This window comes from Platichthys flesus, chromosome 14, assembly GCF_949316205.1.
Source record: "Platichthys flesus chromosome 14, fPlaFle2.1, whole genome shotgun sequence".
NCBI lineage: Eukaryota > Metazoa > Chordata > Actinopteri > Pleuronectiformes > Pleuronectidae > Platichthys > Platichthys flesus.
In genome coordinates, this window is record NC_084958.1 from 150329 (window position 1) to 294507 (window position 144179).

The window sequence follows — 144179 nt, forward strand, 5'->3', positions numbered from 1 at the left end:
TTTAAATCCAATCCTCTTTTCGCTGAGTCAGGGCTCACTTTAAAAGTCACACTTTATCAAGATGCTTTTGAAGTGGAAAATCCCCTCGGCTCGGCAAAGAAAAAACATAAGATGCTTGGAGTCTACTTCACTCTAGGAAATTTTGAACCTTTTCATCGATCCACTGTTGACCACTTGCAGCTTTTGCTTTGTGCCGAGAAGATGATTTCAAATATTTTGGCCACAGGAAAGTGTTCTCTCAATTGATAACCGATCTTGCAGAACTGGAGACAAATGGACAGAATTTTTCTGGAAACATTGTTAAGGCAACTGTGTTTTGCATTGCCGGTGACAGTTTGCGGTCACATAACATAGGTGGATTTATAGAAATTGTCAGTACATCTCAACATTTGTGCCGATATTGTAATAACCAGAAGTGAGCTAGACAATTTGGAACACCAAGCTCCAATCCGTACACTACAAGAGTACAATGACACTGTTCAAGAACTGCAAAATGGTGATAGGAGTTTAGTCAGAGGTGTGAAATTTAACTCCGTCTTTAATTCACTGATATGTTTTCATGTTTGCCAGCCAGGCCTCCCACCCTGTATCTCTTTGAGGGTGTTGTGGCATCTGACCTTGCCATTTACCTGACCCAATTCACAGCTTAATCGAAGGATCAAACAGTTTAGTTACCAGGGATCTGATGGCAGCTCTAAACCAGCTGAAGTTTCAGAAAAGGGTGTGAAATTAGGTAGCCAGGCAACAGAAAACTGGTCTTTGCTGAGGCTTCTCCCCATTATCATCGGCGAAAAGATCACAGATACAGAGGATCCTGTATGGCAACTGACTGTCCAGCTGAAAGAGCTAGTGGAATTGATTTGCACCCCTACTATATCAGTACCCCAGGTTGCATTGCTCAATGTTCTAATTGGTGATTATCTGGAAGCAAGGAAAGAAATGTTCCCTTCACAAAAAACTAAAACCAAAGCATCATTACCTCACCCACTACCCTGCCTTAATACTAAAGTTTGGCCCACTCATTCGGCTGTTGCTTGAGCGTCTGCAAGATTTAGGAGTTGAGGACCTGCAGGACCTGAGCTACCTGCAGGAGAGTGACCTCCTTTTTGTCCTCAGACCAATTGAACTCAGGAAACTTCTGTCACTGCTCAAAACGACATGTATGTGTTTCAATTTGCACACAATAAACTTTCACATTAGAAAAATATGCATAATCAAAATATACTTATTAGGTACACTTGTTCAAAGATGCAGTCAAATACAGCGGGTCTACTATGAATTATACTTTAAAGAACCTTCTCTACATTTTTGTTGATGTTTTCAAAAAGGTGATGACTATAAATTATACCTTGTTCATCATTGATTTCATAGTGGGTGGTAGTGGTGGTGTACTGTACTGCATTATATTGAGAAAGAAACACTTTGATATGTACAAATTGGCTATTGAGTATATAATTATGTTAGTTATTATTAATATACCCAGATTGAGCTATGTGATGTCTGTATGGTTACATATTACTACTATGTGTTCTTTATTAAGGCCAACAAGATGTCTTGGACAGTCCTCAAGGCAACCAGAGCAAAAAACAGTTCAGCAGAGCCAGTACCAGTGCAAGTCCAGTAACACGGTCTGACGAGATGCCCCTTTCTGGTGAGTACATGCCTCTGTTGCACAGAATCACTCTCTTTCGGGTTAGATGGGCTGAAAAATAATATAATCTACCTGTATCTTAAAAAACAATCAGGTCTCCGAGCCAACAACAATAAAGGAAACATATGAAAAAATTACATTTTTCAGCCCAATACTAATAAACAAAACTCATGCACTCACCCGTGTGACCACTCAAGTAATATTTCGAATATTTCGGCCGAACCCATTTTATTCAAAGGAAAGATGGTCATCTGTAAAATATGAGATTACTACTTGAAATGAGAAGGATGACGCAGCTGTAGGCATCTACATCTGTTATCATAGTTAACAAAGTTTTTGTGTCAACAACACACCCTCAATGTCACACGAAACGCCACCCGATCTATGAAAGATCTAGAGACCGATATAGTGGAACTAGAACATTTAAGTGAGTCCACTGGAAATCAAGGTTATATTGAAAGCCTCTAAAAAAAAACTACTTCTTCAGTCTGGAGAAAAAGAACGGGTAGGACATCAAGAACTGGCGCCCTGTTTCATTGCTCTGTGTGGATTACAAACTTCTGTCCAAAGCACTGACCTCCAGGCTGGGGAAGGCTATGGATCAGGTCATCCACAGGGACCAGACCTACTGCGTGCCCGGCAGGTCCATGGTGGACATTGTCCACCATGGACCTGCAAAATAGTAGCAAAATGCTTAGAAATGTCCTGACCAATCAGAATAAGCCGGACACTTCTAGGCCCTTATCATCGAGGCACTTATTATCGAGGCAAATTGCCTAGAAATGTCCCACTCTTGGTAATTTGGAAGTATTATATGTGGGACACTTGTAGGAACTTATCAATACAGCAAAATGCCTTGAATTGTCCCACACTTGTGGTTAGGGATGTACAATAGGTGGGAAACTTGTAGGCATTTTATATTAAAGCAAAATGCCTAGAAATGTAAAACACTAGTGGTTACGTTCTTGCAATATTTGGGACACTTGTAGACACTTGACATTATAGCAAAATGCCATGAATTATTCCACACATGTGGTCTGGGATGTACAATACGTGGGACACTTGTAGGCACTTTAAATAAAGGCAAAATGCCTAGAATGTCCCAAACTAATGGTTACAGAAGTGCAATACTTGGTACTCTACTTATCAGAGTAGCAAAATGCTTAGGGTTAGGGTTAGGGATAGACCAATCAGAATGCGCCGACCACTTCTAGGCCCTTATCATTCAGGCAAAGTGCCTAGAACTGTCCCACTCTTGGGAATTGGGAAGCACAATACGTGGAACACTGGTAGGCACTTTACATTAAAGCAAAATTCCTAGAAATGTCCCAAACAAGTGGTTAAGGAAGTGCAATACTTTGGACACTTTTAGTGACTTATCATAGTAGCAAAATGAGTAGAAATGTCCCAGCCAATCAGAATGAGCCGGACACTTCTAGGCACTTATCATTGAGGCAAAATGCCAAGAAATGTCCCAATCTTCTGGATAGGTATCTGCAATACTTGGGACACTTATAGGAACTGCACTAAGACAGGAGAAACCACACAATTGCACCTTTTCATTGGGGACTCCCAAACGTTCAACAATTTGTTCTAAATACATAATTTAGAAGAAAAAAAGATGGTTCCAGCCTCTTGTATTTCTAGATTTCAATAGGAAATGGTAACGAATAGGCAGTAGGACAACATTATTGCTAAATTGTATTTATTAGTGACTGTATCCCTATCATGAAGCCACTTAAAGAGGACAGGTGTTAGATGAATGTGCAACTCATCCAGCTGCTGCTGGATGTCGCGAGCTAAGGAGGAAGAGACGTGGATGCAGAGCGGGAGCAAAACGTCGCGCCAGGAAGAGACGTTTTAAACCCGTTCTTCCCTCCATCATCAAGGGAAACGTACGGTCTCTCCCCAACAAGATGGACGAGTTATCAGCACTGACTCGCCATCAAACAGACTACCGTGAGTGTAGCCTCATGTTGTTTACGGAGACATGGCTAACGGAGCTAACCCCGGACACGCATGCTACACTGGACGGGTTCTGCATCATACGGGCGGACAGGACAACGGAGAGCGGGAAGAGAAAGGAAGGAGGTCTGGCAGTGTTTGGTAATGACAGATTGTGTAACCATTACATTACATTACATGTCATTTAGCTGACGCTTTTATCCAAAGCGACTTACATTTTTAGAACACTCATCATTTTATAAGGGGCCATCTAGGGGTTCAGTATCTTGCCAAGGACACTTAGGCATGCAGATGGGATAGAGTGGGATTCGAACCGGCGACCTTCTTGTTGCTCTATCCCCTAGGCCACGCTCTCCCCGACAACCCCGGTAACCCTTGGCACATCACTGTTAAAGAGCAGACCTGCACCAAGGACATTGAGCTGTTAGCCGTTAGCATGAGGCCAAGCTACCTACCACGGGAATTCTCGCATGTTATCGCGAGGGCTGCGTATGTCCCCCCCTCTGCTGATGCTGAGGCGGCCTGTGACATCATCCACTCGGCGACAAGCAGGCTGCTGACCCAACATGCCAATGCACTCCTCCTTCTCTCTGGTGACTTTAATCATGCCTCTCCGTCCTCCACTCTACCCACATTCACCCAGTATGTCACCTACCACACCAGAGACAATAAGACACTGGATCTCTTATATGCCAACACCAAGGAGGCATACTCTTCATCACCTCTTCCTCCCCTGGGAAGATCTCCAGCTGTGAATCGCACAGTAAAAAGATGGTCCGAGGAAGCCGAGGAGGCTCTGAAGGACTGCTTTGACTCTACTCTGTGGGAAGTATTCAGTGATGACCATGGGGAGGACATCGATAGTCTGTCTAACTGCATAACGGATTATATAAACTTCTGTACAGAGAACACCGTCCCCACCAGGACTGTACGGTGTTTCTCCAAAAGCAATCCATGGATCACCCCTGAAATAAAGGCCCTCCTCAAGGAAAAGAAGAGGGTCTTTAGATCAGGTAAAGACTGAGCAGAGGGAGCTGAGGAGGAAGATAAAGGACAGGAAGAAAGTCTACAGGATGAAGATGGAGGACCAGTTGTTTTAAGGGGCCCAACCAACAGCCTACAGGGGACCAGAAGTGGGTGAATGATCTGAACTTGTTCTTCAACAGATTCGATCAGCCACCCACCCCTCCCCCCATCCAGTCCTTTCTGCTGCTGCAACCCCGTGGACTATCCCCCCTCTCCCCAGCCCCCTCCCCCACAACCCTGGGCTCCCCTCCCCCACATCACAGTCCACAATCAGCGACCCCCCCCCCACAACCCACGGCACTCAGCCCCCATCCCCCAACTTGTCCTTCACAACTGCCCAGGTGAGGAAAGAACTGAGCAGGATGAAGGTGAGGAAGGCCACGGGTCCAGACGGGATCAGCTCAAGGCTCCTCAGGTCCAGCGCAGTCCAGCTGTGTGGGATAGTGAAGCACGTCTTCAACCTGAACTTGAGGCTGGGGAGAGTACCACAGCTGTGGAAAACTTTGTGCGTGGTACCAGTCCCAAAGACCCCGCGACCCAAGGACTTCAGCAGCTACAGACCGTTGGCGTTAACATCCCACCTGATGAAGAAGCTAGAGAGGCTGGTCCTAGTACACCTCCGCCCCCTGGTGAGCTCATCTTTGGACCCGCTCCAGTTTGCCTACCAGTCTGGCATCGGGGTGGATGACGCTGTCATCTACCTGCTACACAGATGCCTTTCTCACCTGGAAAAGGCTGGAAGCACTGTGAGGATCATGTTCTTTGATTTCTCCAGTGCCTTCAATAGCATCCAGCCTCTACTTCTGAGGGACAAGCTGGAGCAGACTGGAGTGGACCACCACCTCACCGCATGGATCCTGGACTACCTCACCAACCGTCCACAGTATGTGCAGATACGGGGGTGTGAGTCTGACCTGGTGTCCTGCAGCACGGGGGCCCCACAAGGAACCGTTCTAGCTCCATTCCTCTTCACCATCTACACCTCGGACTTCTCATACAACTCCACTAACTGCTACCTGCAAAAGTTCTCTGACGACTCTGCAATCGTCGGCCTCATTTCCGCCGGTGATGACAGGGAGTACAGAGAACTGAACCAGGACTTCATAACATGGTGCCAGCGGAACTGCCTCCAGATCAACTCTGGAAAAACCAAGGAGCTGGTGGTGGACTTCCGCCGGAGTAAACAATCTCCTCCGACACCAGTGAACATCCAGGGAATGGACATTGACATTGTGAGATTTTATAAGTACTTGGTGTTCACCTGAACAATAAACTGGACTGGACTGATCACACACGGGCTATCTACAAGAAGGGACATAGCAGACTCTATCTGCTGAGGAGTCTGAGGTCTTTTGGTGTGCAGGGAGGACTTCTGAGGACCTTCTTCGACTCGGTGGTGGCATCAGCCATCTTCTTTGGAGTGGCCTGCTGGGACAGCAGCATCTCGACAGCCGACAGGAAGAGACTTAACAAGCTCATCAGGAAGGCCAGCAGTGTGCTGGGGTGTCGTCTGGATACGGTGGAGGTGGTAGGAGACAGGAGGATGGTTGCTAAGCTATCCATCCTGATGGCCAACTCCTCCCACCCCATGCGGGACACCCTGGCAGCTCTAAACAGCTCCTTCAGCCACCAGCTGATTCCCCCCCGGTGTGTGAGGGAGAGGTACTGCAGGTCCTTCCTTCCTGCTGCTTTCAGACTGTACAACCAGCTGTGATCCCATTGAACACACAACACAATTCGTGAAATTTGTGCAATTTATCTAATTATTTAATTGTATTATTTAGTTGTTCTGCTACTTACTATTTATTTACTTATTTACTATTATACTTTATTTGCTCATTGTTGTTTTTGTTTCTTACTAAGATTGTTTTGCTTTTTCTTTTGCTCTTGTTGCATTGTACTTGCACTGCTGCTGTAAACCCTAAAATTTTCCCACTGTGGGACTATTAAAGGATTCTGATTCTGATTCTGATACCACCTCCACTGGAGCCCGAGCAGGGCTGGACTGGCAATCGGGCATACCGGGCATTTTCCTGCTGGGCCGATGGCTGCCCCCGGGTTTTTTTTTCTTTTTTTTTTTATTACGCCCCACCCCTTCCTGTATTTAGCTATGTGCGCGAGAGTGGAAGACGGCAATGGACAAACCAAAGCGTAAAGGTGGAGCTGAAAAGCTCAGGGCCAAAAGGCTCAAAAATCTAGTCGCAGACGCCGGAGAATGTGCTAAAATAACTGACATGTTCAGTGGAGGTGCTTCGGGAGCCCCCTCCACCACCTAGGTGAATCAAGCACCACCAGCACCAGTGGACAGGGCGAGGAGGCTAGCTGTAGCGATCCACCCATGGAGACAGCACAGATGGTGGAACTGTATGTCACATCCGGCCCGCGGGTGATAAGTGTAGAATATTTTTTATTATTTGATTTTTTACTAAGTACTAAGATGTCCAGAGGGTCAGTGAATGGGTCGCGGTGGGACATGTGACAGTTCTTGACAAATGGCTGTGGGGCGGTGTGGAATGACGGGCTCTCATTGGCTGGTTGTTGGTGGCTCAGGGGTTAATGAGGAAGCGGAGGGAGAACATGAGTGTTGATGTGCGGAGTGAGGAGACGACGCACGGACATCTGAATGAAGTTATGAAAACAGCCGCTGCTCAGAAACTTTCCCCCGACATCGACAAGCTGGTGAAAGTTAAAAGGTGTCTGGCTTCAACAAGAAGCTGAAGTAGGCTGGTCTCCCCATTTATCATAATCCAGTGTGTTATGGGTGGGAGGGAATAAAAGGGGTTGGGGTGGACTGATAGCCAGGCTGGTGCCATATAGTCATATGGGTGTGTGGAAATATGGGTTGGGGTTGACTGGTGATGACTGGCAAAGTTAATGTGCCTTATCTGTTGTTGAGCCAATTAATCTTTTTAGATAGCTCATATTTGGCTAATTTTTCAAGAACATTTTTGTTTTACTTATTCCTACTGGATATTCAATCACATGGCCTATTGTTGGACTACTTTATTCTGGCGCTTACTTTCTGTTACTCGTTTAGACCTACTGGCCTTCTTTTAATTTGCCAGACCAATGTTGACTACTTTTGCTGTCCATACCGTGCTACACTGCAAACTTTTTTTTTTGATGTCTCAGTGGTTTTGTTCTACCTGAGAGGTCCTGCCTCCTTGAGGTGCTGGTCATAGGATGATGCTGGCTTTTAGCCAATTGAGTGTCAGAGGTCAAAGGAGAGTGGGAGCGGCCAGGAGCAGAGCAGGGGTTTCTGGGGAGACCCCAGGGATTAAGTTAATACCAGAAGATACAATCTCCGTGCTGGATCTTAGAGGGAGACTTTAGCTGGCTTCATCTTGGCTCAAAGGCCCCGCTTTTACGACCCATTGTGTGTGGATCCTACCACATGGTTAGTTCTGTAGGGACTCTTGCCCAACAGCCCCCCTTTTGGTCTGGAGCGTGGGCTGTGACCCCGGTCTCCAGGGCAAACTATGGTCGAGAGTCCAGTGATAATCCATGAGAGGTCATCCTTGAGTGGAGTTGAAGCATTGAAAGTTAGTTCATTATGAGGCAGAGAGGCATAAATGTCTTCGAGGCATGAGTCTAAACAGAGAGAGGTAATTGTCTGGGCAGACAAATAACATATATTCTAAAACACGGCACACATTTTCAATTTCACATAATGCTTATCAGCAGTTATTGTTAAAATACCAAATGAATTTCGGTGAAGAGTGAAATGAAAGAAAAGTGGAAACACAAACAGAAGAAAATGTTTGAGTAGGTGCTGGTGTTTTGAGGTAAACATGTGTGTTATCCTGTCAAACCAAAACATTTAGAACGGCGAGTCACGTTCTGTTGTTCGCTAATCTGTGAATTTATGATAAATCCTATTTCTAGGTTTTCAGATCTACAGATATTGGAATTTCACTGCAAAGACTGAATTGCCAAGTGTACCCATGAGGGCTGCACAACCGTAGTGGTAACGACTTCAAAATCCTCAACGAGGTCTAAGGAGGTTCACTACCTGAACTACGTTATACAATTTACTGACAGAGGGTCTAAAGCAATCAGCTACTGATGGAGTGAGTGGTTTGAGCGTTTTTTGTTTTAAAATTGGGATTTCTTCCCCCCCTTTTCAGATGTGGAGGTGAGAGGGGGTTTCTGGCAGCGCCTTGGTCCTTCCCCGTCATTGAAGTCATCTTTGGGAGTGGAGAAGGAGGGCGTCTGCTCCTTGTTTCGCCAACGGGGTTCAGTGTCTGGTCTCTCAGTGGAGCCTGGAGGAACACGTGGCACAATGTCTTCTCATTGCTTCATCCACACATCTCCGTATTTACTCCTCTGTCCCAGGATGCATCCCATGTGTTGGATTTCGGTCACCACATCTATACTCCTGGTACTGATAGGGTTTCCGTCTGTTCAAGCCCCTGCTTCTCTGTTGAGAGGGATTCAGGTGCTGAGGTCGAAACTGTTTGTGGGGCTGGTTGAAATCCTCACCCCCTTGGTTTTGTGGGGCGCCCTGTTGGAAGGGTCGCTGTTCCTGGTTCTCTTTGCTGGGGTTCATCTTGGCGTGGGGAAAGTTGTCATCTTCCAGCGCCGGGTCCACATTTAGTTGGATTTGAACTGCCAGAACCACGGTGTCGTCTTCGTTGAACCCTCGGTTGTCTGGGTCGAAGCGATAAATGTCTTTTTTTTTTTTTTTAAGGGGCTCTAGCTGCCGGGTGCAGATTTCCTCTCTTTGAGGGGGTGCTGAGTCATCAGGGTCTTTTAACTCGTGTGTGCCACAGTGTTCATCTTTGTGGCCACCATCTCTTGCACCGGGAGTGGAGGACCATCCAGGACGCGACCGTGAGTCATGGTGCGCCCCTGCCTGAGTGGCAGACTGGGAATCTCCTTCAGCCCTCCAGGACGGATTCCTTCCGTCGTTGTGGTGTGGATCAGCATGGCTCCGTGCAGGACGTGTTCCTTCTGGCTGGAGTGGATGCTGTGTGTCCGCTGGAAAGGCATTTGGAGTGCCTCATAGCGGTCCCAGGTCACTGCACGTCTAGGGGTTGAGTCCGGCCCCCCCCTTTTGTGTTGAGGGGGTTGGAGCGGTCGACTGCTGGGTGTGCCTGGCTCTCCAGAGCAAAGCTTCCTCTGCATGAGGGTTGCGTAGCTGTGCTCGCAGCTTTTCTCCCAGTGTCTCTGTTCCGCTGGCTCCACCGGAAATGACGTCAGCTCCTGGCCCTGTCATCAGGGATATCAGCTCGAGGGGGGGCAGCTCTGTTTGACTGTGCCCCCCTGTCTGCTGACCTTTGACCTTCACGTGCAGAGTTTCGTGCTTCTGCACCGCCTGGTCCTGTTCTGTGCGGGTCTCGATGATATGCCGCAGGTGGGAGTTTTTCTCCTGCTCCGCTCGACATGCTGCTTGCATGGCCTGGAGCTCCTTCGCATGTTCTTGGGCCTGCAGCTCGGCTCTCTGCTGGTAGAGGAGTGTCAGTTGACCCAGAGCATGGGGTATTTTTGGATGCGGGCCAGTGGGGTTGATCAGGTGAATGGACAGTTCTTTAATCTTACGATCGCAGGTACTTAAATCATACTCACTCAACTCACTCACCGCATCATTAGAAAAATTTATCAGACTGCTACAGTCTCTTATAGGACGTCTGGTCCTGAGGGAGCAGTTGCCCCATGGCGTTACATGCTACTCATCTTCTGAGTGCGAAAAGGCACCTGGTGGACTGCTCACGCCTGCTTAGAAAATGTGGGTAAAACACTTAATTAAAACTACACAACAAGATGCAGAGGTGAGCTTCACCCTGTGTCTATATAGTGTCACTGAAGGATAGCTCGATGGCTCAATCCTTAAGACCTAGTTGGTTAACCATCAAGTCTCAACAAAACTAGTCTCTCAAATCTAGTTTGTTTCCTTAAAATTAAAAAACATGCAGAAAATCTCCTATAAAAATAACTAACTACTGAAACGCAGTTAGCAACCAACCATAATTTCACAAAAGTCTGTTTAGCAAAGGGAATTAAGAATGAAGAAAATTCAAAAAGAAATGAGTTCTAAACCTATTTCTCTCTTCAAAAATTAATCGTAATTATTGTGCACTGAAATGACAACCACTGATATGCTATAAGCAACCAATCACGTATACACAAGGCACTAGTATACCTGCTTGGGACAGGTGCAAAGGGAATAAAAATAAAAACTTTCAAAGATAAATTAATTTCCAAAATTATCTTTCCTTTTCTTAAAATTATTTATGATTATTGTGCATCGAGAACACAAACACCGCTTGCAATCTGCAGCCAACCATGGATACACCAGGCACTGGTATACCGGTTTGCTAAAGGTTCAAATGTATTAAAAATAAAACTTTGCAAAGAAGAAATTTCGAAAATTTCTTTCTTCTTTAACAACGAATCATGATCAATTCAGAATGAGAGGGAAAAAAAATTAATTTAAAAAAAAAATGTTTTTATTTCTGGGGAAAATGAATCTGGATTATTGTACACAGTATTATGATACAGCTGGAGTTAGATTGCCTCACAAGGGCTGCACCATTTATGTTAATTAGGTGCAGCGTTCCGCCCTCACACAGGGATCCATTTATGTTGTGCAATAGTAGGAGTAGAATTGACGTTGGCTTATTATTAATAATCATGAAATATGATTATTAAATTAACAATTATTTATTAAAAATAATCAAAAATGATAAAGCTATTAATTAAGAACAGTAACACATTTAATTAGAAATGATACGGTTATCCATTAATAATAGTTAAAATAATTAATGAAAACAATAAAATTATCAATTAAGAATAATACAAATCTGTAATCATTGCTTATTGTCGCGGGGCACCACCCTGGTTACAGGGACCAACAATTCAATCTTTAAATATCAGTCTCATAATGATAAATGTCAAATCAATAATCTCAATATTTAATATTAATAATTATTTAATTAACAGTGAAGGCTTCTAAGTTCAAGCACAGGCAATCATAATCCAGCTGCAATCACATACATATGCACAAATAATCACAGACTACAGATACTTTAATTACAAAAGCATTTATTAAAAAGGGGAAATAAAGTTAGTGTTATTTAATGTTTCATCATTTTAACAAACTCCGATATTTCAAAGATAAACACAGCAGCAGCACTTATCACAATTCAGAAAGTACATGTAAAACGGGCGGTCTACCTATGTATGTCTGTCATGGTATGCGTGTGTGTCTGTGTCAAAGTGTCTCTCTGTGTGTGTGTGTCTATGTGTGTGCATGTGAAATACAGTTAGTGTTATTTAATGATTCATCATTTTAACAAACTCCCATATTTCAAAGATAACAACAGCAGCCGCTTATCACAATTTAGAAAACACATGTATTCATCTATGTGTATCTGTGTGTGTGTATCTGTCTGTGTCTATCAATGTGTCTCTGTGTCTGTGTGTGTGTGTGTGTGAGAGAGCGAAAGAGAGAGAGAGAGAGAGAAAAAGAAGGGGGGCGTGGTGATGACGAAGTCACGTCACATCTAAGATGGCGGCCGATAATGATTCGTGGAACCAAGGCCTAAAAACTCTCAAAATGGTGAATTGACTACAAAACAAGATGGCGGAGCCGTTATGAATTTAGAGCCAGAATGGGAGGAGAGTGAAAGAGGAGGCGTGGCAATAATAGACTCAAAATGGTAGTTTAACTTGCTTTCTTCAAAATGGAGTCTATGTTAATGACACCATGTGGCCGGAGCTCACACTGGTGGTCGTCACCTGAATTACACAAAGGGATTTTCAGACAAAGGGAATTCTTTGTCTCTACTTTGGCGTTCGGCCGCATGGCTTCCAGATGTGTCCAGCCTCTCTGAATATAGATTTAACTATGTTACCTGAACTGTATTCTAAATACAGATCGGATGTGTGTATAAACAGGTTTAGGAGAAGAGAGAGAGAGAGAGAGAGAGAGAGAGAGAGAGAGAGAGAATACAAGGAGAGAGCAAAGCTCTTAAAAGCACCGTCAGAGACAAGTTACATTTACTTTACCACTCAGCACCCAAGTGGCGTTGTGTGCTGAGGTTTGACCGGTAAAGTATCTTTAAAGTTGTTCAAACGGTCACAATGAGCTGGAGACGCTGCTCACGGTGCTTAAAAACTATGGCACAAGGCCGTAACCGGAAACCGGAAGTGGCGAATCGCCGCTAAAACACTGGAGACTCTGCGGTCTCATACAAAACAAATACATTCAAGTATTAAAACAATACGCTACGTATTAGATTAACATCTGCCCAGACAATAAAGCCTCTTACTGTGACCTTCACGGTTTTGCATGCGCGTGTCGTGGCCGCTCAAGCTCTGTTGCGCTGGTTCCTCTGTCGCAGCGGGTCGGCTGGGCCGAATAGGAACGGATTCTGCTTGCTCCTCAACGGGATGAACGTCAATTTCCTGTTTGGTCTTTTCAAGTTAAAACAAAAATAGTCTCTATCTAAGTAAGATCAAACTTAAGATAAAAGAAAATGAAATAAATTAACGAAAATAACTCTGGTTGCCCCCTTTAGCAACTAAATCATCTGGAAAGACCCGGAGGGGTCTGTTGACGTCTTCAGAGCAGGGAAAAATGGCTGATAAACTAGAAGTTAAGGTTACCCCCTTTAGCAACTAAAACAGCTGGGAGGCCCCGAAGGGGCCTCGTGATGTCTTCAGAGCAGGGTAAAAAAATGGCAGCGATTATTGATGTCTCAGTGGTTTTGTTCTACCTGAGAGATCCTGCCTCCTTGAGGTGCTGGTCATAGGATGATGCTGGCTTTTAGCCAATTGAGTGTCAGAGGTCAAAGGAGAGTGGGAGCGGCCAGGAGCAGAGCAGGGGTTTCTGGGGAGACCCCAGGGATTAAGTTAACACCAGAAGATACAATCTCCGTGCTGGATCTTAGAGGGAGACTTTAGCTGGCTTCATCTTGGCTCAAAGGCCCCGCTTTTACGACCCATTGTGTGTGGATCCTACCACATGGTTAGTTCTGTAGGGACTCTTGCCCAACACCACCATCCAAAGCAAGATGCTCCAAACACAATAGGAAAGGTCTTCACAAACAAAGGAGGTACAAGCAGGAAGTGGCTGACATACTGTGATCAACGTCCTGCTTTATTTTGTTTTGTATGCTTGGCCTTTAGCAAGCCCTCTGATAACAGTGTATTCATTGCTGGAATGTCTGACTGGAGACATGCTCACCAGAGAGCAGAAGAGCATGAAAAAAGCATGGCACATAGAGCTTGTGCTCAAGCTTATTTTCTAAACTGCTCAAAATCTGACTTAAACAGCCTGCTTAGAGGAAGACAGCTAACTGCTCATAGAGAGCAGATCAAGAAGAGACGGCAGGTGTTAGACCGTGTGGTGGAAGGCGTCAGAGTGATTGGAAAGAGGGGGCTAAGCTACAGGCATGAAGAAAATGAGGCTGCTTATACTCTAGAGCAGTGATTCTCAAATGGGGGTACGCGTACCCCTGGGGGTACTTGAAGATACTCCAGGGGGTACTTGATTTTTTTTTTATATATTTAAAATTAGCATCCATTCAAAAATCCTTGAAAAATTGTTATTTAACAAATATTCAATAAAATATAAGTGTAAGTTCATGAACTAAATTTTATATTCAGTAGGCTTTCCCCATACCGATGGTTTGACCCAACCTGGCACACGCCACCTGTCATCACCTGTCATCACCTGCCTTGAAAATTTCAACAATGGAGTCGAGTTGAAGTGCAGCAGCAATACTGCTGAAACACGGAGGGACAAGTTCTTAAGAAGGCGAAACCAGAGCAGAGAGCCTTCCCTAAACAACACCGTGAGAGCTTGTGCCTCTCAAGACACGATGCGAAAAGCCTCCCCGAAGCAAACGGAAACATGCTACCTGCCAGTATTCTTTTCGATCCTTAAAGAAGATATTTTAAGATGATAAATATTAAAAAAATATGTATGAGCTAATCTTTTATTTAAAACTAAGTTGATGATTTATTTTTTGGGAAGAAGTGTTTAGCTATAATTAAGTTAATGAGTTCAGTTTGAGAACATATCTTTATTATGATCCCAAAAGTGGTCACTTTAAGTTGATAATTATTTTGAGGTGCACAAATCTTTATTTATATTGAGATAATAATAAAAGTCTTTTAATTTTTATATCTTTTTATTTCCAAATAGTTCAAGAGAGACCATTACAAATGAGCAATGTTATGGACATTGATGGAGTTTTAAATTTGAATGTGTCTAGTTACAAGGCTTAATAAATCACATTACATCTTTCTTTCAACCAAAAATGCTTTGCGCTGGTTAGGGGGTACTCTGCAGAATTTTTTCTTCGAAGGGGGTACGTCACTGAAAAAAGGTTGAGAACCACTGCTCTAGAGGACAGCAGCCTTGATCATGGCAACTTTTTGGAGATGATACTTTTGCTGGGGAAATATGATGTGGCATTGTAAGAACATCTCAGTGACATAATTCATAAAAGCAAAAAGCTCCATGAATCTGCATCAGGCTCAAGAGGCAGGGGTTCCCTTGTCACTCTGCTGTCTAAATCGACTGTCAACTCAGTGATTGACACAATCCTTAAGATGATTAAAGACAACATCGGCACGGAAATTCAAAAAGCCGGCATGTTTACTGTACAACTGGACACAACACATGATATCACAGCACAAGACCAGTGCTCAGTTGTGCTTCGGTACGTCACTGATACTGTACACGAGAGGCTTGTTGCTGTGGTAAGGTGCAGTTCATCCACAGGAGAGGCCTTTGTTCAGTTGTTGAGTGATGTGCTTGATGGTCTGAACATAGACAAAAGCCTCTGCATCGGAAATGCCACAGATGGAGCTGCCAACATGCAGGGACGATACAGAGGCTTCACTTCACTCTTGTCATCACAATCTCCTCACCATGTCCATGTGTGGTGCTACTCTCATGTGCTCAATCTCGTTCTTTCTGACACCACTGAAATTGTGATAGAGAGTGGATCTCTTTTTCATCTCCTGAATGACATCGCTGTGTTCATCCGAGAATCTCATCAGAGAATGAACGTATGGGAGAAGGAAAGCCACAGCAGCAGGCACAAGTGCATAGGACCCATTGGAGAGACACGTTGGTGGGCAAAGCATGATGCCTTAAAGAAAGTGTTTGGCTCATTTGGGAAACCGCAGGACTGTCTCTACATTGATGTTCTGTGCACCCTTTCAGCCATTCAAGACCAGACGACAGTGAAGTCAAATGTAAGATCCAAAGCAAGGGGATACAAAGATGGCCTTCTCAGACACAAGACCATCCTGACCGCGCAATTATTCTTGCAGATATTTGAGAAGACCACCCCACTATCCAAATACCTCCAAACAGGCGGGATGGACATCCTCTCTGCCCACAGGATGGTGATGTCCACACACAAGGCCCTTAAGGAGATGGGAAGAGATTTCCAGACAGTCAAGGATGCAACAGAGAGTTTTGTGAAGTGGGCTAATGACAAGCTGGTGGAGCAGGATGAGGAGATGGGCATGGAAGTGGAGGTTTCACTACCGCAGAGGAGGCCAAAGAAGAAGAAGTCCATGCCAGGAGAGATGGCCCAGGATGAAACTTCCAATGACCCAAGCAAGACGGAGGTTAAAGTCCATAACCAAATTATGGACACCGTTATTGAGGCCATGCAAAGACGATTCCTCGATAACGGCAATCTGTATGCGGACCTCTCAATTCTGGACCCCCAAAACTTCCCAGATATCAAAACCAGTGGTCTTCCTGAGTCTGCACTGAAAGACCTAAGCAGATGTCTCATCAAATTTAACAATTCGGCAACCATATCAAATTTACAATCTGAACTTGAAAGCTTGGCAAGCCAGTGGGACATGCTGAAGCTTCCACCACTAGATGAGTACACATCCCATACTGTGGAGGAAGGACCTGGGGGAGACCCAGAGGAGATGAAAATTGTCAGCAAAGCCTGTGCCTCATGTAAAAACTGCCCCCTGTGTTGCTACCAGATTCTCCTCAGATTCAACCTGCTCACAGACGCATACCTTCTTTCTCTGTCCTACAAATATCTGCTGACACTCTCAGTGACACAGGTAGCCTGTGAAAGATCATTTTCAACTTTGAAATTCATCAAGAGCAGGCTGAGGAGCAGCTTATCTGCTGGTAAATTGGAGGCCTTCATGCTGATGTCCACAGAAAAGGACATCCTCATGGGATTGGACACAGACAGTGTCATAGACAGAGTGGCCGAAAAAAGTGAACTGCTTCGGAAGCTCTTACTCTACTAAAGTAAGACAATATTTTTAATATCAGTTTAGTTTTGTTTCTCTTCAAAATTACCTATACTTGATAGTAAGGAATAAAAGGCATAACACTTTCATTGTTGATTGTCTTCTTTTTCCTTTTAGGAAGCCTCTGTCTCAGGTTGTGGCTATAACGAAGTATTATAGTTATGGAAATTAATATAATTGTTTGGCTTGAAATTAAAACTTTTTCCCTTTCCCCCCCTTAACATGCATTACATCCTTTTCTGTTATTTACTGTTTTTAGGGTTCCATTACGGGATTGTGAGATTGGATTGTGAGGATTGTTTTTGGAGATCGACAGACGTTTGGTTTCTGGGTAAGTGAGAAGAAATCAATCTGATTCAAACACAAACGCACACAAGCACACACACACACACGTAATGTATTCAAGTCTCACTTCTCTGTGTCTTCCTCTTTATGAAATCCTGTCCGTCTAGGGCTTCACATGTACATAGTTCTTACTGGATTGACGGGGTTTGTGAGCGTTGGTTCCGGTGAAGTCAGCTATTCACCAAGTGAGTAAACATTTACACCTCACCAGAACATAATAAACGTGTTGCAAACCAGATTTTTTATGAACTTGTATGTGCTTAACATCAAAGTGTGCATGCAACCCCCTCCCCTTCTCTATCTGTGTGTGTGAGTGTGTCTATCTGTAGGTTTCATGAGTGTTTGATGGACTGTAGTCGGTGTAGACAGACAAGGCTATGCACCAAGTGAGTAAACATATAAACATATACACATTACCACAACATAAAAGTGTTACAAATCTGATGTATGTGCCTAACATCAGAGTGGGTATGCCCCCCCCCCCCCCCCCCCGCTGTGTGTGTGTGTGTGTGTGGCTATCTGTAGGTTTCATGAGTGTTTGATTGACTGTAGTGTGTGTGCCCAAAGAGCTGATTGGAACTGAAGAGCGCAGACAAGGCTATGCACCAAGTGAGTAAACATATCGACATTACCACGACATAAAAGCGTTAAAAATCTGATGTTGTATGTCAATCAATCAATCAAATTTTATTTGTATAGCCCATATTCACAAATTACAATTCATCTCATAGGGCTTTAACAGGGTGTGACATCCTCTGTCCTTAACCCTCAGCAAGAGTAAGGAAAAACTACAAAAAACCCTTTTAACAGGGTAAAAATATGTAGAAACCTCAGAGAGAGCCACATGTGAGGGATCCCTCTCCCAGGACGGACAGAAGTGCAATAGATGCCACGTGCAGGAGAACATCATCAATAATCAAAGTCTCTAGCAGCATTGATGAAGCACAGTCCATGCTCAGCAACCATCTAGACCACGATCCACCATCCAGACCAGACGCCACTTCAGTCCTCAGTCACCGTCCACCGCCGCCCACCAGGAGGACCCATCACAAGCCACCACTGCGGTCCTGGTCCACCGCCCGTGCCCAATGCCAACGCGACACAGGGTCCGTCACCAGCACCACGATCAGCCCACATGACTCAGAATCCGCCACACTGGATCCAACACCGCGACCCCCGGTGCGCGATCCACAAACCGTAATCCATGGTGCGGCCACAGAGGCCCTGGATCTGCGGGTGATAAAGCAAAGGGATTCCGGGGAAGGGGGATAGGGATGGAGAAGAGGAAGGAGAAGCTGGAAAGAGAAGCTCCGTGTGTCATGTGTCATAAAATAGAACAAGTAACGTTCTGGCGCACTAATTAGCTCTAACTATAAGCTTTATCAAAAAGGAAGGTTTTGAGCCTACTTTTAAACGAACAGATGGTGACTGCCTCCCGAACTGAAAGTGGTAGATTATTCCACAGCCGAGGGGCTTGATGGCTAAAAGCTCTGGCTCCTACTCTACTTTTAGAGAATTTAGGGACGACAAGTACGCTTGAATTCTGGGAGCGGAGTGCTCTAGTGGGTTTATAAGGTATTAACAGCTCTTTAAGGTATAAAGGCGCTATATTATTAAGGGCCTTGAAGGTGAGGAGGAGAATTTTAAATTCTATTCTAGATTTAACTGGAAGCCAGTGTAGCGATGCTAATATTGGAGAAATGTGCTCTCTTCTCTTTGTTCTCGTCAGGACACGTGCTGCAGCATTTTGGACAAGCTGTAGAGTCTTTAACGACTTCCTGCTGGAGCCTGATAATAATGAATTACAATAGTCCAGTCTCGATGTAACAAAGGCGTGGACTAGTTTTTCTGCATCTTTTTGTGAAAGGACATGTCTAATTTTTGAAATATTACGCAAGTTGAAAAAAGAGGTCCTAGAAATTTGTTTTAAGTGACTATTAAAGGATAAATCAGGATCGAAGATCACTCCCAAGTTCCTGACTGTTTCATCGGAAGCAAGGGCAATGTCGTCTAGCGCAGCTATATCATTAGATAATGCATCTCTAAGGTGTTTGGGGCCAAGTATTATAACCTCTGTTTTGTCTGAGTTTAATAAGAGAAAATTGCGGGTCATCCAGGTTTTTATGTCCTTGAGACATGTTCGAAGTTTAGTTAATTGATTACTTTGTTCAGGTTTTATTGACAAATATAACTGGGTGTCATCTGCATAGCAGTGGAAATTTACCGAGTGTGTCCTGATAATGTTTCCTAGTGGAAGCATATATAATGAGAATAAAATTGGGCCGAGCACAGAGCCCTGTGGAACACCATGATTAACTTTGGTGCGCACAGATGACTCATCATTAATTTGCACAAATTGGGAGCGATCAGAAAAATACGATTTAAACCAGTTAAGGGCGGTTCCATTAATGTTAATTAACTGTTTTAGTCTTTGTAATAAAATTTGATGGTCAATTGTGTCGAATGCTGCACTGAGATCTAACAGAACGAGGACAGACACAAGTCCCTGATCTGAGGCTATTAAAAGGTCATTAGTGACTTTTGCCAAGGCTGTCTCTGTACTGTGATTGGCTCTAAACCCCGATTGAAAGTCTTCATATATATTATTTTCCTGGAGAAACTCACACAGCTGATTGGCTACCACTTTTTCTAAGATTTTAGAAATGAAGGAGAGGTTAGATATTGGTCTGTAATTGGCTAAAACCTCTGGGTCTAGGGTGGGTTTTTTGAGTAGGGGTTTGATGACAGCTATTTTAAAAGAGTGTGGTACATAACCTGATGATAATGACAGATTGATAATGTTAAGTAACGAACTATCAATTAGGGGCAGAATGTCTTTAAGTAAGTTGGTAGGAATGGGATCTAAGATACAGGTTGTTGGTTTAGAACCTGAGATTAATTTGGTAAACTGATCACGGGTGATCAGAGAGAAGCTGTCTAAGTAATGGGTAGGATTCTCAGCCGTTTCTGAGATCTCTGTTGTTGGGAGGGTATTAGTGCCAATTGAGGGCAGGAGATGGTTGATTTTATTTCTAATAGTTTGAATTTTATCATTAAAAAAGGTCATAAAGATATTGCTATTTAGGGATGGAGGAATACTGGGTTCGGTGGAGGTGTGACTCTCTGTCAGCCTGGCTACAGTGCAGAAGAGAAACCTGGGGTTATTTTTATTCTCTTCTATTAGTTTTGAATAGTAGGCGGCTCTTACTTTGTGAGCCTTTTTATATTCTTTAACACTATTCTTCCAGTCTATGAGGTTTTCAACATTGTTGCTGGAGCGCCACTTCCTTTCTAGTTTTCTTGATAATTGTTTTAACTCATTTGTCTGGGAATTATACCACGGGGCTAATTTACTATGTTTGACATTTTTCTTTTTTAGAGGCGCTATTGAGTCTAATGTTAATCGTAATGAGTCTGCAGAGCTATCGACGAGGTAGTCGATCTCAATGGAGCTCAGGGTTTTAAAGAATTTGTTGTTTATATCTACTGCTAATACGGGTTTAAATGTAATTGGGATTATTTCCTTAAATTTAGCTACAGCACTATCAGGTAGACATCTAGAAAATGAATTTTTTATTAGTGGCATATATTCAGTTATTGAAAAATCAAAGGTTATTAAATTATGGTCTGATAGAACTGGATTGCGCGGAAGTACTGTTAAATTTTCAATTGCGACACCGTACGATAATACAAGGTCAAGTGTGTGGTTACCACAATGAGTAGGTTTGTGCACACACTGACTGAAACCAATAGAGTCTAGTATTGAAATAAATGCTACGCTAAGGCAATCTTTATTATTATCAACATGAATATTAAAGTCACCAACAATAATAATTTTATCGGTCTTTAGGACTAAGTTTGATAAAAACTCAGGGAATTCCTTTAAAAATTCAGTATAAGCCCTGGGAGCACGGTAAACTACGGCAAATATGATTGGCTGTTGGTGGTTCCTGGATTGGCATGGAAGACTAAGAACCAGACATTCAAATGACTTGTAGCTGAGTTTAGGTTTAGGATTAATTGATAGACTGGAGTTAAAAATAGCAGCATTGATGTACATTGATGTTAGGCACATTGATGTGCCTAACATCAATGTGCCCCCCCCTCTCTCTCTCTGTCCAAGGAGCTGATTGGACTGAAGAGAGCAGATAAGGCCAGTTCATTGCCAGCTGCCAGGGGCTCTCTTCTCTCAACGTCCAGGTTTTCTGCCAGCTATCATGACAAATTTATAGATTCATTTTAAATAAACAATTGAGTGTGAAGTCACTGCACATTTCCTGGTGTTTTTTTGGTACCTGAAAGAGAGTTTTTTTAGTTAAATTGTGCACCTTTTCCACTAGGCCAGAACGTTTGTACATTTAGAAGACATAAGTTACGTCAATTTAATAGCAGATCCGCTAATTAAGTGGGCCGGTCTGAACCAAAAAATGCCCGGGCCGTTTTGTTCTCCCAGTCCAGCCCTGAGCCCGAGTCAGTGGGCTCCAGGATCCCTTACGTACCTACCGCCTCCACTTGAGAATGATTCAGTGAGCTCCACGAGCCCCCCTCTGGACCCCCTAGACTTATCTCACTGCTTTCAGCGTTTTTATTCACTTTGAGCACATAAGACAGGAGAAACCACAAAATTGCACCTTTTTCATTGGGGACTCCTTAAGATTTTCGTTATATATGGACCTTCAGAAATTAATCTTCATCAAAAGGAGCACAGGAAAAATCAGTTCAATTTGGTTTTAAAAATGAATGATTACAACCTTCAAATGAATCAATTCATATAAAGATTTCTCAGAGTAAATTACTGATACAAATATATATAAGACATAACATTTACATAATCATACCTTATGATAGACAGCTGTTTCTTAAAATATAGAACATTTTATAGTTATTTACATCAAAATCATCTTTCGTCTTGTCTTGTTTTGTCCTATACTTGAGAGACTCTCTCCGCACCGCTCTACGAACTTAAAAGCATGGATTTGATCAGTTGGTCTCTCAACGCAATTGACACCATCTTCTCAACGAGGAACTCGGGTTTGGGGGAACCTGTCTGTCCTGCCGGGACTTTTGCAGCTGGTTGCTCGATTGACGCGTGGAAGAAGTGGCGTGTCGTGTGGCTAGCGGCCCTTTCCGTGGAGGACGTTGAAGACATCTACCTAATCGGAACCATGATAACAGGCTTTCTGCTGATTGGATTAGGCGTTACCCTGGTTTATTGGAAAATAAATGAAACGGGGACAGCTGTCAAAAGCCCCCTAAGGCTGCCCCACATGATTGGTGAAAATGGTGAAAGTGGAGAAAGAGTAGAAGCGCAAATTGGAATGCGGCTACTTGCAAGTCCAAACAATCCTAATCTTATTTTTTTTCCGGCCCCCCCAGCCAGCACGGGCCTGGCCAAGGCCGTTGCTGGAACAACAACTCCCCTGAAGAGCGCTGCAGTGAGACTCTCTTGCATTCCCTTCCCCCTTCCCACAGACACCTGTGGATTGTTGTCCCTGTTTAGGACCCTGTCAAGGCTGTCTCCATGGCAATGACAATCTGCGAACTGAGAAACTGTTTGATTGTGGCCTAGGGGAAGACGACAACCACGGCCTACTTATACACAAACTTTACATACATACACACAAACATATTACACACAGATATACATCCCCCTCACCCCCCATCCCACGCCTTCACCTGCTTCGTACCCCCAGTTTGACAGGCGGGTCTGTGACCAGCGCTTCACGGCTGCAGGACCGGATGGCTGCTTGTCTGTGCTGGTTTACCTCCATCCTCCAACTGGCTGGGCTCAGAACACCCAGTCACTGGCCTACTTCCATCCCTACTCCCCCCTCCCCCCTGCAAGTCATGTTTAAAATGTATGTGCTTATGTGCTAAGTTTTTTTCTTCCTGTTCCCACACTGTACCCCTCTAGGATCATCGTCTGGGTGTTGTTTTTCTCTCCTCCCTCCCCTCATGTTGTGCTGTAATCTTTCAACCTTCTTTCCATTTCATTGCCTCTGTACTTGTACTCTGTGTAATGACAATAAATTTGAATCCATCCAATCCAATCCAAATAGTAATAATGATAAGCGAGATAAGACGAGAACTAAGAGTCAAATACATGTTTGAGCAGATTTTTACTGAAAAACTGTAACAGGGGATGGTGAACCAGGCACCTCTGCAGCATCATTTTGCTACTGTATGTACGAGACAACAGCCACTGCACAGTCACTCATTATACAGTGCGTCTAATCAATATATTATATCAGTATATAATGTATTGTATAAACGACAGCTCCGGGTCACACGGTGTGGATATCAGAGGATTCTAATCCAGGTTGAGGATGGTTTGTTCCATGCTGAGAAGCTTTGGGCCAGTAAGCATGAAGAGTCTCAGATCCTCAGGCATCTTCACCTTATCGAGTTAATCCGAAAAAAAAAAGAATAAAAAGGGGCACGCTTAAAATATACGAAGACAATATGATCGAATGAACAGCATGGCTTTGTGTCTAAAATAAACCCTGTCACTGGATCCTCGTCCTCTAAGAGGCTCCATGCTCCAAGCCAGGCGGTCCAGTGACGATTGCAGGATGATGACCAGTGTGTTTTTGTGCATATAGAGCTCACAGGGCAGGGCTCAAACAAATCCTGAAAGAGTTTTGCAACAACAAAGCACCAGGGATGTCTCGGAGCAACCCTGTGTTCCTGTTAACGCAGATCATATTGATCTGAGGCCAGAAACCCTGGTGATGCCTGTCACTTCCTAGAAGAACCAGATACTTCAACATAACTTGGATTGTTTCCAACATGAGGACTTCATACTCGATCACACCACTTGATCTTTGATCACAACCTTTAAAACTGCCTCAATAAAGCTTTCAATACTGTCCTGGTTCAAATGTACTAAGACTTGAAAAAGTCTTTCTGGTCTATCAATCAAGTCTGAGGAATTCAAGACATTAGGTCTCTCGCAGTAACTTCTCATTCAAACACATTTGCTCTAACGTGATGCAAGTGATTTAAAAAAATTTGTGACATTAATCCATATCTGTATTTAGAGTTAAGTGGTCCAGACCTGTGGTGAAACATGGTAAAACAATTACAAAAACTAATGATAACATGTTGCTGTCGGTGATAATATTGTATGGATATTTTCAAAATGTTTTACTACAATGAAACAGTTAAATCAGTAATTTTTTGGCAAAATTAGAATAATATTAAACTGGTTTAAATGGGCAGTGTGCAGAATTTTGTGACATCTAGTGGTGAAGTTGCATGTTGCATACCCCTCAACTTACCCTCCCCTCCCAAACATGAAAGAGAACCTGTGGTAGCCTTCAGTAATCATACAAAACTCAAAAGGTCTTTAATTCGCCCAAGTTGCCGACTGTAAAAAAGACAATGGCGGCCACTTTACAAAGATAAAGGCCCATTGTAGGGTAAAGTACACAGCAATTCATACAAATTAGATGAAACACACTAGCGAAACATCTCTAGGATTATTTTATATTTAATTTCTGCCAATAAATAACTCTCTTTGAAATGTGAGTTTACTGATTTAACTGGACAAAACAAGTTCAACAAACAGAAAATACTAAGTTAAGTTAATAAGTTAAATGTTAACCTGGTCAGTGAAACTGATCTACTAAATGTTACACTGGGTCAGAACTAAGAACTCTGAAATGTTTGGATGATGGAGACAGAACAAAAAAAAATTGTATGTATTATAGACACTGCAATACGTAACTTATCTTAAAACTACATAAAACAATGCTCCGGGGAGTTTGAATTTGAATGCTGGGATATCTCTTATTTCTTAATGATAAGTGAAGTTATTCGTGGTAAGGTGATCTGAAAATAAAAGCCAGAAATGTACCTTTATGATGTTTAATAGTTTAAGGGCCATGATAAGGTAGGTTCATGAATATGAACAGGTATCGTCAATCAGCTTTAAACAAATTATTTAACACGTGAGTCCAGTTAAGGGATTTTGTGATTCTGAAGACGGACAAACCTTGCAAAATAAAAATAAGTGAAGTTTTGAGTAAAGAGTACAGAGAACTTCCCGCATGAGGCCAAATGTGCAGCTTTGTAGTGAAACAAATAATGAGATCCTGGTCACATACAAGTGGTGCGCTGTGAAATCTTGGGAAATAAGCCTGTTGACCACAGAGAGTCATATTTAATATCATAAAATCCTCAAAAGATTCTGATAGAAATTATTTTGGATCAAGTAGATTCCACCAGTCTTGACTACAGCTGGGTATCTAGAGTTTAGGTTCTTTATTTGGCAAATTATTAACACAAAACTTCTACACCTCACTTTTCATTTGATAAAAGAAATAAATCAAACTTTTGAAGTATTAAATGTTATCAAGCAGCTGTTTCATAACTGTCTAAAAACATCTAAAATTAAATAATACATTGAACCAGAAATTCACTTTAAGGTCATGATAGACTCTGTGAGGCATTCCCATTACTGTTAGTACCAAAAAACATATTGGGGCTAGATTCCCCGCCCAACCCTCAACTGATGGATGTTACTTGACTGACGGCTGGCAAAGGGGAGGTTGTTTCACCTCTCTGTCACAGTTTTAAAACATCTTTACAGACGATTGGGCTTGTGTGTGATGGAGTTTGAGGCAAATGTGGAATGTGAAGGAGAACAAAAATAACAACTCCAGTCAAACAAGGTCCAAATCACCAAATGCTGCTGTTAAAACTATGAACAGAATCATAAGTAAAACATCTAATGCTGTTAGGCTTGGTTGTCATACAGAGGGATCACCAAATTGTTTTTTCCTGGATTTGGATGCAAATTTATAGCTTTCATTAGCTAAGCTAAAGAGTCAAGAAGCTTAAGTCCAGCTTGTGAATGAACAGCCTAACGTTTTTTCTTCTCCTTCCAGAGGAAGGAGAAGAAAAAACTCAAGTTATCTCAGGATCGAACAATTGTGTGTGATAGCATGTTTTGAAGACTGAAGCAGTGAGGACAACAGCCTAATTTCAAAGCTCTAGCTGAATACAGAAACTAGTGGGAACCTTGATCTGTTCCCACATTCACAATGTGGGGACAAAACGCAACACCCAATAACATGGGGAAGTTATGTATGGTCAGGGGATAGGTTTAGATTATGGTTATAGTAAAGTAGGAATAAGATTAAGGTACGGTTAGGGTTAGGTTAACTTCCAGTTTAGGAGAAGGTTAGAGTAAGTTTAAGTTCAGCTTAAGTTTATAGTAAGGTTAGGGTGAGGTTAAGAGAAGGTTCGGTGTAGCTAGGAACAAAGTTGTAGTTTGTCTCCAGGAAAGGAATGTAGGCAAGTCAATGAATGGCGACATTATGTCTGTGTGTGTGTCAGTACCAGACCTGTAGAGATCTAACTGCTGTCTGAAAATATTCTTACAAGGACGTTTAGCATCAAATGATGAGTGTTTTTAGTAGTATAGTCAAACTGAAAAAACTGAAAAAAAAAGCTGCAGATGAATTTTACACTACTTTTCAACCATAGGAGATTGGTGGGGTCAGGAGCAGTTTGGGCCAGATACACTCCTGATAAAAATCTTAAGCCCAGTTAAAAAATTGCATGAATTTGCATTTTGCACTGTTGAATCTTTGGAAGGTTCTAAGTAGAGTTTCAAATTGCAAAAAGAAGAAATGGGAACAAGAGCCCAAAAGTTGTGAGCAGGCAATTTATTGAAAACAATTTAACTGAAGTAGGCTGTTCATCAGCTGATCAAAAGTTTAAGACCCCAGCTAAAAAAACTCCTAAAACAGAAATTAAAGTGTCAAAAACTGACTCAGTAATGAGTAGCTCCACCATTATTGTTGATCACTTCAAAAATTTGTTTTGGCATGCTTGATGCGTGTTTCCAAAAGGCTGGTGCGAATGTTGCGCCAGGTGGTGAAGATGGCTTCACGAAGGGCATCCACTGTCTGGAACTGAAGTCCATTTTTGTAAACTTCCCTTGCCATCCATCCCCAAATGTTCTCAATTGGATTAAGATCAGGGGAACATGCAGGATGGTCCAAAAGAGTGATGTTATTCTCCTGGAAAAAAGTCTTGGTCAGACGGGCATTGTGAATTGGAGCGTTGTCCTGCTGAAAAACCCAGTCGTTACCGCACAGACTCCCTTGCAAAGTCTAAACGGGCAATTTTGTGGCGTTGAAGGAGACGTGGCCTTTGAAGACGTTTCTTGTTTTTGAAGCCCTTCCTTCGCAGATGCCGTCTGATGGTTATTGGGCTGCAGTCAGCACCAGTAATGGAATTAATTTGGGACGAGGATCGTCCTGTGTCTTGACGGACAGCCATTCGGATCCTCCGGCTCAGCGCCGGTGAGATTTTTTTGGGTCTACCACTTGATTTTTTTGTTCCATAACCCTGAGGATCTTTTAAGAAATGCAAAATGACTGTCCTACGGCGTCCAACCTCAGCAGCGATGGCACGTTGTGAGAGGCCTTGTTTATGCAGTTCAACAATCCTACGACGATCAAAGACGGTGAGCTTTTTTGCCTTTGCCATCGAGGGATCTTCAGTGTGATTACTTGACAGGAAATGACATGGAATCCAAATTTTTGCACAGATTTTGGCTTTTAAAGGCTGTGGTCTAAAACTTTTGATCAGCTGATGAATAGCCTATTTGAGTTAAATTGTTGTTTTCAATAAATTGCCTGCTCACAACTTTTGGTCTCTTGTTCCCATTTCTTCTTTTTGCATTTTGAAGCAGTGCAAAATGCAAATTCATGCAATTTTTTAACTGGTCTTAAGATTTTGATCAGGAGTGTATATGGCCTTCACACAAATTACTTTTATTAACCGTTGATGCTTGGTGTTAATCATGAATCATTTACTTGTTCTCATTTCTAACTTTTTATATTAAAGCATATCTCCCTTAGCTTCATTCGACATCATACAGAGTTCGAGGAGCTCTCCCAGGTTCTGGGGAACGGACAGAGCGACATTGTTTTGTTTAGTTGTTTCGAATGTTTACACAAATACAACATACAGCCGATAAAGCAGGAACACGATATCCTTTACTCCAATGAAAAACACCACTGACCTACAAAGCGTCAGCTGTGTCAAGGCTAGTCAAAGAGTGAACAGTTTGCCTAGCAACTATCAGAGGAGGACTGAGATTGGGAGCTGCTGCTCGTCATATCATTATTCCAATGCCAAAAGGGTGGACTACGCCTGTGCACAATCGAGTAAGAACCAAGGAAGACTTCCCCTCGTTATTGACCAATCCTGTTCTATTTACTGTTATAAAATATTACAGACGCCGTCTGTTTGGTGTGACTCGTGACTGCCCGATCCCTTCACCTTAATCTTACATACTAGACCTCTAAGGCCTGGTCCCACAAAAGAGAGATGCAGATGAGTTCAGCTGTTGACAGGGTTTATTCTATTATTATTTTTAGTAGTTTTTCCTTACTCTTGTTGAGGGTAAAGGGCAGAGGATGTCACACCTTGTTAAAGCCCAATGAGATGAATTGTGATTTGTGAATATGGGCTTTAAAAACAAAATGTGATTGATTCATTGACAGGGTTTATTCTGCTGTTGCATTCTGAATTTTCTAAATGGCCACAACAGTTGTTGACAATACCAGCTAAAAACATCTGAGTTTTTCCTTTAAGAAGTCTTAATCTTATTGGGAAGGTGCAAATAAAAGAAGCTAAACTCTCTATTAAAAAAGTTTCTCTAGTGTAAACACCCTCTTCAAAACCAGATTAGAGGATTCTTTTTTATGGCTCTGAGGAATAGGCAACAAACACTGAAATGAGTGCCTGCAGTGATGATGTTGATGGACACTCAAACTAAAGAGGCTAAACCACAATGGATTGGTGAAAAATAAGAAAAACACTGAGGGGATCACATTCCCTGAAGCCAAGAATAATTGCTCGCATGTAATAAATTACACATAGTAAGTAAATAAATTTCCACAGAACTGATTTGGACCAGTGTTTTTACAAATGTTTCCTTTCGTACATATCAAAGCCGCAACTCTTCCATTTTTCCTGACTGATATTAATTTGACACAATCAATCCCATCAATGAGAGGACACTTTTGAGGGATAAGGCCTATGGGCCAGCATATGCATTATTAAACTAAAGAAAAAAATGTGTCAGTGTGTAGGGAAAAAAAAAATTGCCAAGAAAACCACACACACGCATGCACACTGACAAAGTCTAGCATGCGACTGACAGGCAACCTCCTCCCTCTTCATCACCAGCATCACATTTCAGTGAACAAGTTTGAAGGATGACAATAAGTTTCATAAACCAGCAGTTTACAGTCAGACAGTCTTAAATCTTTCTTTCAAGATTTAAAGGCACAGAATAAAAATTTCCTCTGGATTCACCTTCACTCCATTTCATTTTTGAAAAGTGATTGGCTTGAATGGGATAACTAGTGGTATTTGGACATCGCTCCCACACATCCATACATAAATAAGTTGGCATATATTCAATAAAAATGGTTTTACTTTTCCAACGGATGGTTTTTCATTACACAGGTTCACTGGGAGTTTCTGCAGGATACAAACCAAATTCCTTCTCAGCTCTTTGGCGGAACAGTCATTCCAGCTGCTGTTCAATACAGTGGTTTACATTTTCCAGAATATTTTCACACCACCTCCTGCTTTGGTCCATTTCATATTTACAACAACCATGGTTACAACTAATCTATAGCTTGTGTTTGTTTTTGTGTGCGTGTGTTTCCTTTCAACCTAGGTTCAATAAAACTATTAAAATCACTGCTTATGAGTATGTGTGAGTGAACACAACAGGCATTACAATAGACTCTTCCTACAAAGTGCATGTTTCTGTGTGTTTCTAAAGCATGTAAGGTGTAGATAGGCAGCTCTGTGATGATGCGACAAGCTGAAATGCATTGACAGTCAAAATTTGCGTCTGCATATTCTGCTGGCCAGCGTAAACTCCAAAGGGTCTGTTTACTTTAGAACTCTGTTTATTCTCCTAGAAGAAAGGGGTTCAGATTCACTCCTGGGTCCAAATTACAGATGAACTTGATGTGTTACATCATTTATTCAAGGCCTTGTTATCTGGACACTCGGAGTGTAGTAGGAGACTAACAGCTATAGGGCAGGAAGTAAAACTTTTCAACATTTTAACAGCAGTCAGCTTGAAGGAGTCTCTTCCTATGTTGAGTTATGTGGCATGGACAGGGAGTGGGGACACTTCAGTCAGAGCGATCGGCTTGCGTTCCATTTAGCTGCATTCTTCATACTAGGCTGAGGTTTTGAGAAGAACCAAAGCAATGGTGAAGGAGTGAGTGTAGTTCTGGAGTCCACCTCTGTGTAGTTTTGGGTGTCATGGAGATAGGTTTGTCCCCCACTGCTGGGTAAGGTAGAGTGTAAGCGATAAGCCCACCCTTGGGTCTTATTGAAGGTTGCAGTAGGAGGTTGATGGCATTTCGGCTAGGATGTTTGTACAAGTTGCTTAAATTGAAATAATCTGAACCCGAGCAGAGGCTCCTGAAAACAGATTATGTCGGCATGAGAGTTTAAAACTCGTCCTTGGTTAAGAGTTCAAAGCCCAATTCGCTGGGTAATTCCTAGGTTAGGAGGTGGAGTTCCCTCCTTTGAACAAATTCTGGACCCAGGCGAGGGGTGTGGCCTGATGTCAGGAGTCATCGTCAGTGTCTTCTATCAAAACCTTGGTGTCACGGGTCTTGGACCTGTAAGTGAAAAGGGAGAGTGGGATTTTTGGGTGAACTATTCTTTCAATGTAGGCCTGTGACAATAACATTTTAGTTGGATGATATTTTGTCCCAGAAATAACTGTAATAAATAATATTATGGTCATCATTGTGAAACCATTGATGACCATAATCTATAGCTGCCTAAGAATAACAAAAGTAATTCTAAAGAATATTCGGTCCGACATTTGAGTTAGAATTAAATATGATAAAATATCTAAATAAATAAAACATAAATCACACACAACCATCACAATCAAGAAAATGTACTCTCTGGCTCTGTCAACAATTGCTATTGAATAATTATTTAACATTAGGCAACAGCTCAGTCAGGATGGGATGGTTATGATTACATGAGCTTTTAGGTTAGTATTTCAGTCTCGTGGACTCTCTAGTGAATAAAACTTTACAGATCCCAATAACTTGTTATCAGTGTTAGTTTTAAGCCATGATCAGCTGATTGATACAGTGAGATGGCTGTATGCCTCAAGTAATCCAATTCATATATATATACACATGCTTTGTATCTAACAAACTCCTTCAACAGAATTAATCAGATTCACTTAATTAATCATAACTAATTGCTGTATGATATCAGGAGACATCTATGAGAAATAAATCTTTAATTTTTGTTGAACGGCGTGTCCGTAGGATGGAATTAAATGGTGATGTTTAGCAATGACACAGGAAATGGTTATAGCTTCTCGTCAAAACTTCACGATTGATTAAAGTCTGTACCTGAAGACATCAAAAAGCTAATATTTAGTCATAGCTCCACCGACTTCCACCTTACATCATTCCAGTTGCATGACATGTTTGTGGTCTGGTCTGGTCTTCATGGTATACACAGCAATAAAATACATGTTTGCTGGAAGCTTTTTTCTCATTCTGTTGATGTGCTGTTACACAAAACTAAAATCTATTGCACCTCTTTCAATCCTGGACGAGGGCTCCCTCACAACTGGCTCTCTGTCAGAGGGATTTATGTTGTTTCTTCCCCCCTGTTAATAGTTATTCTTTTTTGTAGTTCTTCCTTATTCTTTCTGAGGGTTAAGGTAAGAGGATGTTACACCTTGTTAAGCCCTATGAGGAAAAGACTGTGATACGTGAATATGGGCTATACACATCAAATAAGATTGATTGATTTATGTACAGTGGTGTGAGGGCCCGTTAAATGCTGCGTGAAGCTAATGTGTCAATTAGAACTGAAAAATAAATTACTGTTTATGAGTCTGGGAATCTGAACTGCACTCTACATATTAAATAAAGAGACCATCAACACAAATGAATAACAGAGGTTTAGAGATGAAAACATTTCATGAACACCATTCATTCCAGTCAAGTAAGTCAGTCACACTTTAGGGTACTGGATCCTTTTAAGATCCATCACATGGCTGCAGCTGTTGTTTTGAAGACTCACTGTGAGGCAAGCCTTGGCCTACGTAGACTCATGCTATAGCTCCTCTTCCAGCTCTTCTTGCCCTGCCGGTTTCTAACTCCATCTTCCTGGTCCATCATTTGCTCCAACAGGGTCTGGTCATCAGCATTGAGCGGGGCTACGCTGATGTCTCTGACAGCCCTGAACTCACCACAGTTGTTGAGATGTTCGTTCTCCAGCCGGAAAAAGTTCCACACAAAACGCCTGCCAATGACAAACACTAACCATCAGCATTTACTCTTAATCCTCCTTCCTTTTACCACATTTAAACAAAACATAAAAGACTTCAAATGTAAAAACAAATCACTTTTTTGTTTATATTTTTCACAAAATGAATGGACTTGCACAGGCAATAAGGCATTTCCTTTATCAGAAGCAACCACATTGAAATGGCACAGCATCTGAATCATTAACTGTAATAGATTAACTGCAATCAGATATTTCTTTGGCAAAAATATCAGTACTTGCTGTTTCAAGTTTTTCTAAATGTTGAGGACAATTTTTGTAGTTTTTGAATATTGAAAGTACAAAATAAACCATTTTAAGACCTTGCCCTGGTTCAAAGAGATTTTGTAATCGTAAATTGATAAATCTATACTGGAAACAAATATCACCATGAGAAGACATATCCCTTGGCACCCATACAACCTATACGAGCAGAATATTTGCTGCCCTCAAACTTACTTGAAGTCGTAATACTCCTGTGAAAACCTAAAATATCAAAAGGCTCCACTCACTCCCTGATTGACGTGATTGTGAAATAGGGTTAGGGTTAAAATCTTCACGTGTAAAATCTTGGCAAGTGTTGGAAATAGGGAAAATAAGAGAAGTACGAAACCTTATTAAAGCCCTATGAGACTAATTGTGATTTGTGAATATTGGTTATACAAACAAAATTTGATTGATTGATAGACACCTAAAGACTTCCATTGGGGCGAGCAAAGTAGCCAGAATATCAGACATGCCAGTAAACCCAGACACTGCGCTGAGGGTGACAGTCAAAGTCCATGAGAAACGCAGCAGTACATCCTCCACTATAGCACTGTAGTAATAGGCCTGTGGGGAGAGACAGAACACATTAATCAATAAATTAGTCAATGAAACAATCAATCAATCAAATTACTTTTTTTAATGGCACCCATTTAAAAATCCATCTTTGCCTCAAAGGGCTTAACATCATTGTAGAGGTGGCTGGGAGAGCACCTCCGCCTGTACGAGAGTATCATTCAGCGCAGGTAAGAGTTGTTAGATCACTGATCCTCAGCTTAAAAAGGCAGCAGCGGAGCTGCCTCTAGAGCAGACATGGGCATATTACGGCCCGCGAACTTACCCTTATATTTAAAATATGTAAAAAAAAAAACAAACTAAAAACTAACCATTTAGTAGAACTTAAATGGAACTTACTTATAGCACTATGTAGTTTTGCTTTATTTTTTTGAGAAATTGTTTTTTCTTGCTTCTCGTTGTTCTGGGTGTTAGGGTACAAACCCTAGGGGGTTGAATGCACTATTGTAAATCGCTTTGTATAAAACTGTCAACTAATTCAATTTGACCGGGAGTGTGGTGTATAGGGCTCAAAAGGGCAGATGATCTCCCTTCACTTTTTCGCTTTGCCCTGTGAGCCCTTCTGTAAAATGAGCGGATCAACGAAACGAAAAGTGGACAACGAGTGCAGAGTGTTTAACACGGAGTTGAAAACAAAATACTTTTTCACTATAGTCCAATCGGAGGCTGTATGCCTGAAATGCCGAGAAACTGTCGCAGTTTTCAAGGCGTCTCTTTGCTACGAAGCATGCTAACTACGCTACCAAGGCATGTTTTTTGGTGGCATTCGAAATAGCAAAGGCTAGCAAGCCTTTATCCAAAGGCGAGATTTTGTTATATTGCCTTGTAAATGAATGCTTTGCTACTTGTTAAAGGCCAAATCCTTTCATGTAATGATTTTTCCATGTCATTTAAATTAGTTCACAAAAACACTTCATCCATCTGGTCCTTGCTTGGCCCCTCTGTAAAATTTTAGAACACATTGTGGTCCGCGAGTCAAAAAGTTGCCCACCCCTGCTCTAGAGGATGGACGGAGATACGTGTTAAGAGACACCGAGTACAGCCGTGGCCAAAAGTTTTGAGAATGACACAAATATACATTTTCACAAAGTCTGCTGCCTCAGTTTTTATAATGGCAATTTGAATGTTACGCAAATGTCCTCCGAGAGCAACTTCTCCCAACCATCCAAGAACAGTGTGGTGACTAACAATGCCTTTTCCAGCATGATGAAGCACCTTGCCATAAGGCAAAAGTGATAACTACGTGGCTGGGGGAACAAAACATCGACATTTTGGGTCCATGGCTAGGACCTTAATCCCATTGAGAACTTGTGGTCAATCCTCAAGAGGCGGGTGGACAAACAGAAACCCACAAATTCTGACACAGTCAAAGCATTGACTATGCAAGAATGGGCTGCCATCGGTCAGGATATGGCCCAGAAGTTAATTGACAGCATACATGGGTGAATTGCAGAGGTCTTGAAAAAGAAGGGTCAACACTGCAAATAGACTCTTTGCATAAACTTAATGTAATTGTCAATAAAATCCTTTGACACTTATGAAATGCTTGTAATTATACTTCAATATACCATAGTAACATCTAGATCTAAAACACTGAAGCAGCACACTTTGTGAAAACCAATACTTGTGTCATTCTCAAAACTTTTTGCAACAGCTGTAGAGCTGCAAAGCTGAGACACCAGCAGACACTGCTGGCACTTTAATTTGACTTTCTGTGTTTGTTTAATTCAATAAAGAGGCTGAAAAGCAACTGTTTTGTCTTTGGCTAAGTCTGGGAGAGCCCTGTGGCATGGTCTACGGCCACAATGATACATAACCGCTTATGTTCCGATAATGAACCTTGTCAAACTTGTGTCAGCATGTGCAGGTTCCTCCCTGTGTGGAGGAGAAATACCTTATGAGGATAGACAATTTCCTCTCTCAGAAAGGTATTCTCTCCTGCATTGCGGTCAAATAGGCCCCAGTCCATTTTCAGATCCCAGACTAGTGTGTAACATGAGCTGACAACTAAACAGCTGATGTACAAGTAGAAGAAGATCTGGTTGTCATCGTGTTTTTCAGCTGAGGAAGAGAGAAACAAGATGAAGCATGAGGTTAGACAGAATCAGATTCATGGGTTTAATATTTACACAAAAATTCTTTCTGACTCTTAACCTGCTGCTACTGTGGCCTCTGACACAAAGCAGGGGAAAGCTTCTTATTACTAATTAAGCCTAAGATTTTCATGCGGAATTGTTGCCTGCTTAGGATGTGAGTTGATTTAATGATGGGAAAACATTACAGGCATAGCATCTGAGATCATTAACCGAATAAAATCTGTAGGGTTACATTATTATTAATCAAATAAAAGCATAAGAAAAAGTACAAAACACTGAAAAGTGAGAACATTTCGCTGTCAAAAATGACGATAAACCGCATATGGTAAACTCAGCAGAATTCAGAATAGAGTGATGGTGTCTGGTCACCTGGACAACAGATGTATGTTATTTTGATCAACTCATGAACCACCCAGAGGTACTGCGCTCTTTGAGGTGCAACAGAATGCTTTTAATGTACAAATCTTGTTGTTTTGTTATTATTTATTTCACTTTCAAGTGGGGGCTATGACATTACTCTGCTTTTGAACTGATACAAATGAACAATAACAAGTACTTATTAAAGGCTTCATATTTTACACCTTTCTGGGATATAATTTGAGGTATTGGTAACCCTAAGATGATATAACAGTCGTTTAAAGTTGAAAAAACTGCTGCAATGTGTATTTCCTGACTTTTCTTTTGCCTTTCTCTGGAGCTGAAGACAGAACAGGCTGTTTTTGCCTGCCTCTTGAGCCCTTCTCTGATTGTGGCCAGGCCTATCACTGGTCTCGTTCTGGCGTATTCACTCTCTCTGGTAACCACATCTGAAAGTCACACTATGTTTGGATACCACTATAGAAGACCAGACACATATTTACAGTCGGTTACACCAGGATGTTTCTGAACGGTTACTTACACCATCCTCATGTTTATTCAAGTTTTAACAGGACAGTTGGCCAATGTATACAAGTAACATCCCAAGTTACTATACGGAGTTTCACAATGGAGATTCAATACGGTACCTTCTGACCCCCTTCAAGTCATTATGGATGGGAAAAGCCCAGAAAATGTATTTTACACAATATAATACTAAATAATTATAAATAAAGTTGATATAAAGGGCTGGAGTGCCCTGTGTGTACACTATATCATCTGTACACTGAGAACAGCTTTACCTTTGTGTGTACTGTACAGGGCAGCAAAGATGACGACAAAGAAAGACGTTGAGTATTTCCCTGCATTAACCAAGTGAGGGAAGGCCCGTTTGGTGTCACGGTAACGTCGCAGACACTGGACAAATCGGAACCAAGCAGGAAGGCATTGGATAACCGCACGGACACCATAGGAGTAGGAGTTGCACACTCTTTTATCTGCAAACAATGACATGCAAGGAATGTGGTCATGATAACGTGTTGATCAGTCTTCACAGCCTTCAGTAGCATATATTATACAGTCCCACCTCTGCTGATTAGTCCATCGTGTTTTGTCCAGTCCAGTTCAAAACTGTAAAAACAGATCATATACTCCAGATCCATCAGAACCACTACCAGAGAGTTCAGCTGATCAGCCAGCCAAAAATCAGCGAAGCCAACACGATGAAATGGAGCTGTCACCACTCGAAACTGTGAAGGAGACAAAAAATGAGAAAGATCAGAATCTTTACAAAATAAACTAAACTAGGAGTTTTCACAACATATCCATTTGGCATGGTATAAACAGTAGGTGGAAGTCAAGGTCTCAGTGTGCCTTCAACCATAGTGGAAAGTGTAAACAATTCTTCAGCCATAACCTTACAGGGCAAGATGCACTGAATATTCGTACTTGTATATCAGAGCAGTGGTAAATAAGAGATTTCAGTTTTGCTTTGACTTTGTAATTATGGGTTATTGAGTATTGCCTGATGGGTGAAAATATTAAATTTACATCACCATACAGAGGTGAACTAGAATTACCGCACAGTGGTTGTATGCGTCTGTCAACCAGTGCAGTTTCGTCTCCATATTTCTACATTTAAAAAAGTGACAAAGGAATTGAAGAAATTCTCTCAAGGCTGTCTTGAAATATGCCAAAGGGTTTCTTGAGGCCACTGTGGCCCTGATATTCGACTAATAAAATTTGTTCACTTAATCACTGAGTCCAATAAAATATGCCAAAGTGTCCCTGGGTGCGATACTAACCCCAATTTTACCTTTCTAAAAGAGAAAGTGCTGTACATGTAGGCACTGAAAGAATGCGTGTGAATGGGTGAATGTAAAACTGTAGTGTAAAGGGCTTTGCGTGGTTATCAGCACTAGAGAAGCCTAACCATGTGTGAAAAGTTTGAAAAATTATAATACAACCCATCTATGAATCCAGGTGAGTTGTGCCAGATATTAATGAAATTCCCGACTGGTGAAACGTCATTAAATATCATATTCACAGGAATATGAGGTCACTGAGACCTTGACCTTTGCGTCCCAAAATTAAATCCTAGTCCAAATCAATGTTCTCAATCAGTTTTTATTTTTGACAAATGTGCAACATAAAGATGAAACCATTGGCAGATTAATCATTCATGAAATGTTCATTGAAATCGCTCTACTGTTATCGACCATTAAAGATAATGTAGACGCAGGAAAAAATAAGGAAAGCCTTAAACAGACATACTCTCTTTGGTTTAAAGTATTTTCCACAGATATTCAACCCTGACCTCCCTAATTCATATGGAAAAAAAGGGAAGATGAATTATATCTTATGTCTGACCTACTAGTTGTTTAATAGTCAAGTTAGATAAAGGTAGGGATGTTTTTACCATAAATATTAGAATGATGTTAGATCACTAACATTGCGAACCACTTACAAAAAAAGTGTTGATACAAAGGACAATATGAAGTCTGTGTGAATATTTAATGAGAAGTTACCAGGAGTTTGAGCAGCCAGAATCTTGACTTGTAGTAGCACGTCTTGAGAGGGTTGATGAGAAAGAGGAGGAAGAAGCCGTAGAGAGCCAGAGGGTTTGCCTGCATTGGTACCAGGATGCTGTCACTGAAGAGACAGGACAGCAGGCTAATGCACCACAGCACACCCAGCAGACCTGCAATCTACGCACACCCACACACACACACAATTTTCATCAATACAATCATAGAAACAGAGTGACAAATGAACATACAACATCCATACCACTTGTCCTTTGAGAGTTGCAAGGGGAAATGGAGCCAATCAACTACTTCTACAAAAGGCACGCCATTGGCTGGTTAACTGGCCCCATCTCAAGAAAATTTGCCACAGTGTGTGGCGTGTTAAATGATAGACCCGCTAATCAACTATTTTTTAAATTAATTTTAGCCAAGAAACTTACTACATATTCTAAACCATTTGTTTAATTTGTTACGAGTGTCTTTGCGCATGTGTGCATGTGTGTGTTTTGTGTGTGTGCGCACTCAGACCTCAAACAGATGTTGGTGGGACAGGTTGTTCCTGGGGTTGAGTTCAAATATGAGGACATGGTTGACTCCTGCCTGCCTCCAGCCATACGTGTTGATGCCTGGAACATGAAGACAGGAAACAGTAAGACTGGTGGAGGAGATTGCGTGTTGTCTGATCATTGAGAAGAGAGACAGTCGGACAAGGAACCATTCAAGTTGTTTTTGTGTTTTGCCTACACATGTGCATACATCAATATGCCTAACTGACTTCTGTCACATTAACTTGGCAGTGGATATTCTTTTGCAACTGAATATACATATTCAGGTGCAACTAGGTTTGTTTTTTTAATACTGAGAAATGTCCTTGTCCTCAGCTCAACTAAAAAATGTACATCGGAGCAACTCTGTGTGTGTGTGTATATGTGTGTGAATACCTAACAGGAAGAGAAATTCTATCAAGAGGAAACCTCCTCTGTAGATCCTGACCATGGGCCACACGTCAGGACTACGAATCATCACAGCTCCTAATGAGTGACAGATTAAATGAAAGACGTATTTCAGCATTAGATATTTTCCAAATACTTTTTGCTATAGTAATAAAATATCTAAACAAAGGTGGACCAAAAGACTTTGCTAGAATTCAATAATTCTAGCAAAGTCATATAAACCAACATTCACAGTGTCAAATTTATACATTTAGGGCTGGGTGATAAAACGGTTGAAATTTATGATTATCGCAATATACATTTTTCTCGATAGAGATTTAAGACTGTTCGATATAGCATCGAAAGAACTCCAAGATTACGACGCAGCGCTGTGTTCTGACTTCATTGTCGCAGAAGAAGCGACGCCCCCTTTATCGAGGAACATAAATATGAATTTAGCAGGTTTTTATAAAGATCAGTTCAATGTGATGATTAGAAAACATCACAGGAGCGGGTCACTTGTTGACAAGAGGAGAATTGTGCCAATGTGCAGTGGCGCTGATTTAAGTTAAGATAAAATCAAAGTTGATTAATCCACACACTTGGGAAATTCTGTTGTTACAGCAGAGGCCCGTCAGAATGTGGAGCACAAAAGAATAAAGATATATAAAAAGTTATGATTAAATAAAGAAAAAGCTGAGAATGTACATTGTATACCCCTTTTCAGTGTAGTGTTTATATGAAATTATACAAGTAAGGGATACAAATTTTACATAAGAACATTGTACATAATCATAAATGTGAAAAAAAGTTATTTTCTGGTTACATAAATGATATCGGGATATATATCAACTGATATGAAAAAATTATCCTGATAGGATTTTTTTTTCATTTCATCCACCCCTACATACATTTGGAAGTATAGAAAAATTAAACGATAAAAACAGGTTTAAATCTTTCCAAATTTTTTACAAATCTTGGACAAAGGAAAAAAACACCAAATCCTCATTGTTTTGATACATTATTTTCCCTGCTGTGACCTACACTAACCACATGTTTAAGTATCAGACCTTTAAAATTGCAAAGATAACAGATTCTTTGGTCTGTGTGTATGCGTGCGTGTGTTTGTTCTACCTGTAATGACCACTGTAACCATTAAGACAAGGAATACTCCACAATAAAGTCCGACTCTAAACGTGGTCCAAGCAGGTGCAGGCTGCAGGTAGAGACACAGGCAGCATCTTAGCAGGATATCATGATATGATGATACAGAGTGAAACACAAGCAATATCATAAAACACTTAAATTGTTCAAACATTTTATATATATATATATATATATATATAAATAAATACATATATAGTACCAGTCAAAAGTCTGGACACACCTTCTCTTTTCTTTATTTTTATTTCTTTCTACATTGCAGATTAATACTGTAGACATCAAAACTATGAAGGAACACATATGGAGTTATGTGGTAATCAAAAAATGGCTCAACAAACCAGAATATGTTTTATATTTTAGATTCTTCAAAGTATCCACCTTTTGCAAAGATGACATCTTTGCACACTCTTGGCAATCTTTCAACCAGCTTATTTAGGTAGTCACCTGGGGTCAGATTTATAGAAGAGTGCGTAGGATTCTTACTTAAAGTGTGCGTACGCACAAAAGCCGGAAATGGCGTACGCCAAAGCTAATTCCGATTTATATAACCGTCGGCACGCAAAGCTGAACTCCAAATCCGGCCTCCACACGCCCAATTTCAACTATAAATGGTCAATTCAAAGCACGTCATGAATATTAGATTATGATGCTGATCAGTGGGTTTCCACCATCCTGAGTCCTGACGGAGGCACAGCATTAAGCGATGTGAAGAGGAAGTGAAACTTTCTGACACTGACATCGAGAAATCTGTTAGTGAGGTGAAGAGCGACTTTATGGGACAGTAGTGATGTAATAAAGAAAATACACTGATACTCTGCTACCTCCTCATCCTTCAATTCACATGCACATATCGAGCAGAACCCCGCACCGGTGTCACGGCAGTATTTATCCATTTAGAGCATCGGACCGATTCCCTCACATCAGTGGATCCTAACCTCGTCTCTGGGATATTAACTGGAAAGTGTCTACATTTCTTGTAAGTGATCTCCTCTGCGCTCTGTGCACTCTGTGCACTGGGTCGCTCTGTGCGCCGGATGGCTCAGTCACGTTCACTGCAGTGAATTATTGATACACGCAGTGTTAGAAGATATTATTAGACCTGTTAATGACTCAGCACCGTAACTCCGCGGTTAAATCTAATCTGAACGTAATATGCTGTCAGTTGATTCATATATTTTTTAATTAAAAGGCTTGTGTGGAACAGATATGTCGCACAAGCAAAACTGAGCTGTTGGTTTTAATGTAAATGATGAATTGGATCAATAATCTGGCTTCAGTTCACCACCTCACCTCTGCGTCGCAACTTTCCCATCTCCAAAAGGTTTGTACGCATGGGTCAGAGTTTGCGTGGAAATGCGCAAATTCTCCCATCAAGTTTGTTTTTATAAATCCCAACGTTTGCGTGAAAAGTGGCATATGCACGTTTCAGGCCCTGTTTTAAATCCGACCCCTGGGAAATACGCACATTTTCCTGTCAAGTTCGTTTTTATAAATTGCAACTTTGGCTTGAGAAGTGGCGTATGCACATTATTAAAAAATTTATAATACGCAACGGTTATAAATCCGACCCCAGGAATTCATTATTCATACCAAACACATGCACAGACATGCACAACACACTCATGCAATGGCAGGCAAATTCAACATCTGCATTTAACCCATCTGTGTGCAGGACACACAGAGCAGTGAGCGACCATGTACGGCGCTCGGGGAGCAGATGTTGGGGGAGTAAGGTGCCTTGCTCAGGGGCACTAGACAGGGTAGGGAGACTCTTGGATTTTTGGACAGATCAATCCAGGTTCGTCTTTTGTTGTGGAGTTGAACCAGAGACAAACCAGAGACCTTCTCTGCCCATAGTCCAAGTTTCTGCCACTAGACCACCGCCTCTCATAACATATAATTTGCTTTGGCAGTAATGTAGAGTTGAAGTGAACCTCATTCAATTTTAAGTAGCTGTTCTATGAATTGATCAGAGAGGCAGCGGTTAAGTGAGGTAGCAATACACTGGGAGTATCATTTTGTAATCGATATAAATATAGAGTGACGTTTTTCGCTTCGACTTTCTCCACATCTCATCTCTGTGATCATATTCAAAATACTTCTTATCAGACTGGAGAGAGATGTTACACTCTTATACATATTAACAAGGAAGCACTTATTGAATATGTATAAGTAGTAAAAGTTGGAGCTTTTAAGCATTGGTGAATGTTACTGATTGACATAATGATGACATTATTACAACTTGACAACTGTAAGGGGGATGCAGTCCAGCAAATTATTAATACATTGAGAATGTAATCATTTTGTGGTGTAGCTGTACATATCCATACCGTCTTATTTAGTTTTTGTTGTTTAACATTTTTTTACATATTGACAGAAACAGATTGGCAGACTATGCAATAAATTACTTTTGGAGCATGAGTTAGCAGTCACTGGCTCTCTATTCATTCAAAGAGGCAGTACAGTGACAAATTAAAAAGTTTATGTGTGTGTGCTTGCATCTGACCTGTGCAGCTCCCAGGGGAGGTACCCTCAGCCTCTTCATGGCCTTCTGCCTGTCACCACCTTCCAACTCTGTTGTGACCAGCGCCTGAGAAACAGATATTTAGAGATTTGTCCTGTTCCTCTATGATCATACCAACTTCTTTCAGAATCGTAACACTGTATATCTCATACAACCTGCTGCAGCAATCAGGTATATGTACATGTATAAGGACATTAATTCTGTGTTATTGAGGGATTTTATTTCGGTCTAGCAGACCTGCAGCTTCTCTCAGCTGCATCTCTATGTTTTATGGTCTTTTAAATTTGAGATTTCAGTCTAGAAGACTCTTCTTGCTTTATAGCATCAGTCAGCTTTATGTTCAGATCCTTAGAGCCCATGTTTGCTGAGTGGTCACACAAAGAGTCAGAAAATGTATCTTTCCCTATCAAATCTTGATGACAGCTACTCACTTGGGCTACATTATGTAATGATTTCCCTCTCACCCTTGTCCTCTCTCTCAAACAACCCCTGAAAATGGGCAGATTCTCTCCGCTCCTGCTCAAATCTGTTTGGTCTTAGATATGCTGTTGATGCATTCCTGTTCTGTGTTGTGCTTCAGTTTAAGTCATTCTCTACGTGCTCTGTACACTCAGCAAAATTCTATACTCTGATTTTTTTATTAAACTCTACATATAAACAATTGTGTGTGTACCTCAGTTTCAGAGATGAGCTGTGTGATTTTCTTGCATGTGTAAAAGGGAGCCACTTCAACGTGGGCCACCCTCCAGTCGGCCCCCCTCGAAGTCTCCAAAATCTTATCATGCTTCTTTAGGATCTTCCTGAAACCTGTGAAGTTCAGGTTCTGTAGAGACACAGAGGGAGAGACAGAACAGCGTTAAATGAAAAAAAGAAGAGAACAATCAATACCAGCTAATGAGACACTTGATGAAAGATGTGAAATGAGCTAAAGAAGAGTAAGAGCTCTGTATGTGGTCCAGCTATGATTTGTAAGAAGATGAAATGAAGACTGGGTGTGAATTATATGCTTGTTCTGCACCAACTGAACAGTGGGGATGAAAGCGGTTTAATTTACACATGTAAGCACAACCTCCTTTCATAACTTAAAACTGTTTTAATTGCTTTTGACTGAGTGAGAACAAGCTGTGAACAACTTTATTATAAAGTTAATATGGTGAACATTTTAGCTCATAGCAGTGTATTCACACATCCAGCAGCTGCAGAGCAACATTGGACTCAGGACCCATGACCTGTGACTGAGATCAAGCTTTCTGACACTGGGCAGCACATTTAGCTCCAGAATGCCTTGATAGTCTTGAGATTCATTGTACCCTGCACAGATTCATGACACCCTATGCCAGATGCAGCAAAGCAGCCCCAGAACATAACATAGTGAACATAGAGCTGATGTTACTTGCCAAAAAGCTCCATTTTTGTCTCATCTGTCCAAAGGACATTCTCCCAGAAGCTTTGTGGCTTGTCAATATGCATTTTGGCAAATTCCAGTCTCGTTTTATATAATTTGCTTTCAACAGTGGTGTCCTCCTCGGTCGTCTTCCATGAAGTCCACTTTGGCTGAAACAGCGACTGCTGGTGCGATCTGACACTGATGGACTTTGACCTTGGAGTTCACCTCTAATCTTTTTAGAAGTTGTTCTCTGCTCTTTGGTTACCATTCCTATTATCTGTCTCTTCATTTTGTCATTAATTTCCTCATGCGGCCACGTCAAGGGAGGTTAGCTACAGTACCCTGGACCTTAAACTTCTGAATAATATGTGCAACTGTAGTCACATGAACATCAAGCTGCTTGGAGATGGTCTTATAGCCTTTACCTTTAACATGCTTGTCTATACTTTTCTTTCTAATCTCCTGAGACAACTCTCTCCTTAGCTTTATTTGGTCTATGCTCAGTGTGGTACAAACCATGATTCCAAGCAGCACAGTGACTACTTTTCACCCTTTAAATAGGCAGACTGACTGATAACAAGTTTGAAGACACCTGTGTTGAGGACACACCTTAGTTTAACATGTCCCTATGGTCAAATTATTTTTAATCTTTTCAAGGGGGAACCATTGTTTTTGTCCAGGCCATTTTCATTAGTTTGTTTTTTTAAATGATTATGTTGAGATACAATTCATAAGCAATGTCTGATTTTCATTTGCTCATTTTCAGTAAATTTGAATCTATTATTACTTTTGTCAGTTTCAAGTTATTTCAGTGACCATTGTGGGTTTTTCTTCCTCTTATGGAAGGGTACCAACAATTATATCCACGTCTGTATTATGGTGATAGGCAGGGGTAAACAGTGGACGATGGTGCTAGTCCACAAGGAAAATCACACCCCTTACATTACACATATTTATTTTAATAACAAAAAGCGGATTAAATGACCAATTGGTTTATTTTAATTGACAAACAGTAAATAGTTAAAAAAATAAGTTGACATTTATTTTCTCTTGAGTTATGGTAACACCTGTTTTAGCAATGAGGAAAGGACAAAAACAAATGATTGGCCCTAAAATACCATAACTGGTGCATCTCAAACCATAATTATGAAGAATAAAATAATATTAACTATGTGTCAACCTGTCTGTACTAATTGAATTATTTAAATATTAATGATTATTATGTTGTATGTATATGTATATGAACAGAAACACAGTTTTTGCTTTCATTGACCCTTGGAAAATTTAAACAAAGCAGTAAAATGTGTCCCTTGTGTTTGGTTATTTATGTGTGTTGAGATGACGTGTGTCTGTGTGTGAGTGTGTGGGTGGGTGCGTGCGTGTGCGTATGTACCTGATAGTTCTGCAGTAGTATGAGGCTCAGGTAGAACTCGGAGAAAGCCAGCTGCAGATCCTTGATGTTTCTGTGTTTACATCGTTCCTGCTGGGACAGGGCGAACACCGTCTTCCTCCTCCTCAGTCCACTACTGTTAACTGCGCTCTCTCTCTGGGCATCCAGTGAGGACTGCAGCTCATTCTGAAGTGTGGCAAAACGCCGCTGAGCCTCAGCTAGCTTTTCTGTAGATAGAGTAATGGAAAACGATTTAAAAGACAGAAAGGATGATATCAATTTAACACAGTTAAAATAACAGAACTTTATTAAAAGTGCCCCACTAATTTTGGGTAGTTCATCCGTTTGCTCTGGATTCTTAAAGATGTTGGATTACAATATTTTTGCATATTTTTCAATTGCACATTCATGCTGTCCAACTCCAGTTCTACCATATCCAAAAGCTAATCAGTTGCAGTCATTACCAGAGTAGAAGGTGTTGATCTTGGCCAGTTCTTTTTCACATGTCTGAAAGAACTTCTCCTCAAACTTGGCGTAGTATCTCTTAACGGTATCTTCATCTGTGACTGTGAGAAGATAAGAGTTGTTAGATTCATGAACGAGCCTTTAATGGACTTGAATTTAGATGATAAATAAACAGGGGACTGTGTGTTTAGCCCTGTTTATATTTGTCTTCTTATTTTATCACACGTCATACAGCAAAGCCCTGAACCGTCCTGGTCTGACCAGCAGGTGGAGCAGAAACACAGCAGCAGGTCTCCTGCTTCAAGATTATCCATTGCTGCTTCTGTTAACGCCTGACTTTTTTGTTGTGGAACACACACACAAATAATCTAAAGCTATGTGAAAAAGCCCATATGAATAAAACCATATAACGACATCTAAAAAATTATGATGAAGATCTGAGACGAAAGATAACGGTTGGAATCATTATATTTTTTTTTTTTATATATATATGATATATTTGTAGAAATATAAGAAAAACATGACTAAATGAACAATAGTCCTCAGTGATAAGAAATGAGAGGATAACATATCAGACAGCCAAATGGTGAGGATACACATTACAGCACCCCCCACCCCCCTCCCCAAACAAATATACATCTAAAGCAATTTGATACACAAACAGAGAAGAAAAGAAAAATTACGAAAGCAAACAAACCACAAACAAACCACAACAACAACTGCCGTTAAATGCTTGCAGTGGCAAGCATTTAAGCCATTGAAAGTGGGAGGGAGGGTGAGAGTTCTTCCAATGTAGCAAGATAACACGCCTCGCTAAAAGTGAGAGAAAGGCCACAAGTTCACAGAAGTAAGATGGTAGTAAGTTCCCAAAAGGTAGGACACCAAACAGGGCAAATACACAGGGCAACTATTTTTAACAGGTAGTCAGAGTCACACAATAAACACTAGCAGGCTGTCAAACATTGTAATTAGGACTTCTAATGCTGGGATCAGGACAACATAATAGTTTTCTCATTTGAGATTCTCGACGTGTACAGAAAGTGAAATTACAGATTTCACTGCTCCACAACATGCTTCTGTTTTTAAACACAGCTGAAACTTACCATTTCCATCAACTGTCCTCTCAGACTGCCCCGGCTAACGGGGCCTTAAAATGTGACCTGAGTTTGCTTTTCCCTTGATCTTCACGAAAATCGGTACACACAAGCATCATGACTAGACGAACAAAAACATCTCAAGGAGCATTGTGTATAGTGGCAAGTTTTGACCGTTTATACTTGTTGTATTTGAACAAACTCCTCCTAGAGCTTCCCCCAGATCAACTTTAAATTCAGTGAGTGTCCTCTCAACAACATGTAGATCAAAACTTGTTAACGTGGTCTGGCATTGTATTGTGATGATTCGCCAAAAAATAGAGATTTATGATAACTCCTCTGTGCATTGTTCAATCAGCCTCAAAACTGTATTACACGATCATAGTCCCGCCCTGATCAGATCCAAATTTCAATATTTACTCTAAAGCTTCTTCAGCACTGAGCCCACTGTTATTTGCCAATAAAAAAAAAATCTCTAATAAAAGTCGTTCATGAAAATATGAATTAGAATAAGAAACCAATCTTTTGAAAACTGCAAAGTATAAAGTTTTTCCAACAATATGTTGCGTAATCAGACTGTGTGATCAGAAATATAATAAAGTTATATTTACTCCCAGTACTTATATGTACTCCAGTGGTATGGCAAAAGGTACAAGTGCTGTTTAAGCAATTAAGATGCCTTTACAGAATCCTGTAAACTTTTGATTTCAGACTGTTGCTGGTGGAGAGTCTAGAGTCTGATAAACACTAATTGAACAGTGGACACAGAGAAACTGTGTGTCCAACCACTTACATGCACCCACTGTAACGCCAAAAACAACCAAACAACAGACCAGACAGGCGGTTTTTAGTCAGGCTGTGCACACTCCGTGATTCACTGTGTTTCAGACTGGCTGCTTTTAAACAAGACACCAAATTAACTAAATTGGAGTGTCCCAGCAATTCCCTCCCTCCCCCATCCTACCAGCACACAAACAGCCACCACAGTCAGACTACAGTAATCTCATTATCCCTTTTTGGCCTTATTCTGCTCTTTTATTTGTGTCTCAGCTCATGCCATCGTGATTATTATCATTATTACCATTATGGCATGTCTGTCTCTCAGTAATAGGCTGTACTTTCCACTGGTCAATTGGTGTTTTTTTTGTTTTTTAGCAACACCCCCTTTGCTCTCACTTCACCATTTGGAGAGGTGTTGTCCGCCATCATGGCGCTGCAGTAGTTAGACAAGGACATTGTTTTTTTAATTAAAAACTGCACTCTTTCCCCTTCATTAGTAAACGTCACATTTAAAAAAAAAATTGCAGTAATCTTCAATGGATTATTGCAGGCTTTCAAATGTTCTGCAAGCAATTGTGCATCAAACTGCTGTGTTCAAAATAACTTTGTCAGTTCAGTTTGAAGCCAGAGAGAGAGAGAGAGAGAGAGAGAGAGAGAGAGAGAGAGAGAGAGAGAGAGAGAGAGAGAGAGAGAGAGAGAGAGAGAGAGAGAGAGAGAGAGGAAAACAAGTAGATCATGAGGGACAGCATAATACAAGGTGAAGGGATATAATTAAATGATAGTTGGTTAGTGGGATTGATTTAACAAGCTTCTGTTCATGTGATGCAATAATAGCCAACATCTCTTAAATCTGCTTGTGTCTCAAAGTCCACTGTCTCCTAAATCAGTTCCCTGCTTTATGTACATTTATTCTATTTAAAGACCTTAGAGCCACTATCATTTTGAAATTTTCACTGAGATGTGCATTGATCATTGCCCGAGCACCGACAGTGCGATCGATGCGATGGCCCTATCTCTTTTCGTTTAATTATTCTGGCAAACGTATTGAAGTTTTTATGGCTTGAACATACTAAAAAACTCACCAACCTTTGCAGGCTCCTCAGGCATCGTAATAATTTACATAATCTGGAGAAATTGGAAATGGGCATGGCAAAATACCTCAACAGTGCCCCCTAAAACACAGCAATTCGGTCTGGGTTAACTGATCTTCACAAAATTTGGTACACACGTGTATCATGGCCAGAGAGAAGAAAAAAGTCTGTGCCACTAACTTGATTAGTGCAACAGAAAGTCGGCCATTGGGATTTAGTGGCTATTTTACACGTTTTGTATTATAACGTTTCCTAATTGTGAGAATGCTGCGCCGCGAACTGCTATTCTCAAGCGCGCTCCCTCCTGGCTGTTCAGACGGGTAAGACCGGACCCGCATTTCTCTGCACCGGTCAGCCGTTCATAGAGTGTTAGGGTTGCCATCATTAAGGGTTTGAATAACCGGGCACCAATATCCTTGTTTCAGGAGGAATAAGACACACAGCCGTCATCGGTGTTTACCGGAAAAGATAAAGCATAGACTTCAGAATAAGGGCACATATTAATAATCGTTTAAATAATCATGATTTTGATATTGTCCAAAAAAATCGTGATAATGATTTTTTCGATAATCCAGCAGCCCTACTTTGAGTCAAATCTGAAAATAAACCAAAGTCAATCAGAAGAAATGAAACAAATTTTTCATTAGTCCGAAAAATTAAATGGAAAAGACTTTGAATCACATGGTCATATTGAGTGACAGCATGTGACTGTAGACTTCTTTATAGAACATATACTTAGGGTTAGAGAGACAAAAGCCAGGCTGTTAATTACTCAGCCAATGAGTCATACCATAACTGATAAAAAAGGAGGGAGTATGGTAGTATATAACGCACCAAACACTATGACTACACAGAAGATGTAGAAGCTGTTTTACTTCTTCGTCTGTGTCTACACTGGAAGCTGCTATCAAGCACAGTATTTAGTACAGGTCACCATTTTTTGGCAAAGCTCAAGGCAAACAAAAACCACTTTGGATTGTGCATAAGTGCATATAGTACAAGTGAAATGCAAGATATTACAATGCCTGTGCGGACTGTTCTTTCAGATCTGCAGGACTTAATTATGTAGCCTTGTCTGTGCGGACACAGAGAGGCATGCTGGTAGCTTTGGGCATGTAGCTTTGATATTTTAAGGATAAATCCATTGCTTGTTTTCTCCAGGTGAATCCTACAGAGGTGGACCGCTGTGTTCTCACTTCGACTTTTCCATAGTTCCTGCACTTTATACAGAAGTGACTTTATACTATGGAGGCCTGACACTGAAAGTCTGCAGCAACTCTGGAAGCTCTCACTCGAACATCCAGGTTCACACAAAAACCTCCTCCTGAGAAATACCTCTGAAAGATCAAAGTAAAAGCTGTTAAGTTATTTGTTGTTGAGATTGTTCATGTGTAATGCAGTTATATATTAAGACAAAGAAGAAATGGGGAAACTCAAACTTCTTTCCTATTAAATTAAGCACTTAATTTAAAGATGTCATTTTTTTTAAACTCCTTTATAAAAATTTTGGAAAGAAAACCTTTTTTCTTTTTTTAACATTATTTTCATTCTCAAAAGCACAACTAATGAATAATACAATTAGGGATTGCAGTGATTAATTAACGTCGTCGACATAAATAGCCGCCGACGAATTCACTCGTCAATTGTTCGTGGGTTAAGTCATAGTTTTTCGTGCTGTGCAGCTGAACTAAACGTTGTTTTACCAGAGGTTCTGATTAAGTAGCTGAGGAGTGAGCCATCTCGCTCCCTTCCTATCTCTGAAAGTCGTGGATGTGCAATAGCAACATAACGTGAACCAATGGCGGTGTCCGTTGCAACAGCATTGCGTACTAGAAAGTCAAAAGTATGGGAGAACTTCATACTTAACATAGCTCGAAAAAAACTACCTGCAATATTTGTACGGGGGACCCGCTCTCCATGGATCACCTCCTTAAGATGTTATATCGGCAGTGGTCTAATGGCAGAAACTTGGACTATGGGCAGAGAAGGTCTCTGGTTCGTTTCTGGTTCGACTCCACGGAGAGACAACAAAAGACGAACCTGGATTGATTTGCCCAAAAATCCAAGAGTCTCCCTACCCTGTCTAGTGCCCCTGAGCAAGGCACCATACTCCCCCAACAACTGCTCCCCGAGCTCCATACATGATCGCTCACTGCTCTGTGTGTCCTGCACCAGATGGGTCAAAAGCAGAGATTAAATTTCCCTACTTGCATGAGTGTGCCTTTGCATGTCTGTGCATGTGTTTGGGACTAATAAAGGATTATTCAGATTATTATTCAAATATATAAAAGTATATACCTGTGCGCAGGATTCTAGAATCCATTACAAATATGGTGTGTACGAGTTTAAAAGCGTAATATTATCCGATTGCCTGACAATTCTGAATTTCCCACAGGATTAATAAGGTATTCATCGATCTATCTAAATGTCTTTTTTAATCACAATTTTGCAGTCCGAATAAGACTGTAGTTTTGTTTGTTGATGTTGTTTATTACGAATACTTTCCCTGTCCTTTTGTTAAAAGAAAAAATGGATAATTGATTTTTTACTATCAGCACTTGGCCTGTACTTGGTTCACAGAAGAAAGGGGTATTTTAATAAAAAAAAAAATGTTTATACAAGCACTATGCCCATCCTTGGTTTAAAATGGAAAAAAACTAGATTTTTCTTGGTTTTTGTGTCAACAGTACCCTAATATGCAGCAAAGTGTAATAAAAGACATTTTTGAATGAAGTATAGATATTTATTTTCTTAATTTTCAGTCATCACATGCCTCGAACAACGTCAATTGAGAATTTGTGACATTCATAATCCGATTAGTCGATTAATCGTTTCAATAATTGATCATTAATCGACAATCAGATTAGTTGTTAATTGCAGCCCTTACTACAATGTACTTGATTGAGAAAATAATATTTAATTTATTAAGAGTACACTTCACATTTTCGCACTTCAGTTCAGTGTGAAAATTAATAATAAAAATTGTTAAAATAACATTAAAGTGTCCTTTAGTTGTTTTATTTGACCCTCAGTTTTTGACTTCACACAGACATTGATAAAGACTATGTGGCTACTTTAACATTTTTTAAATTTTTTATACTAAACTTGAATTTACAGTCAATATTCCTACAGAAATTTACTCCTTTTAATTTAATGCACCAAGCTCTTTCACTAATCTTATTTTGGAGAGATATGGGACTGTAAAAGAAGTTCAGACTGGGCTTTTTTTTGTTTTGGAAAAATGCCTTGCAGTCCATACTTTGTTTTTGTCAGATTTGTTTGTAACAGAAGATTATTTGTTAGATATAAATTAAATTTTATATTATATTAATCGAAAAAATAAGCGTTAGAGTAATCGATGAAAAAAACGAATCGATAGGTGCGGCCCTAGTTGATATAGTTTACAATGAGCTCAAGTGTTGGACCAAACATCCAAGGCCATTTTTTCATATGAATTCTAGACAATGTCCACACATCTGGGGCCTCATTTATACGTACGTAGGATTCATACTAAAACTGTATGTGCGCAAATGGCTTATGCAAAAAAGTTTCAAATTTATAAAACTGGCGCATTCACACCTCAAGGCAATGTTCCCTTTATTAGTCACATCCGCCTGAAGATGTACCCATGTGAATCTGTCTCAAAGTCTGCCATCTGCACGCCCACATTTAACCATAAATGGTCAATGCAAAACACATCATAAATATGAAATTAGCATGCTGACAAATGGTTTTCTATGGTGAATCATGACATCAAGCTATGAGAAGAAGAAGTGAAACTGTCTGACACCGACATCAAGGTTTTTTTTTAATTTGGAGGTGAAGAAAGACAGGTTGTTTGGTGGCCGTAGCAGTGATGTCAAAAAAAATACACTGCTGATGATGATGATAATACAGTGAGTTAGAACGATAGAACGGTGCCTGAAATCTATCAAATTTAATCTAAATACATTTAAAAAAAACAGTACTCAGAGTGTTGAGTACTGGTGAGTATTGTTGAGTGTTTGTACTAGGATGGTTTATCACCAGACAACAACCATCTCAGTTCACACAACAGTTTAACTGGAAATTACACCGTCCTCCTACAGGCAGGGTCTGTTAAATGTAATCTCTGACTGATTTGGACATTTTTCTTCCCATATACAGCTCCTCTAGGACATGTCTAGAAATGTTCTGGGTAGTAGTGCAATGGTCAAAGCATTACAATAGTGTCAATCGCTTCTCAGATTATTTTCTCTATTAACATTCTAAGAAAATGTCTTGTTGATGTCAGACGAGAATGGGCAGAATGGTTCGAAATGACAGAAAGGCAACAGTAAATCAAATAACCACTTGTTAAAACCAAGGTATGCAGAATACCATCTCTGAACGCACAACACGTCAAACCTTGAAGCAGATGGGTTTCAGCAGCAGAAGACCACACCGGTTGCCACTCCTGTCATCTAAGAACAGGAAACTGAGGCTACAATTCGCACAGGCTCACCAAAATTGGACAATAGGTGATTGGAAAAACATTGCCTGGTCTGATGAGTCTTGATTTCAGCTGCGACATTCTGATGGTAGGGTCAGAATTTGGCGTAAACAACATGAAAGCATGTATCCATCCTACCTTGTATCAACAGTTCAGGCTGGTTGGTGGTAGTGTAATGGTGTGGGGGATATTTTCTTGACACACTTTGGGCCCCTTAGTACCAATTGAGCATTGTTTAAATGCCATGCCTTGTCGAATCTATGCCAGTGATTTTCAACCGTGCCGCGAGAGATCGTCAGGTGTGCCGTGGGAAATTATCTCATATCTAGTGTTGTACCGATGTATCGTCCGAGCATCGGTAGCGCCGGTATTCGCCTCGGGCAAACCGCTGGGCACGTGCTGCGATTGAGGGAGCAGTCGCCCCGTCGCCCTCCTCTCCATGCCGCCGGAGACTCGGTGTGCGGCCGCCTCAAGGTTTTTTGGGGGGGAGGACCCAGCGACGCCTCACGTTCGGCGGCGGCGACTCTGGCGGGCCCTTCTCGCGGATCACCTCAGCTACGGCGCCCGCAGGGGGAACCCTCTGTTCGCGCGCGCGGGGGGGGCCTCCGGCGGTGTGCCTCGGCTGGCGCCTATCAGCTGACTTAGACCAGTGGGTAAAAAGGCTACTGTTTTAAATGATCCTTGTGTTATTTTGACCAAAATATGTTACAGACTCCAAGGAACCATATCAGGGTTTCCCCCAGCACTATCTTGTTAAGGCGGCCGCCTTAACAAGACTAGGGCCCCGCCTTGACTACCAATGTACTGAAAAAAATATTGGTGATTGGTCCGCTAACGCCAGCATTTCGGAATGGAAACTTCCTGTTCCATTCCCTACATCACAATAAACCAAAATCACAACTACGACTCTATAATTCGTGTGACAAGTGTGTTAAGCCAGCAGCGTTGTCCGGCTGACGGTGGCTGGTTAGAGCACTTACGGCACGTGTGTACGGTCACATACTGTTATAACGAACTTTCATAACGTGGCTAGCGGGCTAACCACCATGCTAACTGCGGTGGGAACAGCGCAAAAACCCGCTGACTTTAATCCCACGGCTCATGACACTCTTTCTCAAACACCGTCAGGTTAGAAGCAAACACTTTAGATCGATACTAACTAACGGTAGTAGTTAGTATCGGGTGTCCCTGCTGACTGTGTGTGGAAGCTGGGGGGAAGCTAGCTGCCTCCGTGTAGCTTCAAGCTGTTGCAGCTGTTGAATTAGCAACGCAGTTTGGAAACAAGACCGGGGAACCGCTGCGTTAAGACACGATAACATAAGCATTATGACCCGCTGGGTGTCACTTTATTCAGCAAAAACTGTCGCGTCATCAACATCCTTTTTCTGTTAGCTGCCATCGTTCACTGTGTGTGAGGAGCCGGGAGGACGTAAATAAACCAGCGTGGACTTCTTCTATATACCTCATGAGGTAGGCTTCTCTAAGCTCGACTTCAGTTGCGCCATCTACTGTTCTGGCGGTGAATTGTTTTCACAACAAAAAGGCTCGTAGAACTATAAATCAAAAAGGGTCCGTCCGCTCCGTCCGTCCGTCAGTCCGCAACGGACTCGGAGTAGCATACATTGGCCTTAAGCTGCGTAAATGTCTAGTAATATCTCGATTTTAATTGGTCCATGAATGATATGTAACGTAAAGGCTTATGTGGCATACCATTTACGTAAAAAAGGCACAAAGAATGATGCTTATTTGCGTACATGTTAAATCATACAGAATCAGGTGCGCATGCGCGAAAACTTTTTTTTTCTTGCCGTCCACAATGAATAGGCGGTTAATTTGAACGGAATCCGACATCACAAACTGTCATCTTCAGAGGCAGCTTGATTTTTCTTAAAAACCGGCTTAAACCCTATTTTGTAGTGTCTGCATGTTTTCCACAACATTTGTACCTACTGTTGTTTATTTATATTGAAATAAACAGTTGTTTATTTCATTCATGCGTACTGGCATCTTTGAGCAAAATACCCCCAAAAATTTTCGCCGCGCCGCTACGCGCCGCGCCAACAGCACCGCCACCTGCTTACCACCTTGACTGACAGATTTACTGGGGGAAACACTGCATATCAACTATGATCAAATGGGCATAATATTTTTCCGTTAAATAAAGTTTAGTGAAATCAAAGATTGTTTCATAAATCTGATTCAATTTGTGCTCATTAAAAGATAAGAGTAATAAAGGGATGAAATAATTTAAAATAGTGCTTTTTAATACATTTAGAAACGTTATTACTAACTATATGTATTATATGTACTGTGTTAGGCCATAGAGTGTCATTTTGTGTCATTTTGGTTGGTGGTGTGCCCCAGTATTTTGTAAATGTAAAAAATGTGCTGCGGCTCAAAAAAGGTTGAAAATCACTGATCTATGCTTTGAAAAATTAAGGCAGTTCTGAAGGCAAAAGGGGGTCCAACACGGTACTAGCAAGGCGTACCTAATAAAGAGGCCGTTGATTAATCTAACGATTTTTCTTTAGATTAATCTAACAATAATCTTTTCAATGTATCTAACGATTATTTTTTTTAACTCGGCTATATAATAAGGAATTTATCAAAAAATAAAAAATAACTTTCTGCGAATTTGCCTTTAAGGTCCCATACAAAATCTCTCCAAAAGAAAAAAAGTTCCATTGAAGCACAAGGTATATATCAATCTACAGTATGCTATCCAAAAAAAAAAAAAAATAAATGAAAACTGTAGTAAATTCAAGCAACTTTCTGGAGGAATATAAAAACACTGTAAGTTCCAGTTTAGCAGCTTCTTATTTCTCACGTTTGGCCAGTTGACGTGTTTACCTAATCGATAACACAAAGCCCTACTTGCTATTGCCTTCAAATTTGTGAATTTGTGACAGTGACAAACAAATACTGTTCATTTTAATCTTATATTCATTTCAGTAATCATTTAAATCAAGGTCTGAATGTGGACCAAATAAATTCCTTTAAGATACCATAGCAGCTTTAAATTTAAGCCAAATATATGTCAACTGCCTACACCATCTTGTAGTGTAAGTAATTTCCCATAGTATCATGTATTAAGTTACATAATATTTTACTTATTGAAATTTTCTAAATAAAATGTCAATAGACCCAGGACATCATACATACATTCAAGGAAACACATACAGTATGTCATACCTTCGATAGATGGTGCTTGGTCTTGAGCAGCATACAGCATCTCTTTGAAAGCCTGCAAGAGGGAGAAATTAAACAATTACATTGATTGCATAATCTTTTTGAATCAGGTCTTATAATTAAAACATTAGTGGGATATTTTATATGATCAAATATATGATATATAATACGCATACCCAGAGCATAGAACTGTCAGTGACTGTCACTGCGCCATCCCAACACACACACACAAACACACGCACCCACACACAGTGGAGACAAACATCTACAGCTGCTCAATGATCAGCAGGCAAACCCTGCCATTCATATTCAACTCCAAACAAGGTAATTCACACTGTATTTTAAGCCTAAATGTGCACGATGTATGACGACGAGGTGCATTCAGAAAAAAAAAAAATCAATATTTGTTTTAGGCCATATCGCCCAGCCCTTGTCAGCAAATGTTGTGATATTTCAAGAACATCACAGCAAATCACTCAGCATACATAGTGCACTAGTTGAGCTAATGGTAGATATTTACGGAAATGCTCAAATGAAAGCTGCCTGTCTTTATTCTAACTGATGGAATACGGGTTATGATTGTTTTTGTTTTTTTTGTTAAAACCTTATTTTATTAGTAGAAGAGACAGGAGGACACAGGAAAGAAGGGGACATGACGAAGGACCGTTACTGACTGTCTGTGTTGTTCATTACCTTCGTCAAGAAGGTTATGTCTACAAAAGTATTTTAAAATTACCAGGATTAAATTACTGAATTGATTTCCATAGAATTATCGGAAGGGGTGGGTCAGGAAGGAATCCATTTAACTTTAGTGAAAACTCAAATAAATTAGCAGAAGCCTGATTTTTTTTCCACTTTCTTTGCAGTGTTTCCCACAGAATTAATTGATGCATGTTGGGAGCAGGGTGCACATGCACAAACAAACAAATCCACTGACCAGGTATATCTTTCCCCCCCTCCAATCTTAAAGCTACTACAAAGAACTGTTCATTGCAATGATTTTGGCAGCTCTGTGAACAAATGCGAAAGTGTTTACACTGTCACCTGTCATAAAAACCTTTGTCCAGACAGCATGTGCATTTTATCTGTAATTAGTGGAGAATCATGTAGTGATTCAAGACAAACACCAAGAAAACACTAGCAGAATAGACAATCTTCAAACAATATTGTAATAGATTTAACATGACCATTGAGCATTTAAATACATTTATACAATTACGAGAAACCCATACTTCCCCTGTCCTCGTTTTGTGGGAAAATGGAACATCCGACCTGAGACAATACCAAGTCACTAAATTATAGGGGCTTAAAGTTGGCTGGCATGTCAAACTAAACCATTAAACACCGCTGTTTGCAGGATGCATTTGAGGTGTGCATCTTCACTAGCCTCACGATTCAGCAGTATTCTTCTGGAGCTGCGGAGCTGATCTCTGAGCATCTAAGACCAGAGAAACTCTGTGTTTTCACTGTTTCCACTGATGAGAAGCAGCCGGTCAGTCAGTGAGCGACTGCTTCACGTGCTGTGATCTCACTGTGTGCTCCTTTCCCCGCCTCGCTCACTCGCTCAGACGTGACTTTCACTCACGTTTAACATATGAAAACTGATGCGTTAACTTCGCCGTTCGCGAAAAATATCTGAGTTTTAATGTCTTTCATGGTCTTTCATGGTCTCTCAGTTTGAGAGCAGGGTCTATCGAGTTCACCTTCAGATTTTGTTATGCTTTCACTCAAAACACTGTGGTCACTCTCAAATAGTTCCTGCTTGTTGTAAGATTTGCTCTGCTTGTATTCAAACTGTGCGCTTGGACTCATATGTTGTTTCTTCCTTTGCTCCAGCTCTTCTCTCCTCGCCTTTAAACTGCTTTAGTGTGTTCAGTGTGCATGTGAAACGTATGCTCTCAGATTTTTCCTCTACAATTGGGTATTTTATGCAACTCTGTCAAAATTCTCCAACCAATAGAATACCAGCTCTAGTGTTGACTAATGATATTCCCGCCCTCGTTTTTTAGATGATTATTATGATGCATTTGTCTGTGACGCGCTCACTCTGCCCTCTGTTAATGCAGTGACTCTTTCTACATCATGCTCTCTGTTAATGAGTCTGCAGTGTATACTGCAGCTTGTCTCTGCTGTAAAGAGGACAAATGCACAACAGTCATTCAGTCTCAGTGAGTGCTGGTAAGACAGGAGGACAGAGATGGCCTTTTTCATCCGCTCTCGATCAAGGGTTAAATAGAAGAGTGGTGAGTTAGTGTAGTAGAAGGCCAACAGAGCAGAAGACCACAATGGCCTAACTGTGTACCGCCCTGCTTACCAGCCAGTTAAAGACTATTAGTTCAGGTCAGTGATGTGTACATCTAAAGAAAATATGTTTTCACTCTAACCGGCCCATCCCTTCCCGTAAACTCACAGTCCAGGGTTCCTTAACTCAAAAATAAACAAATTTATTTATCGTATATATGTATATTTATTTATCATTCAGATACTGGAATATGTATTTTCACAGTGAGCCTCTTTAACACAACTAAATTCAAGCAACAAAATAAAACGTCATTATATATTCAAATTTAGTATCAGCGAACAGAGACTAACCAAATATTACTTCAACACGTCATTTAAGTGCACTGCACCACGGTGGGCATGAAGTCCAGATATCACAATGGAATTGTCCATAGAGTTCTTGCCACGCACTTCGCTCTGTAAAGTCAGTCAACAGATAGGGGACTACCGGGTCCCCTATCGGGGACCCGGTAGGGGAGATGTTTCGTTGTAGCCGTAGGAACAGTAGCAGGAGCTAACTTCAAGCCCAGTGCTGCCGTGGAGAAAGTAAGCGGTAGAGTACTCATAGGAGGAGACACGAGGGGAGGAGGGAAAAGAGCGTGGAGAGCGCAACACACTTGAATATGCCGTGCGAACTACCGTGGACTCGCTCAGACTCAACAGCCGTCCTCCGTTATTCGCAACCCCCCCCCCACGCACGCGCCTTGTTCAATAATTGTTCAATAACATTATGAATATTCAAACATGAAACTCCTGTAAAGTCCCATCCCTATTGCCTCCACAGTCAGTTTATACCCACCGTTTAACCACAGCAATGTAGACAACAAAACAACAACACACACAGGGCAAGCAACAGCAAATATGTGAATATCTGAATTTCCCTCGGGATTAATAAAGTATCCACCTATCATCTATCTATCTATCTAAATATCACGTATAAATCAAAGAGATGGCAGTATGATATCTCCCATCCTTCAGTGTGTCTGCCTCACTCAAGAAACATTTAGATCCGATTAGATGATTTAACCCTCTCCTCATAAACATAAGAGGAAACAACTTTCTTCATGTTGTTTAGAGATCACTGCAACTAACAGGACGACAAGACCTGTTCCACCAAGGTAGTTACAGGGCTGGTTCAGACGCAGTGCCTAATCTGGAATAAGTTCTTTGAGTTTTGACACATGTATCAGATGCATGGTGTGTATGTATGTGTATGTGTGTGTGTGTGTGTGTGTGTGTGTGTGTGTGTGTGTGTGTGTGTGTGTGTGTGTGTGTGTGTGTGTGTGTGTGTGTGTGTGTGTGTTTGTGCTTCTCATCACAGAGTCGGGGGATGAATAAAATAATAAATGTGCAGCTATGAAGAAAGATTTAACTCTTTAAAAAAAAACACAGATCATTAACAGTTGATCAGTGTTGTTATTGCGGCATTCATTCAATTAAATCAACGTTCAAACTGTAGCTTCCAAGAGACGTCAGCTGATTCATTGTGTGTCAGTGTGTGCAAGAGAGAGAGAGAGAGAGCGCGCGAGAGAGAGAGAGAGAGAGCAAACATTAAATAAATTTATGGATATACATAATTTAAGTTCATTCAAAAAGCTGAGGCATTGAGACGTCGACAGTCACATATATGGCGATGTAATGGCTTTAAGCGGGCACATGGAAAAGCAATTACATAAACAGACAAAAAAAGCTGCAAATACAATCAATGTTCCACAGTGATAAACTAATCACGTATCACTAATACTTATGATAAATTATTTGTGTTTTTATTAAGTAACAATAAAACCAGAGCTACAATCTGAGAAGAGAACTCAAGATCAATACAAAACAGTTTGTCAGTGTAAACTGAGATAAAGCACTCAGCAGGTGGAGTGCACAGAGAGGAGAGGAGGGAGTCAAGTATACTGCTGTGAGCCCTATGTACTTCAGCAAGCATTCCAAACAGTTCCACAGCCTTCACTATACAAACAGTTTCATTTCCCTCAAACAAAATATATGCACAAGCCGAGTAGAAGCTATCGCCCAAGTCAGGCCTCCTGTTTTTTACTTAGATCAGTTTTCAATTTTGGATAAACGTTTCAACATGCTGTGTGGGAAACAGAAAACCAGTCAGAAAAAAACGTAAGAATCACTCGCTACCTTAACTTTTATTGTCTTCATGATTTAAATAGAGAGAGGCAGAATAAAGTCTATCACACAAAAACTCATCAGTTAGCTTAAAAAGGTGTCTGAACCTGAGGGATGAACGTCTTTGTGATGCTTTTGATGTAATTAATTAATCTACAATAAACTATTTTCCATTTTGATATGTAGAGTGGATTCTTTTGCATCCGTCAATAAGCACTACTATAATTTTAAGAGCGAGAATGGGGTGGTGTGTCTACTTCTCATGAAAAACTAATTGACCACTGAGTCTTCAGGCAAACTGCAACCCCAAATCAGAAAAAGTTGGAATGTTTAATTTAAAATGAAAACTGAGAACAGCCGATTTATGAAAGATCTTTGACCTGTATTACAATAAAAACGATAAAAAAAGACATTATTTTATGTTAAACCATGTCTTACCTCACTAATTTTGATTCCTGCAAAATACAGTCTTTCCAAAAAAAGTTGGGACTGGCCGGCCATGTAATAAACCCATCTAAAGCTGTCATTTCCTACAGGTACTGTTCCCTACTGACCAATTAAGGACTTATCATGATACAAGACAAACAACCTGACTGACAAGACAAAACTTGAGATATAGACCTGCAAAGCTAACCCAGGGGCTATTTAAATATTTTTTTCAGATACAGTCATAATGACAGAGAACATTAACGAAGGTTCATTACTTGAAGATGTTCAGTCATTAAAACACTGGTGTCCACAGAATAGAAACTGAACTAATCTCAGAGCATATGTACTGCTCTCTGCTTTTCACTAAGACCAAATAAACAATATGAATAAGCAAATCTTGAATTGTTTTTGTTTTGTTGCTCTTAAAGTATTAATGACAAACTACTGTCTGTATTTGACTGGGATGTAAAATAGGTCTGTATTTATATAGCACTTATCTAGTCCGCTCAAAGCTCTTTATAGTTTAGTCTATTTTAGGGCTGCACGATATTAAGAAAACATAGGATATGTGATAACGTTGTTTCATATTGTGCTGACGATAGAGAAGTGTGTTATGGAAAATTCCACTGATCGGTGTCTAAGGTAGCGGAAATCCCCTGACTAGGTATCTCACTGCTGTGATACTGTCTACCTGACAGGATGGAACCCTTATTTGGTGAGGTTTTTCTTCCAACTGGTACCGCGGACGGACGGACACAGCAGATAAGAAACAGATGATGATTTCATGTCTTTCATATCTTCTTTTTTTCATATTATGTCTTATGTAACGTCTCTTTGTATCAGTTCTGGCTTTTGTGAACTTGCGACCAGTTCCATTTTGAGCACCCGTGCTTGTTGTATAAACTCTGCAGAGCTTGCAAAGCAACTCAAGTCTGAGAATTTCATTATTTAAAATCTCAATATTAATTTCCATCACAATCGGTAAATAAACAGTCCCTGGCTACGGACGCAGAGAACATGGACAGCAGAGGTGTAAAAAGTACTGAAATATTGAACTCAAGTAAAAGTACATTTACTTTGATGAAATTTTACTCAAGTACAAGTAAAAGTACCAATCCAAAAATCGACTCAAGTAAAAGTAAAAAGTAGTTCATTTAAATGTACTTTAAGTAAAGGTTACTTAGTTACTTCCAACAACTTGATGGGGGCCGCTCCTATACAGTGCAAAAAGGACAAGGGGTCATAAATCTAATCCAAAAACAGTTATTTTTAATTAAAAAGGAGAATCTGTCAACTAGGGCTGCAACAACGAATCGATAAAAATCGATTACTAAAAGCGTTGCCAACGATGTTAGTCATTGATTCGTTGAGTCGCGCGATTAATACGTCACTCGTAGGCGCAGAACTGTTTACTGACGCCGGCAGGTACATGCTTCATGCGCGCCCACAGCGAGCCTACAAGCGCTTTAGTGTTTGCGACCACTACTTTTATTTTTGGACATAAAAGATGGCGGAGGGGGTTCGACCGAAATCGACCGAAAAGTGTGGGAGCACTTCACACTGCATAAAACTAAAAAGTGTGTTTGTTGCATTCTTTGCAAAAGCGAAATGGCGTGGCACGGAAGCACCACGGTAATGATGCAACACCTCAAAAGAAAACATGTCGGAGTCATCCATGAAGAGGAAGGGGGCTCGACAGCAGGGTAAGTCAATACAAAAGCTCACATTTATTCCGTTTTCAAGTAAGAACATGCAACATCTACTCTCTCTCGTTTGGTGTGTTAATGTATTCGTTATCCAGCTTTACAAGCATGAAACGTTTATTAAACTAACGTAAGCGTTAGCTGGTGTGTGTGTGTGTGTGTGTTTGTGTGTGTCGGGGTGTCTGTTACTTTATTTTATTTTTTTAAAGCACTTACAGCTTAATCTGTAAATTACTAAAAACGACCTTACTTACATAATAAACTTACATACTACATTTTACTTAAACCTCCATGAGTGTAAATAAATAAAATAAATAAATAAATCATTATTATAAAAATGTGTATTGTCTGTAATTGATCTTTGGGTTACTTACTGGCCTCAACATAACAGTATTAATAACTAAAACAATGAGGCATATTCATTTTATTTAAATCGTGCTGTTTTACATACTTACTAATATTAACTTTGTCATTGCAGAAAAAAACAACCAACAATGAGTGGCTTCCTGATTGGAAGAACATCATGTACACCACAGCAAGCATCTGTCTTGACAGATAGCGTCCTTAACATGCTAGTCACTGACATGAGGCCTCTGTCAATGGTTGAAGATGACGGCTTCAGGACGATGATTCACACCTTCTATCCTGGTTACAGGATAGAAGGTGTCACTAGGCTTATGGAGAGAAAATATGAGCAGACATTCAATGCAGTGAAGACTGCTTTGAACAACGGCAACAACAGCAAACTTGCTCTCACCACTGATGTTTGGACAAGTGTAGCCATTGAGGCCTACCTCGGTGTTACTTGTCACTACATCACAGACGATTGGGAAATGAAGTCAATCTGCCTCACTACCATGCCACTGCAGGACAGACATACTGGACCCAACATCGCCGAATGGTTGGAAGAAGTTGTAGCCAGGTTTGAAATCCCTCCTAGCAACATCATTGCCGTAGTCCATGATAATGGTGCCAATGTTGTGGCTGCGGCACGCATCCTGGAGGAGAAGAATGGGTGGTCCTCTGTGCGTTGCACTGGTCATACCTTGCAACTTGTGATCAATGCTGCGTTACAGCATCCGAGCATTGAAAAGGCTGTTGGGGCTGCAAGATGTCTCGTGGAACATTTTAAAAAAAGTGAGCTAGCCAGCGGTAAGCTACGAGCAAAACAACAACAGATGGTCACACCTGAGCACAGCCTTGTTCAAGATGTAAGCACAAGATGGAACAGCGCCTTTTATATTGTCAGTCGACTGATTGGGCAAAGATGGCCTGTAACAGCAACACTGTCTGACATTTCTGTCACACAGAAAGGAAAAAGGTACCTTGATTTGAAACCAGAACAGTGGATCCTGCTAGAAGAACTTTTAAAAGCCCTAAAGCCTTTTGAATGTGCCACTGTGTTCATGAGTGCAGAGAAATACACTACAATATCTGCAATACCTCCACTTGTGAAGGGGCTATTGAAGTCCACCGAGAGTGCTGCCTACGAGTCGGGCCCGTTGCAGGCTTTTCAAGTCACTGCTACCAATCAGCTCCAGGAGCGATGGAAAAGGGAGACTACCTTTTCAGACACAGCAGCAGCAAACACAGTGATTCTTGCGTCAGCATTTGACCCAAGGTTTAGGAAACTGAAGTTTCTTTCCCCTGAAGAAATCCTTTGTGTTCAAAACAAAGTGCAAAGACTGGCGCTTGGAGAGATGGAGAGGAATTTGCAGCAGCCCGACACTTCCTCCGATACAGATTCTGCATCAACAACTCCTACCACACTACTTGATTCACTCCTTGGTTCCAGCAGTGAAGAAGGGGATGGATCAAGCGGAGATGATGATGTCAACACAAAAGTACGGGAAGAAGTCCTCAGATACTTTGGGGAAAAGAAACTTTCAAAGGAAGAAAACCCATTGCAGTGGTGGAAAAACAACATGGACAAATATCCGATAATGGCCAGGCTAGCCAAGTCCTACTTGTGTATCCCTGGCACCTCAACACCATCGGAGCGGCTGTTCTCTGCCGCAGGCAACATAGCTTCAAAGAAGAGAGCCAGCCTTAGCCAGGAGCATGTAGACATGCTTACATTTTTGCATTGCAATGCAATGACATTCCTAAAACGGTTAACTGAACAGTGAGTTTGTGCGTTTGTTAGAGCACCAAGCAAAACCGCGTTAATGTCAATGTTAATGTTAATGTTCGAACAAATACAGTGTGGACAGATTGGTAGTTTGCATTTTTCTTTATTTTTTATAATTTATTTATTGTTGTAACAGAAAACCGCAGTTTGTTCACTTTATAAAAGAAAGTAGCCTTTTCATTTTTTGTATTTATATATACATATAAAAATGTATATCATACATTGTATTTTATTTTGTGTTCCATTTTTATTATTATTTAATATGACTTAATAGCTCAGGGACGTTGAAGCAATAACCTGTTATTTTTTCACTTTTCACTTCATTCTACTGTGAATTTATGTTCTGTTTTTATGTTCAGAAAGTAATGTTCAGTTTTTTAATAAAGATGCGGCAATTACAAATGTTTCTATTTTTATCCGATTCATTGATTAATCAAAAAAATAATCGACCGATTAATCAATTATTGAAATAATCGTTAGTTGCAGCCCTAATGTCAACACAACATTTAAGAAGTTCTGGGAGGACATGTCAAGACATGAACCACACGACAGCTAAAATAAAAAAGTTAAGATGCCGCTGTCCCACTTTTGGTTAAACTTTGGTCCACCTTTAGAGCACTACTCTAAAAACTCTTTTTGAGTTTGAACAGCAGTGAACAGCAATCCAGCACAGCCGAAGAGTCGCTTGCAGCATGACACTATCTCCTCCAGCTCTACAAACTTTTACTTAATTTATAAAGTCTGATGTTTTTAACCAGACTGAGTTTACACGTGTCCGGTTACAATGTCTGTCTGTATTTGTGAGTGTGAGAGAGCAAGGAAGAGAGAGAGAGAGAGAGAGAGATAGAGAGAGAGAGAGAGAGAAAGAGAGAGAGAGAGAGAGAGAGAGGTTTGTTCATTGCTTAGTTTTCCCCTCTGGGTCATATTCATCTGATGCAACTGTGAGTTGTGCAGCTAGTACCACGACATTCTCCGCAAATGGCAGTGCAAGGGAGTCCATGTTTTGTAACTGTGCATTTCTTTGTGCTGAAGTCTTTCTTGCAACTACAGCGGACTTTTGGGTCCATTCATTCACTACCCCCTTTCCACTCCATAATTCGCTAAAAGACCCTAAGACTATGGAACTTTGCAGCTGTTGACGTTGGAGGGAGAGTTTGAGGTTACACTGGAGATGATTTCTGAGTTACTTTATCACAGAATCACCTGTATCTCAGCATATCACGTGATTCATCTTTTTCGCCCCCATACAGTGATAATATAGCTTTTTCACCTGCTGCAATGATGATGCCTTTTCCCACAATTTCCTGTGACTGGCTGAACACCTTAGCTTGTTTAAGAAAGCTAGAGAAAGCTATACTTTTTTCAGTGCCATTCCCTTTCCTATGCCAAATAGACGAGACGTAGAATCACAGCCTAAAATGGCATGGATAAGAGGATATTGTCCCACACCTTGAGACCAAGTAACTCTTTCGTCTGCTTTATGCCCCATATCCATCTCGTTTTTGTTGCTTTCTTTGGTTCTAGTGCAAGAAACAGCTCCTGTGCATTCAGTTCAGCATGATGCAACAAGAGTACTAACCAGTCTGTGTCATCACCTACTAAGGCTGTGTCTTTTGTTCTGGCAGAGGCAATGGCAGTTTGGACAATGAGAAGTGCACTGTCACACCGGGAGTAACAGCCGATCAACACAGTTGAGTGGTGTATTTTATTGTTGGTTCTTCTTTGTAGCCATCAAAGACTATCACTGAATGATTAAATACATATTTTAGTTTACGTAAATTACACACTGCATTAACAAAAAGAAAAGAAAATAGTGTTGTCTAGCAATGAAATTAGGCCCGATAGAATTTGCTAGTGCTAGTAAGCTAATGTTAGTTTTGTTTCAGTAGGCTAAGCGATGCTATTTCAAGATGAAAAGTAGTTTTGGCCTTAAGGAAAATGAGTCTTCAGTTAAAAGTCTCGTTAGAAAGGAGTTGGTAACTTAAAATGTTCAGATTGGGTAACTGGCACACATCTTGGATTGATGAGAATTAAAAAAAAATCCTCCCAACTAGGATTTTGTAGGACTTTTAGTATGTTGTTCATTCCATTCATTCGTTCCATGTATCATTTCGAAGAAACATGTATTACAAAAAAACTTACTGTTCATGTATACTTTCACCATGTATATTTTTAATGTGGTAGGAGTAAAGGAAAAAAATAAGCCTATTTGGGTGTATTTATGGAATATTTGATTAGTGTATAGCTAATTTGCATATTACAATTATTTTCAAAGAAAATTGTAATACAAATTTTTTTACTTTTCATCGGTTTGTTCATTGTGTAAAGTTTCATTTTGATTGAAGTAAACAGAAAAAAAAAACAGAAAAAAAAATCCCCATTGGGTGTATTGTTGTCTCACCTCATTGGCACACATCTCAGATTGATGAAAATGTAACATATTTCCGCAACTAGGATTTCTTAGGACTTTTAGTAGGTTGTTCTGAAAAAAATACTTTACAATTACTTCTATTTTTGGCTCCAAAATGGGTTACTTTGCCTGGACTAATAGTGATGAATTTAACTCGGGACAAACATGATCACTAGAAGCTTCCACAATATAGTTTAGTCTGGACGAGGATGAGCGAGATCTAATACCTTTTTTCAAATTATCTTTTCTCTCTATTCTCTCTTTATTCTCTTCTTCTGACAATGATTGACTGACGGAAAAACCCATCACTGATCTGAATATCTTTAATTTATCATATACGGCAGCAGAGCTCCATCTGATTTGCCTAATATATTGACATGTAAAGATTCAAGATTCAAGATTTTTATTATCAAATGCACAACAATAACTTTAAGCAGTCGCTGGCAGTGAAGTGCTTGAGTCACAGCCTCTCTTCTAGCAATGCTCAAGTAATTACAACATATAAAATAAAATAGAAATAGTATAAAATAGAATAAAATAGAATATCAACATTTAAAATAGAAATAAAGTATATAAATATATATATATATATATATATATATATATATATATATATAAACAGCTGAAGAGAAAATAAAACAATAGTGCATTTATGTGCAATATGCCAATATGTCACGGTGCTGGTCTGGTGGAATTATTGCAGTTCAGAGGAGTTTAAAAGTCTTATGGCCTGGGGGATGAAAGTTTCTTTGAGCCTGTTGGTGTGGGCCCGGATGCTGCGGTACCGTCGGCCAGACGGCAGCAGGCAAAAATGTTTATGGCTGGAGTGAAAGGGGTCTTTAATAATCTGGCTGCTCTTCTTCATGCACCGCTGGGTGTAGAGGTCCTCTATGGATGGTAACGCCATCATGGTGATGTGCTGGGCGGACTTCACCACCCTCTGTAGAGCTTTACGGCTCAGGGCGGTGCAGCTGCCATACCAGGCGGTGATGCAGCCAGTCAGGATGCTCTCTATGGTGCACCTGTAGAAGTTGCAGAGAATCCTGGAGTCCATGTGGAGCTTTCCGCAGCCTGCAGAGGAAGAAGAGCTGCTGCCTGGCCGTCGTCCTGATGGAGTCTGTCTGATGGGTCCAGGTCAGGTCATCAGTGATGTGGACCCCGAGGGACTTGAACCTGCTGACTCGCTCCACTGTGGTCCCGTTGATGGAGAGGGGGGAGTGTTCCACTCCTTGTCTCTTCCTGTAGTCCACGATCAGCTCCTTCGTTTTGCTGACGTTGAGATGGAGGTTGTTGTCCTGGCACCAAGATGTCAGGGCTCTGACCTCCTCTCTGTAGGCTTCTCATCGTCGCCGGTGATCAGGCCTATGACAGTGGTGTCATCAGCAAACCTGACAATTTTGTTGGAGCTGTGGGTGGCCACGCAGTCATGCGTGAACAGTACAGTACAGGAGAAGGACTGAGCACGCAGCCCTGGGGGGCACCGGTGTTGAGTCAGGGTGGAGGATGTGGTGCTGCCGATCCACACTGCCTTTGATCTGCCTGTCAGGAAGTTCAGTATCCACTCACAGAGGGCAATGTTGAGCCTAAGGTCTATGAGCTTGGTGACAAGCTTCAGGGACACGATGGTGTTGAATGCTGATGCATTTGCTGATGTAGCAGATGGCCGTGTACGTGTTGATGTCATCATCCTGGAACACGCACTACTCTGTTGTGCTGAAACAGTCCTGAAGAGCCGAGTCTGACTGATCGGTCCACCGCTGAACGGTCCGAGTCACCGGTCGGTCACGCTTGAGTTTCTGCCTATAGGAAGGCAGCAGCAGGACTGAAACATGATCTGATTTGCCGATTAGGGGGCGGGGGAGGGCCTTGTCAGCCCCGGAGGGAGTGTAAACATGGTTGAGCGTGTTCGCGCCGCGCGTCAGACAGCTGATGTGCTGGAAGTATCTCGGCAGGACTTTCCTCATCTTGGCGTTGTTAAAATCCCCGGCCACGATAAACGCAGCCTCGGGCCGTGATGTCTCCGTCCTGTCGATCACCCCATGCAGCTCGTCCATTGCCTGGTTGGTGTCGGCATTTGGCGGAATGTACACCGCTGTTATAATGACCGATGTAAACTCCCTTGGGATGTAATAAGGTCGGCATCTGATCATGAGGTGCTCCAGGTCCGGAGTACAGCCTGAAGAAATAATCCTCATATCAGACCACCAGAGATAATTCACCATGAAGCAGACACCCCCTCCCTTGCTCTTACCTGAGTTTGTTGTACGGTCCTGGCGGTGAATGGAGACCCCCCACGGGAACAATGGCGGAGTCCGGTATCGATCGGTCGAGCCAAGTCTCCGCGAAAACCAACACGTTACAAAACTTTCTGTCCTGTTGAAAAGCCATCCTGCTACAAAGTTCTTCCAGCTTGTTGTCCAAGGACTGGACATTAGCCAGAAGAATGCATGGTATAGGAGGCCGGTTTTCACGTTTCCTCAGCCGAACCAGGACGCCTGCCCACGATTTGTTTCCTTCGTCATCGCCTCCGAGTTCCAGGTACGGCAGGTAAACAGCGCCACGGGTAGTCTCCTTTGTTTGTTGTCGATGGTTGTGAAAAAGTTTTTTTTACCGTCAAACCGATGGACAGAAGTTGTGCTCTATCATATATGAAGAGTGTGAATGAGTGCATGTAACCCGATGTCTCGCAGTTTTTCAGTCCTTTGCAATATGTGTATTGTGCACATTGATATTGCGATTACGATATATCATGCAGACCTAGTTTATTGCAATATGCCCATTTACACACATTCATACAGTGCATCTATGGGGCACTTTTTCGATGAGGGTCAATCCGGTGTTCAGTATCTTGCCCAAGCACACTTTGGCATGCAGATAGGCAAGACTGGGATCAAACTGCTGATCCTCTGGTTAGAGGACAACCGCTGTTGGTAGCAGGGCAGCTCTGATTATTGTCACAAATAACCGTACTTCTCTCCTTTCCTTCTTCACTCTCTCATTTTCTAACTCTCTCACTTACCTATCTATATTGCTGTCCTTGTTAACTCAGTTGAGAGCATTTTCATTCCTCAGTCACACCAACCACGCACGCACACGATCCAGATACACAACCTGTGGGGATTACCAGGCAAATCGTGCCTGACTAACACTGACCAAAAATTTGCAGGACTATAGCATCTACACCGTCTCTCTTTGTTTAATCTTTGATTGCTTTCCAATGTGTTCTTAAATTCCAAATTTCATAATTATTATCCCTGTTCATTCTCTTCTCTTTCTTACAACTTTTCCCTAATTTCCATTAAACATTCCTTTCCCCCTCTCTAATCCTACCCCTACGAAAAGGTAAAGACTTTATATCTTGACACTTAACTGTCAGTAGGCTTATATGAGTCATGAATGGATTATGTTGTTGTTTATGTCCTGTAATAATCTAAGACAACCAGGTGTTTTTATCCTTATTTTTGTGTTTGTGGTGGCTCACATAGCACGTGTGTGTGTGTGTGTGTGTTCTAATGGCAAATGATCATAAGATATTGTCTAAAATGCTGTTTGTTTCGGAAAGAGTTACCTTTCTTGGTCATATAATCACTTCAGAGGTAAAACCCTCTCACCCAGACGAATTGAAGCTATTCAAACTATCCCAAAGCCAGAAACAAGGGATGACTGACAATGGACAACTGAAGCTAAGAAAGTGTTTGTTGACTTGAAATTGGCTATGCAATCTCTCCGACATTAGGCCGACCAGACTGTACCAGGCACTTAACATAGGCTGTGGATGAAAGAGGTTGGTACATGATATCTGTGCTGATGCAGGACCATGTGGGACGACAGAGACCATTAGGCTTTTCTTCTCACGACTTGACTCTGTTGCAGCAAGACTCCCACCTGTCTAAGAGCTGTGGCCGCTGCTGAGAAGGCTGTGATTGCATCAGATGATGTTGTGGGCTATGCTGACTTGACTTTACTGGTGCCACATGCTGTTTCAAGGATTTTGCTTAAGCAGAATGCCTCCCACCTTTCAACAGCTAGGTGGCTCAGATACAACACAGTCTTACTTGAAATGCCAAATATCACTATTAAGTGATGTTTGGCAGAAATGCAGAAATGGAGCTGTTTGCTAAAAGCTCAGCATCAAGAGATCCAGCAACTAGTAGAAACCAAGTGGGTTTTGAAGTAACAACTTTGTATCATGCAACTCTGGCTGAACCACTCCCATTGCATTATTCTGCACAGGCTGCAGAATTGGTTGCATTGACTGAAGCATGCAAATATGATAGAGACAAGAGTGTCAACATCTACATAGATATGCGGTATGCATGGGGGTGGCACATCATTTTTGAAGACTTTGTGCTAATAAGAAGTTTTCAACCTCTACCCAGACTGATTGCAATCTGCAAATGTGAAGCACATACTATACATCTTGACTCAGTTTCACACAGGAATGCTAGGTAAGATGCTGCTGCGAAGGCTGAAGCAAAATGTATCCTGCCGGTCGAAGGTGCTTCTGTATTGGATGTGACTTTACCACCTAATGCTGATTTGCAGGAGCTGCAGACGAGGGCAACACCAGAGGATACAACTGTATAGAAGAAAGTGGGCTGTTATGTGGCTAACACAATTAGATGTGGGCTAAATGGGAAACCTTGTTTACCAAAATATATTTTTCCTTATTATGCTAAGTTGATAAATGGTAATGACCATGTACCAAAGGGTAGCATGCAAACAGAGAAACAGATGTATTGGTTTACAAAAGGATTCTCAAACTACTAGCAAAAACTCTCAGAAATGTACAATTTGTGCTACAAATAATGTAGAGAGAGGGATCCAGACTCCACAAAGTGCACATCCAGCACCAAATGAACCATTTGATCATTAACAGATGGATTTTATTGATTAACACAAAGTGAGGGAAAGAAATACTTTCTTGTTGTTGTTGACATGCTTCTAGTGGGTGAAAGCTTTCCCCACATCTAAACAGGATTCTTCAGCAGTGAAAGAGAAAACGGCACATTGAAAAACATACTGGTAAAATGCTTTGAGGAGACAGGGCTGACCTGGACAAAAGCTTCGCCAATTGTTTAAATGTACATCACGGCTAGGGTGAGAAGTAAGAAAGGTTTGACCCTTTATGATATTCTCTTTGCACGACCAATTGAGACAGGAATTAGTCCTGTTAAGAGGCAGCTTCCCCAGACCAGTCAATTTGAGGATGAAATGTTGCGATATATTGTGTAAACCTGTCCTCTGTAGAGGTGAAGGATGCCCTATCAAAATCCCTAGACAGGAGACTGGATTGTGGTGAAGGATCTGAGGAAGACAAACTGGAGAGCACGATGGTGGAACGGGCCCTACCAAGTGCTCCTCACCACACAGACGGCAGTGAAGGTCGCAGAGAGGGCAACCTGGATACATGCAAGCTAAGGATGTCACGAGAACCGATACTTACGATACCTTTCAATACTAAAATAACAAAACACAGACGATGCCCATTTTTTTGAAGCACCGTAAGAACAGTGAGCGCCGATGCAAGCTGTTAGCATCGGTGCTGCGCCTCTTCTGGAGCTGCGGCGCTGATCTCTGAGCAGCTGAGACCAGAAAAACTCAGTGTTTACACTGTTCTACTGATGAGAAGCAGCCGGTCAGTCAATGAGCAAACTGCTTCATGTGAACGAGCTGTGACCTCATTGTGTGCTCCGCTCCCCGCCCCGCTCACTCGCTCAGAGACAGTCTCTATCTCGGAGTGCGCGCGCACACCCACACACATCACCCGCTCCTGGTATTTCATGACGGCCTGATACGATGATGATTTAAAAAATGAACGTGACTTTCACTCACGTTCAACATATGAACACTGATTCGTTAAGTTCGCCGTTCGCGAAAAATATGAACAACACTGCGCAGGGAACCACTGCAGAGGGTCTGAAGAGCCGCATACGGCTCCGGAGCCGCAGGTAGCCGACCCCTGCTCTGGAGGATGACGTGACGTGTTTTTTTTACCGTGGTATCGAAATTGGCATCGAGAATCGTGTTATTTTACTGGTATTGGCACAGACTACTGAATTTTTGGTATCGTGACACCCCTAATGCAAGCCATTGCTTGAGGTAACCTGAGCCAGGGGTGGATTCTTCAGGACAGAGCGTGCGTTGATGTCAGTGAGTGTGCCTTCAGCCTTCGATTGTTTTGTGCCCGCTAGTAAGGAGGGGTGTGGAAACCTTTAGAACCACACGTCTCTAAACTCATGGAAGAGGCAACACACTGATTAGGGGTTTGGCAAGGAGGTCACTGCTGGCACTGTTCTGGGATATATCTTTGGTGACAGATCAGGAAATTCACCAACCTGTGATGACGATAGACCAGGGACTGTTTGCTTCAATATACAGTTTTATGGCTGAGGATCATTATCTGGGAAATTCACCATTTTAGCAGAAAGTTATAGCTACCTGTGGAATGATATGGGATTGGGGGGTTACAGCTACATGCAAGTATAATGTGACATATGTTGTTCTGTTAAATGTAACTGATCAAACCCTTTTACAGACCGTTTACATAGACCAGGTTATGACAACACGGTTGTTAGGATGCCTTCTAGTGATGGGTATGGGTCCCTAAGGGAACATGTGTGGGTGTGTGGGAAATATGTTTACCATTCACTCCGACCGGGGTAGGGTGGGACTTGTTATTTGTCCGAGCTATTACCCTCTGGTACCTAACCTCAATTGCTTCCATACAGATTATACAAACTATTATGTGCCATCCAGACATAAGCGTTCCACAGTGAGAGAATCTCCACAAGAGAAAGGTTTCGGAGGGCTCTTCTCTTGGGGGGGAACTGTGAACAACGCACACAGGATAGATGAGATTGCTCTGGAGTGGGGGCAAGGTTTTCACCTCTTCTCCCAGTATAAAGGGCCTCAGAAATGTGGGTCTGCAAAATGGAATGGCTTTGGATTTGATGCACGCCAGTCAAGGAGGTGTTTGCCACATAATCGGATTGCAGCAGATACAAACTGGATATTTCTGATAATATGATGCATATAGTTTCCCATCTAAATTAACTATTGTTCAAGGAGAAGAACAAGGATTCACATATTCCTGAAGGGTTGAATTGGGGGTCATGGGTAAAGGCCGATATATGCTACTCCGTTTTGACGGACACGGACACATGGGAACGGCTTCGCGGCCGTGGAACGCCTTGTCCGAGCACCCCGGAGAGCTCTTCGTGTACCTCTAATTTTGGCATTTCGGAGATCCTAGGGATAGCCCTTGGCTGTGATTGGTCTGCTAACGACATAATTTATACACAATGTAATTTTTCGGAATCTCACATTGCGGACCGTACACTTCCTGTTTCATTCCCTACATCTCCTCTTCAGTTGTTCTTGTCTCATATAATACGTTACAAGCAAGTCCTCTTCAGTCAACCAGCTCCAGCTCAATCAACAGCCTTTGTCTGTTAGTTGCCATCATTCACTGTGTGTGAGGAAAGCCGGGAGGAGGTATATAAACAACGTGACTTCTTCTGCATATATATAACTCATAAGGTAGGCTTCTCTAAGCTTGTCTTCCGTTGCGCCACCTACTGTTCTGGCGGTGAATTGTTTCAGCACCCACAGCTTTCGGAGAACCATAAATGACAAAAGTGTCCGTCGGATACGTCCGTCCATCAGTCCATAACGGATTCGGAGTAGCATACTGCAGCCTTAACTCCAACATTTTTTGCAGCCTGGGAAAATGTGTTATTGTAGTTTTTTAACACCTATTCTGATTTTGTTTTGTGTTTTATTGTGTTGGTTTGTTGTCCCTCGAGTTACAAGTATGGTTACTTCTTTAATCAAGTCTACGATTGGTCAATATGTTCAAGTTTCCTGACTCTCATCTAGTGTTGGGCCACAGTCCAGAGGCTGAGCACCAGACACTGGAGCCGACGGTGAGGACAAAGGATTGTAAAACTTTTGGAGGGAAAACATTCTCCAGCAGGCCTGAGAATCTCCCCCTGGTGGTTGGAAAATGTCCTGAAGCGCCTTCAGGACACCCGCTGAGTTCCAAGCCCCGCCCACTGAGGTCCAACTCTGACACCCAATTGGCTTAAAGCCAGCATCATCCTATGACCAGCACCTCAAGGAGGCAGAACCTCTCAGGTAGAATAAAATCACTGAGACATCAATAATCGCTGCCATTTTCCCTGCTCTGAAGACGTCAACAGACCCCTCCGGGTCTTTCCAGATGATTTAGCTGCTAAAGGGGGCAACCAGAGTTATTTTCTTTCATTTCTTTCATTTTCTTTTATCTTAAGTTTGATCTTACTTTGATAGAGACTATTTTTGTTTTAACTTGAAAAGGCCGTGTACAGGAACTTGCTCGCTGGCCGAGCTCAGAGACTTTCTTTCCAAATCCACAGCGGCGTTACCGCTGCTCATCCCTGCAGAAGAGACGAAGCCGAATTCCGCTCCAAGAGCAAGAGAATTCGCTCTATTCGGCCCAGCGCTGACCTCCGTTGCAACCACGAGACCCACCGGAGCACCGCTTAAGAGGCCAGGACACTGATTTGTTTTCCAGGAATCCGCCCGTTCGCACGCATCCTGAGGTTTAACGACAGATTCACTGGACTTCCGGGAAATCCGCGCCCCACGCGCAAACAACACCGCGGAGGTCACAGTAAGAGGCTTTATTGTCTGGGCAGAGACTAGATTAAATACTTAGCGTGTCATTTGTTTGATTGTATGTTTGTTGGTAGATCGCTGATCTATTTTTAGCCGTGCTACACGGCGAGCCGAGACGTCACATCCGGTTCCTTTGTTTACTGTGTTTTTGATAAGCGCGCGGTACAGAGCCGGCGCTTCCTTTTTGCGTGTTACCGTCAGAGATATTGTGCGGAGATTTACATCTGTTAAAAGATAAATCTCACGTAACTGGACTGCCTGCTTTGCTAGTAGTTGTCTCTGACGATGTTTCCTGATCTCTCTCTATCTCTCCCTCTTTCTTTCTCTCTTTTCTCCTAAACCTGTCTATACACACATCCGATCTGTATTTAGAATACAGTTCAGGTAACATAGTTAAATCTATATTCAGAGAGGCTGGACACATCTGGAAGCCATGCGGCTGAACGCCAAAGCAGAGACAAAGCATTCTCTTTGTCTGAAAATCACTTGGTGTAATTCATGTGACGACCACCAGTGTGAGCTCCGACCACATGGTGTCATTAACATAGACTCCATTTTGAATAACGCAAGTTAAACCACCATTTTGAATGTATTATTGCCACGCCCCCTCTCTCACTCTCCTCCCATTCTTGCTCTAAATTCATAACGGCTCCGCCATCTTGTTTTGTAGTCAATTCGCCATTTTTAGGCCTTGATTCCACGAATCATGATCGGCCGCCATCTTAGATGTGACCTCTCTCTCTCTCTCTCTCTCTCTCTCTCTCTCTCTCTCTCTCTCTCTCTCTCTCTCTCTCTCTCTCTCTCTCTCTCTCTCTCTCTCTCTCTCTCTCTCTCTCTCTCTCTCTCTCTCTCTCTCTCTCTCTCTCTCTCTCTCTCTCTCTCTCTCTCTCTCTCTCTCTCTCTCTCTCTCTCTCTCTCTCTCTCTCTCTCTCTCTCTCTCAGACACATTGATAGACACAGACAGATACACATAGATGAATACATGTGTTTTCTAAATTGTGATAAGCGGCTGCTGTTGTTATCTTTGAAATATGGGAGTTTGTTAAAATGATGAATCATTAATTAACACTAACTGTATTTCACATGCACACACATAGACACACACACACACACAGAGAGACACTTTGACACAGACACACACACATACCGAGACCTTAGCTAGTGAGGGACTGAATGAACTCTTAACAAATAAAGATAGAAGGGGGGCATGAACAGTTTAGCCAGATATTATGTCTTCAAACTAATTATTAATAATAACCCTTTTCTTTCCTAGTGTATAATTAATCGACGACCGATTAATTGATCATTAAGAATTTCGTCGAGGACATTATTTTTTCATCGAGGAAAATGATTGCATGTTCGCTATGTGTCTGGAGGTTGGAATAACCGAGCTGCCTTGAACGCAGCACAGCGAGGATGTTAGCAGCTGTAGTAAGCATCCCGGTGCTAGCCTCCACTCCGCTGCTCGGCTTCATGTCCGTACAAGGCCCGTCAGTCCACGTGGAGGGGAACCCAGACAGACACGGGTCTGGGTGAGGGGTTCCGGGAGTGAGGGCGTGACAACAACCGGACTGAGAGGTCGAGAACTGTCAAATTTAGCTAGCTGTCAGCGGCTAGCTGCTGCTCGCTCATCGGGGCTAAAGGGTACAGCAGCGCATATTTTCAAGTGTAACCATTGAACTGATCCCATTTAACTGCCACAAGAGTTGTTCATCTTGTAATAAAGACCTCAATGAGGAAACACGCTGTGTTTTTTCTATTTTCACAGCATTTTTATATAGCCTATAAACAGAGAATTTTAATTCAAAAATATTAATGATTAATCGAAAATCGATCGTTTATTCTCCCGACGATCGATTAAGACAATTTAATTGAATGCCCATCCCTAGTACCTGTACTCTTCTTCAGACTGCTTTTTGTCTGAACATTATTTTACTTGGCAGCCCAATTACGAGTATGGTTGCTTGGGTATCCCAAGAAACAGACTCTATAGGGTAGGAATACAATGGAAGTGAAGGCCGGGAGGCGTGCCCCCTCATGGAGGTGGGGCAAGTGATCTGGGTTGCCGGCCCTGCAACACCCTCCCCCGGTCCAGGAGCGACATACAGCATCCCGGTAAGAATTCAGGGGGCTGTACATCCGGCTATGGTGGACTCAGGCTGCATGCAGTCCATGATTCACCAGAACCTGGTTCGACCCGGGGCTTTGGTGGAGGCTTGTTGGGTAGATATTAGGTGTGTGCATGGGGATATTCACAGATACTCGATGGTGACAGTGGAAATTAGACACCAGGGGAAAAAGAATAGAACCAAGGTCGCGGTTAGCTCCCACCTGACACACCCCCTAATCCTGGGGACTGATGGCCGGGGTTTCATTCTGTAGTGGGGCCATGTGTGGGGGTGCGCTCACGACAGGGACATATGACGTGTGCGCTGCGCTCAGAGGTGACGCGAGGTTGTCCGACAATGCAGACAGGGGGTGGCCGCAGTGCTGGAGTCTCTGAGGCAGGCCGGACTCACAGCCAACCCGAAGTGTGCAGTTGGACGGAGGGAGGTTCGGTATCTGGGGTACCACTTGGGCAGCGGGCAGGTGCGCCCTCGGGTGGATAAAACGGCAGCTATCGCAGCCTGCCCGCGGCCCAGGTCCAAAAAAGAGGTGAGACGGTTCTTGGGTCTGGCGGGGTACTACAGGCGGTTCATCCCCGTGTTCGCTGAACTGACTAGCCCACTGACCGATCTGACCCGAAAAGGTGCCTCAGATCCGGTCGAGTGGTCGGAGCAGTGCCAACAGGCATTCGAGAGGGTAAAACAGGTCGTCTGCGGGGAACCACTTCTCCATACACCAGGGGTAGGCAACCTTTACTATCGAAAGAGCCATTTCGCCCGCTCTTCCCCCAAATTAAATCTCTCTGGAGCCGCACAACATATTTGATAACACAGGTTATAAAGTTATATATATATATATATATATATATATATATATATATATATACACATACATACATAGTTATACAATATATATAAAAACTATAGTTTGTTGCATTTATTAAATAATAGAACGACAATAAAAAAAACTTGACATTTAACTGCTATTTTTACCTGTTACAAAACAGAAAAACACCAAATTCGTATGAATTGGAGAACAAAATACACGTGTGGGCCTAGTTTGGAATAAATTAAACACAGAACTCAGCTTTTTTTGCTCATCTCCAGCTTGGTACTTTTCAGCAGATGCTGTGTGCTTGCTCTGGAAATATCTTTCAACATTACATTTCTTATTGTTTGCTAATTCCTCGCCACATATCAAGCATACATGTAAGACAGCATCGGTGGCAGTGAAAAGAAATGAATCTGTCCACGCAGACTTAAACTCTATTTTCCTCCCAGACTTTTCTTTTCTGGGATTTATCCATGATTAGTTTACCGAGGCCGGGGGTCGGAACTATAGATAAGCGACCTGCAGGGAAGAGCTCCGGGACATAATAGGATGTGACGCATATTTTAGTTGCTGAAATATTAAAACAAAACGTGAGAGCAGGTCAGACTGGAGGCGGACACAGAAACTGAAGCTCGGTACAAACCAACTGCAGCTTCTGCTCTGATCAAGAAGCTTAGGAGCTGATTTCTGATCAGCTGAGACCAAAGAAACTCGTTGTTTTCACTGTTTCCACTGTTGAGAAGCAGCCGGTCAGTCACTGAGAGGCTGCTCCGCGTGAACGAGGTCCGATCTCACTGTGTCTCTCTGAGCGAGTGAGCGGGGCTCAGGGCACACACACGCACGCGCACGCGCACGCGCACGCACACGCACACGCACACACGCGCTCCTGGTATTTCATGATGGCCTGATACGATGATTATTTAAAAAATGAGCTTGAACTCTACGTTCACTCACGTTCATCATATGAAAGAACTGATTCGTTAAGTTCACCTTTCGCGAAAAATATGCGCAGCATGCACTGTGCAGGGAGCCACTGCAGAGGGGCTGAAGAGCCGCAGGTTGCCGACCGCTGCCATACACCTAACTTTTCTCTGCCCTTTCTCTTGCAGACTGACGCGTCGAACAGGGGGCTTGGGGCGGTTTTGTCTCAGCAGGTGAGGGGAGTGGACCACCCGGTGCTGTACATCAGCAGTAAACTCAGAGAGAGAGGCCAGATACAGCACAATAGAAAAAGAGTGCCTGGCAATCCGGTGGGCGGTCGACACCCTTCGATATTACCTTCTGGGACGCTCTTTCACCCTCTGTTCGGACCATGCTCCGCTCCAGTGGCTCCACCGCATGAAAGATGCCAACGCGCGGATCACTCGTTGGTATTCGGCCTTACAACCCTTCAAATTCAAGGTGATCCATAGGCCGGGTGCACAGATGGTTGTGGCCGACTTCCTCTCCCATTCAGAGTGGGGGGGGCGGGGGGAGTAGGTTAGGCCGGACGGCTCCCCGGCCTAAGTCGGGCGGTGGAGGTATGTGGTAGTGGGGGATGGTCAGCGTCGGCTACAGGAGGGTGGGAGTGGAGATTGGGTGCTGGGATCGGTGCCTGGGAGAGAGTCTCCAGAAGGAACGATACGCTGCAAAGCGAATGAGGATAAGCGTATGAGAAGTTTGATTTATGTTTTGTATGGGTGCCTGAAGGAATAAAAGAAGCTACTGAGACACACTTACCTGCGTCCCCACTGTTTCCTGACAACTAACCCACGGTGACAAGGGAGATCCTGTTACAGATGTCATTGACGAAATTCTTAATATTCCATTATCGATCGTCGTTTAATTATGCCCATCACTAACAGGTACCGTGGATGGCTTTCTGCAAAAGAAGCAGATGTGTACTCCGTGGCAAGCAACATCGACCCCGCCAGAGTGAATCTTTTCTGCAGCGGGGGAATAACTACTTTTAGAAGAGAGCAAGCCTCACAGCCTCAGAAAGATTTAAATCGACTGATGCAGCCCTATTTTTGAATAGATCTGCATCATTCAACCCTGACATGGGAAAGATCAAGTTGGATTGTCAGTGGTTACTGCACATGACATGTTACTTCATGCTTCACTGGCTGCACAGGCAGCAGAAGTCACAGCTCTTACAGGAGCATGCAAATTAGCCAAAGACAAAACTGTGAACATTTACAAAGAGAGCCGCTATGCATTCGGCATAGTGCATGACTTTGGAACAATTTAGAAACATAGCAGTTTTTGACATCGTCGGGCAAGCCTATTGCACACCACTCTCGCCTCAAAAATGCTGGATGCTATTATACTCCCCAAGCACGCAAGCTCACAATTCTAAAACTGATCTGGTTTACCAGGAAAACACCAGAGCAGATGCAGCTGTTAAAGCTGCAGCAAAACAGGAATTTATTAAGACTGATATTTTCCTATACTGTGACTCAGATCAACCACGCACTCCTATGAGTGATTTACAGAAACTGCATCAGAGAGCTGATCTCACAGAGAAGGATCTGTGGAAAAAGAGTAGTTGTTTTTCTACAGCTGGGGTGTGGCATGGCTCAATAATAAACCATGCCTGCTAGGGATTTGTTTCCCGGTTAGGCTAACTTGACTGAAATTATGGATGCTGTTCACAACAAAGCGTGAAAATGTGAGAATGCTTTTACTTTGAAGGGTACAGAAAGTTTTGCAAATACTTATGTTGTGATCATAATTATCGATAACTCTCGATAACGTGAGCTAGCACATCGTTAAAACGAAAGTTAAGAAATGATCATATAGATCGTAGACGATATATATCGCACATACCTTTTTAATGAAAATAAAAAGCACCCCAGAATCTGTGTTTGCTCTGTGAGTGCTACAACCATGCAGTCTTTTTGCTAGTTCATGTGCCTATTGAATTCATCAGGCCTACTCTCATATTTGGTCTGGTAGTCACACTACAAATCTGTCAGGCTACATAAAGCTGCTTCCATCATACATTTTCATTGGGAAATGAGTATCAACAAAGTCTGAGTGTGTGATATTGTTCTCACTGAATCTGAATATTTCACACATTTCTGCAGATAAGGATTAAGGACAAAATATCTGCATACCATCACAATGTCAACGCTCTGAGTTGAGCTGGAGCTGTTATAAATCATGGCATGTTTGAAAGAGGCCAGGCCAGCATGAAAACAAAGACGCTGACAGTCTTTACTTCAGCGCCAATCGCATCACAGTGGCTCAGGGGACACCTTTGTTTAGTATCTGACCCAAACACAGCTGTCATTAGAAAACACAACAAGCATGCAACAGCTCTCGACAGCATGGCTCCGCAAACCTCAGAGGCCTGGGTCCTACATCTTCAGAGGAATAAAACTAACTGGGCACAGGGCCAGAATTTCAGCTGGACAGAACAACAAGCTACATCTGGTCCGTGTCCACACCCTGCAGGAGCTGGAAGACACTTATATGTGAAACTGCTGTGGAAATAAGCAACAGAAGGATTTTCACACTTACCCCATTCACTATAACAAAAGGCAATTTAGGCTGAGACCAGTTTTATATCAATCAAACAATATTTATTCGTATAGCCAATATTCACAAATCACAATTGGTCTCAGAGGGCTTTAAAAATGGTGTGACATCCTATGCCCTTAACCCCCAACAAGAGTAAAAAAAAGTCTTTGCCAGGGTAAAAGCCGATTGTCTTAGTCTCCCACTCCAAATTTGCTATGATATGTTTTGACAAGTTAGTAGGACATACATAAGAAACAAATATGGAAACAAATTGACAATATTGTTGAGGTTTGCAGCGTCAGAGGGTTGGCCAGATGTCTCACTTCCATCAGCATCATCTGCACTCACAGTTATCAAAACATAGAATACTGCACCTCCTGATGCAACTTCATTAGGGCTGCCAAGAACTCTGAAAATTCGTTGACATCAATATTTTAAACCGACGCGTCAGACCCACAGAAATTATGAATTTACTCGATTTACTAAAACGTTTCGTTTCAATTCATTATAACAAATGTATGACTACGTAACATCTGGTTTACACCGGATGCATCCTGAAGCATGTAGGCCTATCTGTTCACACGGGACACACACTTCTCACCAAATAACCCAAATGGTTCAACTGCTACTGATTTCAACTGTGTCGTTATGGAATATATGAGAGATTAATATTCATCACAGATCTTAAAGTTGAAATTATTGATGTAACATTAGTTTACAGCGACAATTAGAACGTTGCTTCTACTGATTATCCACAAATAAGGCTATGTGTTGTTTGGTTAATTCAAATACCAGTATTTAAGGCAAAAAGTTTCAACCTTGCCTCTATCTCAGTTACTCCTAATTTACACAGTTATGTTAAAGACATTGAACATGTCTGTTAAGGCTCTAAGATGAGTCGTGTCGGTTTTCTTTCGTAATGTTGCCGTTTCTACCAGTGTTACGACTGCTGCCCGGGTTTACCAAGAAGCACAGCTACTGTGCTTTGGACCAATCCAATCAAAAGATTACTTTTTTTTAATGTTATTTGATGTTGTGAACTGGCACAAAACAGCCAAGAATGCTCTGAAATGAGTGTTAAAAGATGTGTTAAGCAAAAAAGACATGATCTTGATTTGATTTGCAAGGTCGTTAACTGTAAGTTAACGACCTTGCAAATTCATGGTGCAAGGCTGAACACTCAAATTCTATATCAATTAAGATGGTTACTGTGTTAATTATCAAATATTATAAACAACTAGGGCTACGTTGTAGCACTAACGGGCCCGAGCACAGGCAATTTCAAGTCTGTTGCGGACGGGGAAGAGAGAGCGATCGATGACCAAGCGCACGTCTCTGCCTTGCGTGCGTTTTAAGCTCTGCAGCAACAATAAATGCTTCACTTCCTGTATCCAGCAGGTGGCGCTAGGATTTTAAGTCATGGTGTCTTTGTAGATGTCATCAGGTCGCGACTCTTGTCTTACATGTCTAGTTTGGAGTTGATTGGACCAAATATGTCCAAGATACAGACGCTCGTGTTTTGATGGCGTGTGATCAGACTTTGACTCCACGCCATGGTCAGAGTTTGGTGTTTTCCTATTTTGTAACAGGTAAAAATAGTAGTTAAATGTCAACAGTTGTCTTTATTGTCGTTCTATTATTTAAAAAATGCCACAAACTATAGTTTTTATATATATATATTGTATGACGATATATATATATATATATATATATATATATCAATTTGAATTAATATATGTCCTGCCTATCTTGACTATATTTGGCTCGACCGCAACAGCCATTTATTTCAAGCAAGAAAGTAACCATTTAGATTAACATAACGCCTGAAGAAATTATCTGAGTGCCGTCATCAGACTAGTTTTAATTTACTGTCAATTTATGCACGCTCATACGTATTTTTATTAAGTTTTTTGATATCAGATCATAAAATTAAAAACGAAATAATGACTTGAATTACGAATACGACAAGAAGGAATGATGCACAGATTTGATAGTGGTTTCAAACTGGGAAAATGCCATTGAACTGACTCAATTCACCTGCCCTTGCAGATATAGTACTGGTGTTGTTCAGTGATAGTTCACCCTCATGGCCTCTTTCCCAACTGAGTCTGTGTGCTTTTTAAGTTAATGATCATAACTGATTTATGTGGACTGATTGCAGATTGATTAGTGATAATGAAATGATTCCATATGCCTTCAGTATATGGCTTCTCTTAGGATCAGAAACATACACAGCGCAATCCCAGTACACAACCCTGATCCATGTAATTTGAAGTAAGAATTAAAGCATCATAAAGTTCAGCTCCCACCCTGACCCTGCATGATGGGAGCTGAATCTGCTTTTGAGGAGAGTCGAGGGAGGGGGGGAGGGTGCAAAGATTAACCAGCTCAATAAATGATGAGTCAGCTGAATAACACACAACAGGGGATGACATGTTTAACCGCATGTTGTCTTTTAACCGCTGGCTGTTGAGGTGGTGTCCTGTAAATGGTGTGGGCTTTGTAGATAATTGGCAAACTTTTTGGAGGAAACCTGGTCTTGTTAGGAGAGACGGCGTTCATCCCACTTGGGATGGAGCTTCTCTCTTATCTAGGAATATTACTCAGTCTATTACATGACAACCCATAGTTGGGACCAGGAAGAAGAGCTGCAGTGCTAAACACTTATCTGCGCTCCCTCTCGATCAGTCACACAACCCCATAGACCAAGACCGAGCTGGCAGCTGATGATGGATCCTAACTGGCGGCAGTGGACAATGACTGTGGACTATAGTGGCATCCGATCTTGATGGTGGATCATGATCTTGCTGGCTGCTGACCATAGACTATGATTGCAGCAAGACTGCTTGACATATAGTATTGAAGTTATCCTTCAAAATGTTTACCCTCATCCATGCTGCTAAAACCTTCATCTTGATGATGTTTTCCTACACTTGACATATATTGCACTTCTGTCCCTCAGAGAGTGATCCCTCACATGAGTGATCCCTCTGAGGTTTCCACGTATTTCTACCCTGTTAAAAGGGTTTGATGTCTCACCATGTTAAAGCCCAATGAGACAAATTGTTATTTGTGAATATGGGCTATACAAATAAAATGTGTTTGATTTATTGCCTCTTGTCTGGTAAACGCATGGGGGGGCACAGGACTCTGCAGGCCCCTTCTGTATGTGACCGAATTCGCACCTGCAGAGCCAAAACACAAACCTAGCTAACACCGTGTTAGCTATCGCAGCAGTACAGGGCTAATGGCTGCTTGGTTTGCAGCCGTAACAATTGAAGCAGCTCGTTTCGTCGTTATTAGAGCAGCGAAATACAAGGAAGCCACCGGCTAAACGAAATTCACATGATTCTGAACACAAATAACCGGTGAGAAAGTGGAAGCACATCCTGTTAGCTTGTCAGCTAGCTATTAGCAATCAGAGAGCGGCTTTAACATGAAGCTAACTTACCTCATACTGTATGTACTGCTTCCTCCACTCCGGAGTGATGTGAGCAGAGAGATGCTCTGTGAATTTCATCTTGACTCTTGGCTGCACTCCTCTCTCCTGCCGTCACCGGAGCCAGGAGCTGGTGGTTCAGCTCAGCAGAGGACAGGCGCGTTTTATTTGACCGTGATGGTTCACCAGCGTTTACACACTAACTCCCATCTGAAGATTACGTTTGCGCTGCTTAAGCTAGCGAGCTACTGACACACATCTAAGTCGTTTCAAACACCCTCATATCAAATTATTGAATGTAGCTTTAATCTGTTGCTCAAAGGCAGCGTTTAACGTCAGGTCTCAATGTTGACGCCAACTGGATCTCTCTCTCTCGCTCTCTCTCTCTCGCTCTCTCTATCTCTCTCTCTCTTTCTCGCCGCCTTCATGGCAGTTGGAAAGTTGGAAATACTAGAACCGGTCTAGATCGCACATGAACACATAGTTATTATTATATTATATATTCTTGAGATAATGTATGTCACACTGTGTAGGATTGATAGAAATAAAAAACAAGAATGCCAACTCTTTTTAGCTGTAATCCTTAAACATTTTGGTGGTAATTTCATGTCTAAATTATTTTATGTCCCTGACAGTCAAAACAGGTATTACATATATATTTCTTAGATATTTGAAAGACACAGCACTGTTGCTATCTTACAGTCCCACAGTGAGATTTGCTCGCTAAACATTAAATGTTGCATTCAGCAGTTGATGGATGCTGGGTCTTTGTAACGAGTGAGTATGCCATTCCGTTGTGCTGTCTGAATGTTTTGAACTCATCATATCCTCAGTCATTGGACTTATCACTGGCGTTGTGGAAACAGCATATAGACGTGAGGTGGCAAGTCTGGTGACATGGTCTGAAGAGAGCAACCTCACCCTCAACATGAACAATGGAAATTATCGTGGACATGAGAAAGGAGAGAAGAACTCATTAGCAACTGTTCATCCGAACAGTGTGACTAGCTTCAAAATTCTAGGGTCTACACCAGTGATGTACTCACTCGGGCACTAAACACCACCCAGCTGGTGAAGAAAGCACAACAGCGGCTGAGGATGCTCAGGAAATTCGGGAATGTCACCAATGATCCATGATGAGCAACTTCTACAGCTGCATCATTAAGAGCATCTTGACCGGCTGCATCACAGTGTGGTATGGGAGCACGGCGAAGGCCTTTGATCCAACTGATCACACTCAGACTTTTTAACGTTCACTGGCCCTCAGACCATCCTGGATTAGACCTTAATACAGAGATCCTTCACTACAATACAATTTACTATTTCATGTACAAATTGTGCACAGCCAATGCACATCCTATTAATACCATTATATTGCACCCAGTTGGAAGATGGGAGGCAATCCCTGTCACCTGGTTCTAAAAAAAGGCCCATATTTTACTTTTACTATGGCAAACATAGTATCAATTATATATAAAAATGTAAATGAAAACAAAAAATATCCCTAAATATTTCTTATAAAAATGGAGGATTTGCCATGAAACAGGAATACCAGGAGGATCTTTGGCAGTAAAATGTAACATTGTTTTATCCAGCTCCCAATGAGTCATGTTGACAAAAAAAATATTATTAGGGTTCTGCCTCTGAACAAGGGCCTCTTAATAGATTTTCTCAGAATACCTTTTGGTAACTGAATAATGTTTTACAAATCTGTCTCATAATACCATTGTGAATACGGTCCTCCTATTTATTTATTTACCCCAGAGTCATTCACATTTGCTGTCAGTGTTAATCTAAAACACTGTATCTTTATATTCTGTGGATAGAATCGCATAGTAAATAGAAGGATGAATTTTTGCAGGGAAATTCGAATTTTTAATGGACTACAGTTTGTATTTCAGAGCTGGTTGTTTTGGTCACATACAGAGAAGCTCATGATTTAACCCTCTTATCACATGCATTAATTTCAGTAAATAATGGACATGTTAATGCTACTGTGACTTGCTTTAATAAAATGGATCATAAAGTTATATCACTGTTGCAAATTTAAGTTATTTCAAATAGGGATATTGGTGATTAGAACAGCACTTCCTGGTGATTATTTAATACATTGCATCCCCAGATTGATCTTTCTGTCAATGTTTCTGTACTGTAAGTTAACGACCTTGCAAATTCATGGTGCATTCACATAGTAGTGGCAGTCAAGGCTGAACACTCAAATTCTATATCAATTAAGATGGTTACTGTGTTAATTATCAAATATTATAAACAACTATGAGCAATTTTGTGTCAATCAGACAATGTTAACACAACTTAATTTTCACACTGATCAGTAGGTGGCGCTATGACCCTGAACTAATATTTATATGTGGAGCTGTTCAGATCAGTATTGTGATCATAGGTCAGTAGTTTGGAGCCGGTTGGATAATGCAGAGTGGATTAACAAAGTACTTCCTGTTTCCTGGCGAATCAGTAGGTGGCGCTATGACACTGAGGAAATATTGACACATAGAGCTGTTCAGGCTTGGACTCTGACCATGTGACAGAAGTTTTGTAGTGATAGGACAATGCACAGTGGAGTTATGATAACATCGTGTCCTTTGGCGAAGGAAAATCCTTCGCCGCACATCAATGTTTACACGGTTTAAGGAAACGTCACAATTCTGACCATGATCTAATGACTTGACTGATCTGATTTGAGCTGTATATTGTAAATCAGCCAGGAGCAGTTCATCAAAGTATAAAACATGTCACTTCCTGTAGCCACCAGGGGGCGCTGTAATTTCAAGTCATAATTTCTGTGTAGATGTCATCAGGATGGCACCCTTGTCTTACATGTCTAGTTTGGACTCGATTGGACAATGTATGTCCGAGATACAGAACCTCGTGTTTTGATGGTGTTTAATCAAACTCAAGACGCCACGCCACGGTCACACGGTGTGACGAAAGGTCAATCTCTTAATCACTTTTTATCTCCATCTTGTTGTGATGGCACTGATCTTAATTTGAAGTTAATCTGATGAAAGCCCTGGGACAAGTGCATCAAGTAAAAATGTGGAATATGGAAAAAAAATGGCCACTTAATCCAAAATGGCGGCCTCCCTGTTTGGTCAAGCATACCTATCCAAGATATTTTTTTGTTTGTTATGAAACGACACATGTCCCGATAGATTTGTATAAATGTCGGCCATCGTAGTGCCGGGGTTGCCCTATAGGGGGCGCTGGTCAGTTTTTTTGCCACGCCCATTTCTTAAAACCATATGAATATCTTCAGGGGGGGTCTGTTGTTACACACATGTAGTGTGAGAGAGATAGAATCATGAACACTGAAGTTACAGCAATTTCGTGTTTCACGGCGAGTTGATGAACTTTAATGCCACGCCATTCATATGGCGTTTGACGAAAAGTCACGGTAATCTTATGTCTTCATTGTCAATGTCTTGGGACCCATTTGATACAGTTTGACATGGTTGAGGTCAGTGGATGAGGAGAAATTCATCCAAGTGTAAGACAAGCAAAAAACAAGACATTTCCTGTTGCCACCAGGGGGCGCTGCGGTTTTAAGTCATCATTTATGCATAGATGTCATCAGGCGGGGACTATTGTCTTACATGTCTAGTTTGGACTTGATTGGAACATGTATGTCCGAGATACAGATGCCCGTGTTTTGATGGCGTGTAACCAATTTTTAACGCCATGCCACGGTCACACGGTGTGATAAAAAAAAAATCCCTTAATCACTTTTTATCTCCATCTTGTTGTGATGACACTCATCTGAATTTGAAGTTGATCTGATGAAAGCCCTGGGACAAGTACGTAAAAGTAAAAATGTGGGATATTGCCAAAATGGCCACTAAAAGCAAAATGGCGGACTTCCTGTTGCGTTTTTCATAATGCTCCATGAGACTTTTTTACATGACTGGTCACGATACACCTATATCCAGATTTTGATGAAAATCCGTTATGTGGAAACCTAGGGGCTGGTTCCAGGGGGCGCTGTAGAGCCATTTTGCCACGCCCAATTCCAATTACTCCAGAATACTAAAATATCCGCAGACCTTGAATTTCCTGCAAAGTTTCATAACTTTTTGAGCATGTCTAGACCCTGAAAAAGCCCCCCAAAGGGAAATAATAATAACTAGGGCTACGTTGTAGCACTTGCGGGCCCGAGCACCCGCACGTTGAAGCCTGTTGCGGTCGGTGGAGAGAGCGATCGATGACCAAGCGCACATCATCGATCGAGCATGCACTTCTACACGTTGCATGCGTTTTGCACTCTGCGGCAGTAGGTTTTCCAGTAGGTGGCGCCATCACTATTATTACGCACAGACATATAGATCTGTTCAAGTAGGCGCTCTGATGTAGCGTGAGAAATTTTGTGTCAATTGGACAATGTTTCCGCAACTTAATTTTCACACTGATCAGTAGGTGGCGCTATGACCCTGAACTAATATTTATATGTGGAGCTGTTCAGATCAGTATTGTGATCATAGGTCAGTAGTTTGGAGCCGGTTGGATAATGCAGAGTGGATTTACAAAGTACTTCCTGTTTCCTGGCGAATCAGTAGGTGGCGCTATGACACTGAGGAAATATTGACACATAGAGCTGTTCAGGCTTGGACTCTGACCATGTGACAGAAGTTTTGTAGTGATAGGACAATGCACAGTGGAGTTATGATAACATCGTGTCCTTTGGCGAAGGAAAATCCTTCGCCGCACATCAATGTTTACACGGTTTGAGGAAACGTCACAATTCTGACCATGATCTAATGACTTGACTGATCTGATTTGAGCTGTATATTGTAAATCACACAGGAGCAGTTCATCAAAGTATAAAACATGTCACTTCCTGTAGCCACCAGGGGGCGCTGTAATTTCAAGTCATAATTTCTGTGTAGATGTCATCAGGATGGCACCCTTGTCTTACATGTCTAGTTTGGACTCGATTGGACAATGTATGTCCGAGATACAGAACCTCGTGTTTTGATGGCGTTTAATCAAACTCAAGACGCCACGCCACGGTCACACGGTGTGACGAAAGGTCAATCTCTTAATCACTTTTTATCTCCATCTTGTTGTGATGGCACTGATCTTAATTTGAAGTTAATCTGATGAAAGCCCTGGGACAAGTGCATCAAGTAAAAATGTGGAATATGGAAAAAAAATGGCCACTTAATCCAAAATGGCGGCCTCCCTGTTTGGTCAAGCATACCTATCCAAGATATTTTTTTGTTTGTTATGAAACGACACATGTCCCGATAGATTTGTATAAATGTCGGCCATCGTAGTGCCGGGGTTGCCCTATAGGGGGCGCTGGTCAGTTTTTTTGCCACGCCCATTTCTTAAAACCATATGAATATCTTCAGGGGGGGGCTGTTGTTACACACATGTAGTTTGAGAGAGATAGAATCATGAACACTGAAGTTACAGCAATTTCGTGTTTCACGGCGAGTTGATGAACTTTAATGCCACGCCATTCATATGGCGTTTGACGAAAATTCACGGTAATCTTATGTCTTCATTGTCAATGTCTTGGGACCCATTTGATACAGTTTGACATGGTTGAGGTCAGTGGATGAGGAGAAATTCATCCAAGTGTAAGACAAGCAAAAAACAAGACATTTCCTGTTGCCACCAGGGGGCGCTGCGGTTTTAAGTCATCATTTATGCATAGATGTCATCAGGCGGGGACTATTGTCTTACATGTCTAGTTTGGACTTGATTGGAACATGTATGTCCGAGATACAGATGCCCGTGTTTTGATGGCGTGTAACCAATTTTTAACGCCATGCCACGGTCACACGGTGTGATAAAAAAAAAATCCCTCAATCATTTTTTATCTCCATCTTGTTGTGATGACACTCATCTGAATTTGAAGTTGATCTGATGAAAGCCCTGGGACAAGTACGTAAAAGTAAAAATGTGGGATATTGCCAAAATGGCCACTAAAAGCAAAATGGCGGACTTCCTGTTGCGTTTTTCATAATGCTCCATGAGACTTTTTTTCATGACTGGTCACGATACACCTATATCCAGATTTTGATGAAAATCCGTTATGTGGAAACCTAGGGGCTGGTTCCAGGGGGCGCTGTAGAGCCATTTTGCCACGCCCAATTCCAATTACTCCAGAATACTAAAATATCCGCAGACCTTGAATTTCCTGCAAAGTTTCATAACTTTTTGAGCATGTCTAGACCCTGAAAAAGCCCCCCAAAGGGAAATAATAATAACTAGGGCTACGTTGTAGCACTTGCGGGCCCGAGCACCCGCACGTTGAAGCCTGTTGCGGTCGGTGGAGAGAGCGATCGATGACCAAGCGCACATCATCGATCGAGCATGCACTTCTCCACGTTGCATGCGTTTTGCGCTCTGCGGCAGTAGGTTTGCCAGTAGGTGGCGCCATCACTATTATTACGCACAGACATATATATCTGTTCATGTAGGCGCTCTGATGTAGCGTGAGAAATTTTGTGTCAATTGGACAATGTTTCCGCAACTTAATTTTCACACTGATCAATAGGTGGCGCTATGATCCTGAAATAATATTCATATATGGAGCTGTTCAGATCAGGATTGTGATCATAGGTCAGTAGTTTGGAGCCGGTTGGATAATGCAGAGTGGATTAACAAAGTACTTCCTGTTTCCTGGCGAATCAGTAGGTGGCGCTATGACACTGAGGAAATATTGACACATAGAGCTGTTCAGGCTTGGACTCTGACCATGTGACAGAAGTTTTGTAGTGATAGGACAATGCACAGTGGAGTTATGATAACATCGTGTCCTTTGGCGAAGGAAAATCCTTCGCCGCACATCAATGTTTACACGGTTTGAGGAAACGTCACAATTCTGACCATGATCTAATGACTTGACTGATCTGATTTGAGCTGTATATTGTAAATCAGCCAGGAGCAGTTCATCAAAGTATAAAACATGTCACTTCCTGTAGCCACCAGGGGGCGCTGTAATTTCAAGTCATAATTTCTGTGTAGATGTCATCAGGATGGCACCCTTGTCTTACATGTCTAGTTTGGACTCGATTGGACAATGTATGTCCGAGATACAGAACCTCGTGTTTTGATGGCGTTTAATCAAACTCAAGACGCCACGCCACGGTCACACGGTGTGACGAAAGGTCAATCTCTTAATCACTTTTTATCTCCATCTTGTTGTGATGGCACTGATCTTAATTTGAAGTTAATCTGATGAAAGCCCTGGGACAAGTGCATCAAGTAAAAATGTTGAATATGGAAAAAAAATGGCCAATTAATCCAAAATGGCGGCCTCCCTGTTTGGTCAAGCATACCTATCCAAGATATTTTTTTGTTTGTTATGAAACGACACATGTCCCGATAGATTTGTATAAATGTCGGCCATCGTAGTGCCGGGGTTGCCCTATAGGGGGCGCTGGTCAGTTTTTTTGCCACGCCCATTTCTTAAAACCATATGAATATCTTCAGGGGGGGGCTGTTGTTACACACATGTAGTTTGAGAGAGATAGAATCATGAACACTGAAGTTACAGCAATTTCGTGTTTCACGGCGAGTTGATGAACTTTAATGCCACGCCATTCATATGGCGTTTGACGAAAAGTCACGTTAATCTTATGTCTTCATTGTCAATGTCTTGGGACCCATTTGATACAGTTTGACATGGTTGAGGTCAGTGGATGAGGAGAAATTCATCCAAGTGTAAGACAAGCAAAAAACAAGACATTTCCTGTTGCCACCAGGGGGCGCTGCGGTTTTAAGTCATCATTTATGCATAGATGTCATCAGGCGGGGACTATTGTCTTACATGTCTAGTTTGGACTTGATTGGAACATGTATGTCCGAGATACAGATGCCCGTGTTTTGATGGCGTGTAACCAATTTTTAACGCCATGCCACGGTCACACGGTGTGATAAAAAAAAAATCCCTCAATCATTTTTTATCTCCATCTTGTTGTGATGACACTCATCTGAATTTGAAGTTGATCTGATGAAAGCCCTGGGACAAGTACGTAAAAGTAAAAATGTGGGATATTGCCAAAATGGCCACTAAAAGCAAAATGGCGGACTTCCTGTTGCGTTTTTCATAATGCTCCATGAGACTTTTTGTCATGACTGGTCACGATACACCTATATCCAGATTTTGATGAAAATCCGTTATGTGGAAACCTAGGGGCTGGTTCCAGGGGGCGCTGTAGAGCCATTTTGCCACGCCCACTTCCAATTACTCCAGAATACAAAAATATCCGCAGACCTTGAATTTCCTGCAAAGTTTCATAACTTTTTGAGCATGTCTAGACCCTGAAAAAGCCCCCCAAAGGGAAATAATAATAATAATAATAATAATAATAATAAAAATCCTTACAGATTCAATAGGGCCTCTCACCATTCGGTGCTCGGGCCCTAATAACTAGGGCTACGTTGTAGCACTTGCGGGCCCGAGCACCCGCACGTTGAAGCCTGTTGCGGTCGGTGGAGAGAGCGATCGATGACCAAGCGCACATCATCGATCGAGCATGCACTTCTCCACGTTGCATGCGTTTTGCGCTCTGCGGCAGTAGGTTTGCCAGTAGGTGGCGCCATCACTATTATTACGCACAGACATATAGATCTGTTCAAGTAGGCGCTCTGATGTAGCGTGAGAAATTTTGTGTCAATTGGACAATGTTTCCGCAACTTAATTTTCACACTGATCAATAGGTGGCGCTATGATCCTGAACTAATATTCATATATGGAGCTGTTCTATTCAGGATTGTGATCATAGGTCAGTAGTTTGGAGCCGGTTGGATAATGCAGAGTGGATTAACAAAGTACTTCCTGTTTCCTGGCGAATCAGTAGGTGGCGCTATGACACTGAGGAAATATTGACACATAGAGCTGTTCAGGCTTGGACTCTGACCATGTGACAGAAGTTTTGTAGTGATAGGACAATGCACAGTGGAGTTATGATAACATCGTGTCCTTTGGCGAAGGAAAATCCTTCGCCGCACATCAATGTTTACACGGTTTGAGGAAACGTCACAATTCTGACCATGATCTAATGACTTGACTGATCTGATTTGAGCTGTATATTGTAAATCAGCCAGGAGCAGTTCATCAAAGTATAAAACATGTCACTTCCTGTAGCCACCAGGGGGCGCTGTAATTTCAAGTCATAATTTCTGTGTAGATGTCATCAGGATGGCACCCTTGTCTTACATGTCTAGTTTGGACTCGATTGGACAATGTATGTCCGAGATACAGAACCTTGTGTTTTGATGGCGTTTAATCAAACTCAAGACGCCACGCCACGGTCACACGGTGTGACGAAAGGTCAATCTCTTAATCACTTTTTATCTCCATCTTGTTGTGATGGCACTGATCTTAATTTGAAGTTAATCTGATGAAAGCCCTGGGACAAGTGCATCAAGTAAAAATGTGGAATATGGAAAAAAAATGGCCACTTAATCCAAAATGGCGGCCTCCCTGTTTGGTCAAGCATACCTATCCAAGATATTTTTTTGTTTGTTATGAAACGACACATGTCCCGATAGATTTGTATAAATGTCGGCCATCGTAGTGCCGGGGTTGCCCTATAGGGGGCGCTGGTCAGTTTTTTTGCCACGCCCATTTCTTAAAACCATATGAATATCTTCAGGGGGGGGCTGTTGTTACACACATGTAGTTTGAGAGAGATAGAATCATGAACACTGAAGTTACAGCAATTTCGTGTTTCACGGCGAGTTGATGAACTTTAATGCCCCGCCATTAATATGGCGTTTGACGAAAAGTCACGGTAATCTTATGTCTTCATTGTCAATGTCTTGGGACCCATTTGATACAGTTTGACATGGTTGAGGTCAGTGGATGAGGAGAAATTCATCCAAGTGTAAGACAAGCAAAAAACAAGACATTTCCTGTTGCCACCAGGGGGCGCTGCGGTTTTAAGTCATCATTTATGCATAGATGTCATCAGGCGGGGACTTTTGTCTTACATGTCTAGTTTGGACTTGATTGGAACATGTATGTCCGAGATACAGATGCCCGTGTTTTGATGGCGTGTAACCAATTTTTAACGCCATGCCACGGTCACACGGTGTGATAAAAAAAAAATCCCTCAATCATTTTTTATCTCCATCTTGTTGTGATGACACTCATCTGAATTTGAAGTTGATCTGATGAAAGCCCTGGGACAAGTACGTAAAAGTAAAAATGTGGGATATTGCCAAAATGGCCACTAAAAGCAAAATGGCGGACTTCCTGTTGCGTTTTTCATAATGCTCCATGAGACTTTTTTTCATGACTGGTCACGATACACCTATATCCAGATTTTGATGAAAATCCGTTATGTGGAAACCTAGGGGCTGGTTCCAGGGGGCGCTGTAGAGCCATTTTGCCACGCCCAATTCCAATTACTCCAGAATACTAAAATATCCGCAGACCTTGAATTTCCTGCAAAGTTTCATAACTTTTTGAGCATGTCTAGACCCTGAAAAAGCCCCCCAAAGGGAAATAATAATAATAATAATAATAATAATAATAATAATAATAATAATAATAATAATAATAATAAAAATCCTTACAGATTCAATAGGGCCTCTCACCATTCGGTGCTCGGGCCCTAATAAAAATCCTTACAGATTCAATAGGGCCTCTCACCATTCGGTGCTCGGGCCCTAATAATAAAAATCCTTACAGATTCAATAGGGCCTCTCACCATTCGGTGCTCGGGCCCTAACTAGGGCTACGTTGTAGCACTTGCGGGCCCGAGCACCCGCACGTTGAAGCCTGTTGCGGTCGGTGGAGAGAGCGATCGATGACCAAGCGCACATCATCGATCGAGCATGCACTTCTCCACGTTGCATGCGTTTTGCGCTCTGCGGCAGTAGGTTTGCCAGTAGGTGGCGCCATCACTATTATTACGCACAGACATATATATCTGTTCATGTAGGCGCTCTGATGTAGCGTGAGCAATTTTGTGTCAATTGGACAATTTTAACACAACTTAATTATCACACTGATCAGTAGGTGGCGCTATGACCCTGAACTAATATTTATATGTGGAGCTGTTCAGATCAGTATTGTGATCATAGGTCAGTAGTTTGGAGCCGGTTGGATAATGCAGAGTGGATTAACAAAGTACTTCCTGTTTCCTGGCGAATCAGTAGGTGGCGCTATGACACTGAGGAAATATTGACACATAGAGCTGTTCAGGCTTGGACTCTGACCATGTGACAGAAGTTTTGTAGTGATAGGACAATGCACAGTGGAGTTATGATAACATCGTGTCCTTTGGCGAAGGAAAATCCTTCGCCGCACATCAATGTTTACACGGTTTGAGGAAACGTCACAATTCTGACCATGATCTAATGACTTGACTGAGCTGATTTGAGCTGTATATTGTAAATCAGCCAGGAGCAGTTCATCAAAGTATAAAACATGTCACTTCATGTTGCCACCAGGGGGCGCTGTGATTTCAAGTCATAATTTCTGTGTAGATGTCATCAGGATGGCACCCTTGTCTTACATTTCTAGTTTGGACTCGATTGGACAATGTATGTCCGAGATACTGAACCTCGTGTTTTGATGGCGTTTAATCAAACTCAAGACGCCACGCCACGGTCACACGGTGTGACGAAAGGTCAATCTCTTAATCACTTTTTATCTCCATCTTGTTGTGATGGCACTGATCTTAATTTGAAGTTAATCTGATGAAAGCCCTGGGACAAGTGCATCAAGTAAAAATGTGGAATATGGAAAAAAAATGGCCACTTAATCCAAAATGGCGGCCTCCCTGTTTGGTCAAGCATACCTATCCAAGATATTTTTTTGTTTGTTATGAAACGACACATGTCCCGATAGATTTGTATAAATGTCGGCCATCGTAGTGCCGGGGTTGCCCTATAGGGGGCGCTGGTCAGTTTTTTTGCCACGCCCATTTCTTAAAACCATATGAATATCTTCAGGGGGGGGCTGTTGTTACACACATGTAGTTTGAGAGAGATAGAATCATGAACACTGAAGTTACAGCAATTTCGTGTTTCACGGCGAGTTGATGAACTTTAATGCCACGCCATTCATATGGCGTTTGACGAAAAGTCACGGTAATCTTATGTCTTCATTGTCAATGTCTTGGGACCCATTTGATACAGTTTGACATGGTTGAGGTCAGTGGATGAGGAGAAATTCATCCAAGTGTAAGACAAGCAAAAAACAAGACATTTCCTGTTGCCACCAGGGGGCAATGCGGTTTTAAGTCATCATTTATGCATAGATGTCATCAGGCGGGGACTATTGTCTTACATGTCTAGTTTGGACTTGATTGGAACATGTATGTCCGAGATACAGATGCCCGTGTTTTGATGGCGTGTAACCAATTTTTAACGCCATGCCACGGTCACACGGTGTGATAAAAAAAAAATCCCTCAATCATTTTTTATCTCCATCTTGTTGTGATGACACTCATCTGAATTTGAAGTTGATCTGATGAAAGCCCTGGGACAAGTACGTTAAAGTAAAAATGTGGGATATTGCCAAAATGGCCACTAAAATCAAAATGGCGGACTTCCTGTTGCTTTTTTCATAATGCTCCATGAGACTTTTTTTCATGACTGGTCACGATACACCTATATCCAGATTTTGATGAAAATCCGTTATGTGGAAACCTAGGGGCTGGTTCCAGGGGGCGCTGTAGAGCCATTTTGCCACGCCCAATTCCAATTACTCCAGAATACTAAAATATCCGCAGACCTTGAATTTCCTGCAAAGTTTCATAACTTTTTGAGCATGTCTAGACCCTGAAAAAGCCCCCCAAAGGGAAATAATAATAACTAGGGCTACGTTGTAGCACTTGCGGGCCCGAGCACCCGCACGTTGAAGCCTGTTGCGGTCGGTGGAGAGAGCGATCGATGACCAAGCGCACATCATCGATCGAGCATGCACTTCTCCACGTTGCATGCGTTTTGCGCTCTGCGGCAGTAGGTTTGCCAGTAGGTGTTGCCATCACTATTATTACGCACAGACATATATATCTGTTCATGTAGGCGCTCTGATGTAGCGTGAGCAATTTTGTGTCAATTGGACAATGTTAACACAACTTAATTTTCACACTGATCAGTAGGTGGCGCTATGACCCTGAACTAATATTTATATGTGGAGCTGTTCAGATCAGTATTGTGATCATAGGTCAGTAGTTTGGAGCCGGTTGGATAATGCAGAGTGGATTAACAAAGTACTTCCTGTTTCCTGGCGAATCAGTAGGTGGCGCTATGACACTGAGGAAATATTGACACATAGAGCTGTTCAGGCTTGGACTCTGACCATGTGACAGAAGTTTTGTAGTGATAGGACAATGCACAGTGGAGTTATGATAACATCTTGTCCTTTGGCGAAGGAAAATCCTTCGCCGCACATCAATGTTTACACGGTTTGAGGAAACGTCACAATTCTGACCATGATCTAATGACTTGACTGATCTGATTTGAGCTGTATATTGTAAATCAGCCAGGAGCAGTTCATCAAAGTATAAAACATGTCACTTCCTGTAGCCACCAGGGGGCGCTGTAATTTCAAGTCATAATTTCTGTGTAGATGTCATCAGGATGGCACCCTTGTCTTACATGTCTAGTTTGGACTCGATTGGACAATGTATGTCCGAGATACAGAACCTCGTGTTTTGATGGCGTTTAATCAAACTCAAGACGCCACGCCACGGTCACACGGTGTGACGAAAGGTCAATCTCTTAATCACTTTTTATCTCCATCTTGTTGTGATGGCACTGATCTTAATTTGAAGTTAATCTGATGAAAGCCCTGGGACAAGTGCATCAAGTAAAAATGTGGAATATGGAAAAAAAATGGCCACTTAATCCAAAATGGCGGCCTCCCTGTTTGGTCAAGCATACCTATCCAAGATATTTTTTTGTTTGTTATGAAACGACACATGTCCCGATAGATTTGTATAAATGTCGGCCATCGTAGTGCCGGGGTTGCCCTATAGGGGGCGCTGGTCAGTTTTTTTGCCACGCCCATTTCTTAAAACCATATGAATATCTTCAGGGGGGGGCTGTTGTTACACACATGTAGTTTGAGAGAGATAGAATCATGAACACTGAAGTTACAGCAATTTCGTGTTTCACGGCGAGTTGATGAACTTTAATGCCACTTCATTCATATGGCGTTTGACGAAAAGTCACGGTAATCTTATGTCTTCATTGTCAATGTCTTGGGACCCATTTGATACAGTTTGACATGGTTGAGGTCAGTGGATGAGGAGAAATTCATCCAAGTGTAAGACAAGCAAAAAACAAGACATTTCCTGTTGCCACCAGGGGGCGCTGCGGTTTTAAGTCATCATTTATGCATAGATGTCATCAGGCGGGGACTATTGTCTTACATGTCTAGTTTGGACTTGATTGGAACATGTATGTCCGAGATACAGATGCCCGTGTTTTGATGGCGTGTAACCAATTTTTAACGCCATGCCACGGTCACACGGTGTGATAAAAAAAAAATCCCTCAATCATTTTTTATCTCCATCTTGTTGTGATGACACTCATCTGAATTTGAAGTTGATCTGATGAAAGCCCTGGGACAAGTACGTAAAAGTAAAAATGTGGGATATTGCCAAAATGGCCACTAAAAGCAAAATGGCGGACTTCCTGTTGCGTTTTTCATAATGCTCCATGAGACTTTTTTTCATGACTGGTCACGATACACCTATATCCAGATTTTGATGAAAATCCGTTATGTGGAAACCTAGGGGCTGGTTCCAGGGGGCGCTGTAGAGCCATTTTGCCACGCCCAATTCCAATTACTCCAGAATACTAAAATATCCGCAGACCTTGAATTTCCTGCAAAGTTTCATAACTTTTTGAGCATGTCTAGACCCTGAAAAAGTCCCCCAAAGGGAAATAATAATAATAATAATAATAATAATAATAAAAATCCTTACAGATTCAATAGGGCCTCTCACCATTCGGTGCTCGGGCCCTAATAATAATAATAATAAAAATCCTTACAGATTCAATAGGGCCTCTCACCATTCGGTGCTCGGGCCCTAACTAGGGCTACGTTGTAGCACTTGCGGGCCCGAGCACCCGCACGTTGAAGCCTGTTGCGGTCGGTGGAGAGAGCGATCGATGACCAAGCACACATCATCGATCGAGCATGCACTTCTCCACGTTGCATGCGTTTTGCGCTCTGCGGCAGTAGGTTTGCCAGTAGGTGGCGCCATCACTATTATTACGCACAGACACATAGATCTGTTCAAGTAGGCGCTCTGATGTAGCGTGAGAAATTTTGTGTCAATTGGACAATGTTTCCGCAACTTAATTTTCACACTGATCAATAGGTGGCGCTATGATCCTGAACTAATATTCATATATGGAGCTGTTCTATTCAGGATTGTGATCATAGGTCAGTAGTTTGGAGCCGGTTGGATAATGCAGAGTGGATTAACAAAGTACTTCCTGTTTCCTGGCGAATCATTAGGTGGCGCTATGACACTGAGGAAATATTGACACATAGAGCTGTTCAGGCTTGGACTCTGACCATGTGATAGAAGTTTTGTAGTGATAGGACAATGCACAGTGGAGTTATGATAACATCGTGTCCTTTGGCGAAGGAAAATCCTTCGCCGCACATCAATGTTTACACGGTTTGAGGAAACGTCACAATTCTGACCATGATCTAATGACTTGACTGATCTGATTTGAGCTGTATATTGTAAATCAGCCAGGAGCAGTTCATCAAAGTATAAAACATGTCACTTCGTGTAGCCACCAGGGGGCGCTGTAATTTCAAGTCATAATTTCTGTGTAGATGTCATCAGGATGGAACCCTTGTCTTACATGTCTAGTTTGGACTCGATTGGACAATGTATGTCCGAGATACAGAACCTCGTGTTTTGATGGCGTTTAATCAAACTCAAGACGCCACGCCACGGTCACACAGTGTGACGAAAGGTCAATCTCTTAATCACTTTTTATCTCCATCTTGTTGTGATGGCACTGATCTTAATTTGAAGTTAATCTGATGAAAGCCCTGGGACAAGTGCATCAAGTAAAAATGTGGAATATGGAAAAAAAATGGCCACTTAATCCAAAATGGCGGCCTCCCTGTTTGGTCAAGCATACCTATCCAAGATATTTTTTTGTTTGTTATGAAACGACACATGTCCCGATAGATTTGTATAAATGTCGGCCATCGTAGTGCCGGGGTTGCCCTATAGGGGGCGCTGGTCAGTTTTTTTGCCACGCCCATTTCTTAAAACCATATGAATATCTTCAGGGGGGGGCTGTTGTTACACACATGTAGTTTGAGAGAGATAGAATCATGAACACTGAAGTTACAGCAATTTCGTGTTTCACGGCGAGTTGATGAACTTTAATGCCACGCCATTCATATGGCGTTTGACGAAAGGTCACGGTAATCTTATGTCTTCATTGTCAATGTCTTGGGACCCATTTGATACAGTTTGACATGGTTGAGGTCAGTGGATGAGGAGAAATTCATCCAAGTGTAAGACAAGCAAAAAACAAGACATTTCCTGTTGCCACCAGGGGGCGCTGCGGTTTTAAGTCATCATTTATGCATAGATGTCATCAGGCGGGGACTATTGTCTTACATGTCTAGTTTGGACTTGATTGGAACATGTATGTCCGAGATACAGATGCCCGTGTTTTGATGGCGTGTAACCAATTTTTAACGCCATGCCACGGTCACACGGTGTGATAAAAAAAAAATCCCTCAATCATTTTTTATCTCCATCTTGTTGTGATGACACTCATCTGAATTTGAAGTTGATCTGATGAAAGCCCTGGGACAAGTACGTAAAAGTAAAAATGTGGGATATTGCCAAAATGGCCACTAAAAGCAAAATGGCGGACTTCCTGTTGCGTTTTTCATAATGCTCCATGAGACTTTTTTTCATGACTGGTCACGATACACCTATATCCAGATTTTGATGAAAATCCGTTATGTGGAAACCTAGGGGCTGGTTCCAGGGGGCGCTGTAGAGCCATTTTGCCACGCCCAATTCCAATTACTCCAGAATACTAAAATATCCGCAGACCTTGAATTTCCTGCAAAGTTTCATAACTTTTTGAGCATGTCTAGACCCTGAAAAAGCCCCCCAAAGGGAAATAATAATAATAACTAGGGCTACGTTGTAGCACTTGCGGGCCCGAGCACCCGCACGTTGAAGCCTGTTGCGGTCGGTGGAGAGAGCGATCGATGACCAAGCGCACATCATCGATCGAGCATGCACTTCTCCACGTTGCATGCATTTTGCGCTCTGCGGCAGTAGGTTTGCCAGGAGGTGGCGCCATCACTATTATTACGCACAGACATATATATCTGTTCATGTAGGCGCTCTGATGTAGCGTGAGCAATTTTGTGTCAATTGGACAATGTTAACACAACTTAATTTTCACACTGATCAGTAGGTGGCGCTATGACCCTGAACTAATATTTATATGTGGAGCTGTTCAGATCAGTATTGTGATCATAGGTCAGTAGTTTGGAGCCGGTTGGATAATGCAGAGTGGATTAACAAAGTACTTCCTGTTTCCTGGCGAATCAGTAGGTGGCGCTATGACACTGAGGAAATATTGACAAATTGAGCTGTTCAGGCTTGGACTCTGACCATGTGACAGAAGTTTTGTAGTGATAGGACAATGCACAGTGGAGTTATGATAACATCGTGTCCTTTGGCGAAGGAAAATCCTTCGCCGCACATCAATGTTTACACGGTTTGAGGAAACGTCACAATTCTGACCATGATCTAATGACTTGACTGATCTGATTTGAGCTGTATATTGTAAATCAACCAGGAGCAGTTCATCAAAGTATAAAACATGTCACTTCCTGTAGCCACCAGGGGGCGCTGTAATTTCAAGTCATAATTTCTGTGTAGATGTCATCAGGATGGCACCCTTGTCTTACATGTCTAGTTTGGACTCGATTGGACAATGTATGTCCGAGATACAGAACCTCGTGTTTTGATGGCGTTTAATCAAACTCAAGACGCCACGCCACGGTCACACGGTGTGACGAAAGTCAATCTCTTAATCACTTTTTATCTCCATCTTGTTGTGATGGCACTGATCTTAATTTGAAGTTAATCTGATGAAAGCCCTGGGACAAGTGCATCAAGTAAAAATGTGGAATATGGAAAAAAAATGGCCACTTAATCCAAAATGGCGGCCTCCCTGTTTGGTCAAGCATACCTATCCAAGATATTTTTTTGTTTGTTATGAAACGACACATGTCCCGATAGATTTGTATAAATGTCGGCCATCGTAGTGCCGGGGTTGCCCTATAGGGGGCGCTGGTCAGTTTTTTTGCCACGCCCATTTCTTAAAACCATATGAATATCTTCAGGGGGGGGCTGTTGTTACACACATGTAGTTTGAGAGAGATAGAACCATGAACACTGAAGTTACAGCAATTTCGTGTTTCACGGCGAGTTGATGAACTTTAATGCCACGCCATTCATATGGCGTTTGACGAAAAGTCACGGTAATCTTATGTCTTCATTGTCAATGTCTTGGGACCCATTTGATACAGTTTGACATGGTTGAGGTCAGTGGATGAGGAGAAATTCATCCAAGTGTAAGACAAGCAAAAAACAAGACATTTCCTGTTGCCACCAGGGGGCGCTGCGGTTTTAAGTCATCATTTATGCATAGATGTCATCAGGCGGGGACTATTGTCTTACATGTCTAGTTTGGACTTGATTGGAACATGTATGTCCGAGATACAGATGCCCGTGTTTTGATGGCGTGTAACCAATTTTTAACGCCATGCCACGGTCACATGGTGTGATAAAAAAAAAATCCCTCAATCATTTTTTATCTCCATCTTGTTGTGATGACACTCATCTGAATTTGAAGTTGATCTGATGAAAGCCCTGGGACAAGTACGTAAAAGTAAAAATGTGGGATATTGCCAAAATGGCCACTAAAAGCAAAATGGCGGACTTCCTGTTGCGTTTTTCATAATGCTCCATGAGACTTTTTTTCATGACTGGTCACGATACACCTATATCCAGATTTTGATGAAAATCCGTTACGTGGAAACCTAGGGGCTGGTTCCAGGGGGCGCTGTAGAGCCATTTTGCCACGCCCAATTCTAATTACTCCAGAATACTAAAATATCCGCAGACCTTGAATTTTCTGCAAAGTTTCATAACTTTTTGAGCATGTCTAGACCCTGAAAAAGCCCCCCAAAGGGAAATAATAATAACTAGGGCTACGTTGTAGCACTTGCGGGCCCGAGCACCCGCACGTTGAAGCCTGTTGCGGTCGGTGGAGAGAGCGATCGACGACCAAGCGCACATCATCGATCGAGCATGCACTTCTCCACGTTGCATGCGTTTTGCGCTCTGCGGCAGTAGGTTTGCCAGTAGGTGGCGCCATCACTATTATTACGCACAGACATATAGATCTGTTCAAGTAGGCGCTCTGATGTAGCGTGAGAAATTTTGTGTCAATTGGACAATGTTTCCGCAACTTAATTTTCACACTGATCAATAGGTGGCGCTATGATCCTGAACTAATATTCATATATGGAGCTGTTCTATTCAGGATTGTGATCATAGGTCAGTAGTTTGGAGCCGGTTGGATAATGCAGAGTGGATTAACAAAGTACTTCCTGTTTCCTGGCGAATCAGTAGGTGGCGCTATGACACTGAGGAAATATTGACACATAGAGCTGTTCAGGCTTGGACTCTGACCATGTGACAGAAGTTTTGTAGTGATAGGACAATGCACAGTGGAGTTATGATAACATCGTGTCCTTTGGCGAAGGAAAATCCTTCGCCGCACATCAATGTTTACACGGTTTGAGGAAACGTCACAATTCTGACCATGATCTAATGACTTGACTGAGCTGATTTGAGCTGTATATTGTAAATCAGCCAGGAGCAGTTCATCAAAGTATAAAACATGTCACTTCATGTTGCCACCAGGGGGCGCTGTGATTTCAAGTCATAATTTCTGTGTAGATGTCATCAGGATGGCACCCTTGTCTTACATGTCTAGTTTGGACTCGATTGGACAATGTATGTCCGAGATACAGAACCTCGTGTTTTGTTGGCTTTTAATCAAACCCAAGACGCCACGCCACGGTCACACGGTGTGACGAAAGGTCAATCTCTTAATCAATTTTTATCTCCATCTTGTTGTGATGGCACTGATCTTAATTTGAAGTTAATCTGATGAAAGCCCTGGGACAAGTGCATCAAGTAAAAATGTGGAATATGGGAAAAAAATGGCCACTTAATCCAAAATGGCGGCCTCCCTGTTTGGTCAAGCATACCTATCCAAGATATTTTTTTGTTTGTTATGAAACGACACATGTCCCGATAGATTTGTATAAATGTCGGCCATCGTAGTGCCGGGGTTGCCCTATAGGGGGCGCTGGTCAGTTTTTTTGCCACGCCCATTTCTTGAAACCATATGAATATCTTCAGGGGGGGGCTGTTGTTACACACATGTAGTTTGAGAGAGATAGAGTCATGAACACTGAAGTTACAGCAATTTCGTGTTTCACGGCGAGTTGATGAACTTTAATGCCACGCCATTCATATGGCGTTTGACGAAAAGTCACGGTAATCTTATGTCTTCATTGTCAATGTCTTGGGACCCATTTGATACAGTTTGACATGGTTGAGGTCAGTGGATGAGGAGAGATTCATCCAAGTGTAAGACAAGCAAAAAACAAGACATTTCCTGTTGCCACCAGGGGGCGCTGCGGTTTTAAGTCATCATTTATGCATAGATGTCATCAGGCGGGGACTATTGTCTTACATGTCTAGTTTGGACTTGATTGGAACATGTATGTCCGAGATACAGATGCCCGTGTTTTGATGGCGTGTAACCAATTTTTAACGCCATGCCACGGTCACACGGTGTGATAAAAAAAAAATCCCTCAATCATTTTTTATCTCCATCTTGTTGTGATGACACTCATCTGAATTTGAAGTTGATCTGATGAAAGCCCTGGGACAAGTACGTAAAAGTAAAAATGTGGGATATTGCCAAAATGGCCACTAAAAGCAAAATGGCGGACTTCCTGTTGCGTTTTTCATAATGCTCCATGAGACTTTTTTTCATGACTGGTCACGATACACCTATATCCAGATTTTGATGAAAATCCGTTATGTGGAAACCTAGGGGCTGGTTCCAGGGGGCGCTGTAGAGCCATTTTGCCACGCCCAATTCCAATTACTCCAGAATACTAAAATATCCGCAGACCTTGAATTTCCTGCAAAGTTTCATAACTTTTTGAGCATGTCTAGACCCTGAAAAAGCCCCCCAAAGGGAAATAATAATAATAATAATAATAATAATAATAATAATAATAATAATAATAAAAATCCTTACAGATTCAATAGGGCCTCTCACCATTCGGTGCTCGGGCCCTAATAATAAAAATCCTTACAGATTCAATAGGGCCTCTCACCATTCGGTGCTCGGGCCCTAATAATAAAAATCCTTACAGATTCAATAGGGCCTCTCACCATTCGGTGCTCGGGCCCTAACTAGGGCTACGTTGTAGCCCGAGCACCCGCACGTTGAAGCCTGTTGCGGTCGGTGGAGAGAGCGATCGATGACCAAGCGCACATCATCGATCGAGCATGCACTTCTCCACGTTGCATGCGTTTTGCGCTCTGCGGCAGTAGGTTTGCCAGTAGGTGGCGCCATCACTATTATTACGCACAGACATATATATCTGTTCATGTAGGCGCTCTGATGTAGCGTGAGCAATTTTGTGTCAATTGGACAATGTTTCCGCAACTTAATTTTCACACTGATCAATAGGTGGCGCTATGATCCTGAACTAATATTCATATATGGAGCTGTTCTATTCAGGATTGTGATCATAGGTCAGTAGTTTGGAGCCGGTTGGATAATGCAGAGTGGATTAACAAAGTACTTCCTGTTTCCTGGCGAATCAGTAGGTGGCGCTATGACACTGAGGAAATATTGACACATAGAGCTGTTCAGGCTTGGACTCTGACCATGTGACAGAAGTTTTGTAGTGATAGGACAATGCACAGTGGAGTTATGATAACATCGTGTCCTTTGGCGAAGGAAAATCCTTCGCCGCACATCAATGTTTACACGGTTTGAGGAAACGTCACAATTCTGACCATGATCTAATGACTTGACTGATCTGATTTGAGCTGTATATTGTAAATCAGCCAGGAGCAGTTCATCAAAGTATAAAACATGTCACTTCCTGTAGCCACCAGGGGGCGCTGTAATTTCAAGTCATAATTTCTGTGTAGATGTCATCAGGATGGCACCCTTGTCTTACATGTCTAGTTTGGACTCGATTGGACAATGTATGTCCGAGATACAGAACCTTGTGTTTTGATGGCGTTTAATCAAACTCAAGACGCCACGCCACGGTCACACGGTGTGACGAAAGGTCAATGTCTTAATCACTTTTTATCTCCATCTTGTTGTGATGGCACTGATCTTAATTTGAAGTTAATCTGATGAAAGCCCTGGGACAAGTGCATCAAGTAAAAATGTGGAATATGGAAAAAAAATGGCCACTTAATCCAAAATGGCGGCCTCCCTGTTTGGTCAAGCATACCTATCCAAGATATTTTTTTGTTTGTTATGAAACGACACATGTCCCGATAGATTTGTATAAATGTCGGCCATCGTAGTGCCGGGGTTGCCCTATAGGGGGCGCTGGTCAGTTTTTTTGCCACGCCCATTTCTTAAAACCATATGAATATCTTCAGGGGGGGGCTGTTGTTACACACATGTAGTTTGAGAGAGATAGAATCATGAACACTGAAGTTACAGCAATTTTGTGTTTCACGGCGAGTTGATGAACTTTAATGCCACGCCATTCATATGGCGTTTGACGAAAAGTCACGGTAATCTTATGTCTTCATTGTCAATGTCTTGGGACCCATTTGATACAGTTTGACATGGTTGAGGTCAGTGGATGAGGAGAAATTCATCCAAGTGTAAGACAAGCAAAAAACAAGACATTTCCTGTTGCCACCAGGGGGCGCTGCGGTTTTAAGTCATCATTTATGCATAGATGTCATCAGGCGGGGACTATTGTCTTACATGTCTAGTTTGGACTTGATTGGAACATGTATGTCCGAGATACAGATGCCCGTGTTTTGATGGCGTGTAACCAATTTTTAACGCCATGCCACGGTCACACGGTGTGATAAAAAAAAAATCCCTCAATCATTTTTTATCTCCATCTTGTTGTGATGACACTCATCTGAATTTGAAGTTGATCTGATGAAAGCCCTGGGACAAGTACGTAAAAGTAAAAATGTGGGATATTGCCAAAATGGCCACTAAAAGCAAAATGGCGGACTTCCTGTTGCGTTTTTCATAATGCTCCATGAGACTTTTTTTCATGACTGGTCACGATACACCTATATCCAGATTTTGATGAAAATCCGTTATGTGGAAACCTAGGGGCTGGTTCCAGGGGGCGCTGTAGAGCCATTTTGCCACGCCCAATTCCAATTACTCCAGAATACTAAAATATCCGCAGACCTTGAATTTCCTGCAAAGTTTCATAACTTTTTGAGCATGTCTAGACCCTGAAAAAGCCCCCCAAAGGGAAATAATAATAACTAGGGCTACGTTGTAGCACTTGCGGGCCCGAGCACCCGCACGTTGAAGCCTGTTGCGGTCGGTGGAGAGAGCGATCGATGACCAAGCGCACATCATCGATCGAGCATGCACTTCTCCACGTTGCATGCGTTTTGCGCTCTGCGGCAGTAGGTTTGCCAGTAGGTGGCGCCATCACTATTATTACGCACAGACATATAGATCTGTTCAAGTAGGCGCTCTGATGTAGCATGAGAAATTTTGTGTCAATTGGACAATGTTAACACAACTTAATTTTCACACTGATCAATAGGTGGCGCTATGATCCTGAACTAATATTCATATATGGAGCTGTTCAGATCAGTATTGTGATCATAGGTCAGTAGTTTGGAGCCGGTTGGATAATGCAGAGTGGATTAACAAAGTACTTCCTGTTTCCTGGCGAATCAGTAGGTGGCGCTATGACACTGAGGAAATATTGACACATAGAGCTGTTCAGGCTTGTACTCTGACCATGTGACAGAAGTTTTGTAGTGATAGGACAATGCACAGTGGAGTTATGATAACATCGTGTCCTTTGGCGAAGGAAAATCCTTCGCCGCACATCAATGTTTACACGGTTTGAGGAAACGTCACAATTCTGACCATGATCTAATGACTTGACTGATCTGATTTGAGCTGTATATTGTAAATCAGCCAGGAGCAGTTCATCAAAGTATAAAACATGTCACTTCCTGTAGCCACCAGGGGGCGCTGTAATTTCAAGTCATAATTTCTGTGTAGATGTCATCAGGATGGCACCCTTGTCTTACATGTCTAGTTTGGACTCGATTGGACAATGTATGTCCGAGATACAGAACCTCGTGTTTTGATGGCGTTTAATCAAACTCAAGACGCCACGCCACGGTCACACGGTGTGACGAAAGGTCAATCTCTTAATCACTTTTTATCTCCATCTTGTTGTGATGGCACTGATCTTAATTTGAAGTTAATCTGATGAAAGCCCTGGGACAAGTGCATCAAGTAAAAATGTGGAATATGGAAAAAAAATGGCCACTTAATCCAAAATGGCGGCCTCCCTGTTTGGTCAAGCATACCTATCCAAGATATTTTTTTGTTTGTTATGAAACGACACATGTCCCGATAGATTTGTATAAATGTCGGCCATCGTAGTGCCGGGGTTGCCCTATAGGGGGCGCTGGTCAGTTTTTTTGCCACGCCCATTTCTTAAAACCATATGAATATCTTCAGGGGGGGGCTGTTGTTACACACATGTAGTTTGAGAGAGATAGAATCATGAACACTGAAGTTACAGCAATTTCGTGTTTCACGGCGAGTTGATGAACTTTAATGCCACGCCATTCATATGGCGTTTGACGAAAAGTCACGGTAATCTTATGTCTTCATTGTCAATGTCTTGGGACCCATTTGATACAGTTTGACATGGTTGAGGTCAGTGGATGAGGAGAAATTCATCCAAGTGTAAGACAAGCAAAAAACAAGACATTTCCTGTTGCCACCAGGGGGCGCTGCGGTTTTAAGTCATCATTTATGCATAGATGTCATCAGGCGGGGACTATTGTCTTACATGTCTAGTTTGGACTTGATTGGAACATGTATGTCCGAGATACAGATGCCCGTGTTTTGATGGCGTGTAACCAATTTTTAACGCCATGCCACGGTCACACGGTGTGATAAAAAAAAAATCCCTCAATCATTTTTTATCTCCATCTTGTTGTGATGACACTCATCTGAATTTGAAGTTGATCTGATGAAAGCCCTGGGACAAGTACGTAAAAGTAAAAATGTGGGATATTGCCAAAATGGCCACTAAAAGCAAAATGGCGGACTTCCTGTTGCGTTTTTCATAATGCTCCATGAGACTTTTTTTCATGACTGGTCACGATACACCTATATCCAGATTTTGATGAAAATCCGTTATGTGGAAACCTAGGGGCTGGTTCCAGGGGGCGCTGTAGAGCCATTTTGCCACGCCCAATTCCAATTACTCCAGAATACTAAAATATCCGCAGACCTTGAATTTCCTGCAAAGTTTCATAACTTTTTGAGCATGTCTAGACCCTGAAAAAGCCCCCCAAAGGGAAATAATAATAATAACTAGGGCTACGTTGTAGCACTTGCGGGCCCGAGCACCCGCACGTTGAAGCCTGTTGCGGTCGGTGGAGAGAGCGATCGATGACCAAGCGCACATCATCGATCGAGCATGCACTTCTCCACGTTGCATGCGTTTTGCGCTCTGCGGCAGTAAGTTTGCCAGTAGGTGGCGCCATCACTATTATTACGCACAGACATATATATCTGTTCATGTAGGCGCTCTGATGTAGCGTGAGCAATTTTGTGTCAATTGGACAATGTTAACACAAATTAATTTTCACACTGATCAGTAGGTGGCGCTATGACCCTGAACTAATATTTATATGTGGAGCTGTTCAGATCAGTATTGTGATCATAGGTCAGTAGTTTGGAGCCGGTTGGATAATGCAGAGTGGATTAACAAAGTACTTCCTGTTTCCTGGTGAATCAGTAGGTGGCGCTATGACACTGAGGAAATATTGACACATAGAGCTGTTCAGGCTTGGATTCTGACCATGTGACAGAAGTTTTGTAGTGATAGGACAATGCACAGTGGAGTTATGATAACATCGTGTCCTTTGGCGAAGGAAAATCCTTCGCCGCACATCAATGTTTACACAGTTTGAGGAAACGTCACAATTCTGACCATGATCTAATGACTTGACTGATCTGATTTGAGCTGTATATTGTAAATCAGCCAGGAGCAGTTCATCAAAGTATAAAACATGTCACTTCCTGTAGCCACCAGGGGGCACTGTAATTTCAAGTCATAATTTCTGTGTAGATGTCATCAGGATGGCACCCTTGTCTTACATGTCTAGTTTGGACTCGATTGGACAATGTATGTCCGAGATACAGAACCTCGTGTTTTGATGGCGTTTAATCAAACTCAAGACGCCACGCCACGGTCACACGGTGTGACGAAAGGTCAATCTCTTAATCACTTTTTATCTCCATCTTGTTGTGATGGCACTGATCTTAATTTGAAGTTAATCTGATGAAAGCCCTGGGACAAGTGCATCAAGTAAAAATGTGGAATATGGAAAAAAAATGGCCACTTAATCCAAAATGGCGGCCTCCCTGTTTGGTCAAGCATACCTATCCAAGATTTTTTTTTGTTTGTTATGGAACGACACATGTCCCGATAGATTTGTATAAATGTCGGCCATCGTAGTGCCGGGGTTGCCCTATAGGGGGCGCTGGTCAGTTTTTTTGCCACGCCCATTTCTTTAAACCATATGAATATCTTCAGGGGGGGGCTGTTGTTACACACATGTAGTTTGAGAGAGATAGAATCATGAACACTGAAGTTACAGCAATTTCGTGTTTCACGGCGAGTTGATGAACTTTAATGCCACGCCATTCATATGGCGTTTGACGAAAAGTCACGGTAATCTTATGTCTTCATTGTCAATGTCTTGGGACCCATTTGATACAGTTTGACATGGTTGAGGTCAGTGGATGAGGAGAAATTCATCCAAGTGTAAGACAAGCAAAAAACAAGACATTTTCTGTTGCCACCAGGGGGCGCTGCGGTTTTAAGTCATCATTTATGCATAGATGTCATCAGGCGGGGACTATTGTCTTACATGTCTAGTTTGGACTTGATTGGAACATGTATGTCCGAGATACAGATGCCCGTGTTTTGATGGCGTGTAACCAATTTTTAACGCCATGCCACGGTCACACGGTGTGATAAAAAAAAAATCCCTCAATCATTTTTTATCTCCATCTTGTTGTGATGACACTCATCTGAATTTGAAGTTGATCTGATGAAAGCCCTGGGACAAGTACGTAAAAGTAAAAATGTGGGATATTGCCAAAATGGCCACTAAAAGCAAAATGGCGGACTTCCTGTTGCGTTTTTCATAATGCTCCATGAGACTTTTTTTCATGACTGGTCACGATACACCTATATCCAGATTTTGATGAAAATCCGTTATGTGGAAACCTAGGGGCTGGTTCCAGGGGGCGCTGTAGAGCCATTTTGCCACGCCCAATTCCAATTACTCCAGAATACTAAAATATCCGCAGACCTTGAATTTCCTGCAAAGTTTCATAACTTTTTGAGCATGTCTAGACCCTGAAAAAGCCCCCCAAAGGGAAATAATAATAATAATAATAATAATAATAATAATAATAATAATAATAATAATAATAATAAAAATCCTTACAGATTCAATAGGGCCTCTCACCATTCGGTGCTCGGGCCCTAATAATAAAAATCCTTACAGATTCAATAGGGCCTCTCACCATTCGGTGCTCGGGCCCTAACTAGGGCTACGTTGTAGCACTTGCGGGCCCGAGCACCCGCACGTTGAAGCCTGTTGCGGTCGGTGGAGAGAGCGATCGATGACCAAGCGCACATCATCGATCGAGCATGCACTTCTCCACGTTGCATGCGTTTTGCGCTCTGCGGCAGTAGGTTTGCCAGTAGGTGGCGCCATCACTATTATTACGCACAGACATATATATCTGTTCATGTAGGCGCTCTGATGTAGCGTGAGCAATTTTGTGTCAATTGGACAATGTTAACACAACTTAATTTTCACACTGATCAGTAGGTGGCGCTATGACCCTGAACTAATATTTATATGTGGAGCTGTTCAGATCAGTATTGTGATCATAGGTCAGTAGTTTGGAGCCGGTTGGATAATGCAGAGTGGATTAACAAAGTACTTCCTGTTTCCTGGCGAATCAGTAGGTGGCGCTATGACAGTGAGGAAATATTGACACATAGAGCTGTTCAGGCTTGGACTCTGACCATGTGACAGAAGTTTTGTAGTGATAGGACAATGCACAGTGGAGTTATGATAACATCGTGTCCTTTGGCGAAGGAAAATCCTTCGCCGCACATCAATGTTTACACGGTTTGAGGAAACGTCACAATTCTGACCATGATCTAATGACTTGACTGATCTGATTTGAGCTGTATATTGTAAATCAGCCAGGAGCAGTTCATCAAAGTATAAAACATGTCACTTCCTGTAGCCACCAGGGGGCGCTGTAATTTCAAGTCATAATTTCTGTGTAGATGTCATCAGGATGGCACCCTTGTCTTACATGTCTAGTTTGGACTCGATTGGACAATGTATGTCCGAGATACAGAACCTCGTGTTTTGATGGCGTTTAATCAAACTCAAGACGCCACGCCACGGTCACACGGTGTGACGAAAGGTCAATCTCTTAATCACTTTTTATCTCCATCTTGTTGTGATGGCACTGATCTTAATTTGAAGTTAATCTGATGAAAGCCCTGGGACAAGTGCATCAAGTAAAAATGTGGAATATGGAAAAAAAATGGCCACTTAATCCAAAATGGCGGCCTCCCTGTTTGGTCAAGCATACCTATCCAAGATATTTTTTTGTTTGTTATGAAACGACACATGTCCCGATAGATTTGTATAAATGTCGGCCATCGTAGTGCCGGGGTTGCCCTATAGGGGGCGCTGGTCAGTTTTTTTGCCACGCCCATTTCTTAAAACCATATGAATATCTTCAGGGGGGGGCTGTTGTTACACACATGTAGTTTGAGAGAGATAGAATCATGAACACTGAAGTTACAGCAATTTCGTGTTTCACGGCGAGTTGATGAACTTTAATGCCACGCCATTCATATGGCGTTTGACGAAAAGTCACGGTAATCTTATGTCTTCATTGTCAATGTCTTGGGACCCATTTGATACAGTTTGACATGGTTGAGGTCAGTGGATGAGGAGAAATTCATCCAAGTGTAAGACAAGCAAAAAACAAGACATTTCCTGTTGCCACCAGGGGGCGCTGCGGTTTTAAGTCATCATTTATGCATAGATGTCATCAGGCGGGGACTATTGTCTTACATGTCTAGTTTGGACTTGATTGGAACATGTATGTCCGAGATACAGATGCCCGTGTTTTGATGGCGTGTAACCAATTTTTAACGCCATGCCACGGTCACACGGTGTGATAAAAAAAAAATCCCTCAATCATTTTTTATCTCCATCTTGTTGTGATGACACTCATCTGAATTTGAAGTTGATCTGATGAAAGCCCTGGGACAAGTACGTAAAAGTAAAAATGTGGGATATTGCCAAAATGGCCACTAAAAGCAAAATGGCGGACTTCCTGTTGCGTTTTTCATAATGCTCCATGAGACTTTTTTTCATGACTGGTCACGATACACCTATATCCAGATTTTGATGAAAATCCGTTATGTGGAAACCTAGGGGCTGGTTCCAGGGGGCGCTGTAGAGCCATTTTGCCACGCCCAATTCCAATTACTCCAGAATACTAAAATATCCGCAGACCTTGAATTTCCTGCAAAGTTTCATAACTTTTTGAGCATGTCTAGACCCTGAAAAAGCCCCCCAAAGGGAAATAATAATAACTAGGGCTACGTTGTAGCACTTGCGGGCCCGAGCACCCGCACGTTGAAGCCTGTTGCGGTCGGTGGAGAGAGCGATCGATGACCAAGCGCACATCATCGATCGAGCATGCACTTCTCCACGTTGCATGCGTTTTGCGCTCTGCGGCAGTAGGCTTGCCAGTAGGTGGCGCCATCACTATTATTACGCACAGACATATATATCTGTTCATGTAGGCGCTCTGATGTAGCGTGAGCAATTTTGTGTCAATTGGACAATGTTAACACAACTTAATTTTCACACTGATCAGTAGGTGGCGCTATGACCCTGAACTAATATTTATATGTGGAGCTGTTCAGATCAGTATTGTGATCATAGGTTAGTAGTTTGGAGCCGGTTGGATAATGCAGAGTGGATTAACAAAGTACTTCCTGTTTCCTGGTGAATCAGTAGGTGGCGCTATGACACTGAGGAAATATTGACACATAGAGCTGTTCAGGCTTGTACTCTTATCATGTGACAGAAGTTTGGTAGTGATAGGACAATGCACAGTGGAGTTATGATAACATCGTGTCCTTTGGCGAAGGAAAATCCTTCGCCGCACATCAATGTTTACACGGTTTGAGGAAACGTCACAATTCTGACCATGATCTAATGACTTGACTGATCTGATTTGAGCTGTATATTGTAAATCAGCCAGGAGCAGTTCATCAAAGTATAAAACATGTCACTTCCTGTAGCCACCAGGGGGCGCTGTAATTTCAAGTCATAATTTCTGTGTAGATGTCATCAGGATGGCACCCTTGTCTTACATGTCTAGTTTGGACTCGATTGGACAATGTATGTCCGAGATATAGAACCTCGTGTTTTGATGGCGTTTAATCAAACTCAAGACGCCACGCCACGGTCACACGGTGTGACGAAAGGTCAATCTCTTAATCACTTTTTATCTCCATCTTGTTGTGATGGCACTGATCTTAATTTGAAGTTAATCTGATGAAAGCCCTGGGACAAGTGCATCAAGTAAAAATGTGGAATATGGAAAAAAAATGGCCACTTAATCCAAAATGGCGGCCTCCCTGTTTGGTCAAGCATACCTATCCAAGATATTTTTTTGTTTGTTATGAAACGACACATGTCCCGATAGATTTGTATAAATGTCGGCCATCGTAGTGCCGGGGTTGCCCTATAGGGGGCGCTGGTCAGTTTTTTTGACACGCCCATTTCTTAAAACCATATGAATATCTTCAGGGGGGGGCTGTTGTTACACACATGTAGTTTGAGAGAGATAGAATCATGAACACTGAAGTTACAGCAATTTCGTGTTTCACGGCGAGTTGATGAACTTTAATGCCACGCCATTTATATGGCGTTTGACGAAAAGTCACGGTAATCTTATGTCTTCATTGTCAATGTCTTGGGACCCATTTGATACAGTTTGACATGGTTGAGGTCAGTGGATGAGGAGAAATTCATCCAAGTGTAAGACAAGCAAAAAACAAGACATTTCCTGTTGCCACCAGGGGGCGCTGCGGTTTTAAGTCATCATTTATGCATAGATGTCATCAGGCGGGGACTATTGTCTTACATGTCTAGTTTGGACTTGATTGGAACATGTATGTCTGAGATACAGATGCCCGTGTTTTGATGGCGTGTAACCAATTTTTAACGCCATGCCACGGTCACACGGTGTGATAAAAAAAAAATCCCTCAATCATTTTTTATCTCCATCTTGTTGTGATGACACTCATCTGAATTTGAAGTTGATCTGATGAAAGCCCTGGGACAAGTACGTAAAAGTAAAAATGTGGGATATTGCCAAAATGGCCACTAAAAGCAAAATGGCGGACTTCCTGTTGCGTTTTTCATAATGCTCCATGAGACTTTTTTTCATGACTGGTCACGATACACCTATATCCAGATTTTGATGAAAATCCGTTATGTGGAAACCTAGGGGCTGGTTCCAGGGGGCGCTGTAGAGCCATTTTGCCACGCCAAATTCCAATTACTCCAGAATACTAAAATATCCGCAGACCTTGAATTTCCTGCAAAGTTTCATAACTTTTTGAGCATGTCTAGACCCTGAAAAAGCCCCCCAAAGGGAAATAATAATAATAACTAGGGCTACGTTGTAGCACTTGCGGGCCCGAGCACCCGCACGTTGAAGCCTGTTGCGGTCGGTGGAGAGAGCGATCGATGACCAAGCGCACATCATCGATCGAGCATGCACTTCTCCACGTTGCATGCGTTTTGCGCTCTGCGGCAGTAGGTTTGCCAGTAGGTGGCGCCATCACTATTATTACGCACAGACATATATATCTGTTCATGTAGGCGCTCTGATGTAGCGTGAGCAATTTTGTGTCAATTGGACAATGTTTCCGCAACTTAATTTTCACACTGATCAGTAGGTGGCGCTATGACCCTGAACTAATATTTATATGTGGAGCTGTTCAGATCAGTATTGTGATCATAGGTCAGTAGTTTGGAGCCTGTTGGATAATGCAGAGTGGATTAACAAAGTACTTCCTGTTTCCTGGTGAATCAGTAGGTGGCGCTATGACACTGAGGAAATATTGACACATAGAGCTGTTCAGGCTTGTACTCTTATCATGTGACAGAAGTTTGGTAGTGATAGGACAATGCACAGTGTAATTATGAAAACATCGTGTCCTTTGGCGAAGGAAAATCCTTCGCCGCACATCAATGTTTACACGGTTTGAGGAAACGTCACAATTCTGACCATGATCTAATGACTTGAATGATCTGATTTGAGCTGTATATTGTAAATCAGCCAGGAGCAGTTCATCAAAGTATAAAACATGTCACTTCATGTTGCCACCAGGGGGCGCTGTAATTTCAAGTCATAATTTCTGTGTAGATGTCATCAGGATGGCACCCTTGTCTTACATGTGTAGTTTGGACTCGATTGGACAATGTATGTCCGAGATACAGAACCTCGTGTTTTGATGGCGTTTAATCAAACTCAAGACGCCACGCCACGGTCACACGGTGTGACGAAAGGTCAATCTCTTAATCACTTTTTATCTCCATCTTGTTGTGATGGCACTGATCTTAATTTGAAGTTAATCTGATGAAAGCCCTGGGACAAGTGCATCAAGTAAAAATGTGGAATATGGAAAAAAAATGGCCACTTTATCCAAGATGGCGGCCTCCCTGTTTGGTCAAGCATACCTATCCAAGATATTTTTTTGTTTGTTATGAAACGACACATGTCCCGATAGATTTGTATAAATGTCGGCCATCGTAGTGCCGGGGTTGCCCTATAGGGGGCGCTGGTCAGTTTTTTTGCCACGCCCATTTCTTAAAACCATATGAATATCTTCAGGGGGGGGCTGTTGTTACACACATGTAGTTTGAGAGAGATAGAATCATAAACACTGAAGTTACAGCAAATTCGTGTTTCACGGCGAGTTGATGAACTTTAATGCCACGCCATTCATATGGCGTTTGACGAAAAGTCACGGTAATCTTATGTCTTCATTGTCAATGTCTTGGGACCCATTTGATACAGTTTGACATGGTTGAGGTCAGTGGATGAGGAGAAATTCATCCAAGTGTAAGACAAGCAAAAAACAAGACATTTCCTGTTGCCACCAGGGGGCGCTGCGGTTTTAAGTCATCATTTATGCATAGATGTCATCAGGCGGGGACTATTGTCTTACATGTCTAGTTTGGACTTGATTGGAACATGTATGTCCGAGATACAGATGCCCGTGTTTTGATGGCGTGTAACCAATTTTTAACGCCATGCCACGGTCACACGGTGTGATAAAAAAAAAATCCCTCAATCATTTTTTATCTCCATCTTGTTGTGATGACACTCATCTGAATTTGAAGTTGATCTGATGAAAGCCCTGGGACAAGTACGTAAAAGTAAAAATGTGGGATATTGCCAAAATGGCCACTAAAAGCAAAATGGCGGACTTCCTGTTGCGTTTTTCATAATGCTCCATGAGACTTTTTTTCATGACTGGTCACGATACACCTATATCCAGATTTTGATGAAAATCCGTTATGTGGAAACCTAGGGGCTGGTTCCAGGGGGCGCTGTAGAGCCATTTTGCCACGCCCAATTCCAATTACCCCAGAATACTAAAATATCCGCAGACCTTAAATTTCCTGCAAAGTTTCATAACTTTTTGAGCATGTCTAGACCCTGAAAAATCCCCCCAAAGGGAAATAATAATAATAATAAAAATCCTTACAGATTCAATAGGGCCTCTCACCATTCGGTGCTCGGGCCCTAACTAGGGCTACGTTGTAGCACTAACGGGCCCGAGCACAGGCAATTTCAAGTCTGTTGCGGTCGGGGAAGAGAGAACGTTCGATGACCAAGTGATCGTCTCCACATTGCCTGCGTTTGCCCTGTGCTGCAAGGAAGATCGCTCCACTTCTTCTGGCCAGCCGCTGGTGCTGAACTAGAGGTAAGTAACCTTGAAACTATCCAACATAACCTATTGCTTTATCTATCATCATATGCTTACATGCCTCAAGTTTTTTGTAATATGTAATTGTTATAAAAGTTACCGTTTATTTATCACGTCTAATGAACAGATTGAAGCAAGATAACTCGACAGTCTTGTTTTGGTTGTGACATTATTTTTTTTAATGAGTTACTATCAATACGCTACACGTGTACGTTTCATGTGATAGTAACTGTTTCACCAATATTCTGATACAGGATGGTATATCCGCCATTACTATTTTCACATCGTTTATTTAGTCTGTCATGGAGTTGTAGAGTGAATTAGACAGTAGTGATAACATTATAATGTCCACACATCAGTGTTGTAAACACTTCTCCAATTAATTATATAATTATGTTTTCACACTGAGGGAAGTGGAGAGACTTGATGTGGACTGTTATCAACAGCTCTGTGGGAGATCATCACCTTGAATATTACAGATGAGGTAGAAAGACATTTTATCTATGTGTACAATGTTGTATTTCTTTGTCACGTTTTATCAAAAGCGATTTAAAGTATGTGCATTTAACCATTAGGATACAAACCCAGACCCTAGTACATCGGTTCTAGCTGAAATAAGTAGTGCTTCATAAACAACACAAAACATTCATAACAGTACGCTTCTGCTCCTCATTAATGCAGCTCCTGATGTCCCCAGCAGCAACATGGTGGAGATCTGCAGCTTCATGCTGGTCAACTGGAAGACAACTGATTAAGATTAAAAGATTAAGATTAAAATCCATTTATTCATCCCAAACACATGCACAGACATGCAAAGGCACACTCATGCAGGTAGGGAAATTTAATCGCTGCTTTTTACCCATCTGGTGCAGGACACACAGAGCAGTGAGCGACCATGTACGGCGCTCGGGGGAGCAGATGTTGGGGGAGTGAGGTGCCTTGCTCATGGGCACTAGAGAGGGTAGGGAGACTCTTGGATTTTTGGACAGATCAATCCAGGTTCGACTTTTGTTGTCTCTCCATGGAGTCGAACCAAAGACGAACCAGAGACCTTCTCTGCCCATAGTCCAAGTTTCTGCCACTCGACCACCGCCTCTCCTCATGCATCATCAAACTAGTAATCTACACATCACTCCATGCGTTGCTCCCTTAACTACAGATGGCCTGCGAATGTCATGGAGTTTTACAGTGAATTAGACAGTTTAGGTATGATTTTAATCTCCACACATCAGTGTTGTAAACAGTTCTCAAATTAATTATAGAATTATGTTTTCACACTGAGAGAAGTGGAAAGACTTGATTTGGACTGTTATCAATAGGTCTGTGGGAGATTATCACCTTGAATAGTACTGATGAGGTAGAAAGACATTTTATGTATTTGTACAATGTTGTATTTCTTTCAGCACTTTTATCAGAAGGGACTTAAAATATGTACATTTCACCATGAGGATATAAACCAAGACCACAGTACAACAGTTCTATCTGAAATCTGTTGTGCTTTATACACAACACAAAACATTCTTTAACAGTGCGTTTTTTCTCTTCATAGATGAAGAACTGCAGCACCTGATGTCCTCAGCAGCAACATGGTGGAGATCTGATTTGATACACTTTAGATAAGAACCCAGTGTTTTATATTTCTGCTTTGCCATAAGAGACAGAACATGGTCATCACAGCTGTGTCCTTCAGGCTCGTCTGTCCCTAATAAAATGATAGGAAACATGAAAGTGATCGTCATTATTGTAGAGGAAGAGTTACATATGAACAAAGTGTGTAATCTTATTTTCTGTGGATATTCAACTGTGTATTTGAATATGCTTTTGGATTAAAACGTGCACTACCATGACAATGAATGTTTTTAATGGAGCTATTTCACATTAAAAGTATTGCATTATAATTTAATACATTATGTATTATGTGCAATACTTTGATTGTTTTTAAGTAATGAAATCAGGTCTGTACCTGGATTCAGTGTTCAGTCTGGTTGGATTCAAGTTGTGTGTCAAGTTGGACCTTCTAGAGGAACATGAAACCAATACACAGATATGTAAAGTCATACATGGGCCAGGTTAAGTAATTAACAGACTTTTAAATGGTAAAAATAAAATATTAGTTCAAAGTTAATCAGAGCATAATCATTTCAGATTAGGAAATAGGTAGTGCATATAAGCCCACAACTCTGTATGACACTGTCTGTTCTATTAAAGTTACAAGGCTATGACTTACTCATATTTAACAAAAGAATTCAGTGAAGTCTGTCTGAGATTAACGATTTAAATACTGAAGGTGGGAGACACGGTTATTTTTCACTGTAACACGTGACAGGACATCAACACCGTGACTCTGAATAAAGAGCCTTAAAAGACGTAGTGCTCCTTTGAACAGCTGCTCTTACAATGTGTAGCAAGTGCTAAATCTCCATTAGTATAATAGTAACAAAAATCACCCTTTACATAATTGAACATATATTTTCCATGTGAACCCCTTTAACACAGTTCAATTCAGGAGCAAAATATAATTTATACAGTATTTATTAGAGCTAGTATTAGTAAACAGATCAAACAAATGCAGTACAACACATCACACATCCACAGTGTCTCTTTTGCTTATCATCACAGTCAGTCAGAAGTGTCCGTTTAACTTACGTAGCAGTTGAGAGATGCTTCGTTGGCGCTAGCAGGAGCTAGCTCATAGCCAGTGCTGCTGTTGAGAGCGGCAGAGTTCACACAGGAAAAGACACGACGGACGGGGGAAAAAAGCTTTGAGTGCGTCCCACACTCTAACCTGCTGAGCTAACAACGTCCACAGTGACTCCGCCGCCGTCCTCTCATCCAGACTCGCCAACCGTTCTCCGGTTCTTCGTGATACACAGCTCCGCAGCTTGTGACGACGTAACTTCTTTCAGAGTCTCATGAGGCGTTCACTTGCAGCTGTGTTAAATGCAGATTCGTTTGTCATGGCGAGTTGAAGAAGTCTGCTGCAAAGCTATGAATAATCCGCATGATGAAAACTCACAGCAATGTTATGCCTACATTATCAATATATTGAGACCCATGTGACACAGTTTGACATGGTTTAGCAAAGTGAATGAGGAGAAATACATCCAAGTGTGAGACGTAACAAACCGAAAGCGGTCTCATGCTGCGTTCAGGGTAACTCTGTAAAAATGGGTTTCATTGGTCATGGTGAGCTGATGAACTTTGATGCCACGCCATTAACAATCTGCATGATGAAAAGTCACAATAATGTTATGCCTACATTATCAATATCTTGAGACCAATTTGACACAGTTTGACATGGTTTAGTAAAGTGGCTGGAGGGAAATACATCAAAGAGTAAGATGACCAAAACAAGACATTTCCTGATGCCACCAGGGGGCGCTTTCCTTTTAAGTCATGATTTCTAGGTAGATGTCTTCCGGTCGCGACTCTTGTCTTATATGTGTAGTTTGGAGTCGATTGGACAAAATATGTCTAAGTTACAGAAGCTCGCTTATATTGGCGTTTAGTCGAACTTTGAGACCTCACCACGGTCACACGGTATGATGAAAAGTTTAAATTCTGATAACTTTAGATCTTCATCTTGTTTTGTAGAGTCTCATCTAATTTTTAAGTTGATCTGATGAAAGCTGTCTGAGTAGTACATAAAAACATAACACGTACCAAAACAAGACATTTCGTGTTACCACCAGGGGGCGCTGTGATTGTAAGTCACAATTTCTGCACCCATGTCTTCTGGTGGCGACTCTGGTCGAATGTGTCTAGTTTGGACTCAATTGGACAAAATATGTCTGAAATATGGAAGCTTGTGTTTTGATGGCGTTTCATCAAACTTTAACGCCATACCACGGTCAGACGGTTTTGCTAAAACGTAATCCTTCAATAACTTTAGATCTCCAATTTGTTGTGATGACGATCGTCTAAATATGAAGTTGATCTGATGAAAGCTGTACGACAAGTACATCAAAGAAAAAATATGGAATATGACCAAAATGGCCACTAAAGTCAAACTGGCGGGCTTCCTGTTGCGTTATTCATAATGCACTGATGGACTTTTTTGTGCATCTAGTCATGATACACAATAATCTTTGTTTTTTTTGAGGATCGGTGAATGCTAAATGAGGGGCTTTTCCGTAGGTGGCGCTCTTGAGCCATTTTGCCACGCCCTTTTCAAAATACTCCAGAATACGTAATTTTACGCCGCCTTCGAATTTACTGCAAACTCCTACAACTTTTTGAGCACATTAAAGCCCTCAAAAAGCCAATTCATTTAAGCTAAGAAAAATAATAATAATAATAATAATAATCATTTCAATTTCAATAGGGCCTCCCACCGATTTCGGTGCTCGGGCCCTAACTAGGGCTACGTTGTAGCACTTGCGGGCCCGAGCACCCGCACGTTGAAGCCTGTTGCGGTCGGTGGAGAGAGCGATCGATGACCAAGCGCACATCATCGATCGAGCATGCACTTCCCCACGTTGCATGCGTTTTGCGCTCTGCGGCAGTAGGTTTGCCAGTAGGTGGCGCCATCACTATTATTACGCACAGACATATATATCTGTTCATGTAGGCGCTCTGATGTAGCGTGAGCAATTTTGTGTCAATTGGACAATGTTAACACAACTTAATTTTCACACTGATCAGTAGGTGGCGCTATGACCCTGAACTAATATTTATATGTGGAGCTGTTCAGATCAGTATTGTGATCATAGGTCAGTAGTTTGGAGCCGGTTGGATAATGCAGAGTGGATTAACAAAGTACTTCCTGTTTCCTGGTGAATCAGTAGGTGGCGCTATGACACTGAGGAAATATTGACACATAGAGCTGTTCAGGCTTGTACTATTATCATGTGACAGAAGTTTGGTAGTGATAGGACAATGCACAGTGGAGTTATGATAACATCGTGTCCTTTGGCGAAGGAAAATCCTTCGCCGCACATCAATGTTTACACGGTTTGAGGAAACGTCACAATTCTGACCATGATCTAATGACTTGACTGATCTGATTTGAGCTGTATATTGTAAATCAGCCAGGAGCAGTTCATCAAAGTATAAAACATGTCACTTCCTGTAGCCACCAGGGGGCGCTGTAATTTCAAGTCATAATTTCTGTGTAGATGTCATCAGGATGGCACCCTTGTCTTACATGTCTAGTTTGGACTCGATTGGACAATGTATTTCCAAGATACAGAACCTCGTGTTTTGATGGCGTTTAATCAAACTCAAGACGCCACGCCACGGTCACACGGTGTGACGAAAGGTCAATCTCTTAATCACTTTTTATCTCCATCTTGTTGTGATGGCACTGATCTTAATTTGAAGTTAATCTGATGAAAGCCCTGGGACAAGTGCATCAAGTAAAAATGTGGAATATGGAAAAAAAATGGCCACTTAATCCAAAATGGCGGCCTCCCTGTTTGGTCAAGCATACCTATCCAAGATATTTTTTTGTTTGTTATGAAACGACACATGTCCCGATAGATTTGTATAAATGTCGGCCATCGTAGTGCCGGGGTTGCCCTATAGGGGGCGCTGGTCAGTTTTTTTGCCACGCCCATTTCTTAAAACCATATGAATATCTTCAGGGGGGGGCTGTTGTTACACAGATGTAGTTTGAGAGAGATAGAATCATGAACACTGAAGTTACAGCAATTTCGTGTTTCACGGCGAGTTGATGAACTTTAATGCCACGCCATTCATATGGCGTTTGACGAAAAGTCACGGTAATCTTATGTCTTCATTGTCAATGTCTTGGGACCCATTTGATACAGTTTGACATGGTTGAGGTCAGTGGATGAGGAGAAATTCATCCAAGTGTAAGACAAGCAAAAAACAAGACATTTCCTGTTGCCACCAGGGGGCGCTGCGGTTTTAAGTCATCATTTATGCATAGATGTCATCAGGCGGGGACTATTGTCTTACATGTCTAGTTTGGACTTGATTGGAACATGTATGTCCGAGATACAGATGCCCGTGTTTTGATGGCGTGTAACCAATTTTTAACGCCATGCCACGGTCACATGGTGTGATAAAAAAAAAATCCCTCAATCATTTTTTATCTCCATCTTGTTGTGATGACACTCATCTGAATTTGAAGTTGATCTGATGAAAGCCCTGGGACAAGTACGTAAAAGTAAAAATGTGGGATATTGCCAAAATGGCCACTAAAAGCAAAATGGCGGACTTCCTGTTGCGTTTTTCATAATGCTCCATGAGACTTTTTTTCATGACTGGTCACGATACACCTATATCCAGATTTTGATGAAAATCCGTTATGTGGAAACCTAGGGGCTGGTTCCAGGGGGCGCTGTAGAGCCATTTTGCCACGCCCAATTCCAATTACTCCAGAATACTAAAATATCCGCAGACCTTGAATTTCCTGCAAAGTTTCATAACTTTTTGAGCATGTCTAGACCCTGAAAAAGCCCCCCAAAGGGAAATAATAATAATAATAATAAAAATCCTTACAGATTCAATAGGGCCTCTCACCATTCGGTGCTCGGGCCCTAACTAGGGCTACGTTGTAGCACTTGCGGGCCCGAGCACCCGCACGTTGAAGCCTGTTGCGGTCGGTGGAGAGAGCGATCGATGACCAAGCGCACATCATCGATCGAGCATGCACTTCTCCACGTTGCATGCGTTTTGCGCTCTGCGGCAGTAGGTTTGCCAGTAGGTGGCGCCATCACTATTATTACGCACAGACATATATATCTGTTCATGTAGGCGCTCTGATGTAGCGTGAGCAATTTTGTGTCAATTGGACAATGTTAACACAACTTAATTTTCACACTGATCAGTAGGTGGCGCTATGACCCTGAACTAATATTTATATGTGGAGCTGTTCAGATCAGTATTGTGATCATAGGTCAGTAGTTTGGAGCCGGTTGGATAATGCAGAGTGGATTAACAAAGTACTTCCTGTTTCCTGGCGAATCAGTAGGTGGCGCTATGACAGTGAGGAAATATTGACACATAGAGCTGTTCAGGCTTGGACTCTGACCATGTGACAGAAGTTTTGTAGTGATAGGACAATGCACAGTGGAGTTATGATAACATCGTGTCCTTTGGCGAAGGAAAATCCTTCGCCGCACATCAATGTTTACACGGTTTGAGGAAACGTCACAATTCTGACCATGATCTAATGACTTGACTGATCTGATTTGAGCTGTATATTGTAAATCAGCCAGGAGCAGTTCATCAAAGTATAAAACATGTCACTTCCTGTAGCCACCAGGGGGCGCTGTAATTTCAAGTCATAATTTCTGTGTAGATGTCATCAGGATGGCACCCTTGTCTTACATGTCTAGTTTGGACTCGATTGGACAATGTATGTCCGAGATACAGAACCTCGTGTTTTGATGGCGTTTAATCAAACTCAAGACGCCACGCCACGGTCACACGGTGTGACGAAAGGTCAATCTCTTAATCACTTTTTATCTCCATCTTGTTGTGATGGCACTGATCTTAATTTGAAGTTAATCTGATGAAAGCCCTGGGACAAGTGCATCAAGTAAAAATGTGGAATATGGAAAAAAAATGGCCACTTAATCCAAAATGGCGGCCTCCCTGTTTGGTCAAGCATACCTATCCAAGATATTTTTTTGTTTGTTATGAAACGACACATGTCCCGATAGATTTGTATAAATGTCGGCCATCGTAGTGCCGGGGTTGCCCTATAGGGGGCGCTGGTCAGTTTTTTTGCCACGCCCATTTCTTAAAACCATATGAATATCTTCAGGGGGGGGCTGTTGTTACACACATGTAGTTTGAGAGAGATAGAATCATGAACACTGAAGTTACAGCAATTTCGTGTTTCACGGCGAGTTGATGAACTTTAATGCCACGCCATTCATATGGCGTTTGACGAAAAGTCACGGTAATCTTATGTCTTCATTGTCAATGTCGTGGGACCCATTTGATACAGTTTGACATGGTTGAGGTCAGTGGATGAGGAGAAATTCATCCAAGTGTAAGACAAGCAAAAAACAAGACATTTCCTGTTGCCACCAGGGGGCGCTGCGGTTTTAAGTCATCATTTATGCATAGATGTCATCAGGCGGGGACTATTGTCTTACATGTCTAGTTTGGACTTGATTGGAACATGTATGTCCGAGATACAGATGCCCGTGTTTTGATGGCGTGTAACCAATTTTTAACGCCATGCCACGGTCACACGGTGTGATAAAAAAAAAATCCCTCAATCATTTTTTATCTCCATCTTGTTGTGATGACACTCATCTGAATTTGAAGTTGATCTGATGAAAGCCCTGGGACAAGTACGTAAAAGTAAAAATGTGGGATATTGCCAAAATGGCCACTAAAAGCAAAATGGCGGACTTCCTGTTGCGTTTTTCATAATGCTCCATGAGACTTTTTTTCATGACTGGTCACGATACACCTATATCCAGATTTTGATGAAAATCCGTTAAGTGGAAACCTAGGGGCTGGTTCCAGGGGGCGCTGTAGAGCCATTTTGCCACGCCCAATTCCAATTACTCCAGAATACTAAAATATCCGCAGACCTTGAATTTCCTGCAAAGTTTCATAACTTTTTGAGCATGTCTAGACCCTGAAAAAGCCCCCCAAAGGGAAATAATAATAACTAGGGCTACGTTGTAGCACTTGCGGGCCCGAGCACCCGCACGTTGAAGCCTGTTGCGGTCGGTGGAGAGAGCGATCGATGACCAAGCGCACATCATCGATCGAGCATGCACTTCTCCACGTTGCATGCGTTTTGCGCTCTGCGGCAGTAGGTTTGCCAGTAGGTGGCGCCATCACTATTATTACGCACAGACATATATATCTGTTCATGTAGGCGCTCTGATGTAGCGTGAGCAATTTTGTGTCAATTGGACAATGTTAACACAACTTAATTTTCACACTGATCAGTAGGTGGCGCTATGACCCTGAACTAATATTTATATGTGGAGCTTTTCAGATCAGTATTGTGATCATAGGTCAGTAGTTTGGAGCCGGTTGGATAATGCAGAGTGGATTAACAAAGTACTTCCTGTTTCCTGGCGAATCAGTAGGTGGCGCTATGACACTGAGGAAATATTGACACATAGAGCTGTTCAGGCTTGGACTCTGACCATGTGACAGAAGTTTTGTAGTGATAGGACAATGCACAGTGGAGTTATGATAACATCGTGTCCTTTGGCGAAGGAAAATCCTTCGCCGCACATCAATGTTTACACGGTTTGAGGAAACGTCACAATTCTGACCATGATCTAATGACTTGACTGATCTGATTTGAGCTGTATATTGTAAATCAGCCAGGAGCAGTTCATCAAAGTATAAAACATGTCACTTCCTGTAGCCACCAGGGGGCGCTGTAATTTCAAGTCATAATTTCTGTGTAGATGTCATCAGGATGGCACCCTTGTCTTACATGTCTAGTTTGGACTGGATTGGACAATGTATGTCCGAGATACAGAACCTCGTGTTTTGATGGCGTTTAATCAAACTCAAGACGCCACGCCACGGTCACACGGTGTGACGAAAGGTCAATCTCTTAATCACTTTTTATCTCCATCTTGTTGTGATGGCACTGATCTTAATTTGAAGTTAATCTGATGAAAGCCCTGGGACAAGTGCATCAAGTAAAAATGTGGAATATGGAAAAAAAATGGCCACTTAATCCAAAATGGCGGCCTCCCTGTTTGGTCAAGCATACCTATCCAAGATATTTTTTTGTTTGTTATGAAACGACACATGTCCCGATAGATTTGTATAAATGTCGGCCATCGTAGTGCCGGGGTTGCCCTATAGGGGGCGCTGGTCAGTTTTTTTGCCACGCCCATTTCTTAAAACCATATGAATATCTTCAGGGGGGGGCTGTTGTTACACACATGTAGTTTGAGAGAGATAGAATCATGAACACTGAAGTTACAGCAATTTCGTGTTTCACGGCGAGTTGATGAACTTTAATGCCACGCCATTCATATGGCGTTTGACGAAAAGTCACGGTAATCTTATGTCTTCATTGTCAATGTCGTGGGACCCATTTGATACAGTTTGACATGGTTGAGGTCAGTGGATGAGGAGAAATTCATCCAAGTGTAAGACAAGCAAAAAACAAGACATTTCCTGTTGCCACCAGGGGGCGCTGCGGTTTTAAGTCATCATTTATGCATAGATGTCATCAGGCGGGGACTATTGTCTTACATGTCTAGTTTGGACTTGATTGGAACATGTATGTCCGAGATACAGATGCCCGTGTTTTGATGGCGTGTAACCAATTTTTAACGCCATGCCACGGTCACACGGTGTGATAAAAAAAAAATCCCTCAATCATTTTTTATCTCCATCTTGTTGTTTGAAGTTGATCTGATGAAAGCCCTGGGACAAGTACGTAAAAGTAAAAATGTGGGATATTGCCAAAATGGCCACTAAAAGCAAAATGGCGGACTTCCTGTTGCGTTTTTCATAATGCTCCATGAGACTTTTTTTCATGACTGGTCACGATACACCTATATCCAGATTTTGATGAAAATCCGTTAAGTGGAAACCTAGGGGCTGGTTCCAGGGGGCGCTGTAGAGCCATTTTGCCACGCCCAATTCCAATTACTCCAGAATACTAAAATATCCGCAGACCTTGAATTTCCTGCAAAGTTTCATAACTTTTTGAGCATGTCTAGACCCTGAAAAAGCCCCCCAAAGGGAAATAATAATAACTAGGGCTACGTTGTAGCACTTGCGGGCCCGAGCACCCGCACGTTGAAGCCTGTTGCGGTCGGTGGAGAGAGCGATCGATGACCAAGCGCACATCATCGATCGAGCATGCACTTCTCCACGTTGCATGCGTTTTGCGCTCTGCGGCAGTAGGTTTGCCAGTAGGTGGCGCCATCACTATTATTACGCACAGACATATATATCTGTTCATGTAGGCGCTCTGATGTAGCGTGAGCAATTTTGTGTCAATTGGACAATGTTAACACAACTTAATTTTCACACTGATCAGTAGGTGGCGCTATGACCCTGAACTAATATTTATATGTGGAGCTTTTCAGATCAGTATTGTGATCATAGGTCAGTAGTTTGGAGCCGGTTGGATAATGCAGAGTGGATTAACAAAGTACTTCCTGTTTCCTGGCGAATCAGTAGGTGGCGCTATGACACTGAGGAAATATTGACACATAGAGCTGTTCAGGCTTGGACTCTGACCATGTGACAGAAGTTTTGTAGTGATAGGACAATGCACAGTGGAGTTATGATAACATCGTGTCCTTTGGCGAAGGAAAATCCTTCGCCGCACATCAATGTTTACACGGTTTGAGGAAACGTCACAATTCTGACCATGATCTAATGACTTGACTGATCTGATTTGAGCTGTATATTGTAAATCAGCCAGGAGCAGTTCATCAAAGTATAAAACATGTCACTTCCTGTAGCCACCAGGGGGCGCTGTAATTTCAAGTCATAATTTCTGTGTAGATGTCATCAGGATGGCACCCTTGTCTTACATGTCTAGTTTGGACTCGATTGGACAATGTATGTCCGAGATACAGAACCTCGTGTTTTGATGGCGTTTAATCAAACTCAAGACGCCACGCCACGGTCACACGGTGTGACGAAAGGTCAATCTCTTAATCACTTTTTATCTCCATCTTGTTGTGATGGCACTGATCTTAATTTGAAGTTAATCTGATGAAAGCCCTGGGACAAGTGCATCAAGTAAAAATGTGGAATATGGAAAAAAAATGGCCACTTAATCCAAAATGGCGGCCTCCCTGTTTGGTCAAGCATACCTATCCAAGATATTTTTTTGTTTGTTATGAAACGACACATGTCCCGATAGATTTGTATAAATGTCGGCCATCGTAGTGCCGGGGTTGCCCTATAGGGGGCGCTGGTCAGTTTTTTTGCCACGCCCATTTCTTAAAACCATATGAATATCTTCAGGGGGGGGCTGTTGTTACACACATGTAGTTTGAGAGAGATAGAATCATGAACACTGAAGTTACAGCAATTTCGTGTTTCACGGCGAGTTGATGAACTTTAATGCCACGCCATTCATATGGCGTTTGACGAAAAGTCACGGTAATCTTATGTCTTCATTGTCAATGTCTTGGGACCCATTTGATACAGTTTGACATGGTTGAGGTCAGTGGATGAGGAGAAATTCATCCAAGTGTAAGACAAGCAAAAAACAAGACATTTCCTGTTGCCACCAGGGGGCGCTGCGGTTTTAAGTCATCATTTATGCATAGATGTCATCAGGCGGGGACTATTGTCTTACATGTCTAGTTTGGACTTGATTGGAACATGTATGTCCGAGATACAGATGCCCGTGTTTTGATGGCGTGTAACCAAACTTTAACGCCATGCCACGGTCACACGGTGTGATAAAAAAAAAATCCCTCAATCATTTTTTATCTCCATCTTGTTGTGATGACACTCATCTGAATTTGAAGTTGATCTGATGAAAGCCCTGGGACAAGTACGTAAAAGTAAAAATGTGGGATATTGCCAAAATGGCCACTAAAAGCAAAATGGCGGACTTCCTGTTGCGTTTTTCATAATGCTCCATGAGACTTTTTTTCATGACTGGTCACGATACACCTATATCCAGATTTTGATGAAAATCCGTTATGTGGAAACCTAGGGGCTGGTTCCAGGGGGCGCTGTAGAGCCATTTTGCCACGCCCAATTCCAATTACTCCAGAATACTAAAATATCCGCAGACCTTGAATTTCCTGCAAAGTTTCATAACTTTTTGAGCATGTCTAGACCCTGAAAAAGCCCCCCAAAGGGAAATAATAATAATAATAATAATAATAATAATAATAATAATAATAATAATAATAATAATAATAAAAATCCTTACAGATTCAATAGGGCCTCTCACCATTCGGTGCTCGGGCCCTAATAACTAGGGCTACGTTGTAGCACTTGCGGGCCCGAGCACCCGCACGTTGAAGCCTGTTGCGGTCGGTGGAGAGAGCGATCGATGACCAAGCGCACATCATCGATCGAGCATGCACTTCTCCACGTTGCATGCGTTTTGCGCTCTGCGGCAGTAGGTTTGCCAGTAGGTGGCGCCATCACTATTATTACGCACAGACATATATATCTGTTCATGTAGGCGCTCTGATGTAGCGTGAGCAATTTTGTGTCAATTGGACAATGTTAACACAACTTAATTTTCACACTGATCAGTAGGTGGCGCTATGACCCTGAACTAATATTTATATGTGGAGCTGTTCAGATCAGTATTGTGATCATAGGTCAGTAGTTTGGAGCCGGTTGGATAATGCAGAGTGGATTAACAAAGTACTTCCTGTTTCCTGGCGAATCAGTAGGTGGCGCTATGACACTGAGGAAATATTGACACATAGAGCTGTTCAGGCTTGGACTCTGACCATGTGACAGAAGTTTTGTAGTGATAGGACAATGCACAGTGGAGTTATGATAACATCTTGTCCTTTGGCGAAGGAAAATCCTTCGCCGCACATCAATGTTTACACGGTTTGAGGAAACGTCACAATTCTGACCATGATCTAATGACTTGACTGATCTGATTTGAGCTGTATATTGTAAATCAGCCAGGAGCAGTTCATCAAAGTATAAAACATGTCACTTCCTGTAGCCACCAGGGGGCGCTGTAATTTCAAGTCATAATTTCTGTGTAGATGTCATCAGGATGGCACCCTTGTCTTACATGTCTAGTTTGGACTCGATTGGACAATGTATGTCCGAGATACAGAACCTCGTGTTTTGATGGCGTTTAATCAAACTCAAGACGCCACGCCACGGTCACACGGTGTGACGAAAGGTCAATCTCTTAATCACTTTTTATCTCCATCTTGTTGTGATGGCACTGATCTTAATTTGAAGTTAATCTGATGAAAGCCCTGGGACAAGTGCATCAAGTAAAAATGTGGAATATGGAAAAAAAATGGCCACTTAATCCAAAATGGCGGCCTCCCTGTTTGGTCAAGCATACCTATCCAAGATATTTTTTTGTTTGTTATGAAACGACACATGTCCCGATAGATTTGTATAAATGTCGGCCATCGTAGTGCCGGGGTTGCCCTATAGGGGGCGCTGGTCAGTTTTTTTGCCACGCCCATTTCTTAAAACCATATGAATATCTTCAGGGGGGGGCTGTTGTTACACACATGTAGTTTGAGAGAGATAGAATCATGAACACTGAAGTTACAGCAATTTTGTGTTTCACGGCGAGTTGATGAACTTTAATGCCACGCCATTCATATGGCGTTTGACGAAAAGTCACGGTAATCTTATGTCTTCATTGTCAATGTCTTGGGACCCATTTGATACAGTTTGACATGGTGGAGGTCAGTGGATGAGGAGAAATTCATCCAAGTGTAAGACAAGCAAAAAACAAGACATTTCCTGTTGCCACCAGGGGGCGCTGCGGTTTGAAGTCATCATTTATGCATAGATGTCATCAGGCGGGGACTATTGTCTTACATGTCTAGTTTGGACTTGATTGGAACATGTATGTCCGAGATACAGATGCCCGTGTTTTGATGGCGTGTAACCAATTTTTAACGCCATGCCACGGTCACACGGTGTGATAAAAAAAAAATCCCTCAATCATTTTTTATCTCCATCTTGTTGTGATGACACTCATCTGAATTTGAAGTTGATCTGATGAAAGCCCTGGGACAAGTACGTAAAAGTAAAAATGTGGGATATTGCCAAAATGGCCACTAAAAGCAAAATGGCGGACTTCCTGTTGCGTTTTTCATAATGCTCCATGAGACTTTTTTTCATGACTGGTCACGATACACCTATATCCAGATTTTGATGAAAATCCGTTATGTGGAAACCTAGGGGCTGGTTCCAGGGGGCGCTGTAGAGCCATTTTGCCACGCCCAATTCCAATTACTCCAGAATACTAAAATATCCGCAGACCTTGAATTTCCTGCAAAGTTTCATAACTTTTTGAGCATGTCTAGACCCTGAAAAAGCCCCCCAAAGGGAAATAATAATAATAACTAGGGCTACGTTGTAGCACTTGCGGGCCCGAGCACCCGTACGTTGAAGCCTGTTGCGGTCGGTGGAGAGAGCGATCGATGACCAAGCGCACATCATCGATCGAGCATGCACTTCTCCACGTTGCATGCGTTTTGCGCTCTGCGGCAGTAGGTTTGCCAGTAGGTGGCGCCATCACTATTATTACGCACAGACATATATATCTGTTCATGTAGGCGCTCTGATGTAGCGTGAGAAATTTTGTGTCAATTGGACAATGTTTCCGCAACTTAATTTTCACACTGATCAATAGGTGGCGCTATGATCCTGAACTAATATTCATATATGGAGCTGTTCAGATCAGGATTGTGATCATAGGTCAGTAGTTTGGAGCCGGTTGGATAATGCAGAGTGGATTAACAAAGTACTTCCTGTTTCCTGGCGAATCAGTAGGTGGCGCTATGACACTGAGGAAATATTGACACATAGAGCTGTTCAGGCTTGGACTCTGACCATGTGACAGAAGTTTTGTAGTGATAGGACAATGCACAGTGGAGTTATGATAACATCGTGTCCTTTGGCGAAGGAAAATCCTTCGCCGCACATCAATGTTTACACGGTTTGAGGAAACGTCACAATTCTGACCATGATCTAATGACTTGACTGATCTGATTTGAGCTGTATATTGTAAATCAGCCAGGAGCAGTTCATCAAAGTATAAAACATGTCACTTCCTGTAGCCACCAGGGGGCGCTGTAATTTCAAGTCATAATTTCTGTGTAGATGTCATCAGGATGGCACCCTTGTCTTACATGTCTAGTTTGGACTCGATTGGACAATGTATGTCCGAGATACAGAACCTCGTGTTTTGATGGCGTTTAATCAAACTCAAGACGCCACGCCACAGTCACACGGTGTGACGAAAGGTCAATCTCTTAATCACTTTTTATCTCCATCTTGTTGTGATGGCACTGATCTTAATTTGAAGTTAATCTGATGAAAGCCCTGGGACAAGTGCATCAAGTAAAAATGTGGAATATGGAAAAAAAATGGCCACTTAATCCAAAATGGCGGCCTCCCTGTTTGGTCAAGCATACCTATCCAAGATATTTTTTTGTTTGTTATGAAACGACACATGTCCCGATAGATTTGTATAAATGTCGGCCATCGTAGTGCCGGGGTTGCCCTATAGGGGGCGCTGGTCAGTTTTTTTGCCACGCCCATTTCTTAAAACCATATGAATATCTTCAGGGGGGGGCTGTTGTTACACACATGTAGTTTGAGAGAGATAGAATCATGAACACTGAAGTTACAGCAATTTCGTGTTTCACGGCGAGTTGATGAACTTTAATGCCACGCCATTCATATGGCGTTTGACGAAAAGTCACGGTAATCTTATGTCTTCATTGTCAATGTCTTGGGACCCATTTGATACAGTTTGACATGGTTGAGGTCAGTGGATGAGGAGAAATTCATCCAAGTGTAAGACAAGCAAAAAACAAGACATTTCCTGTTGCCACCAGGGGGCGCTGCGGTTTTAAGTCATCATTTATGCATAGATGTCATCAGGCGGGGACTATTGTCTTACATGTCTAGTTTGGACTTGATTGGAACATGTATGTCCGAGATACAGATGCCCGTGTTTTGATGGCGTGTAACCAATTTTTAACGCCATGCCACGGTCACACGGTGTGATAAAAAAAAAATCCCTCAATCATTTTTTATCTCCATCTTGTTGTGATGACACTCATCTGAATTTGAAGTTGATCTGATGAAAGCCCTGGGACAAGTACGTAAAAGTAAAAATGTGGGATATTGCCAAAATGGCCACTAAAAGCAAAATGGCGGACTTCCTGTTGCGTTTTTCATAATGCTCCATGAGACTTTTTTTCATGACTGGTCACGATACACCTATATCCAGATTTTGATGAAAATCCGTTATGTGGAAACCTAGGGGCTGGTTCCAGGGGGCGCTGTAGAGCCATTTTGCCACGCCCAATTCCAATTACTCCAGAATACTAAAATATCCGCAGACCTTGAATTTCCTGCAAAGTTTCATAACTTTTTGAGCATGTCTAGACCCTGAAAAAGCCCCCCAAAGGGAAATAATAATAATAATAATAATAACTAGGGCTACGTTGTAGCACTTGCGGGCCCGAGCACCCGCACGTTGAAGCCTGTTGCGGTCGGTGGAGAGAGCGATCGATGACCAAGCGCACATCATCGATCGAGCATGCACTTCTCCACGTTGCATGCGTTTTGCGCTCTGCGGCAGTAGGTTTGCCAGTAGGTGGCGCCATCACTATTATTACGCACAGACATATAGATCTGTTCAAGTAGGCGCTCTGATGTAGCGTGAGAAATTTTGTGTCAATTGGACAATGTTTCCGCAACTTAATTTTCACACTGATCAATAGGTGGCGCTATGATCCTGAACTAATATTCAGATATGGAGCTGTTCTATTCAGGATTGTGATCATAGGTCAGTAGTTTGAAGCCGGTTGGATAATGCAGAGTGGATTAACAAAGTACTTCCTGTTTCCTGGCGAATCAGTAGGTGGCGCTATGACACTGAGGAAACATTGACACATAGAGCTGTTCAGGCTTGGACTCTGACCATGTGACAGAAGTTTTGTAGTGATAGGACAATGCACAGTGGAGTTATGATAACATCGTGTCCTTTGGCGAAGGAAAATCCTTCGCCGCACATCAATGTTTACACGGTTTGAGGAAACGTCACAATTCTGACCATGATCTAATGACTTGACTGATCTGATTTGAGCTGTATATTGTAAATCAGCCAGGAGCAGTTCATCAAAGTATAAAACATGTCACTTCCTGTAGCCACCAGGGGGCGCTGTAATTTCAAGTCATAATTTCTGTGTAGATGTCATCAGGATGGCACCCTTGTCTTACATGTCTAGTTTGGACTCGATTGGACAATGTATGTCCGAGATACAGAACCTCGTGTTTTGATGGCGTTTAATCAAACTCAAGACGCCACGCCACGGTCACACGGTGTGACGAAAGGTCAATCTCTTAATCACTTTTTATCTCCATCTTGTTGTGATGGCACTGATCTTAATTTGAAGTTAATCTGATGAAAGCCCTGGGACAAGTGCATCAAGTAAAAATGTGGAATATGGAAAAAAAATGGCCACTTAATCCAAAATGGCGGCCTCCCTGTTTGGTCAAGCATACCTATCCAAGATATTTTTTTGTTTGTTATGAAACGACACATGTCCCGATAGATTTGTATAAATGTCGGCCATCGTAGTGCCGGGGTTGCCCTATAGGGGGCGCTGGTCAGTATTTTTGCCACGCCCATTTCTTAAAACCATATGAATATCTTCAGGGGGGGGCTGTTGTTACACACATGTAGTTTGAGAGAGATAGAATCATGAACACTGAAGTTACAGCAATTTCGTGTTTCACGGCGAGTTGATGAACTTTAATGCCACGCCATTCATATGGCGTTTGACGAAAAGTCACGGTAATCTTATGTCTTCATTGTCAATGTCTTGGGACCCATTTGATACAGTTTGACATGGTTGAGGTCAGTGGATGAGGAGAAATTCATCCAAGTGTAAGACAAGCAAAAAACAAGACATTTCCTGTTGCCACCAGGGGGCGCTGCGGTTTTAAGTCATCATTTATGCATAGATGTCATCAGGCGGGGACTATTGTCTTACATGTCTAGTTTGGACTTGATTGGAACATGTATGTCCGAGATACAGATGCCCGTGTTTTGATGGCGTGTAACCAATTTTTAACACCATGCCACGGTCACACGGTGTGATAAAAAAAAAATCCCTCAATCATTTTTTATCTCCATCTTGTTGTGATGACACTCATCTGAATTTGAAGTTGATCTGATGAAAGCCCTGGGACAAGTACGTAAAAGTAAAAATGTGGGATATTGCCAAAATGGCCACTAAAAGCAAAATGGCGGACTTCCTGTTGCGTTTTTCATAATGCTCCATGAGACTTTTTTTCATGACTGGTCACGATACACCTATATCCAGATTTTGATGAAAATCCGTTATGTGGAAACCTAGGGGCTGGTTCCAGGGGGCGCTGTAGAGACATTTTGCCACGCCCAATTCCAATTACTCCAGAATAATAAAATATCCGCAGACCTTGAATTTCCTGCAAAGTTTCATAACTTTTTGAGCATGTCTAGACCCTGAAAAAGCCCCCCAAAGGGAAATAATAATAACTAGGGCTACGTTGTAGCACTAACGGGCCCGAGCACAGGCAATTTCAAGTCTGTTGCGGTCGGGGAAGAGAGAACGTTCGATGACCAAGCGCTCGTCTCCACATTGCCTGCGTTTGCCCTGTGCGGCAAGGAAGATCGCTCCACTTCTTCTGGCCAGCCGCTGGTGCTGAACTAGAGGTAAGTAATCTTGAAACTATCCAACATAACATATTGCTTTATCTATCATCATATGCTTACATGCCTCAAGTTTTTTGTAATATGTAATTGTTATAAAAGTTACCGTTTATTTATCACGTCTAATGAACAGATTGAAGCAAGATAACTCGACAGTCTTGTTTTGGTTGTGACATTATTTTTTTTAATGAGTTACTATCAATACGCTACACGTGTACGTTTCATGTGATAGTAACTGTTTCACCAATATTCTGATACAGGATGGTATATCCGCCATTACTATTTTCACATCGTTTATTTAGTCTGTCAATGAGTTGTAGAGTGAATTAGACAGTAGTGATAACATTATAATGTCCACACATCAGTGTTGTAAACACTTCTCCAATTAATTATATAATTATGTTTTCACACTGAGGGAAGTGGAGAGACTTGATGTGGACTGTTATCAACAGCTCTGTGGGAGATCATCACCTTGAATATTACAGATGAGGTAGAAAGACATTTTATCTATGTGTACAATGTTGTATTTCTTTGTCACGTTTTATCAAAAGCGATTTAAAGTATGTGCATTTAACCATTAGGATACAAACCCAGACCCTAGTACATCGGTTCTAGCTGAAATAAGTAGTGCTTCATAAACAACACAAAACATTCATAACAGTACGCTTCTGCTCCTCATTAATGCAGCTCCTGATGTCCCCAGCAGCAACATGGTGGAGATCTGCAGCTTCATGCTGGTCAACTGGAAGACAACTGATTAAGATTAAAAGATTAAGATTAAAATCCATGTATTCATCCAAAACACATGCACAGACATGCAAAGGCACACTCATGCAGGTAGGGACATTTAATCGCTGCTTTTTACCCATCTGGTGCAGGACACACAGAGCAGTGAGCGACCATGTACGGCACTCGGGGGAGCAGATGTTGGGGGAGTGAGGTGCCTTGCTCATGGGCACTAGAGAGGGTAGGGAGACTCTTGGATTTTTGGACAGATCAATCCAGGTGCGACTTTTGTTGTCTCTCCATGGAGTCGAACCAAAGACGAACCAGAGACCTTCTCTGCCCATAGTCCAAGTTTCTGCCACTCGACCACCGCCTCTCCTCATGCATCATCAAACTAGTAATCTACACATCACTCCATGCGTTGCTCCCTTAACTACAGATGGCCTGCGAATGTCATGGAGTTTTACAGTGAATTAGACAGTTTAGGTATGATTTTAATCTCCACACATCAGTGTTGTAAACAGTTCTCAAATTAATTATAGAATTATGTTTTCACACTGAGAGAAGTGGAAAGACTTGATTTGGACTGTTATCAATAGGTCTGTGGGAGATTATCACCTTGAATAGTACTGATGAGGTAGAAAGACATTTTATGTATTTGTACAATGTTGTATTTCTTTCAGCACTTTTATCAGAAGGGACTTAAAATATGTACATTTCACCATGAGGATATAAACCAAGACCACAGTACAACAGTTCTATCTGAAATCTGTTGTGCTTTATACACAACACAAAACATTCTTTAACAGTGCGTTTTTTCTCTTCATAGATGAAGAACTGCAGCACCTGATGTCCTCAGCAGCAACATGGTGGAGATCTGATTTGATACACTTTAGATAAGAACCCAGTGTTTTATATTTCTGCTTTGCCATAAGAGACAGAACATGGTCATCACAGCTGTGTCCTTCAGGCTCGTCTGTCCCTAATAAAATGATAGGAAACATGAAAGTGATCGTCATTATTGTAGAGGAAGAGTTACATATGAACAAAGTGTGTAATCTTATTTTCTGTGGATATTCAACTGTGTATTTGAATATGCTTTTGGATTAAAACGTGCACTACCATGACAATGAATGTTTTTAATGGAGCTATTTCACATTAAAAGTATTGCATTATAATTTAATACATTATGTATTATGTGCAATACTTTGATTGTTTTTAAGTAATGAAATCAGGTCTGTACCTGGAGTCAGTGTTCAGTCTGGTTGGATTCAAGTTGTGTGTCAAGTTGGACCTTCTAGAGGAACATGAAACCAATACACAGATATGTAAAGTCATACATGGGCCAGGTTAAGTAATTAACAGACTTTTAAATGGTAAAAATAAAATATTAGTTCAAAGTTAATCAGAGCATAATCATTTCAGATTAGGAAATAGGTAGTGCATATAAACCCACAACTCTGTATGACACTGTCTGTTCTAGTAAAGTTACAAGGCTATGACTTACTCATATTTAACAAAAGAATTCAGTGAAGTCTGTCTGAGATTAACGATTTAAATACTGAAGGTGGGAGACACGGTTATTTTTCACTGTAACACGTGACAGGACATCAACACCGTGACTCTGAATAAAGAGCCTTAAAAGACGTAGTGCTCCTTTGAACAGCTGCTCTTACAATGTGTAGCAAGTGCTAAATCTCCATTAGTATAATAGTAACAAAAATCACCCTTTACATAATTGAACATATATTTTCCATGTGAACCCCTTTAACACAGTTCAATTCAGGAGCAAAATATAATTTATACAGTATTTATTAGAGCTAGTATTAGTAAACAGATCAAACAAATGCAGTACAACACATCACACATCCACAGTGTCTCTTTTGCTTATCATCACAGTCAGTCAGAAGTGTCCGTTTAACTTACGTAGCAGTTGAGAGATGCTTCGTTGGAGGTAGCAGGAGCTAGCTCATAGCCAGTGCTGCTGTTGAGAGCGGCAGAGTTCACACAGGAAAAGACACGACGGACGGGGGAAAAAAGCTTTGAGTCCCACACTCTAACCTGCTGAGCGAACAACGTCCACAGTGACTCCGCCGCCGTCCTCTCATCCAGACTCGCCAACCGTTCTCCGGTTCTTCGTGATACACAGCTCCGCAGCTTGTGACGACGTAACTCATGAGGCGTTCACTTGCAGCTGTGTTAAATGCAGCTTCGTTTGTCATGGCGAGTTGAAGAAGTCTGCTGCAAAGCTATGAATAATCCGCATGATGAAAACTCACAGCAATGTTATGCCTACATTATCAATATATTGAGACCCATGTGACACAGTTTGACATGGTTTAGCAAAGTGAATGAGGAGAAATACATCCAAGTGTGAGACGTAACAAACCGAAAGCGGTCTCATGCTGCGTTCAGGGTAACTCTGTTAAAAAGGGTTTCATTGGTCATGGTGAGCTGATGAACTTTGATGCCACGCCATTAACAATCTGCATGATGAAAAGTCACAATAATGTTATGCCTACATTATCAATATCTTGAGACCAATTTGACACAGTTTGACATGGTTTAGTAAAGTGGCTGGAGGGAAATACATCAAAGAGTAAGATGACCAAAACAAGACATTTCCTGATGCCACCAGGGGGCGCTTTCCTTTTAAGTCATGATTTCTAGGTAGATGTCTTCCGGTCGCGACTCTTGTCTTATATGTGTAGTTTGGAGTCGATTGGACAAAATATGTCTAAGTTACAGAAGCTCGCTTATATTGGCGTTTAGTCGAACTTTGAGACCTCACCACGGTCACACGGTATGATGAAAAGTTTAAATTCTGATAACTTTAGATCTTCATCTTGTTTTGTAGAGTCTCATCTAATTTTTAAGTTGATCTGATGAAAGCTGTCTGAGTAGTACATAAAAACATAACACGTACCAAAACAAGACATTTCGCGTTACCACCAGGGGGCGCTGTGATTGTAAGTCACAATTTCTGCACCCATGTCTTCTGGTGGCGACTCTTGTCGAATGTGTCTAGTTTGGACTCAATTGGACAAAATATGTCTGAAATATGGAAGCTTGTGTTTTGATGGCGTTTCATCAAACTTTAACGCCACACCACGGTCAGACGGTT

At 42.0% G+C, this 144179-nt stretch overlaps 1 protein-coding gene across 1 annotated transcript; it reads right to left on the minus strand.

The window, feature by feature from the left end:
* Window positions 1-29154: 29154 nt before the first annotated feature.
* On the minus strand, window positions 29155-86913 carry LOC133968733 (xenotropic and polytropic retrovirus receptor 1 homolog). The gene is made up of 16 exons (XM_062404919.1): window positions 86544-86913; window positions 56914-56965; window positions 46285-46386; window positions 45824-46047; window positions 43717-43866; window positions 43026-43109; window positions 40490-40571; window positions 39365-39454; window positions 38952-39049; window positions 38424-38603; window positions 36983-37145; window positions 36699-36893; window positions 35340-35506; window positions 33297-33436; window positions 32363-32584; window positions 29155-30921 (listed from the first exon to the last, which is right to left on the minus strand). The coding sequence occupies exons 1-16, from the start codon at window positions 86610-86612 to the stop codon at window positions 30867-30869; spliced, it is 2073 nt and encodes a 690-aa protein (XP_062260903.1). The 5' UTR covers window positions 86613-86913; the 3' UTR covers window positions 29155-30866.
* Between the last annotated feature and the right edge of the window lie 57266 nt (window positions 86914-144179).

Excerpts from the sequence above, each read along its gene's own strand:
- LOC133968733 (XM_062404919.1), bottom strand. The coding sequence starts at position 86,612 with ATGAAATTCACAGAGCATCTCTCTGCTCACATCACTCCGGAGTGGAGG. Across the intron at positions 39,050-39,364 it reads AGAATTTCTCTTCCTGTTAG|GCATCAACACGTATGGCTGG; the intron begins GTATTCACACAC and ends TTCATGTTCCAG. Across the intron at positions 32,585-33,296 it reads GCCCCAATGGAAGTCTTTAG|GCGTTTTGTGTGGAACTTTT; the intron begins GTGTCTATCAAT and ends TGTCATTGGCAG.